The sequence below is a fragment of the Eurytemora carolleeae genome, unplaced genomic scaffold, assembly GCF_000591075.1.
Source record: "Eurytemora carolleeae unplaced genomic scaffold, Eaff_2.0 scaffold1075, whole genome shotgun sequence".
Lineage (NCBI taxonomy): Eukaryota > Metazoa > Arthropoda > Copepoda > Calanoida > Temoridae > Eurytemora > Eurytemora carolleeae.
The window spans coordinates 1-121,174 of NW_019396970.1; the positions used below are offsets into that span (position 1 = coordinate 1).

Sequence of the window (121,174 nt, forward strand, 5' to 3'; positions counted from 1 at the left end):
CCCGAGTTCATAGAAAGCAAAGGCTCTCCCTCTGATAATGTAGAGGGGGGTGGGGGACTTCCCCCTCCGTTTGTGAGTTAGGATCCCCCTGCTTGTTTCCCCCACAACTTTCAACAGCTTTCAGTATTGCCTAGGGACCATTTATAAATAGATTCAAAGTTCCTTCGTCTAAATTAGCAGAAGTGTTCACACTTTTTAAATTTTTATTTTTGCGGGTTTAAGACTAAATAAGCTGTTCCTTTACTCTTCAAACATAATTAAAAAATTTTATCGAATTCTCCAAAAAGATCTTTCGCTAAAATTACTTTTTAAAACAAAATTTAAATTTTGTTTTTAAAAGTAAAGAATTCTCCTTTGATGGACTTACAGATCCAACGTCTGAATTAGCAGTTAAATATATTTTTTTACTTAAAAATTGAAATTTGTTCGAATTCTCAATAAATAGACTTAAAGCTCCTTTGTTTAAATTAGCGAAAGTTTAAGAACACCTTTTTATCTTTACTTTTAAACACAAAATTGATTTTTTATCGTTAATTGCCCATTATTTTTCAAATTGATATACATTGAATATATATAAACAAACATTTCTGTGGAAACTACTAATGTAGAAAAATACGTAATTATGTTTGTTAAGGATTGAGGTAGATGTTTTTCCAACAATTCCGAATTTTTCTCTTCAATAAATTTTAATTGTCAAAATAAATATGAAGCTTTAGATAATTTTGATATGAGGTGAATATTATATATATATATATATATATATATATATATATATATATATATATATATATATATATATATATATATATATATATATATATATATATATATATATATATATATATATATATATATATATATATATATATATATATATATATATATATATATATATATATATATATATATAATGTATATTGCAGGGGGAACTCTATTTTATTTTAGAAATGTACTTTTTATATAATCAGAAATTTAAAATGTGTTAACTGTACCTCAAGTTTACCCAAATCTTGCGTAAGGGTTGAGGGGGGGGGGGGGTCTGACACTAAAATGTTGAACTAAAATTTATAAGTTTATTTTTACTTTCTGCCCTTTAGATTACGTTTAAAGATAAATATTAAATTCCACAAATTAATTAATATTTTAAACAACAGTTATAGGAAATTACATTGATATTTTGTTCACAGATCTTTTAAAAGAGTTGAAAAAAAACTTTTTCAAAAATTGAAATTTTTATTTCAGTATTCGATTTTTTTATTCCACGGGCAACGCCCGACTCTTTAACTAGTTTAGTTTTTAAAAATAGGACAAATATTAACTGAAAGATGGAAAAGGCAAAAATGCTAGTAATAAAACTAATATTAAGTATATTAAATATGGTATTAATAAAAAACTAAATATATAAAATCAAATAACAATTAAAAGAGTGATATAAAAGAAGATTTATCTTATCAAGGATCTAGAATTTTTTCATAATTTGAAATGTTTCCCAATCCCATCCAATTCTCACCTCTCAATCTGGAGAAAAAATTCATTTTAAACATTTTTTTAATCCTTTTGATGTTGAATTCCTCTTTGCTAATTACGAACTGCATGTTGCAGAAACCTGGAGAATTCAAGAATTTGCATTGTGCAAAAATACGAGTTAGTTCTTTGTTCTAACTTTCTATGAATCTAATTATGCAATTAAATATCATAGAATAAAGATTGATTTTAATTCTAGTTACCAGCAGCCGCCGTTTTTCCAATTCAAGATGGCCGCATTAACAACGTTTTTAAAGTTATAAGAGTTTCTGAAAAACAGACATTTTGTTGAGAGACGTTAGACATGATTTTAAGTTACTATAAAATCTTCGTTTTAAAAAAAAACTTTTGACCGATCAGTAAATATTATTATTTTTTAGTCTGAAATTTGATAATTTTCCATTAAAGTTTCTCAGAATGACTGCAGCAGAGAAAATAAGAAAAGTCTTAGAATAAAACACTATGCCAGAAAAAACTGATAATGTACTCATTATTGTTACTCCAATACAGGCTTAAAGAGAACCGTTGTGAATTTGACGGACCATTCTACAGTGCTTTCACATGGACAAATCAATCATTCTACAGTGCTTTCACATGGACAAATCAACCATTCTACAGTGCTTTCACATGGACAAATCAACCATTCTACAGTGCTTTTACATGGACAAATCAACCATTCTACAGTGCTTTCACATGGACAAATCAACCATTCTACAGTGCTTTTACATGGACAAATCAACCATTCTACAGTGCTTTTACATGGAAAAATCAACCATTCTACAGTGCTTTCACATGGACAAATTAACCATTCTACAGTGCTTTCACATGGACAAATCAATAATTTCGAGTGTTTAAGCTGAAATAGAGAGATTACATCTTTCTGTATTTTGTAAAGATCACTTCAGTTAAAAATCTTCAAAAATTTGATACTATTTTAAGAAAAAGGATTAATGTGAAATATAAAAGTATTTTGTAGTGTTATGTCATACATTTAACTATTGCATTGCGTGCTATGCAGCAAGATGCGGCTTAAGGGGGGACGTCCCCCTCCCTGCTAAATTGGGGGGACTTCTGCCTCTGCCCCCCCCCACATGAAAAAATTAGTGGCCCCTTAATTTGGATTTTCAAGAATAAATTAAAGAAAAATTCCCTGTGGCGCCACTTAATCACTCAAAATAAAGATTTTTTATAAAAATAATAAATATCTTAAGTTTAGTAACACATTCTCCCTTCCAGTCCGAGCTTGTCATGGTTTTGATATGAAAATTTCCAAGTTCTTGGTTTTATTCCAGGGGTGGGATTTTTTACTGGGGCCGGGGAGAAAAAAGTTCGCACTAATCCTTTTATCCTCAGTTTGTTCCCAATAGTTTTAGAACATTTCAGTATAAATTCTCTAGAAGAAGTTAAAATAATTTACAGTTGACTTATCTTAGGTTTTCCTTAAATTTTAATAATTTAAAGATGAAGAGTTTTGATTTTCCAAAAGCATATTTTGAAGTGGATCGTGTGGGATGGGATAGCAAATATTTTAAGGATATTTTAAACTTTTCTTGTTTTAATCACGGCGCTTTAATTTTTATCCCATGGAGGTTGTTAAAACATCTATGGTGAAATAATTTCCCATTAAAATTCTAAAATTATATCTAAAATTACTATCACATTGACTTTGTTCTTTATTTCAATTTCACATTTTTATTTTTTTATTTTCATATTTCTGCCAAATATTTGATAAATCAACCCTTGAGAAAACTATAAAAGATCTAATAAAAAAGGTTTAAAGGGTTTAACTTTTTGGCGTTTATAGAAAGACCCAGACATAAATTTGCTAGTTTCAGACGGTGTTAGGCGATTATATCAATATAATGAATACGACCTTTGGTTTAAATTCTAATTATTATCAAGCTTTTAATTAGCACGGATACACAAAAACATGAAATCAAAGAAAAGCTATCAATTAAAAAGCTTTTCTTTAATGACCTGTAACTTTTAATTCGAAAAAAACTTGTTAAAGATTAAAATCTAAACCGAAAGTCGTCGTTATTCTATTGATAAAATTGCCTATCACCGTAATAAAAACTAAAGCATGTGTTTCTGTAGACAGTCCTAATATGTAATATTTCTGGTTCTTTGGTACTTTATGAAGTAGTACTCTCTCTTAATACTAATTCTTGATAATCTTAATAAATTGAGATCTTTTTTTGGTAATTATTGTTTCAAAGGTCGGAGAGATTTTTAAGGATTATTTTAAAGGGACTGTAAACATGTTTTCCAGAGACTATCTATTCACAACGGTACCCTTTCAACTTTTGTCTGGTCAAGAAAAATAAGGATATCCTTGTTTTGCTACCTGTCAATTGATTACTGTCAAAATTGAATCGATGGTTAACTAAAAGCACGTTTACGGTCCCTTTAAAAGGGAAGTTTTCATCAGATTTCTAAAAACGGTTCAAATAAATTGTTTTATTATTTATCATTGAGCATTAATCATTATGGTCTTATGATAACATTTCATTGTATTTTATCAGTTTCGTGCGATCCTATCAAATAAACATTTCTAATAGAGTTTCCTATCGGATATACTGTTATAGAGTTTCCTATAGGTTAAACTGTTTTTGGCCATTTTCGATTGGTCGTGCTAAAAGATTAGATTAAGTTTTAAACAGTTGTAATAATGTATTCTAAGTTCGCACTACCTTTCAGTCGTTCTTATCCATTTTGCAGTAAAAACAAGTACTTTGGAATATACCCAAGTACTTTGGAGTATACACAAGTACTTTGGAGTAAACACAAGTACTTTGGAGTATACACAAGTGCTTTGGAGTACACACAAGTACTTCGGAGTAAACATAATTATGATATGTAATATCGTAAACCACGCACAGTTAATTTACTGCACAGCAGCTTATGCTGTGCATAGTTTATGGTAAATTTTTGAATTTTAAATAAATGTTACCTGTTATTGGGAGAATTATATGTGGAGCAATAGCAAATGTTGATGTAAGACAGGAGTCTGTTGAGCAAGGATTTATTTCTGAGTAAGAATTATGCAGTCTTGTACATTCATCTAGAGCATTGAGATAGCTGATGCTAGAACAGCTGATTGGCAGGGTGGAACAGCTTATTGGCAGGCTGGAAGAGCTGATTATTGGGCTTGGACAATTTGTTGACAGATTTGAACAGCTGACAAGGATGCTTGCGGTATTCTGAAGAAAAGACGATATCCCCAAACTATCTGCGTATGTTACTGAACAGTTGGCGGCCATTTTGTATCCAATTCTAGTTAACCCGAGGAATCCTAAACAGTTTAATTCAGTTTATGAAGATTAGTTTAACCCAAAAATTGTTTACATTTTACAATCTTCTTCTTTGCGTAGTTTCCAGGTTTTATTTTGTAGTTGTTTAATAAGTTTATGAGGGTCTTGGTTCAGTTTTACTCTTCATAAAGATTGCCTCGCCCAGCAATTTGTGTAGCAGGGATACACCAAATACAATTTAATGATTACTAAAACACTAAACAAAAATCAAAAGCTAAATTTTTAATCATGAAAGAAACAAAAGGCTTAAAAGAAATTTTGTACCTAATTAATAGTGTAAGATATACCCAGGTTAGAGTTATAATTAGTATTAGTAATGATTAAACCAGCTTTTTCAGTTACATATAGATATTAATTACATAAAGTTAGACCTTGCAGTAAAATGACAAGGTTAACTATGCATAAAAATTAGTAATTGCTGTAGGTTCGATCATAACTCATGATTGGGGAACTCGGTAGAAACATACTCTAGCTTGGGTTAAAAATTCTAAGTGGAGTTGGTCGACTTTGTTAGGGTAAGTTAAGTCCCTCGCTTTAATGCATAAGGATTGTTTGTTAAATGTCTTTTACATCTAAAACTCCTCGATGGAGTATGTTTCTTTATTTTTGAAAATTGACGTTTTTGTAATAAACTTGAGGATTTATCCAGCCTTTTCTTTTAATTGGGTTCAGACAAGCATCAAAGTAAAAAATAACATAATAATACAGATTTTTCCATTGCTATCTAAGTCAAAATATAAAAAATCTTTTGTAAAAAAAAACATCTGAAAAAGTTAAGATGCAATCTCAGTAAAAGAATTCCAATAAACAGGAAAATCAATTAAGAAGTTATATCCGCACACCCATCCAGTGGAACACATAAAAATATGGAATAAGAAGACGACATTGTGTCAACATTATTTGTAATGATATTTATTTTAAGTAAACTCGTTTACCAGTATATGATTAAAAATCAAATTATTAAACGAAATGACCGGGGTCTATGTATCATAATTGCCGTGTTTCTCATATTCAGTGGACTGTGTTATAACCATAACATGATTCTAATAGTCGTCTTCCTATTCCACAGTTTAACGGGTCCTGCACAGTTCTTTTTTAATACGTTGGAATTTAGTTTAAAGTGACTATAATCAGCGTAATTTATCCTATGAGTCCCTTCAGCGATTAACAACGGATATTTTGCAATAAAATAAACCAGGGATCGNTATAGAAATGATTCGTGGATTTCGATGGCACAGGCACAAGGTTTTAGATTAAGGATATGCGCTTAAGCTTACGTTAACAATCCCTTTAGATTCTAGTTATATGTCCATGTTTATTGAGACTCTCTGTCTGCAAGGAAGTAAATTGTTGAGAAAAGAATTCGTGGAATGTGAACTCTTGTTGTTTCTAGTTTCCGTGTCACATACCGGGGGAACCCTGCAGTGTCAGGTCAGGTCATTACGTCACAGTGTCCTGGTGTGTGACGTCACAGGTAGAAGGTCTAGTGTGCACTGAAGGGAACAGCTAGGGCGCCGGTCAAACTATACCTGGAGTACACTAAGGTGCCCCCGACCCCCGCCCTAACCAGGGGAATAATAATTTACAACTTTCTAAAAATCGTATTTAGAATAAAAGTCAATTATAAATATTTATTTGTTTTTCGAGATGGTAGATAAATGTAAAGTTAGTGCCCTTTACCGACCCCTTTATACTTTTCTAGGGTCCTTTCAGCTGACTGCTTTCTTTATAAAATATAGACGAGATAGATAGATAAACTAAACTGTATTTGGGCAGGATAGGTGGATATATCAATATATGATATATCAAAATATAATATATATATATATATATATATATATATATATATATAACTATTAACTATGTATCCTCTATTATAAGAGTTATATATACAGCACCAAGATTTTGGTAATACTCGTTTTTTTGTGGATTTATAAGGTGCTTACTATTATTCTATGTTTTAAGAATTTACACTTGAAATTTATCAATGTACCCTTGTTTACTACAAACGATTAACCTACGGTTGGTTAAATTAATAGTTATTGGACTCGGTGGAGCTAGTTGAACTGCTTCTATATATATCGGGGCTATGTGCACTAGAGTAATAGTTCCGCTTACCAGATCTAGTTCAACCACTTTTTGCTACTGTTTAAATTCTTTTAATTGTGTGATTTGAAAATTTAAAACGATTGATTTGCATATGTCTAGTAAATAACTGCACAGCTGCTAAATAAAATTCTTCTTTCGAAAATCTGACTAGACCTTGTATATTGAATAATCCTGTAAATGATCGTCAATTATCTTTAAAAAATCCAACTAGTCATTTTCTGGTTAATTAACGTTCTTTTTATTCATACACATTAAACATTTCCGGATTCTGTATTTTTTTTTCATCCGATACATTTCTGATGGGACAATTTCCGTATTTATGGCTCTTTCTCCGTTTAAAAAAATTTCAGACTCCACCTCCCCAGCCCACTTTTCAGTTACCCCCCCTCATCCCTCCCACAATGCAGTCCCCAGGCATGCAATACTTATGATATCTGATGCATGGAAAGCACAAGGAATTGAAGCTTTACTCCATAATCAGGGTTCACAATGAGGGCGGGGAATGAGAAGGAAGGGGAATGGGAAGGGGGGGAAGAGGGAGGTGAAGGGGAAGAGGGAGGGGGAGGGATGCAATGCTTATTTAATATTATTTCTGTAACATACATGCCTTTTGTTTATAAAATGGTTTGTATAGGTCGTGATAGAAGGAGGGTACATGAGGGAAGGGGAGGAGAATACAGGAGGGAAGGGGAGTTATAGGATACAGGAGGGAAGGGGGTGAGAAAACAAAAGGGAAGGGGAGGAGGATCAGTGGAATAAAATTGAAAGTATAACAGCATAAATCAGGAGTATAGGAGCAAAGATGGATTTGGGAATTCAGAAAAAAATATATGGCTGGACGTATAGGATTGGGATTTTAGATCTATAGTTGACGTATAGGATTGGGATTTTAGGATCTATGGTTGGACGTATAGGATTGGGATTTTAGGATCTAATATGGTTGGAAGTACAGGATTGGGAGCATAGGAGTAATGATACAGTTTGGAGGATATGGTTGGGAGTATTGGAGTACAAATATGGTTGGAAGTATTGGAGTAAATATATAGTTGGGAGCATTGGAGTAAAGATATGGTTGGGAGTATTAGAGTAAAGATATGGTTGGAAGTATTGGAGTAAAGATATGGTTACGAGTATTGGAGTAAAGATATGGTTGGGAATATCGGAGTGAAGATATGGTTAGGAATATTGGAGTAAATATATGGTTGGGAGTATTGGAGTAAATATATGGTTGGGAATATCGGAGTGAAGATATGGTTAGGAATATTGGAGTAAATATATGGTTGGGAGTATTGGAGTAAATATATGGTTGGGAGTATTGGAGTAATCATATAGTTGGGAGTATAGGAGTAAACAAATGGTTGGGAGTATAGGAGTAAACATATGGTTGGGAGTATAGGAGTAAACATATAGTTGGGAGTATAGGAGTAAACATATGGTTGGGAGTATAGGAGTAAATATATAGTTGGGAGTATTGGAGTAAACATATTGTTGGGAGTATAGGAGTAAATATATAGTTGGGAGTATAGGAGTAAACATATGGTTGGGAGTAATCGTATAGTTGGGAGTATAGGAGTAAACATATAGTTGGAAGTATTGGAGTAATGAGTACAGTATAGGAGTAAAAATATTATTGAAAATATAGTACTTGACTGGAGTTTTAGGAAAAAGAAAAGGGTTGGACTTTGAAGTACAAAATAATGAATCACTCGACGAATAAATTATGAAAAATCTTAATTAGACATTTTTCAATTGTTTTTTTTTTTTTTTTATCAATTACTTAAATTCTTGCATCTTCTATTTTTTCAAATGGTTTAAAATACCCACGTTGAAGGAGGGTTATAGCCCTAGGGCTGGGCACTTTACAGCTTTTTTTAGTCATTTCGTTAACGGTTATTTCCAACCGTTAAAAACAGATAGCCGTTGGTTTTAAAGGTAAGAACGGAACGTTCGTTTCATTAACGGTATTTTCCATTTTTTAAGTTAAAAATTAGCGGGTTTTGCCGTTCGTTAACGGACTCTTCGGTTAATTTTCGAAAACCATCTTTTTGTTAACGGCACTTTGCCCAGTCCTAGTTATAGGCAGGCAGATTGCAGGTAAATGATGTTTATTGTTTATGCAACATTTTGCATGGTTTGAACAACTTGCTCGATACACTGGGTTAAAACTGGTTTAGTCGCAAACAGTTAAACTCCATCTTAAAGTAGTTTACTAACCTGTTTTAAGCGTTTATCTAACCAGGCAAATATGCAACGTGCGTATTGTGTAATTATCTATCTAACTGTACGCATGAGCCTCTGTGCATTCAACTTTAGACTTGAGGCGTACCGAGCGACTGCAAAAAAAAACATTCAAATTTTTATTAGATTTTTGGATTTATTAGATAGTATTGTTTGTTTGCACTGCACAGTGTACACTCAGGTAAAGTGTACAGTGCACACTCAGGTACAGTGTACAGTGTACACCCAGGTACAGTGTACACCCAGGTAAAGTGTACATTGTACATGCCCAGGTACAGTGTACAATGTACACCCAGGTACAGTGTACAGTGTACACCCAGGTACAGTGTACAGTGTACACCCAGGTACAGTGTACAGTGTACACCCAGGTACAGTGTACAGTGTACACCCAGGTACAGTGTACAGTGTACACCCAGGTACAGTGAACCGTGTACACCCAGATCTAGTGTACAGTGTACACTGAGGTAAAGTGAACAGTGTACACTCAGGTACAGTCAGTATTTTCATAGAGAAAGAAATCGAAAAAGGTAAAGCTTACCTTAGATGTACACAACCGACCACAATATTAATTAATTAATATGGTGTTCGGTGGTGTACATCACGATATGTTTATATATCTAACAATGTATGTAGAGTGATCGTATTTCTAGGGGAGATTTTATGGAATTGATGAATTTTTTAGATTTCCTTTCTTTATATAAAAAGAGAATTCGAGGATGTTGACTGCAAACATTTGACAATTTTCAAATGAATATTATGGATTAGAAATCTTTTAAAAATCAAAGAGGCAAAATGTGCTCATATGTCATAGCGTAGTTTTTTTCTGATTCAGAATTACATCAAGAGAAAAATGTGTTCTCTTATAATACAAGGAAAGTTAATTGCAGTTGCGTATACTCTGTGCACATATTGAAACCAGTTTTCTCTCTGAGAAATTTGTAAACAAGAATAGATGCATCAGTCTTCGTTTAGTATTCGAGGAGGTTAAAAGCATTAAATTTTGAAAATTTAGATAATTCACATAATAGTTTCCTATGACCAGATTATTTCATTGATTTTTTATGTGAATGATGGATCCCATGTCAGGCTGTAACATCCGTCTTGTGTTTACATTACCGCCCAGAGACAGTACAATGCAGTACAAAAGATGCGTATACCTCTGAAATAACTTTCCTTACATTATAACCTTGACTTAAACAAACAACTGAACTGGGATGTACTGCAATATTAGCAGTATACAATCCTGTGTTTATTATCCATACTAAGTGTCTATCTAACTATTTTAAAAAATATTCAATTATCTACATTTAACCACCCCCAAGAAACACGATCACTCTATATACTAGTGTACAGTGTTAGATACATAACATTTTAAGATGTACACAACCGACCACCCTATTAATTAATTAATAGGGTGATCGGTTGTTTAGATTTGAATAAAAATATCAAAAGTTAAAAATATCAAATGTTCACACATCAGGTTGTAAAGATATAGAGATTAGAAAATTTGTGTATGTAGCAAAGACTCAATTCCTTTATATCCTGAAATACTTTAACTCAAGAAAAAACTTTTATTAAAAACATTTTGCGTTGTTTAAAAAAGGTAATATTTTTACATTTTTTGCAGCCTTGAACAATGAACATTATTATCTATGTATCATATTATTATTCAGTCTTATTTCTACGGTTTCACGCACCTCTGACCCTGCAGTAAAAGTAAATTCAACCTAAAGTCTGACCGCGTCAACCTTGCTGCACCAGCTAGTCCTATTTCGAGTGTCTGCTTTATCTATCCAATGTCCGGGCGATACAGTACAAACTGGGACCGGAAAGGTTGACCCGGCTCGGAAATTCAAATGTACTACGGCTGCCCGTGGTTTCCTGCTTTAAATAACAGCAAATCTTTCAGTTAATTAAAATTGATGCTAAATATCAGGAGGGAACCAGAAGTATCGATTTATCTTTACACAATTTTTGGATGGAAAAAAATTGTAAATTGAGTCCGAATTAAATGTGTATTTTAACCTCTATAAGATTTTATATTTCATTAAAACAAAAATAAAGGTTGATGTTGTGTAGTGTGCAAAGAAAGAAGGTAAAGAAAGATTGAACATGATTATTTTAACACATTTAGCAGATAAATAACTCCCTATCCTAACATGATTAATCAATCAATATAAAAACTTTTTCAGATTTTTTATTCTATAATATTTTTATCTGAATGGTCATATCATAATTGATTGTACAGTTTATCCTATTTTATAATGTGACGTCGTCTTTATTATTTATTTAGCCACTAAATTTACTCATCTGCTTTATCTATAAATATAAAGTAGTAATCTCTGTTTATCTGTTTAATGTTTGTAGGTTTGTTTGTGTGTATCATATCAAAATTCATGAATCAGTTTTCTCTCAAATTTTGATTTGTGAACTCGGTATTTTGACTTGTGTATAAAAAATTTAAGTTTCCAGGTATATAAAGTAGTAATCTCTGTTTATCTGTTTAATGTTTGTCGGTATGTTTGTATGCATAATGAATCAATTTTCTCTCAAATTTTGATTTGGGACCCCGGTATTTTGACTTTTGGAAAATTTAAGTTTCCATTTATATAAAGTAGTAATCTCTGTTTGTTTGTAGGTCCGATCAATGCTCACGAACGAATCCATCGACGGATTTGCTTAAAGGGAGTGTTCGCGAAAAATGAAAGGGGATATAGGCTTAATGCGATAAAAAAAGCGCTTTTGATCGCTTCTAATCTTACTTCTATCTGTTGCGTCTATAAGGAGAAAATTGTTAAAGACGTCTCATACCGAATAACTTAGCGGCCATACAAATTGAGAAATTATTGCAACATACGACTTAGACCGTAAAAAAATAAATTTAATTTCAAACAAATCATTCAGATATCACAACCTACAGTCATCGATTATCTTTCACCACATTTGTATATAGTTTATATTTTATAATATTTTTTAATTAATTTGTTTGTTTCTCTTGTCGCTTGCGCAACTATCCAAGAATGCCGCACACCACTCACAAATTTTGAAATCCGTTGAAAACGTTTTCTAAACAAATAAAATATTATAAAATATAAACTATATCCAAATGTGGCGAAAGATAATCGATGACTATAGGTTGTAATATCTAAATGATTTGTTTAAAATTTAATTGATTTTTACGGTCAAGTAGTATGTTTGCAATTTTCTCAATTTGTATGGCCGCTAAGTTATTTGGTATGAGACGTCTTTAACAATTTTCTCCTTATAGACGCAACAGATAGAAGTAAGATTAGTAGCGATCAAAAGCGCTTTTTTATCGCAGTAAGCCTATACCCCCTTTCATTTTTCGCGAACACTCCCTTTAAACTTATGATTCAGGAATTCGGAAGAACAACGAGAACGTTTTTAGCAGTTTAAAAGTTGACTTTTCTGCAGCTGAAAAACTTTAATTCCAGGCAAAGGTGCATCTGGGTTCGGGAGCTAGTTTTGTAATATTAATATTTAATTTTCTATGATTTTAATTAATTTCCAATTTTATAATCGAATTTGTTATTTTTAAGGCTCATTTTCCCGCGGGTCCTCTAAATTAATAAATGAACCGGTTCCTAAAATTAATCTTTGATTTAATTGGATTTCTATGTTTTCATCATTCTGCTTTCATTGTTTATAGAATAAACTGATTTCATGTTCCCTGAAAACCAGAAATCAGTTGTTTCGAGAAATATTCGTATTTTAAATATATTTTGTAATCTATAATATACTGTTGCGGAGACAAAGAAACCCAATCTAATATGCAAATTGGTCTCAATAGTCAATCCGCGGAAATAAACTAAAAATAAACCTGTAGATTTCAATTCAAAGAATTGTAAAAAAAATCCTGTAGGGAATATAAATTGATATTTTCTTTTTCAACAAATCATTTAAAATATCAATTTATTAAAAAAATATTGAAAAGAAGAAATATAATTTAATTTCTTTTGTTTATCAAAATAAATTTGATTTTCTCCTACTAGTGTGGAAAATCAAAACTGCGGGAGCTACGTGGTCTCAAAGTCATACAAGTATTGTCGCCTAAATTGAGTTTTTGCTACAAACTCAAATTTTCTCGTCCTTTATCTTTGCAACCCAATATCGTAGGCCTTTGATATGTCAAACTATATAGTCTGTTAGATCAAATAATAATCTAAGTTTGAAATATCAAAGGTTTTAACCATCCAGTTTCAGAGATATAGGGATTCGAAAATTGGCAAAAACTCAATTCCTTTGACCTTTACCATCTGTCTTGCTTGCGGAGCAATATTTTGTCCTTTGGTCGTTTTCCCGCAAACTTCTTTTACTCCTTGTCTTACTTTTAAAGCATTAAATTCAACACTTTTGAAATTTTTCATTATTTAGTAAAAGTTTACATTGGTGAATAAGAAAATATATTCTGAAAGGAATTGAATCTGCTCAGCTATAATATCCTGCTCAGCTATAATATCCTGCTCAGCTATAACATCCTGCTCAGCTATAATATCCTGCTGAGCTATAATATCCTGCTCAGCTATAATATCCGGCTCAGCTATAATATCCTGCTCAGCTATAATACCCTGCTCAGCCTTAATATCCTGCTCAGCTATAATATCCTGCTCAGCTATAATATCCTGCTCAGCTATAATATCCTGCTACCCAGTACCTAATCTCGTAGACCTTTCTAAATATAATACATGCATGGATCAAATAATCTAAGTTTGAAATATCGAAGGTTTACACCATCAGGTTTATTATTAGAAATAAATAAGAACGTATAAGGGTAAAAAGTTTTCAAAGTTGGCTCGCATTGATGCCTAACACTCAGTCACCCGTAGAATCAGTCAGGTTGCTAAAAGAACAAATTTTGCACGTGCAAATGTTTCATACCGATATAGTTGCAGCCACATAAGCAATTTTTCTGAATTCACGGTGTTCAGCGTTTTATCTAGTTTGTTTTTATGTAAGACCACAGACTATACAGACTGCTCATACACTCTACCCGGATAGGCTGAGCAGGCCTATAAGTGTCCCGGCACGCCTGCTACGGTTCCATGTAATGTTTTTTGACTGACATCTCACGGCCATTTGTTGCATTCAGGGGTTATGTTTCACAACTTTTAAAGAAATACTCCACTTTTAAACAAAAAAAGAAGTCTATTTTTAAATATTTTGCATTTCCTATTCAAAGGATCCTTAAATATCCCTGAATACAGATGTCTCCTGATTGGTCGTCTACACTACAGTGTGGAAAATATCGCATATTATAGGTGTTAATCGATCTCTGTAACTCTCTTATCTCTGTGTAAGACATAAGATTATTAAAAAGTATACGTTTTAAGTAATTGTAATTTTACTACCACAATAAAACGGACAGTTACCCCATGTATTCTTTTTTAAGATTTAACATGGAAACATATATTTTTTAAAACCTCAACAAATTTGGATAGTTAACTTATTTTTACTTCAAAAGGATTAGTTTGCTTTGAGTTTTTAGAGAACTGAATTCTGCTCGTTCTTCTTTGAATGCTTCTCAAATAAAATGTGTACTGTACTGAAACGCCTAAACCAAATGTAGCGAAATTGTGTTTTATACTTTCAGCAACTGAGGAGGAACGTATTTTGAGAAATGGTATTTATTTAAACGTACTTCTCATTCTCTTTTTTCGCAACACCTTGTTTTGCCCAAGATATTATTTTTAAACTATAAAGCCTTTGTTATTATCTTTGATTTTTAAGAAGTATTGGCAAACATTTTTTGCAATTTGTAAGTGCGAGCTTGCAACCTTTGAATCATTGGTTCTTTTTTATTCTCAATATCCCTTATTTTTAAAGGGAGTGACCGCGTACACATGGTAGTTGAGCTGAGAGTACAGTAGTATTGTAGAGACACTTTTTAGTATTTATTTGAAACCTATTAGGCTCCTTTACGGTGTAAAATTGTTCAGCAAGAGACAGAACTCGATCTTTAAGTTCTTTTTGGCGACTTCCTGCCCTGCAGGTGGTGGGGCGGCATGCCTACCCTTTCAAATGAATCCTAAAATATTCCTCTACAATACTCAGCTCAACTACCACGTCTACTCGGTCACTCCCTTTAACATACTACTCAGGCCCTATGTTGTTCCAAGTGTATGTTTCCTGTTTAAAAAAAACCACCCTGTCCCTTTAAACTGTCGTATCTCAGGTATGAACAGTTTATTTTCATTATCCTAGTTTTGCTGAGTTGGGGTTTAAATATAATTTATTTGCTTCCTGCTTCTATACTTACACTAATTGCAGTCATGGTATAGAAAAATGAAAAAGAAAAAAGAAAAAGAAAAATAATAATTGAAAATATCGATAGAAGATAGATAGATAGATAGATAGATAGATAGATAGATAGATAGATAGATAGATAGATAGATAGATAGATAGATAGATAGATAGATAGATAGATAGATTGATAGATAGATATTTTGAATCAATATTTGTCCAGATCCCTATGATTATCCTGAGAATATCTACGAATCTAAAATCAATGAGAGAAAAGAACAATATAGGTTCGATGAGAGAAAAGAACAATATAGGTTCAATGAGAGAAAAGTACAATATAGGTTCAATGAGAGAAAAGAACAATATCTATAAAACGAAAAAATCTCTCTTTCAGTGACAATGACAAAGCTAATGCATAATTTTGGATATCTTTTAAAACAAGATAAATAGTTATTTGCAATTTTTGTATTAAATATTAATGAAAATAAAAAATAGAGATTAAGCTTATCCTTTTTTCACAGAAAACATATGAAACTATAGTAAATTCAACGTAGCATTGAAATCTAATATGTTTCTAATCATAATTTCTCCTCCTGAAGAGTTTTTCAGAAGTCCAATTGTTTTGAATTTCTAACATGTAAAATCGGATAGATTTGGTTTTCTCCTGATCTTGTGTTAATTAAGACAGGAGGAGCTACGAGGTCACAAAGTCGTACGATCAATGTTGCATAAATTTGAACTTCTGATTCTATCTTATTTGCAGTAAAAAGTTCTCTTTTCTAATAGAACAACACGATCCACCTTTTTTAAAATTTTTTTTTGCCAATTAATTTTCGATTTACTGATAAATAGTATTTCAAATTAAAAAAATGATCTTATAAAAAATATATGCAAGCCTAAAAATGCGCAACATTTACTGCGAAGGAATTGATTTTTGTTACAAACTCTGATTGAAATATCAAAGGTTTTCAAAACCATGTTGCAAAGATATAGGGATTTAAAAATCTCAGTTTGTGGCAAAGGCTAAATTCCGTTTAATATTCTAGTTTTTTGGATTTAAAACCTCTTTTATTTACGAAATCGTATTGAAAAAAAAACTCCAATATCATTGACAAATTTGTCAATGTCATAATGAATAAAAACCCTTTGACACGTATATATTGGGGAACTTCACAACAAAGCATTTAATTTAAAGATTGATTTTAAATAATAAGACATTTTATTTTGTGTCCATCATCTTATTCCACTTCCCTTCGATTAAATTGTAATCTACCTATAAATTTGGCTTGTCTGTCTGTTTGTTTGTTTGTTTGTTTGTATCCAATAAACTTTAAAACGGCTGAACCGATCGGGCCAAAATTTTGTGTGGGACCTCACGGTAACTCCAGGGAAGGTTTATGAATGATTAAAATTTTAAAATTTGTGTTTAGAAGTTTTTTATTTTTGTAAAATTTTGAAAATGTGCGAAAAAATATTATGAAATCCCCAAACTTTTTGATTTTTTATTACACTGTACAAAGAGAAGATGCTCGTAGATAAAGTCACAATTAAAAGTTAAAATAGAAGATGGGCGCGAAGTGCCATAAAAGCCTAAGTATATATCTATATATAATGGTATCCTGGCTCTGTGCTCTGTAATTTGAAATGGCCTTTTCCTAAATCTAAACTATTTGAAATTGTAAATCAGGAAAATAACAGAAAATGTTGTTTCAATCAATTTAACTTTTTCTATCAAAACCAACAAAAATGGTCTTTCAATGCGTGCACATTGCACTCTACTCGAATTTGTAAAATAATTTAAATTAAAAAGCATTTTCTGTAGAAATTTTGCACAGATTTTGATTTTATTCTTTTTGACCTTTTTTAAGAATTTTTATGCGTTAAAAGTTCAAAGTATAAAGTTGAATTCAAAAAACTGTATTTCACAACTTTAGTATTAATAATGAAAAACTATAAATCTACAAATTATATCTACAATAATATTTTTATTACTACAAGATTGTAGATTTAAACAATGAAACCCAAGGCCTGGGTGCTATGGCGGGGAGGTGGAGAAGAGAGGTTGCGTGATTTAGTTCAAATTTTATATTTACATTCATCACAAAATATAATTTACATTACAAAACATTCACTTAACATTTTGTTTACGGTAAAAATTTGTATAAATGAAAGCAATATTCATTAGTCGTAATAAATTATGTATTTAACATTCAATATTTAATGAGAAATTTCGGACATTCTGATAACAATTTGTGTATTATATAGACTAGTCATTTTTACGTTGCGCTTTTCTTGTGATCACAGTGATTCACAGGTTGCAAGCTCTCACGCATAAATCGACGATAATTTTTCTAGGCATTTACAATTATTAATAACAAAAGCTTAGAACAAGTGCTTTCTAGTTCTAAAAGAGAATTGTACAAAAATCTAGATCATATTTGAAGAGAATTGTACAGAACTCGTGATTATTTGAAAAGACGTCTAGATCAAATAAAGAGAATAATTATTATTAAAAGAAACTTACAAAATTCACATTGTAGAAAAAACAGTTAATATTTTATAAGAAAAATAAAATTATTTACATTCAAATTGGTCTGAAAAATTCGGCCCATGTCATGAACACCTTTTACAGTGGTCTTGTGCATTCAAGACTCTCGTACATTTTAAAATAATTGCAATAAAAACATTCGAAGATTTTTCTCTCCTTAAATTTTAAAACGAACTTAGAAGTTTTTTTTTTAATTTTGACCTTTTTGTCATGTGAGTTACCTCAAAAGAGTTTAGCCCGATTCAATCATCAAACAGTTCTAACATTTATTGATGAATACAAACAAACCAGATGAGCCAAATATTTAATAAGATTTTAAATTCATTTTATTAGTTTCGAAATAGCGGATGTTTCCACAATTAAAAAAACTATTAATTAATACTGATTACAATAAATTAAATATTGTTTCATCAAAAAATATTTTGCTATTGGAAAATTAACCTTTTAAAGTAACAGAGACTTAGTCAGGAGTCATAAGAAGAGTTTATTGGATGAGAGCAAATCAAACCAAATTTTTCCAATCATAATTATAAATCATAAACACTTTTCTTCTTTAAATTCACAAAACTGCACTTCCACTATAGTTTCAGTAGAATAAATATTTCCGTTTACTGTTTAAGCGCCGATATAAGGATTTATCTCTAATTGAATAATGAACTAGATAGAAAGATAGATGTTACCTCCATGCAATTTCTATTGGTTCAGAATAAACACCAAACAAATGTTTGAACCCTGATTGGATCAGGCGCTAATGGACTCGGCATACAAGACTGTTCACTCCACTAAGAATCAATTGAAAACACATTTGTAATATGTTATGCTCAACCTGTTAGAATTTCAGCAAAAGAATAAAGCATTAGATTAGATTAGATTAGATTAGATTAGATTAGATTAGATTAGATTAGATTAGATAAGATCTCCCTCCCTTAGAATCTGATAGCTGAGAGGGATAGCTAAGGGAGAGGGGGAGGGGTGTATATTTCCCTCCCGTGGCTTACCTGCAGTAGATGTTATATTGCCTGTTCCTACAGTTTTGGATTAATTTTTTATTTATGAATATTGAAAACTGATATCAAAAAGAAAATTATTATCTTCATCTCGATATATAATTATATATATATATATATATATATATATCATTAAAATGCTACTGCGTAATGGATGGATTAAATAGATTAAGAATGGTTGAAAAAATTGTACCTTTTGATTTAATGTTCAATGATCTTTGCGGATTCTTAAAAATTTCAATAACTATTTTATAATTGTATTGAAAGAAAAGCAGTGCTGGAACAGAGGGAGGATCGATTAAAAAATGAAATAGAAATAATAGCTAATTGGTTAATAGATTTATATTTACAATTTTACGGTCCATTCGGTCCAACGTGCGCTCCCGGCCTATGCTACAACTAAAGTTAGCAGCAGCATGATATTGATACTACAACCAGAGCAGCTAAATTTCTTAGTGCTACAACCAGAGCAGCAGCATGATCTTGATCCTACAACCAGAACAGCTGCATTATCTTAATGCTACAACTTGAACAGTCGCATTATCTTAATGCTACAACCAGAGCAGCTGCATGACCTTGATGACACAACCAGAGCAGCTGCATTATCTTAATGCTACAACTATAGCAACAACAGCATGATATTGATGCTACAACCAGAGCAGCAGCATTATCTTGATGCTACAAACAGAGCAGCAGCATTATCTTGATGCTACAACAATATCAACAGCATGATCTTGATGCTACAACCAGAGCAGCTGCATTATCTTAATGCTACATCCAGAGCAGCTGCATGATCTTCATGACACAACTAGAGCAGCTACATTATCTTAATGCTACGCAGCTGCATATATCTTTTTCCCTTTAAAGCGTCTACACTAGCCAACTCTATCCAACACTATCCAACTCTATCCAACTCTATCCAACACTATCCAACTCTATCCAACTCTATCCAATTCTATCCAACTCTATCCAACTCTATCCAACTCTATCCAACTCTATCCAACTCTATCCAACTCTATCAAACTCTATCCAACTCTATCCAACTCTATCCAACTCTATCAAACTCTATCCAACTCTATCAAACTATATCCAACTCTGTCCAACTCTATCCAACTCTATCCAACTTTATCCCTTGGGGGAAGGTAAATATTTTGATACGTCCTATAAATAAATTGAACAATTGTACATTAGCTGTCAAATCTTTTGCACCATTTTTAATACTTTAAACTCAAAATCCTGAAAACATATATTTAAAATTTTAGGGATTAATGATATTCTAAACAAATTTCATGAAAGTATATACCATTGCGGTATTCTTCACAAAAGAATTGTGGATTTTTGCAATTTAAAAAGAAATTAAAAAGAGATTTTTTTACATGATCGGGTTGTTACGATCAAATCTCGGAATTTTTCTTTTGCGAAAGTTTGGTGTTTTTTTTTGAGTTTATATTGATCTACCAGGGGTTGTAATCTGGCAGCACATTCATCCTTCCACGTTTCATTCATACTGAGAAGAGGGTTGACAAAATTCCATCTGCCTAAGGGCTTCTTAGGCCTGAGAATAATAAAGTGCAGGAATTCTTCTGATATACTGGAATGAGGCCCGGGTGCCTTAAAGACAGGAAACATTACACTCATTGCTCCCAATCATTTGCCCAGATTAGATACCTCCAGGTACCTATAGCTGGCAACCTTAGACTCTCCCTGCTTGTCCACCTTTCCTAAGTCCATGTGGTCATAATTGCTTAACCATATGTCGGCTTTAGATGTTTTTGAAACCACAGGTTTGTGTTGAGTACGGGAATCGAACCCATGAACACCAGTCTGGACACCAATCCAGTTACTGACTGTGGACAAATGTGCTTAACTTCAGTGAGCTAACGAGAACTGGTGTCACACACTCATTTTACTATTTTCTTCAAATATATATATCTAGTATCTACTATCTAGTACCTACCACAGAATTGATATAATAATATATTTTTAAATCATATTAAATAATATTATTATGGAAGCTAGGGGATTGTTGCATGCTTATCTCTATATTGTTTATTATTGTTTTGATTATCTCATTTATATTATTCATGATTATTTGGTCATTTTTTATTGTTTATGATTGGATTTGAATAATTCAAAATCTCCATTCCGACAAATGAAGAATAAAGAAAAAGCGTTCAAATACATCATTGGTTTCTGAAAATAATTCCTGTTTTTTGTTAAAATATCCTGATTGTATAGAGATTATTTAGCTATCTACTAGATTTTGATACAGTCCTGTAACCTTTATTAAGCAAGAAAAATATTCAGAAAAACCTTTAGAAAATTTGGTTAAATGTCTAAGTATTTGCAAAAATTTGTTTGTACCCGGCCTTACATAATTAAATATAGACAATGCATTACAAAATATAGTCTAATAGCTAAAACCAATTTTAACCTTCTAATTTTACTTTAGACCTCATATACACACCCCTCATACACAAACCCCTCATACACAAACCCCTCATACACACACCCCTCATACACAAACCCCTCATACACACACCCCTCATACACAAACCCCTAATACCACTCCCTACTCTCCCCTCCCCTCCCCCTAACACTCAATGTTTTCATTTACACATAAAGATTACTCTTCACTGACATTTTCTTAATTTTCTCTTCAGAAATTAGTTGTCTTATTAGATATCATCAAATTATGATAAACCTTTAAATATTTCTGTGCGGGCAGCATAGGAGGAGGTTCAAACTTAAAAAGAAAATTGCTTCCGCTTAATGCATTGTGGAGGGCTACGGAAAATGGAGAGAAAAGTCCGAGTTGGTTCAACCCCTAGAATTTTCCTGCACTCGCTCCTATTTTTGAATTTATAAGTAATTTTCCGATTTTCAAAGATTAGGAACGCATTTAAACCATGGATAAACTTCACTAGTCGGGTTGAAGAAGCTCAAAGTCGTTTATTCATAAAATACAATATCCCGAATGTTAACACAAGACAGCTAGTTATTCATGTAAATTTATTCAACTCAAGTTTCACAAAAATGTGCGATCTTTTAATCAAAATCCGCGAAATGGAAAGGGAAACTTTTTTTACCGGTATAAAATGTTACTTATTTGCCTCGGAACAAATAAGAAACTTGTTATAAAGAAGATCCGGAAATGGTGAGGAAAAAACGGGATAAAAATTCTCTCAACATTGAATAAAATTGTTTGCCATGCTTTTAAAGTATTGATTTATTCTAAATCTAAGGATATATTATGTAATTCAAGTTTCTTTAATCTTTTCAAAATATATTTCTAAAAAGATTTTTATCTCTGAAGTTAAGCTTGAAACATGCTCTTAGGTCAAAGTTGGGTTTTCACAGATACAAACTTGTGAACAGTGTGTCTAAAAAGTTGGGTTTTCACAGATACAAACTTGTGAACAGTGTGTCTAAAAAGTTGGGTTTTCACAGATACAAACTTGTAAACAGTGTGTCTAAAAAGTTGGGTTTTCACAGATACAAACTTGTGAACAGTGTGTCTAAAAAGTTGGGTTTTCACAGATACAAACTTGTAAACAGTGTGTCTAAAAAAGTTTATGTTTCATTTATTTTGATACAGTGATAACCATGATTAATAGCAAAATGATTATCATCCTTGGTCTTTCTTTCAGTCAAATGATTGAGGTAAGGATTTGTACATTTTAACTGTTGGTTTTTGTTACCACTTGTCTCCCAAACAGGGACAAATTACCAACTTTTACCTAAAGATCGGATTACTTAATTTCTTAATAACAATCTTGTTATATTCATAAAACCTATGAATATAGCTTATCAGATTTCATTTTATAATTTATTGTGTAAAAATGCTTAAAACTTTATCTATAAATTAATTAGCTCAACTAAACATAAAGTTTATTTCAACGTTAGTCCAAATAAAGATTAGTCAAAACGAACGGTAGTTTAATCGATCATTAGTCCTATTGATATGACACCACATTTTCAAAATCCTATCTAAGAAGATTCAAGAAAAATCCAAATTTAGTTTTTAAAAGTTATCAAGTTTTTTTTGGGACAGACTGTTCTTTATCAGCTATGTATTATATTATCACTGTTAAAAACTTCAAACTAGTTAGTATCAGTACATTGTGTGCCAGCTAAGTTTGGAAACTGGAGATAATGTTGGGAAAAATATTAATTCTCTGGTTTACTACTGCACTTATACTAGGTAAAGGTTTAACAGTTTATCTTATATTTAAAGACTGAATAAAGGTTTAAGTTTATGAGTGCCAGACTTCCACAGGGCGCTTTGCAATTCTTTTTCTTTAATTGTAACTTTTGAAAAGTACTGAAACTGAAACCGAATTTATACGGTAGTCTTTTATATTAAACCTTGGTAAACCTATTTGGGTAAAGTATTATGACAGTATACAATGGGTAAACCCTCCCTATTCTTCTCTTAAGCCTTGGTAAACCCATCATATCCTTATTTTAAACCTTAATAAACCAATCATATCCTTCACTTAAACCTTGGTAAACCCATCCTATTCTTTTCTTATACCCTAGTAAACCAATACTATCCTTCTCTTAAACCCTGGTAAACCAATCCTATCCTTCTCTCAAACCTTGATAAACCCATCCTATCCTTGTCTTAAACCCTTGTAAACCAATCCTATCCTTCTTCTAAACCTTGATAAACCCATCCTATCCTTCTCTTAAACCTTGGTAAACCCATTCTATCCTTCTCTTAAACCTTGATAAACCCATCCTACCCTTCTCTTAAACCTTGATAAACCCATCCTACCCTTCTCTTAAACCTTTATAAACCCATCCTATCCTTTCCTTAAACCTTGGTAAACCAATCCTGTCCTTCTCTTAAACATTGGTTAACCCATCCTACTCGTCACTTAAACCTTGGTAAACCCATCCTTTCCTTCCCTTAAACCTTAGTAAACTCATCCTATCCTTCCCTTAAACCTTGGTAAACCAATCCTATCCTTCTCTTAAACCTTGATAAGCCCATCCTTTCCTTCCCTTAAACCTTGGTAAACCAATCCTATCCTTCCCTTAAACCTTGGTAAACCCATCCTACCCTTCTCTTAAACCTTGATAAGCCCATCCTATCCTTCCCTTAAACCTTGGTAAACCAATCCTATCTTTCTCTTAAACCTTGATAAACCCATTCTATCCTTCCCTTAAACCTTGGTAAACCCATCCTATGCTTCTCTTAAACATTGGTATCCTCATCCTATCCTTCCCTTAAACCTTGGTAAACCCATCCTATCCTTCCCTTAAACCATGATAAACCCATCCTACCCTTCTCTTAAACCTTGATAAACCCATCCTACCCTTCTCTTANTGGAAAGGTTTGGTAAGTGGACGGAGGGTCTAACGGAGGTACAGTTTGTCAGAGACGACCTTACAATAGGGTAATTTTAGGGGTATGGTTCACAATCCTATCCTTCTCTTAAATCTTGGTAAACCCATATTATCTCTCTCTTTAACCTGTGTAAACCTATCCTATCAAAACCATATAAATAATAACTCAAAATTCAAAATTCAAAATAGTAATACATATCAAATTAAAAGATTCATTTTTGTCTGTTGATTATTTTAATTTTCCGACCAAAAAGTTTGAGTTTTGGTTTCAAACCTCACATAATTATTTTAAATTGCAATAGCTTTTTTCTTATTATTTGTTGATTTTCTGGAAATCATGCCAAATTACAATTTGGTTTTTCTTCATCTTTTCTTTATTTTGATTAATTTAGATTTCATTTTACGAATGTCATTTTCCATCTGTAAAGGTTAATTTTCCATTCCACAAATCTGCAAATCCCATCGTGATAAACCAATATTTGAATTATCAATTTTCAGATGGAAATATAAGGATAAATCATTAGTCCTGGATTAAGGCCACTTAAAATAGTTTTAGAAGACTTTACCATTTCAGAAGCTCGAGAGTTGACACTCACAAGATTTGAAGAGTAAGTATCAATTTTTCTTTCAATTGAATTCTTCTTATTCTTGCTTTTTATCGAAGTAAATGTACAAAAAATAAACTGAGAAGTTGTGAAATTACGAATATTGAATTCAATTGAATACTGCTACATACCAAAGCGCCCGCCCTCCGACCCTTCGTTAACGATCGTTAACGACAAGACCCTTAGTTAACGATCGTTAACATAATTGTCAATAGAATGTTTTTTCAAAAACGATCGTTTTTCCAAAAACGATCGTTTTTTAAAAACAATCGTATAAAAAACGGTCGCAAATCGTTTTAATAAAAACGATCGTTTTCAAAAACGATCGCTATTCGTTTTCTAAAAGTTCAAAACGAGTGGGTCGTTTTTAAAAACGATCATTTTTTTCCGAAAACGAAACGATCGTTTCTGAAAACGAAACAAAAAACGATCGTTTAACGATCGTTTTCAAAAACGATTAACAACCCTAATTACATAAAGTTTTGATACTCGTGAACTGGTTTGTTAACATATATACTACATAAAGTTCTGATACTCGTGAACTGGTTTGTAATGATGGAAGTGGAGGAGGATACTATACTTTACTTTCACCGGAACAAAGTTCGGAAGTTGCTAAAAACAGATGGATTTTTTTTTACAGGTAAACATTGCAAAATAAAATATTTTCCTTGTAACTACAGAGATAAAGTAAGTAAGTTAGCTAGTATTTATTTTAAAAATATAGATAACATAAATTTTTAGTGTTTTAAAGGAGGAAATATTTAAAAACCTAAATAATTTAGGAATATTTCTCCCAATTCTAAAAAAGAAAGTTATATGTTTATTGTTTACATTTTATACATAATTGGTTTGTACTTCTGGAGTTTGCACTTCCGGAGTTTGTTCTTCTGGAGTTTGAACTTCTGGAGTTTGTACTTCTAGAGTTTGTTCTTCTGGAGTTTGTACTTCTGGAGTTTATACTTCTGGACTCAGTACTTCTGAACTTTGTACTTCTAGAGACTGTTCTTCAGGAGTTTGTACTTCTGGAGTTTTTACTTCTGAAGTTTATACTTCTGGACTCTGTACTTCTGAACTTTGTACTTCTGGAGTTTGTACTTCTAGAGTTTGTACTTCTAGAGTTTTTACTTATTAAGTTTATACTTCTGGACTCAGTACTTCTGAACTTTGTACTTCTGGAGTTTGTACTTCTAGAGACTGTTCTTCTGGAGTTTGTACTTCTGGAGTTTTTACTTCTGGAGTTTGTACTTCTGGAGTATGTACTTCTGGACTTTATACTTCTGGTGTTTGTGCTTCTAAAGTTTGTACTTCTGGAGTTTTTATTGTGGATGTAGCTTAAGTGTTTATAGGCAAAGGCCAGGGCACAGTACAAATCCTTAAGCTTATTAAGGAGAAACAATATAAACAGTATATAGTTTGCTTTGTTTTTATTGTGGATGTAGCACAAGTGTGCTGAGAACTAGTGGTTTTACTAGTATTCACAATATTGATAGATATTACCGGTTGGATTTTTGCTTAGTCACATTGAGGTAAATCTTTTGTACTCAGGTTCAGCCTATATTTTATGATATGCAGGGTGGACCTAATCGCATTCGATTTGTAATGTTTTAGTCCATAAATATAAAAGAACGGGATCTACCCTAAGATTGTATATAGTTTAGTTTAGACATATTCTTATTGTTTTATAAAATTATATCCAAAGATTCTATATAGTTCATTTTTAAACATATTCATACTTATTCTAAAAATAAAGCAGATTGAACCATTGAAACTGACTGCTTGGCTTTACGCTGAGAGAATGTATAGATTGAAAGTAGTTAGGGTTGTAGTCTGCTAAATAGAATCCAAACGAGGTAGCGATACAGATAGATCTTTTGAAAAGTAGGGCGGTCATTTGATCTTGTTGCATGCGGTTTGTAGCGGCGCCTGAACTGAGTGAAATAGAAATATGTTTTAGGGTGGAGGCTGGTGTTACGACAATGTTACCTGTAAATCTAGACTGGAAGGGAATCAAGATGGAACGGGACCGCTAGTATCCTCTAACAAATGGCCTAAAACTCGAGAAGTCTCAGGTTAGACATACCAAGGGCCAGATTTAATGAAGAGTAAGAAGTAGTTAAACCACAAACCATGGATTCAATTACAAACTAGAATTCTCTTGTGCACTATAGTCAAGCTGAACTTCTGAAGGATGGGCAAATTTTTGGTAAAGCCAATTCGGTAATGACAATTTGGTAATGACATTTTGTTAACGTCATAAAAGTGACAATTTGGTAACAACCTAAAAGTTACATTTTGGTAATGAAAGTTTGGTAAGGTGAAAATTTTGATAAAAAAGTATATATATTTGCAATTATTAATAAATAAATAATTACATTATGTTGGGTTAGATTAGGTAAAGACTATTTCTGGGCCGAGCGCTGCAGCGTCTTAAATGGTAAATGTTGATTTTAGCTGATTATTTTAAGGCCCTATTTAACAATTTTCTTTAAATTTTGTCACTGTAATAGCCTGTTCTAGCCGCAGCACTCGGCCTAGAAGTAGTTTTAACCCCACAAACTCAAAGTAATGTGAGAGACAGAACATTATTCAACATTAAAGAGGCTGTAAGCACTTGGCCAGCCCATCCTAGCCACAGTGCTTTTGCCCAGAGATTTTCTTAACCTAACCTAACCCAAAAGAATGTGAGAGACAGCAAATTATTCAATATTTAAGAGGTTGCGTAACGTACCATTTTGGTAATCGACTTTTTTAATCAATTTAATCTAAACCTTATACAGTCTATTGTGTTTTGTTTAATCATAAAGATTTTTTTAAATACAAGTTTAATATACTAGAGGCTAACAAAAGTCACTTAAACAATAAAAGAACTTAGAACTAACAACTAACAAATCCCTATATCTTTGCCACCTGATATCGTAGACCTTATATGCTGTCACCAAATAGTTACTTTTATGTCGCTATATACCTTGTTGTCACTTTTTTGTAGTTACAAAATTGTCACTTTATGTACTTTTCATTACCAAATTGTCATTACCAAATTTTCACCTTACCAAGTCGGCATTACCAAATTGTTATTACCAAATTGGCATTACCAAAAAACCCCCCGTCAGCTGAAGAGAAGTGGTTTAATTTAATTTGAGTATATTCAACTATTTCTTCTCAATATTTTCCTTGTTGTCTATAATGACTGATAACTAAAATAAGTGTGAAAGTGTGTTAGGTATCTTTGATCTGAAAGATGAGGACTGGTATAACGCTAACCTTGTGTTTGTACCGTACTGTTCTTCTGATGCTCATATGGGAGATTCAGATCATCAGGTCTATAATTATAAAACAAAATTTGGTCAAAATTTGATCAAAATGCCATCATGAACCCGGTACATGTCAACATCCGAACCACCATATTTGCAGAATACATCTAAATCTGCTATCAACACCCAAACCACGCATATTTACATCCAAATCCACCAGAAGCATGCATGTGATTTTTTGTTCAATATACTTTGCCTTTTCTGGCTCTGTGTATAAATCAAAACTTATATTTTTTGAACCAGTTTAACCTGGGTGTTTCAAGGATATTAATTTATTCAATTGTTCATACCATGTTTTTTCGCAAAATGAAATGTTTACGAACTTTTAAAAGTTAATTTTCAGACTTTTAACATTGACTCTCCCATACTTTTTAGATAGATACATTGGGACTTAAACATTTTAGAGGACGAAGAATGGCTAGAGCTGCAGTTGAAGAACTTGGTAATTAATATGATCCTGGATAAAGAAAAAAACTGGGTTTTTTTTCATTTGGAGAAGTAATAACTATGATTTTAGCTCCCTCCCCCCCCCCCCAATAGGATGGGAACGTCAAAAAAGGTTATGGACAAATCCCAGTATATGCTCATGTTTCTCTTCAATAGTTTTTAAAACTAATTATCTTTTATTGAAAATTCGGAACCTGAGCAGAACACTTAAACAATTAAATATTTTGTAATCAAGTGCATTTTATTTCTTAGCAACTATAACAGTTAAAAAATCATCTAGTTGGAAATAAACCTGATCAAGAGATTCTGTTTGGTGGCACCTCAGCAGGAGGTCGGGGTAGCATGGTTCTTATAGACTTTATTCATGATCTAGTTCATGACACAACAACCATTAGAGGAGTTCATGACTCAGGAGCTTATCAAGATATTCAACCATATGTTTCATCATATACACCCTTCGGAGAACAATGCAAGAGAGCATTTGAGATGTATGCACCACCTGTCAGTGAGATCTGTAGAGAGGAGTTTACAGGAGAACTTTGGAAATGTATTTGTGGAGAATATATGCTGCCAAGGTATTTAATTAGTTCAACTTTTATAAACCAAAATATGTAAATTTCACGTTATTATGCCACATTTGATGTAAAGAAACTGAGTTTTTAGCACAAACTCTCTTTTCATTGCTATATCTTTGCAATCCAATGCCAAAGATATTTCAAAGTATGAATTCTGTTCAAACAAAGTTTAAAATATTTAACGTTTACATCACAAGGTTGCAAAGGTATAGGAAGTAGAACATTCTAGTAAGTAATTGGTTGGTTATTTTACTTGATATTGCTAATTTACGAAGTTTGGTGAACAGGTTAAAAAATATTTTATTAAAGATTATTTTTCTCTATTTTGTTTCCCCAGGGTGATGACCCCATCTCAAGTATTAATCTATCTGTATGATTCCTACCAGTTATCCAACGCTGTGGGAAAATCTCCAGCTCACTGGGATCCAGAAATGTGTAGGTTTGTATCTATAAATATAGAGCTGTAATCTCTGTTTGTCTGTTTGTATGTCGGATCTTAACTCATGAACCCCTTGACCGATTTTCTCAAACTTTAATTGGGGAACTCGGGAGATCTACGGGAATGTTCTTGATTTTGTTGTCCACTTTTACAAGGGAAAATTAGCCAAAATTGCAGCCAAGTGTGTGTGTGGGTAAACGGCGGGAGTAACTATGAGTAACCTGGGTGTTGAGGTTGGCAATTCTTTAAAAGGCTCACTGTATAGTGTATATGAAACTTATTTTTGTATCATCATTTATTCCCATATTTAGGCTCTGGAACATTCTATGTTTTGTATTCCCATATTCAGGCTCTGGAACATTCTATTTATATAACATCACAAGTTGATAATTGAACTAGAAACAATCAAAATAAATGAACAGTAAATAAACTAAATAACAATTTGTTGTTTAAATATGTCAATAGACTCAATAGTTATTTGTTTAATAATCATTATCAAGATAATTTATCAACTCTTAGACCTAATGTTTGAGATTAAACGGGTTACTTGGTTGCGGGTTTTGCCAGGACTAAAAAACTTATAGCAATTCAAATGAACCTATACCTAAAAAGGAATACTATATGTACAGGAAAAAATTTCTACATAAACATAATTTTTCCTTAGTATATGCTGTTTTGTATTATGACATATTTTGTGATATGTTATGTTTTATATATTTAAGTATGTTTTATAAGTTATATATGTTTTGTAATGTGTCATATTTTGTGTTTTATAAGTTTTGTTTTTGATATTTTTGAATGTAAAATGACGATTCAACAAATTTTCTTTTTTAAAGATATGTTGAAGATTTATTCCGACCTGATATGGAGGAAACAGTTGCAGATATAGTATCTAACCCTGAACATGTGGTATTTGCTCCAGCCTGCTATGATCATGGCATTATGACATCATCAAAGTTTCAAAGCATTAAGGTAGTAAAATTGTAAATTTAGAAATGTAAAATTAAAAAGTACGTTATTTCAAGTTTCATGGTATTTTAATAAAGTTCCCTTATAATACATATAGGGTTTCCCAAAAAAGTCGCTTTAAAGGGACTGCCATCGTAAAAAAAAATTAGGGGGGTGGGAGCAATGCATTTCTCTTCCCTTCAATGGTAAGCCGGGGAATAGGAAAAACTTGCATTTGCGCTATACACAGGAAATTTTCCAGGCTAAGGGGGCTTAACTTATGACAAGAATAATGAAAATTAAATTTTTTTTATGATCTGTACCCAAAAATTTATATTTAAATTTTAAAAATTGTTAAAAAAATTAAAAGAAGGGATATTGTTTAGGTTGAGGGAAAATCTGCTGAGGATCAACTACTCACCTGGCTTCCATTAAAAGAAGAGATATTGTTTAGGTTGAGGGAATATCTGCTGAGGATCAACTACTCACCTGGCTTTCTGGTTTTAAGGTACAATTAGTGATGGGATATTCAGGAAGTTTTTTTAGTTTTTAGTGTAAGAATTTTTAAGATGCAAGTACTGCCGCAAAATAAAGTTATTTTGATATTCTCATGCTGAAGGGTGTAAGATCAAAAATTGAGAAGCTGCAAGATTACAAATCTTGCATAAATTTGAACTGTTCCTTTGCATGAATAGATCAGAACGGTTTAACAAACTATATTAAAAACTTATTAAATACAAATGTTACATATCATAACGTCAACGAAAATCTATGTTGATTGGGTCAAAACGAAATTGAAATTTAGAACACTGATTACATCAATTAAACTGATTAATTGCCTTAAATTATACTTTTCTGCTTTTTAATAACATCTAACACGTTTCAGATTGCTAAAATTATTCAGAGCTTTCTATCCATAAGTTAACAATTTCAAAAAAAAAAAAATTTAAGGAGGATGTGATGTCTTCATGTGCTGGAGTTAATTGTCAGGAAACTTGTGAACATGTTGGTGTAGGAGATGATGCCCTCTGCTAGCTGTCAATCTAGCTTTAACAGCACGTGGTTTCTTCATATCCTTTGCTATGCAAAAATTCTAACATTGATCACAGATCTCACAGATAGGATACTAGATCTCGTCTATTTTAAGTTTTCTGTGTGTTTCTTTTACAATAACCCTGAGACAGAAGCTCAAAGGAGTTACACGTAGTCAGCGTAGAACAGGCGCTCTCTCTGTCTTTGTTCTATAACGCTGACTACATGTAACTCCTTTGTGCTTCTGCCTGAAGGCAATAGTAAACGGAACACACTGCAATCTTGAAAAGACGACATCTAGAGTACTATCTGTTATTTTAATTAATCTATGATATAGCCATGCATTATGTACATGATATAAATAACTGTTTTAAATCTTTTTAAATTTTTAGATTACTTTTTTTCTAACTTAAGTGTATAATCTGACAATTTAAACTTTCAAAATGGTAATAAAAATATTAATTAAATATTAATTAAATGCATGATTTTAAAAACATAAATGGTTTTCCATGCAGCATGTAAAAATACTCAGGCCCCTAGCTATAGGAAGGAACCTAGGAAATAGGAATCTAGAAAGGGGAGTGGGCATAAAGTTAAAAAAGTGCCTTAAAGGGACTGTAAAGGAAAAATGAAAGGGTTTAAAGGTTGAAACCTAAGTATCTTAGGAGTTAATCGAGACCCATGAGAGTTCTATCTGATGTTCCTGTCTTAAGAAATTTCTATAGAACTTATATTATTTGAATTTAATAATTTATCATTTTTATTAGATTGAAAATATAATTATCACGTCCCTATCACGAGACCAGAGTTCTGACGTATTTATTATATTGTAGAAGCAATAATTTGAGTCTCTATGAAAGTTAAGAATGCTCGAGAATTATGAGGAAATACCGGGAACAGGAAAACCGGAATCCAAATCAATTATGTCATTTAAAAATGAAAAAGGAAAATTATAAAATTATAATAGGAGCAAACCTAAGTTACTTAGGCTCCTTAGAGATATCGTCGCTTTAATTCAGATTAGTTGCGTATATGCTGAATATGATCCGTTTAAACCTATTATTCAAAAAAATTTATATACATAGATTTTCGTATAAAGGAATTGAGTCTTTGGAACAAAATCAAATATTTAAACCCTAATATCTTTAGATTCCGATGTTGTAAACCTTTGATATTTCAAACTCAGATCATTTGATTTAACAGAACTCATAGTTTGAAATATCTAAGGTTTACAACATTTGATTCCAAAGATATATGTGATTAGAAAATCAGAGTTTGTGGCAAAGACTCAATTCCTTTGAGTTTTGACACCGTTTTATGTCAATTTCTCGAGACAGGAACATCAGAAGAACTCTCAAGGGTTTCTATCAACTCCTAGATTTTTAGGTTTCAGCTTATACCTCCTTTCATTTTTCCTTTACAATCCCTTTAAGACCTAATTTTTAACGTCACATACTACATCTTATTTTAAATAGATATTTTGTTTGCTTTAAAACATTCTTTTTGCAAGCTATCGATCGAGAAATTTTTTGTATTTGCATAATAACAACAAATTCACTTTCAATATTTTTTTGTGGTAAATGCTTTGAATTAAAGGCTAGAAACCATAAATGAATAAAATGAATGTACATTACAGAAAAAACTTTACTTGAAAAAAAAGCCGAATATTATTTTTAGTACAAAGAAAATAGCATCAAAAAGGATGCAAATGCCTGTAAAACTCGAACTAAAGCATATTAAGTTTTCTAAAAGTCGAATTTTATATAAAAGAGCATAATTATATCTTTAATTTCAATTTGTCACTATATTATATTGCTTTTAGCTTTTAGCTCTTAGATGTATGTTGTTTAAAAATCGTTATTAACTTAGTAAAAGAAGGAAAAAGGTAATCTGCTCTGTTCTTAAAATTAAGTTTGAAATGGTTTTAAACCTAACATTCTCACATACAAATAAAAATTGTGAGATCATTTATTGCAGAAAAATTTTACACATAACGGGATTACCATAAAACTTTGAATACCCTAAATTATCTCTTTTATGTCGGCTCATTATGATACCGTTTTCTGATTCTCACAAAAGTTAGATTAATTTCCTCTTTTCCAAAATTTTTTATTTTTTACTTTTCGTTTTTCGTTTCGTTATGATAGGACAAACCAATCTATGTAATAAAACAAGACGCTGGACCTATCAGGCTGAATTTTTTGTGGACAATCATGGGTGGCTGGGGGTGTTATGGCCAAAAAATCGAAAAAAAATTGTAACATTTTTTATTATCTAAATAAAAACAATTTTTTACACGGGCACCGCCGGGCCCTTTAGAGCTAGTTAATAATAAACCTGAATAAAGGCTATATATACAAGCTATTTTTGACACTTTCACCCTGAATTTTTAGGAATAGTAATTTAAAGGATTTGTCGTATTTTTTTTATAATGGATGGGTAGAGATCGTAGAGAACAGGGCTAGGGTTTCCAGTCGTAATTTCGTTACGCGTAATTACGCGTAACGAAACGTAACACTTTCTTTCACTTACGCAGGAGCATTACGCGTAATTACGCATATATTACGTTTACGAAAGAAAGTCTAGTTTAGGATATTTCCCCAATTACGGTAATCCTGCGAAATTACACGAAATGAAAATTATTACGCGTAACTGCACGTAATTACGCGTAAGAGAATAATCTATATACGTTGGAAACCCTAAACAGGGCGGAAAAAGTCCTGCCTGTGTTAAAAAATCTATAAATATTTAATAGAAAATTTTTTGACTAATGCTATAGACTTTCTATTTACATTTTTAAAAAGCCTTTGAAAAATAAATGTTCGAATCATGTACCACGTATGAGATTTGTCTAGGAAAAAAAATATTTTTCACAAATTTCCGACCCTTTTTATTTGCGCTTCTTGAAACCTCCCTTGCACCCAAAATACATAAATGTTAGCGGTCTAATTTTTTCTTTATTGAGCTGTGGCCTTGAAAATTTGAGCAATTTGCACCATGCATTTTGACCCTATTAAGTCTTTTTCTATAGGGGAGCGGGACGAAATTAGCACTTATATTTGGCAGTGCAAATGGCCTTCATGTACGCGCCAAATAAATTTAAGCAGTTGGAACCCGGGAGAAGGGGAGTTGGACGTAAGTCATATGTATAGCTCACTAGTTTCCTTGAAAAAAAAATATATTCAAGCAATATGCATTCAAAAAAAAAATATACAAGAAAACCCAATTCAGTTGAATCCAGACTAAAAAGATTTGTATGAAATGTAAAAATAATAATTTCAAAAAACTATAGTGCTGGAAAACTCACTTCAGTTCGTTCCGTTGATGCGACACTTTTCATAATCTGTAAATTATCTAAGACGACTTTTAACACCTTCTGAAAATGAAGAAATGCTTAAAAAATAAAAGTTACCAGAACCTTCTCCCCTCCCCCCCCCCTCGTTTAATATTCCTAAGAATTTTCTCACACATGTTAGTCTAGTTTACCGGCCCCGCTAGCCCATTTATCAGCTGTTTCAGGAGTCTGGACCGGAAACTCTTTCTCGAATATTCCCCCCGAAACCAAACCAAACATGGATCCGGTAAAACCGGTTTCAGTCAGGCCATGCTCATGCTCATACTACTATCATTTTAGATCTTAATCTTGCGTATTAAATTTGTTTGTGACATTTTGTACGGTTTTTAGCCTTGCTTTTTAAGAGTGATTATGAAATGTTACAGACATCTTGAATTCTCAACATATATTATGTGAATGTGGCCTGACAAGTTCCAGTTGGTCAAAAATGGATCAATTTAATTACGAAGTTTTATTAAAACATTTATTTTCAGATTATAATCTCTTTCTCCTCACTTCTCCGCGTCTAGAAAGTTACATACATATTATCAGAATGTTCAGTCTTGCTCGCGTTGCTCGTCTTCACAGTTTCAAGAATATCTGCGCCCTACCGTCCTCCACACGAGGATATGCTAGGCCGAGCGCTGCGGCTAGGATGGGCTAGGGGGCCGAGCGCTGCGGCCACGGTTTAGGTTAGTTAAGACACTTTCTGGGCCGAGCGCTGCGTCAAGTTGTCAACCAATCTAGTTAATGGATGAAATGACCTCTGGAAGTTTACCACTATGTTACAATGAGCATTTAGAGTGGGAATGTTTTCTTTAAGTGGTTTTACATATTTAAATTTAACTGATTTTATTTAGATTTGGGGCGGAGGTTCGGGCGGAGATGTTGAAAGGAGTGAATGTTTTGGCGGACGCCGTCGCCGTGACAATGGGACCCAAGGGTAGGAACGTTGTAATTGAATCTTCCTGGGGGTCACCTAAAATCACGAAAGACGGTGTCACCGTCGCCAAAGCTGTCGAATTAAAGGATAAGTTCCAGAACATCGGAGCTAAGTTGGTCCAAGATGTCGCAAATAAGACCAATGAGGAGGCTGGCGATGGAACTACTACATCTACAGTCCTAGCCAGAGCTATTGCAACCAGAGGATTTGACTCTGTTACACACGGATCCAATCCTATTGAGATTCGTCGTGGTATTATGGCTGCGGTTGAGGCTGTCTGTGAGCATTTAAAATCACTTTCCAAACAAGTTACTACTCCTGAAGAAATTGCTCAGGTTAGTTTTACAGAACTCCAGGGGGACATATTTTTTTTATGGGGTAGGGGGTGGCAAAAATATGAGCTTTCATTGTGTTTGGTGGAAAAAAATTATGAAATAAGATAAAAGGAGAAGGGGAAAAAGGAAGGGGAGAATAGAAGTAGTAAAGAGTGGAAAAGAGAATGAGTAAATGAAAAGGGAAAGGGGAAAGGAGAAAGGGAAGGGGGAAAGGGAAATGGGAAGGGGGAATGGGAAGGGGGAAAGGGAAAAGGGAAGGGGGAAAGGGAAGGGGAAAAGGAACGGGAATGGGAAAGGGAAAAGGAAAGGGAAAGGTAATGTGAAAGGGAAAGGGAAAGGGAATGGAAAAGGAAAGGGAATGGGAAAGGAAAGGGAATGGGAAAGGGAATGGGAAAGGGAAAAGGAAAGGGAATGGGAAAGGGAATGGGAAAGGGAATGGGAAAGGGAATGGGAAAGGGAATGGGAAAGGGAATGGGAAAGGGAATGGGAAAGGGAATGGGAAAGGGAAAAGGAAAGGGAAATGGAAAGGGAATGGGAAAAGGAAAGGGAATGGGAAAAGGAAAGGGAATAGAAAAGGGTAAGAGGGAAGGGAAGAGAGAAGGTGAAAAGGGGAGGAGATGATTTAACAAATAATGGTATCAGAAATCTAAGGGGGGGGGGGGGGCTTGAAGTTGATAATTTTAGGGCACAAAACGCTCCATTACACTACAGGGAGACTATGTTATTATTCAAAATATACAAAAAGGTTTTCTAATGATGATATGAAACAGAATGGTAGGGTATGTATCTGCTTCACTATTGCATTACTTCTGCTTTCTCACTGGATCCTTTGTAAAACAAAAATCAAAAATAATTTCGAACATGACCCCAATACTTATGGTCTTTTCACCTATTTTCATATGTCTAATGCTAACGCACATTTCCCCAAACTAAGAGTTATCAATTTATCTATTACTGTCGATGAAATATACAGGGTGTCCCACGAAACATGACAATAGACTTGAAAGTCGTCTTTGGTATTTGAATTTATTTGTGACATTTAGTCTTCTATCTACTTTAACATGTATTATTCTTGAAACAATTATAACATAATTCTCCTAGCCCTGGCATTTCCAAAAAGTGGTCTGCGTTTTTTGTGCTTTCAATATTACCGGAGATATAAAGAGTTTGGTTCAGATTTTAATTTTGTTAAATAAAAGCAAAATTGTCGAAATCTGAACGAAATTCTTCATATCTCGGGCAATATTGAAAGCACAAAAAAGGCAGACCACATTTTGGAAATGGCAGGACAAGGGAAATTTTGTGATTATTATCTCTAGAAATTTACTTCTAAAACTAGATTGACAAATAAACGCAGCAAATTATATCAAAAATCAAGACGACATTCAAGTCGTCCTGCATACTGTCATGTTTCGTGGGACACCCTGTATATATTTAATTGTTTATTTTGCTATAGGTTGCCACCATTTCTGCCAACGGAGACACTTCTGTTGGAAACCTAATCAGTGAAGCTATGCGTAAAGTTGGAAAGGACGGCGTCATCACCGTCAAGGATGGAAAAACCTTAAAGGACGAGATGGATATTATTGAAGGTAACCTTTGAGATGAAATCATTATTTTGAATATTATTGCATACAATTTGAAAGGCTTATAAAAAGGAAAATTTATTTAAGCTGAAATTTCTTAGGCATGAAATTCGACAGGGGATACATTTCTCCTTTCTTCGTGAACTCCACCAAGGGAGCCAAGGTTGAGTACAATGACGCCCTCGTCTTATTCTCCGAGAAAAAGATCTCCAACATCCAGTCCATCATCCCTGCCCTGGAGATGGCTAACCAGATGAAGCGTCCTCTGATCATCGTCGCCGAGGATATCGACGGCGAGGCTCTCAGCACTCTCGTCATCAACAGGCTGAAGATTGGTCTCCAGGTTGCCGCCGTTAAGGCGCCAGGATTCGGTGATAACAGGAAGAATACCCTGCAGGACATGGCGATTGCTACCGGCGGTATTGTGTTCGGAGAGGAGGGATCTGATCTTAAATTGGAGGACATTCAAGCTCAGGACTTTGGCAAGGTACCCCTTTTTATTTTGACCCCCCCCCTTCCGAGTATCCCTCTTTCCCCTTTAAAGTTCCGATCAAAGAGAAAAATGCTGAAGTTAGAAACTCTGAAGTTTTGACGAATGAAAATGCGGTTTAAGCCAATTACCTCATTTTTTAGTTCTTTGCCCTGTTTTTTTTCTCATCTAGCCCCTTGAATGATGTTTTAACGTTCGTTTGTCTTTTTACAAAACCGTTGAAATGTCTGTTTTAAACAAGGAAACAAGAAGGAATAAACAAATAGAGAACATTTACTTATAAAACCAACCTTTGTCTTTAAATTTTTTTTATATATTTCGGTAATAGTGATCTATTGTACTTGTTTGTGTAGGTCGGAGAGGTTGTGATCACCAAGGATGATACCCTAATGTTGAACGGCAAGGGAGCTGAAGCTCATATTGCTAAGAGGGTTGAAATGCTCAAGGACCAGATTGAGGTGAGAAATTTTGAACGTTGGATTTTTAAACAGCTTAATTTCGAATAACTTTTTTTAGCAACCATAAAATGGTTTATGGGTTTTCAATTTTACATTTTTTTCTTAGAATTGGTAAAGAAGTATTCACTTTTTCTGTTATCAATGACATCTTATTCAAAATTAACATATTCATATATTTTCTGAATACATCACTACTTCCCCCTTCTTTAGAATACCCCCCCCCCCCTCCACTATATGCCGGAAAGGATTACTATAAAATGATAGAACTGATAATTTTTCATATTTATCATTTAATATTAGGATTCCAGCAGTGAGTATGAGAAGGAGAAGATGCAGGAGAGGATGGCCAGACTCTGCAGTGGAGTTGCTGTACTCAAGGTACTAGTTTGTTTGTTTGTTTGTATCCAAGCAACGTCAGAACGACTAAACTGAGTGAGCCCAAATCTTATTTTGGTGACGTCCTAGGCCCAAGGTGAGGTTTTTGACCGGTCGAATCAGAAAAATCCCGCGAAGAACAAAAATTGGAAAGCATCATTTAAAAGCTGGCATTGATATTAGAAAAGGGCGCTAAGCTTTCTGAAGCCTGGAATCTTGTATGAATGGGTTTTCATCCGACAACTTTTATGAAAATAAACGAGCTTTTGGGGTTCAAGCATTTTAACAAGATGTTAAAGTTGGAATATCCAGTTAAAAGTTTTCAGCTCCGGTCCGCTGGGAAATTCAGTGCAAAATCAATCTGTTTCTAGTTTTTCCTTGACAGAAAATTATGCCATCTATTCTGTCGCATACATATTCTGAAGATTATATTGCTGTAGAGATGAACTGAATTTTATCCGGATCTGCAAAAATATCCGGATCCAAGGGGCAACTGAATAGTTTAAGCAAAAAAATAGCGGTAAAGGAGAATAAATTCTTTGAAACTTCTTCTGTTAAAATTCAGTAAAAATTCGATTTATATTCGGAGCCATTTTTTTCCTTTGATAATTCAGATCTGCATCAAAATTAAATGGATCCTAAGCGCTGATTTTTATTCTAGATCGGAGGTTCCAGCGAGGTTGAAGTAAATGAGAAGAAGGATCGTGTAACTGATGCTCTCAATGCTACTAGAGCAGCTGTAGAGGAAGGAATTGTTCCCGGTGGAGGAGTTGCTCTTATCAGGTAGATAGATAGAAAGATCGACCGACAAGTATAAGATGTAAAACTTCATTTGGCGACAGAAATTTAGGACTAGGATACAACTTGTGGCAGATTTTATGGACTTCTGAACTGTTAATTGCAAATTTCGTAAGACCAAATGTTAATTGACCTTATTTGGGCTAAAGATACAATAAAGGATGGACCCGGATCCAACCCCTTAAAGTGTATGCGGAGCCAGTTTCTAAGTACTTCTTCATCAAGCTTCACACAAATTCTTAAGTGTTCCCTTTCTCCGTTAACTTTTAGTTTGGATGTTATAAAAAAGTTTTTAATATAAGGATTGGGGAGAGTTTAGAAAGAAATAAACTTTAAATATTTTATGTAGTTTTTGCTTAAAATGAAATCTTCTATTCGCTAGATGTATCCCAATCCTGGACACTCTTGCCTTCGTAAACGAGGATCAGAAGAAAGGAATTGAGATTGTGAGACACGCTCTCAAGCAACCCTGCTGGACAATCGCGTCCAACGCTGGACTCGACGCCTCCGTCATTGTAAACAAGGTAAACCAGTATTTTATCCCACAATCCACAACCTCGTGGTTTTTTAACATGGTTCTTAGTTTCACGGTAAACATACATTTTTGTTTCATAAAAACTTATTACAATTGAGAGATGTAGTTTTTCCAGAAAAATTTCGAAAAACTATTTTTAGAAAAAAGAACGTTTAAAGGGAGACTAAGAGAAAATTTTCTGTCCCAACTTTATAAAACATTTAGTTTCGAGAGGGATTTATATTTATTTTTAATTTCACTTAAGATTGATTTCTCACCTACCAGAAAAACAAACTTCACTCAAAACACAAACCTGATCTAACTAAGACAAGAGATTGTTATAAAAAAATTCCGAATCTGTGAACAGTATCAGCATATAAATTACCGAGAGAAAAAAACTAAGAATTAATGTCTGAACATTTTTCTTTCGTTTAAAAATCAGTAAATTTTGAAGAAATGTTTCAAGACCTGGATCCGGTGTCGTGCGCAGAGAGTGTTTACACCATTTCTGAACAATTTAAGACATCAAAACCAATGTTTTGACACTTGCCCGAGATCTATTAAGGTATTTTGATTGGGCAAACATAATTATCTATGTCTGAAAGAAACAATGATTGTTTGTTTTATTTAAAGGAAGACGACATTTGCGAGTAATTTTTTTTTTGGTTTCGCCCTTCAATATACTTTTTATAACTAAAGGCGCATTTATTTATGAAAAATTATTAATTTTAAATTTTAAAAAATTGGTTTTGATGATTAAAATTGTTTTAAAATTTTAAAAAACCCAGTGGGTAGGCTCTTGAAGGGTTATGCTCTCCATGCACGACACCGGGTTAAAAATGAAACTGATATTAAGCACTAATGATTCAACTATTATTTATCCCCCCCCCCCCNTATTTCAACCTGTCCATACCTTATGAATATCAAGGTTATGGAGTGTGAAGATGTAAACATGGGATTCAACGCTGCTACTGAGAAGATGGTAAACATGATTACTGAGGGTATTATTGACCCAACCAAGGTTGTCAGGACAGCTCTTACAGATGCCAGCGGTGTTGCTTCTCTTCTCACTACAGCTGAGGTAATTCTAGACATCTTTTTATTAGTTTAAAAATGTGGAAACTCCTTCAAGTTTTTATTTTTTTAAATTTTCCACAAGGGTGGGGTGAGGGGGGGGGAATGAGCTGTGATGCCCTGGATAAAAGAATGAAAAATTAGACAAATTTTTTATCGTTTCTTACTTCCCTTCACATATTCATTTATAAAAAATTTGGTGCTTCGCTATTACATATAAACTTCTCGGGGGAAATGATTTAAAGGAGGGGGAGGGGGAGGATTTTTTAAGAACCTGAGTTTTCATGAAGTGTTCTTTTAGTGCCCAAATCACGAATTTACAAATTAAAAATTAAAAAAATATTTTCAGTGCGTGATCTGCGAAATCGTCGAAGCAGCTCCCGCCGGCGGTATGCCAGGAGGCGGTATGGGCGGTATGGGCGGTATGGGAGGTATGGGTGGCATGGGAGGTATGGGCGGTATGATGTAATCCAACAATCCAGATGACCTCAGCACGAAGTATAACCGACCAGAGCATTTAACCTGGAGCCCTTCCAACCCAGATTCACGGACCCAGCGCAGCGACTAAACTCATCCTTCATCAATTATTAAACTCATAATCTCATCATCATCCCGGGGTATACAGAGCAGTTTACTGATATGCTCTTAACCCCGGTCTAATTTATCTGTCGAGCTACTATATTGTAAATCTTGTGTAAAATCTTGTCTTATGAGAGAGAAATAAATTTATTTTCAGAAATATGGGATTTTTCAGTCGTCTTGTCTGCAATAAGGCTGCCAATACCAGCAGTCTGTTACTATCTGCTAATGTTGGTGAGTCAAGTAGGCCACGATTTTAAACATGTAGTAAAATAGACATTGAAACCGTTATAAAAGCGAGTTTTCACTTAAATGAAAAGTGGATTAAGGTCAACCTTAATATTTTCGCATATAGGGACTGGATTTAATCCATGTTCGACAACCCCTAAAGATGGTTTTGAAAAGGGTGTTGACGTTTTTAAAATATTACTTTACCGACTTAAAGTCCAGTAATAAAGTTTTTAGATAAACGTGAGAACTGGTTAGAAATTGCAAAAATGAAACCAGTAAGAAACGCGGAACCCATTAATTGTGAAATAGTACTGTGGTCGCCATAAATGTTATTTTCTCTCTTCATTATACAATTATTTTTATTAAGAATAAAGCAATGACAGGAACAATAGAAAACTGAAATTAACCCAGTTATGTTTAATAACGGAGACTGGTTCAGTGGTCGTATTTGTTCTATTTATGTTCTCTGTATTTGAAATAACTCTCAAAATCAAACCTAGGTTCAGTATTTAGCAATTTTTTTCTTCCACAATTTGAGAAATTTCAAAAATTTTAACCTAATGGAAAGGAAAATTATCGTAAGCAGTGCTTAGAATCCATTTAATTTTTTTCCAGTGCGGATCCTGGAAAAAAATGGATCCGGATTTAACAAAATATAATTTTAATTTAAAAAAAAAAAATCGCTTATTTTTTATCGGAACTTGATAAACCATTTAGAAACAAGGACATTTTTATAATCTCTTTTTTTCAAAAGTTCAGATTTGAATTATAGAAGTAAAAAAGTTTTTTTTTGCAGTTTTTGGTTGATATTTTATACCTTGGATCCGGATCCGTGGATCCGCATATTTTTCCGGATCCAAGGCCAAAATCTTACGGATCCGGAGGTGAGGGCCAACTTATGAATTAGATTTTTAAATACATTGAAAAATCTAAATTGAGGATTTCTGATCCCAATTACAAATCTTCTTATACATTTAGATTATTGAGTTGATTAATAAAATACCAGTATTGAATAGAGTTAAATAAAGTATTTTATAATGGTTATTTTCAAAAATATCGTTTCAGGAGCTTGGGGTGCTTGGACCTTAAATGGAACAAGACAATTGTCCGCCGAGGCTCCCCTCCCCAGGTACTAAAGGGAATGTAAAAGTAATTTCAAGTGACCTTCCATGCAAAGATTGCAATGTCCGATTCAGAACGGCACCCTTAAAAGTTTTGTTTCAAGTATGAATCAGATATCAATGTTAATAATTTTGACAGCTGTTTATTTTGAATTGTGGATTCTAGACTAAGTGAATGCACATTACTACTGCTGAAAAAAATAGGAATTGTCAATTAAACCTAGGAAAACTACTTTATTTTCCACGCTTTTGATCATTTAAGGTTATAAGGTTACCGCTGTGAATCGTTCATTGCCATCTGTACATGAAGTGTCAATTAAAATCATGGTAACAGTTTTCGCTTGCAAAGTTGTCAGTAAATACAACTGAAGAGTAATCATACAAAAAATAGTTGTAATTTTCACTTGTGATCATTATTTACCATTATTTTGCAGGGAAGTTGATCTATGGAAACTAAGACCAATTATGCCAACAAATCGTCTAAAATTTATTTAAATGTATTTTAAATTGTTCCAAGGAACAGTTACGTAACTTTGCATTCCGCTGTTCGGAATCTTGATTCTCTAATAATGTTAAAAAAGTCGTAATTTAAAAAAAAGATTCTTCATTAACATTTAGATCTTCACAACATTTATATACATTATTCATAGATGTTTAAATTATTAACAGTGTCATGAGTTAGTTGTACAATGTGTATTTTATCAGGGTTTACTTTGAGTTGACCGCTGGTGGTGAGAAGCTAGGACGGATTACTATGGAGCTAAGAAGTGACGTTGTTCCTAAAACTGCAGAGAACTTCAGAGCTCTGTGCACTGGAGAAAAGGGGTTTGGATATAAGGTATGAATTAAGTATAATAGGACGCTTAAAACTTTAGACGGGAAAAGACAACAAACTTGAGTGTATTTAAAGTTGTTACAAAGCGAATATTTTATCCTATTCTTGAAATGTATCATGTCTTATGTTTTTTTGTCTACCTAAAGAAGTTAAAACTTGAGTCCTCCTTTCGATATTTTTATGGCCCCTCTAAACTGTATTGCATGAATTTTACATTATAATTCGCCAGTATTTGTTTTGTTCGATTTTATGGTTTTTGGTACGAGTTCTGACCGGTATCATGTTGGTATTAGTTGTTTTAGTGTACGCCCAATTTCTTAGTCGTGCTACCATAGGTCGTATCTATCTATCTACAGTGCTCTTGCTGAGTGGAACGACAAAGAAGTTGGTCAGCAATGGTATCTTGATGCCCCCCCCCCCCTGCTTGACAAGGGAGCTGTTAACATCTTAAAAACCTTAATTTTTGCTTTAGATGTTTTAAAGATCATTTTTGTCTCATTATTTAGAACTTTCATTTTCAGAATAATTTATTTTCGTATTTCAGGGATCTATCTTCCACCGTGTAATCCCCCAGTTTATGTGCCAGGGAGGAGATTTTACTAATTTTAATGGAACCGGGGGAAAATCTATTTATGGAGCCAAGTTCCGGGATGAAAACTTTCAGGTAAATATTTTATCAAACAATGCTGCGATGTATGTAAATGTATCAGACTTGGCGTCCTCATCAAAAGTGCGTCCTTAAAATGAGTTCTCAATGTGTGTCCTAAAATTGCGTCATCAATCAGTGCTTTATCATTAGCAAGCTTAATAAGCGATAGTTTGGCCTCTTTTGCCCACTGAAGTAGACGGAAGGAGAAGGTCTAATTAAAGCAACATAACTGTTACGACTTGGTAAACAAGCATCTTTTCTAGATGAGTAAAGATTATAATAAATTTAACTAGTTATATATTAGAAATTTAAGATAGCTTTGTTCTTCTCAATAGCTCTTCAATTAGAGGAGTTTGAAAACATACGATTTCAATATTACGTGCAATTTTTTTAACGTTTGACCAGTGCTTAGGATCCATAAAAATTTTGATGCGGATCCGGATCCTGGATCCGCACTGGAAAAAAATGGATCCGGATCCAGGTCATTTCTTTAAGATTTACTGAATTTCTTTATCAAAAATTAATTTTCAAATTTTTCGCTTATTTTTATCCTAAAACCATTCAGAAATGAGTAAATTTTTATAAGTTAAGATTTGTGTTTTAGGAGTAAAAAAGTTTTTTTTTTGCTATTTTTGGATGATATTTTACCCCTTGGATCCGGATCCGTGGATCCGCATATTTTTTCGGATCCGGATCCAGGAAGCCAAAATCTTGCGGATCTTAAGCACTGTGCGTTTAACAGAGGTTGTTGATTGTAGCTAGCTTATTTTCTCCGAATTTAACATTGTGTGAATTTTAAATATATTTGATCTAGTTGAAGCACACTGGACCCGGTATTCTCTCCATGGCCAACGCTGGACCTAACACCAACGGATCCCAGTTCTTTATCTGCACCGTCAAGACCGAGTGGTTGGACGGCAAGCATGTCGTCTTCGGCCATATCGTAGAGGGGATGGATATAATCAAAAAGGTAGGAACTGGAACTAAAAATTGGGACGAGGAGACTTGATAAGATTATCTTGGAAAAACTAAAAAAATGATATTGTGAACTTATCAAGTGAAGTAAACAATTGTTTTCTAACCGATTAAAAGCGGAATAAAAGTGTTAGTTTTTAAATCCGAACTACTTTAATTTGTAATTGTATAATGTATAACTCTTAAAATGAGACCGGAACAATTGAACATATTCAAAAAGATTTCCATCGACGTTTCTTGTCAAAATATTGAACGAAAGCGGGTTTCATTCACTTTCTTCTGCGGTCATCACTATTCACTAGAGTGAGCAGTGTACATCGCATATTATTGTGTGTGTATATATAGTAAAGGTTTATATTGAAAAATAAAAGCAAACAATAAAGGTTTAAATTCGTTTTTATTTTAGTTTTAAAACAGCGAAAACATAATCTTCTTTATTTTCAGGTTGAAAGCTACGGATCCAGGTCCGGTAAAACATCCAAGCAGATCGTTGTTGAAGACTGCGGAGAAGTTGCAGCGTAATCCGCAAAATCATGGAATATTTAAACTTTTATTCGCGAAATTTTCTGTATTTTGCTCTTGTTCAGTACACTTAATTCATTCAGATTAAGATATCAGTATGTGATAACTGTTTTGTCTGTTACTTTCAGAAGTATGACGAGTTTGCTAGTTCGGGTTTTTAGGTTAGCTGTTAGAGAACAGTGTCGAACTCGGGCAAAATCTGGCCAGATTACTCAGGCACGAGGATGTCATACTAAATCTAAGGTTAGGCATATCACTGGGTTAACTGTGTAAACTAAGCAATTCAGATTTTTTTCTTCAAAATTTCTCCTCATTCCTCCTCTTATTACAAACAGCTTATTTTTCATTATTGAAAAGATGAAAAAGGTTAAAAAACTTATTTTGGAATTCAATCTTTAATATGTTATTTAGTTGTTCAACCCTCCTCCCTGATTTCACTTAAGGGTGGGTAATACATGAAAAAAAGTGGTCTGTGTATATACCAATGATTTATTTATTTAAAATTGTATAATATCACCATATCAGTAACTGACGAACTGATATATATGCTGACCATTGTATCAGGAGAGTGGAGTCCTGAAAACATATCTGGAGAAAGTTCTTAACAATCCTTTACCTCTTGGAGCAGGAGCATTAGTTGTTGGGATTCTACAATGGAATAGGATCAGGTTAGACCAGATTTTCCTCATTTTTACGAATTTTATCTCCAACCCACATCTTGGTACAATATTTTCTAATGATAAAAATCTTTACAATTGTTATTATCTGTAATTTTTATAACTTAAAGAACTGAGAACATAAATTAACGTGGCCCTCCATTTATAGTATGTCTAATTCACAAGGGTACCCTTAGACCTCTGTCAGAGTAACAATAAGAAAGTCTAAAAAGTGTCTAAACGTATAAATGCGCTTGTCAATTTAATAGAGAAGCCACAAATGAAAACAATCAATTTTTAAACATAAAAAAGAAGGCCTCGTTTATCTTTGATCAGACTAAGGTTTCATGCATATTGTTTTGAATCAGACATCTACGGAGAGTCGCCTGTAATCACGTCTTCACACCTTTAATCCTTTATGCTTCTATCTAAAAACTGGTTTAATAAAGTAACTTTTAACAATCACGAAGTCTGTAAATGGGAAGGTTAAATGTATTATTATATTATATTTATTTTTATAAACAATAACAACTTCTAAAATTTAATTCATAGATCTAGAAACGAAAGGCAGACAGAAGGAGAAGAGCTTAAAGAGGAGGCAAATAAGGTAAGTGTTCCTGAATACTCTATTATCCCCCCCCCCCACTTTTCCATTGATAAAACTTCGATGTCAAAGTCCTATTGAATGATGAAGTTAATCTAGTAACCAATGAATTACATTCAAAATTATGGAGTAAGTGAAGTTTTGCTTAGGTTCTGCATCCGGAGCATTGGAAGGTTACATGCTACTCAAATCTACCCCTCCGACACGTTTCTAGGTAATCTCATGTTTTGCCTAGTAGAGTTGCTTTCTTCTCCCACCTGATCTTTCTTCCCTGTTTGCGTTTGCGTCCTAAAGGGTGAAAACTGCGGGGGGGGGAGAGAATTCCTCTAATTAAATTTGTTTAAATTTCCTGGAGATTTTTGAGGAAGAAAATTTAGACTGAATTCTCCTCCCTTCTCTGATTTTCAAGGAAACTGAACTAGGGAAGAGAATTTAATCCAAATTGAGTCCTTTTCTCTCTTTTGATTTTTAAGAAAGAATGAATAAGGATATTACATTGTAAAACCCTGAATTTACTAATCTAACAGAAAGTTTTCACAAAATAAATGTTCCTTATGTTCAGGTTATGGGGGTTTATTAATGAGATCCATTTACCTGTATGGTTGAGAACCAAAGTTTTAGGTAAGCAAATAGACAGAAATACAGGGTTTCCCACTAAGGATACAACTTTACTGACAACCTAAAACTCCGTAAATACATTAATTTAGAGAAGTTTTTCTACCTTGAGTTTAGCTTTTTTCCGAGTTATTAAATGATCTGGCAAAAAAGTAGACAATTTAAGGAATCAATAATGTAATAAAGAAGGCTGTATTTTGCATTGTTTCTCCCATAGATATTTCTGGCAGGAGAGCTTTGGCCAATGACCATTTACCAAAAAAAATTTCTCAATATTTTAAAGCGATTATATTTTTTGCTAAAAAAGAGCTGGAAATAAAAATGAAAATTTCGGAAGTGGTTTCTCGACCAACCTTGAATTTGAATTACCCGAAATAAAAAAATGTAGTATTGTATAGTTTTTATATAAAGGTTGGTATGTGAGTGCATTTGGCTGTGATTTGTCTGATGCTGAGGTAGAGAATCTAGAATATTATCAAAACCTAGGAACATTTTTCAGACGCAGATTGAAGGTAATGGTTTTTGTTAAATATTTTGAATAAAGAACTGTCTCGGTAATCCAAGTGAGCCTTAATCTTAACAACGGTACCGTGACGATATATGTGATTAATCATGTCTGAAAAGTGTCAAATTCTTACAATTTCCTTCATGATTTCTGTAGCATAAATCCGCAAGTCATTAGAGAGGAATCACAATCGAAGATCAATCGTAACATTTTAAAGCCTAAATCTATATTCTATATATATATATTTAGTAATGATTTTTGTTTGTCCGATACTAACTCAGGGACCCCTTGACCGATTTGCCCCAAACTTTGATTGGGGAATTCTGTAGAAACACGGTAATATGCTTAGCTTTGTTAAAAAAAAACTTAAATTGAGTGGGTTAAATTTTTAGAAAAGTTAGTTTACAGACCAGGCTGGGTTCCCAACTTCCCATGCTATTATCTCATAAATTATTTTAGTAAGTTTTTTATAACAAGTTTTTATTTCTAGAGCAGTGTGCGTCCTATAGCCAGTGAAGACCTGATATCTCCTTGTGATGGGAAGGTTATGCACAGTGGGCCGGTTGATGTTCATTCAGGACTTGTAGAACAGGTTAAAGGTACACAGTCCTTTTTCTACAGTGGGCTGAAAGATTTTTATTAGCTAAAGGCAGTGCTTAGGATCCATTTAATTTTGATGCGGATCCGGATCCGGATCCTGGATTCGCTTTTCAAAAAAATGGATCCGGATCCAGGTCATTGATCAAAAAAAATTTTATTTAAGTTGAAATATCTTTTCATACCTAAAAAAATGTTAAACATTTTTTTATACTATTTTTCTACTAGTTTGCACAAAATGATAATGATTTTTTTTTACTTTATTGGATGAAAAAAAAACAGGTCTAATTCATATTAGCTTTTAGTAGAAGGAGGGCATTTGGAATATCTGCCTTCAGGCAACTCCTTAGGTTTGATTTGAATATCTTCAGGGCAGAGAACCAGTGTTTCGGATCCGGATCCGGTCGGATCCGTATCATTTGGTCGGATCCGGATCCGGATCCGTATCAGGAAACGTTGATATGGATCCGGGTAGCGCCAAAAATTAACCAAAACCATGGAATAAATAAATCAAAATGGTTCGTANCCCCTCCCTTTTCCCCCTCACTCTTACACATCCTTACACCTTAATTTGTGAAGACTGAATTTGCTTAGTTGCAATGGGGAAAAGGGAGACTTCTCCCCCCCCCCCTCTCTAGTTATTAAAGGGGGTGGGGGGAGGGGTGCACGGTAGAGGTCTGAGTTAAGATTTGAGCAAGATAGAAACCTGAGACCCTGAGAATATTTTTCAAATCTGTTAAACAATTCAAAATAGGATATTTTTAAGGAAAAATGACGCTGTTTTGCACATTTTGAAAAATAAAATTGCTTGGATCCGGATCCGTGGATCCGCATTTTTTTCCCGATCCGGATCCAAAGAGCCAAAATAATGCGGATCCAGCGGATCCGGATCCGGATCCTAAGCACTGGCTAAAGGTTTTGGGGCTAAATTGACATGATAATTTTGTACCCTTGCGCCCTCCCATGTATTACAGTATTCCATGTTGGGTTAGAGGTCAGGAACTTAAACATTAGATGATAGATAGATACTGAGGTTGTTGTTCTGTTCAGCATTTTAGGACAGGTTTAAGGGACGGATTTTCGATAGAAGATAGGGATATTAATTGGTGGGAAGAGTGGATTCTTGTGGGAGTTGGGAGTGGAGTCATCATACAGATAGATAGAAAGAAAAATAGATAAAGTTAATTGACTATCTGGTTGCAAAGATATCGAGATTAGAAAATTAAAGTTTGTGGAAAATGTTCAGTTCCTTAGTAGACTTACCAATATCATCGTTGCTATTGTAATCATATTGATCCTGATTTCATTTACTAGTTTCAAGTAAAATCCATGCCGAAATGTGAAATGAAGTTTTGTTCAGGAGTTACATATTCATTAAAATCCTTCCTGGGCAGTTACTTTTTCACAGGGGTTCAAGCTCTACATGGATCTAAAGAAGTTGTTGAGAAAGGTTTGTTACTTCTTTTATTTTATTGCAGATTTGTACTCGTTTTATAGCATGTTAAGAACATATTCCATGCACTGTTCACTTTAAGGTTGTTTGAAAAAGTCTTGATAAAGGGAAATCCGACAAAATCACGACATGTTAAGGCAGTAAGGCGAAAGCGTTGAGTTTTTGTAACATCATGTTTTATGACTGTTTAAGAGAAGTCTCAACACTTTTCAGTTTCTTCCTTTTATGGTGAAAAGATATGTTGATATAAACACAGAATAAACATGAAACTACACTTACGTTTGACTTAGACCTGAAAATGCACTTGATTTCAACGATCAAAACTGCTTAACAGATATTTTAAACTTTTGCTGTCAAATCTTTTATTACCTTACTTAATGATAACCTAAAACTTTGTAAATACATTAATCTGAAGATATACTAAGGTTTTCTCCCTTGGGTTTAGCCTTTTACCGGGTTATTAAATGATCTGGAAAAATAAGACATTACAAGGAACCAATAATGTAATAAAGAAGGCTGTATTTTGCATTGATGGAACTAAATGCCTATCCAAACAACCTGATATTGTGTACAGTGCATGGATTAAGAAAATAAACGGGAAGATTTTTAAAATTTTACTTTATCTTGTTTAGAAGAATCCCCGAAGAATTTATATCAATGTGTTCTGTATCTTGCACCCGGAGATTACCATTGTTTTCATAGTCCTACAGACTGGATTCTCGAGCAACGAAGGTAGGGCCAGGATAACATATTACTTTCAAAGGAACAGTTCTTTCCATAAACTCTGATTTTCTAAGCAATATATCTTTGCAACTCAGTTATGGACCTTTAATATTTTAAGATGTGAATTTTGTTCGATCTAAAATTCTTAAGGTTGCAAAGATATAGGATTAGAGTATTTAAGTATGTGACAAGTTCTTTTTACGATGTCGGCCATTATAACCCGCAAAATTTAAATATTTTACAACCTTTTGAGTTTGACCAACATTACTGACCCATAATACCCTTGAGAGGGACGTAAAATTACTTTACACCCCGTGGGACAATTCAGTAAAATTACCACCCGCTCTGCGAAGAAAAAAAAATCGCTCATTTGCTTCTCAAAAGACGATAAATTAAAATTTTACTTAACCAAGAGTTACCTCGACCAATTTCGCCAACAAAACATCCCTCCTAACGCTCTGGATGTTTTGTTGGCAAAATTGGTCTTGGGAACCCTTGGTAAAGTAAAATTCCGTTAACTTCCCTGTAAAGTAATTGTAAATAATTATATTGATGGCACACAACTATAGAAAAGTACCGGAATCGAGTTCTCCTTTTTTAGATGACTTTCGTGAAATGTCCAATTTTAAATTTAAAAATCTTATTTTCAGAACTCTGTTAAAATAACTATTAATTTAGACATTTTCCCGGAGAGTTGTTGTCTGTGAACCCGAAGGTTGTTAGTATCATTAGTCATCTGTTCGCACTCAACGAGAGGGTTGCATACATAGGTAATTTATGTTATGAAATTTCATGTTTTTTTGTTGGGAAAATGACACTTTATCTCTCCCCCCTCTTTTCAAAAAATAAACTCCCCCCCCCCCCCAGCTAGATGTTAGGTTTGGTTTCGGGGATCGCCATATTCTAAAGTTTTTTATCACTAAATTGGTGAGAGAGAAAAAATTATAGTTGATAACAGATGAATTTAATTAAAAACTGAATGTCTCTTCTTTTCAGTTTTTTCAAAGAAAACTTCTAACGCAGAATAAAACAACCCATATCTCCGCCTACATATTACTCCTTGATTAAACTAATCTAATGTTAGGCAAATGGAAACATGGTTTCTTCTCTATGACAGCTGTTGGAGCAACTAATGTGGGATCTATTAAGGTTATTAATATCTATCTATTAAAGGGAGTGACCGGCTATGTAAGGTAGTTGAACTGAGTATGCAGTGTTGTCGAAAACTTCTTTAGGATTCCTTTGAGACATATTACACTTTTTAAAGATCTGTAAATCCTGAGTTTGAGCGCAAATTCGACGTTCAAAACTCCTGATTTGGGGGTGGATACACTTTCAGAATTAGTTTTTTTTAAATCTTTAAAAAGTGAAATGTGTGTCAAATGAATCCTGAAGTTTTCCACAACACTGCGTCCTCAGTTCAACTACCTTACATATCCGGTCACTCCCTTTAAGGTCATTAATATCAATGCACAAAGATTACAGATTTTAATCAGTTTTGAATTTTTTAAGTATATAATAACAAGAATATTTATTTAAATTTTAAAAATGTTAAGGTGGAAAAGGACCCTGAGCTTACAACTAATAATTGGAAATATGAATCAAAAACATTCCATCAAAAATCATTTAAGGTAAAAGAAACCTAAGTTAGCATTTTAGGGACTATTCACACATTTCCAAGTGACCCTTATGTGTAGCGGGCATGTCCGATTCATAACGGTACATTTTATACATTCTTTTTTACAGTTCGGAGGCTATCGTCGTTTTATTTAAACGACTTAAAAAATATTTTTTCCTTTCTTTTTTTTCGGTCGTTAAAATAATCGAGTCAACTTTATAGAAAATCCAAAGCTGAAATTAACCTAATTTAAGGTATAAAATCTATTTATAAATCACACATATTGAATCAGAAAAAAGTTTAACGTGTACTGATGTAAATCGTTCATGCCGCTACATAAATGGAGGGTGACCTGAAATAATATTAAGTGAACTATATTGCTAGCTAAACATATTAAAACAATATTATGTTAAGAGTAAAGTTGAGGCCGGTATTCCTGTGAAGAAAGGAGAATATTTCGGTGAGTTTAACCTCGGATCTACAATAGTTCTCATTTTCGAGGCGCCAGACAACTTCCAATTCGACCTGTGGCCTGGAAAAGTTGTTAAAGTCGGACATGCTATTCTCAAATCTCAAGATAGGGATGAAAATCAATCCTAGACTGTGCCGAAATCCTCGAAATTTTACACCTGAACTTTGAAAAAACTGCTATATTTTCCAGAAAAATGGCAATATTATCAACCCACGTGTGTCGTTGTATGTTGGGTTTGTGTGGTAGGTTGCAGAGTAAGGTGGGTGTACCTGGTACCCGGGGTATGTCCAGTAGGTTCCTAAAGGAGTCCACTGCATTAAAACGACAAGCTCAAGTTGTGAAGCAAATGGATGTCACTGTTGAGAGAGAGCTGAAAAGGTTGGAGAAAATGAAGAAATCGAAAGAAAAGAAAAATTTGATTCTGGAATTTCATAAGAAGTCCGTCGTGCTCAATCAGTCATTCAAAATGGATCTAGGCTTAGGTGAGCTTTTTAATCATTTGATAAGTTTACNCCCCCCCTTATTCACATGTATGCAGGGCATGATACTTAAACTTTAGGTTGGATGATAATAATGTAAATTATTAAAAAATTTCTTCTAAATTTTTCTTCTAAACTTTTGTATCTTTTTGTATCTTGGGTTTATCGTTTTCAAAAATAGGATTGTGCATTTTCTCCTGATTAGCATGAATAATGATTTTCAGCCTTGTTTTGTTTGTAAAATCATCAAAATACTTTTAACTTGAATATTCATTTTCGAGTTTCTATTTCTAGCAAAGGCCATTTTTTTTAATATTAAAGATGGATTACTTTCTGTATTCACATTTTTTTTCTAGTTCTGAGAAAGATCTCTGCGTTGTCTGGACTCGGAATGGTTTTGACAAAGGTGAAAACTGATGAACAGTTCTCCTATGTACACGTCTACTGGAGTGCTAATACGGTGGAAAACGGTAAGCGCTACTTTATTTTCAGTTGGAAGAAAATCAATTCAATATCACTCAATGGGCATTACTTGATATCTAATCTTTTGATAATACGGATCTAGATCTTTACAGATTTCTTCACCCATTTTTACCACTATTTTTTTTTGCATACTTTTGATTTTTTTGCTCCTTAAATCAAGCTCCGTGGATCTGCATAGTTTACTTGTCCGGAACCCAAGAACTGCTCTGTGATTGTAGAATATGTTTGATTCCACTAATTGATGATTTTTATTTGTATTGTTAGACAGGTTTATATCCCTAAAAGAAATGTAATATGATTTCTTAGAACTAAGAACTTGAGAAGTAATTCTCCATCTTCCAAATAGGAATGCTGAGAATATCTTGATTTCTTCATGTGTGGTCTGCTATAGATCAGATGTAGCTTCAGTTTTTCTCAAATCAGCAGCCACTCTATTCTCAAAGATTCTTATCATACAGTTGTTTAAACTGTATTGTATTTTTTGCATTTTTAACATCATAGGGTAAAGTATTCCATGGGTCAATAACTCTGTGTGAGAAAAAATTCTTCCTAATCTCCAGTTTAGCAACAGGTTTAGCAAGATTAACTTGTGACTTGCTCCTTCAAACCAACAAATTTCAACCAGGTGTTTTTGTCAACATTATCAAATCCATAGACTATCTTACAAGTTTGAATCATGTCTGCTCTCTTTCCTCAAGTGTTTGAAGATTCAGCTCCTCGAGTTTTTCTTCTTAGGTTGATCCCTTTAATCCAGACACAAAGGAGACTGCTCTTTTTTGAACTCTTTCTAAAACATTACAATCTGCTTTCGTCCATGGATTCCAAACACAGGATTTCAGTTGACCTTTAACAAAGTGTTCCTAATGGATTTATAACTCTTATCATTAAACCAGTTTTTGAACTTCTGACCTACTAACTTTCCGACCTACTGCAATATCGGATCACGCCAGCTGTTTATTTTTGTATTATTTGAGGGTCCGGTTAGGTTAAGACAATTTCTTGGCCGCCGAGCGCTGCAGCTAGAACAGGCCAGGGGGCCAAGCGCCGCGGCTAGGACAGACTCGGGGGCCGGGCGCTGCGGCTAAAAGTCCATAGCAGCTGTAAAACCACCTGGTAGTAGGTCGGATTTGTAGTATAACGGATTTGGCGTAGGTCAGAAGTGGAGTATATCGGATTTGCGTAGGTCTAAAAATACACCACCCTAAATTGTTATAGCAAAATCGATGGTAAATGACGGTATATTTTGGTTATAAAATTGACTACAAATATTAATACTATTGAAGTCTACGACATCTTGGTTTCAACTGGTTTCCTAAACATATAGAAGATGATAAACCAATAATTTGTCTAAACTAAGAAATGTAAAATCTTTAAATTTTTACCTTTGGTACATGGGGGTTGCCTTTTTGCCAGAATAAGTCCACTTGTTTTGAGCATCGTATCCAAGGCCGAAGATAGAAACATCCGATTTGGTTCTCACTGAAATCAACTCTTCATCGGGGACTACAGGATGACATTGATCGCCTACAACCTGGGGTCTGATGATCTCCTTCTCTAGTCCAAGAACAATTGCGTTCTTTGCACCACTTTTTAGAGCAGTTAGAGTAATAATTCTTATATGTTAAAAGTGCTTAGCATAGTGAAATTATTCCAGCAACAACTAGGAAAGCTCCCCAGCTTCAGCTACCTCCCATTCAAGGTACGAGGAGTTTAAAACAAAGTTTACGTTGAGAACTACTTCCGCCACTAAAAACACCACAGTTGCCAGAACAGAAAGTATAGATACAATTTTGAAATGGTTCATTTTCTCTGGCAGATAAAGTAAAGTTGCGGATTACCAACATAAATCTCGTGGATTTCAAAAATTGTGTTCACTAACTTAACATTCATTCGAACTTTCTGAGTGAAGAGATTAATTTGGAAATATGATTTGGTTTTATGAATTCGATTAACTGTGCAGTGGCACTTGCTTAAATCGTTCGTCGAGGGTACTCTTAGATAATATTTTAACAAAAATATTTTTTAGAAAGTGTGGTTGCCTCTGTTCTGAATGATAATGATTCTTTGCTCCGGACTTTAATCAAGCAAAGGTTTGGAGAAATACCCGAAACTTCCTTTATCCATGATACCAACTATATACAAGGAGCTACTATGGATAAATTATTTAACAAAATTAAGACGGATTTAGACCTGGATGCGCAAGAGTCATGTCTCGATAGATTATACACGCTCACCCTAGGTTAGTAGATGAACCTATTTCTAGAATTGGAAACAAATCGAAAAGATCAAAGTTTTTCTTAAAATAAAAATGTGACCAAACTTTCTTCCATGGCATTTTTCATCTTAAAATATTATTTATTGAGAACAAGATAAGTCGGTACAAATTAATAAATACTTTTTTAATGTTAATCCGGATTAATATTTTGTTTGGGATTTGTATTGAGGAAAATAAATAAGAATAGGGAAATATAAATTAACTTTGGTACAAGTACAGTAGTACAGTCCAAACCAGCAAAAATCTCAATATTAAAGTCGTCTTTATTTAGCTTTTTTTAACTGTTAGGCGTATGACGGACATGTTTCTGAGATGGTTAGGGCAGATTTTACAATACAACAACAAATTTGCGATTTTTCTAATATTTAAACATGACTAGAAGCAGGGGCGGATACAGGATTTAAGACCCGTTTACAAATAATCATGAAAAAAAATAATGAAATAAATATAAGATAGACTATTTTCCATCTATAGTTAAAAGAGATTGTGAATGTAATTTCAAGTGACCCTCCAGTCCGGTACTAATAAAACCTTTATCTGATCATGATGTGAGAGATTTAGTCTCGTTTTCTACCTTAAAGTGAATTCTAACTATTTCCCTTGTTGTATCTTTAGCCAGAAATCCGCCAGTCACTTTCTAGAGAAACTACGAATGAAAATAACTAAATTTTTAAAGATAAAATATGGATATTCGTTCTTGATCTGACTAATGAAGGGTCGCGTGAAATTACGTCTACAGTCCCTGTAAAACTTCAACTTTCTCTTTCTTAAACCTTGCAAATTAAATTCTTCGTTTTCTAAAAAATATACAAAAAAAAACATTTTAAAAATATAATTTTTTCTAGGGCAAGGTCCAAGTAGATCTGCAACATGGAGGAGAGATCCACCATGATGCCCTGGAATCCTTCCTTGAACCTGAAATAAAATTATGATTTGAGTGTGTAAACTCTTATTGTAATGACCTCATTCATTCATTATTTCAGAGAGAATGGATGAGAATGGATGAGCAGAGGCGGATCAAGGTCTTCTCCGTTCTTGTTGCTTTCATCTTGGTGACAAAGAATGTTGGATCTCTAGTATACTACTCAAAGCATCGTCAGAGTAATGAGAATAAAAAATCTTTTTTCTTCCAACTTCTTCAGAAGAAGGATTGATTTATTTCCAAAAATAATCTTATCTCAAAGCATTGACAATTTCTTTTAACTCTCGACGCAATCAAAATCTGTGATAGTAATGTACATAAACCCTGAAATTGTTTTATCTTCTGTTGAAAAGACCCCATTATAAACTCGTATTGCAGAAAACATGAGTTCGTCTGCTAAGGTCCCTCAGGATACCAAGAAGGAGGAGTTCAGGTCTCAAAATTTGTTTACGGAGACAAAATTATTTGCTTGTGGGGGGGTGGTATATTAGATGAGTATTCATTAAGATCTCAATTCTGTTTCATATTTGAAGACATCAGTTCAATTTAATTTTTTGTTTTCTATACCCAGTCTCTCCCAGTTCAATTTAATTTTTTGTTTTCTATACCCAGTCTCTCCCAGTTCAATTTAATTTTTGTTTTCTAAACCCAGTCTCTCCCAGTTCAATTTAATTTTTTGGTTTTCTAAACCCAGTCTCTCCCAGTTCAATTTAATTTTTTGTTTTCTAACCCCAGTTTCTCCTCAAGTTTACTTTCTTTGACCATAGGAGTAAAAATTTACTTCAATTAAAAAAATTCTTAATAACTTAAACGAATGAATGTTTTTTTTTAAAATTTAAAACTTGATTCGTGGATGCGTACATTTCTTCGGGTCGGGATCCAGGTGTCGAATATGTCGTGGCTCCAGATTTCAAACTGTTGTCTGAAACTAGATGTATCAACCTTTCCTTGTTTAGAAAGTACCTGGATAAAGCTGGAGTACTGGAGCTTCTCACAAAATCCTTGGTTCAACTCTACGAGGTTTGTTTATCTACCTACTATATCATAACATTTTTTGTCATCGATTTGATTTTAACTTTAATCTTTCGGAACATCTATTTTCTATATATCTATCGACACAGAAATTGCGCATTAATTCAGAACCGATTTAGTGTTTTCTATTGACCTCCCGTGTCCACTCTCATATCTTAAGGAATACCTTATTTAGGGAGAAAATCCTTCAAAAAAATCATCCAAGAAATATCTAGACCATCGATATATACAGATGGGAAAGACATGTATATGTTTTTTCATGTCTATTTATAGGATTACTGAATGTAAGGCTTAGTCGAAAAATGAAGGATTGCAACTGCTCCAATATAGAACAATAAAGATCTTCTTTTTTAAAGATCTTAAAATTTAATCCAGCCAAAATATTGGCTGGTTAGACATTCATGCAAGGTTTATTTTCCTTTTAATTTAAATTTTTCTGGTTTTGTTTTTAGAAATCCATTCCGTTATTATTTATTTAGATGACAATTCAAAATGTTTGCAAATTCTAAAGAAACCAAACATATTCTATTTACAGACGAAAAGTTGGTTCGTTGGCTGAAAACGTAATTGCACATATTTATTCCTTAACATTTTTTGGCGAGTGCTGCGAAAAGTATCTTAATATAATATAATATAATATAATATCATATATTTCTGAATATTATCGTTCGTTATGGTATATTCTTGATATTTTGTATTTTTACATATTTCTAATAAAGTTGGTAAGAAGAAGATATATATTATATACGGTTTATCCCCAACTGAATCAATAATATTTACTCCAGGAGCCCCAGAAACCTGATGACGCTCTTGGATACTTGAAGAAGAGTGTTGGAGGAACTGATGATGCAGTTACAATCGAGACTCTCAGGAAAGAAAATGATGAATTGAAGAAAAAGGTAAACTCTAACAGATCTAACTTTTTGTCGCCGAACTTAAACAAATGTGCGAAAATTATTAATATGATATTCTTTGGATTTATTTCAAGTTAAAGTATGGTTGGTTCTTTCACGAATGACTGTTTAAAAAAATCTATTAAAGTAAAGGGGAGGGAGGGGGTAAAAACGTATTACTCCGGATAAGTTAAATATTGTTTAAATATAACATATAATTGACGTAAAACACTGATTTTTTTGCATGTGAACTCAAAGTTATGTATTGTAACTGCAAAATTCAGTTTTACAAATATCCGAGCTAAAGTACGCGCACGCGGTGGAAAATTTTAATCTTTTCGCATTTTTGCAATCTTGACACTATGAAATGAACTTGAATGAAGACCTCGCGCGCGCGCATTCAAGATGTTAAAATATGGATCATCTTGCCAAAAAATTTACATTATGCATGTCGATTATTAGGTAATTAGGCACAAGGATTCTAGTTTTTGGATTAAAAATGTAGTTTGAGCACTCAGATTGAGCGCGCTAGTAGCCAGCTTTTACGTTTTGGGTTATCTAATCACATATTTTTCGAGTTGTATGTCAATTTACAAGTAATTGGTCACGAGAAATTTATTTCCAATGTCAAATTGAATATTGGAGCAATCTGACCGGCGCGCGAACTATCTTCTTTTAATTAAACTGGAGCTAACTTTTAAAGTAAGACTACAAAAAAAAACAATACTATTAATAAAACAGGACTTAATCGTCGTATTAATAGCTTTTGAAAATGCTTTTTGTTCTTTACTTGATTTTTATTTAGATCTCTGAGCTGGAGAAGTCGCAGGCTGAGCTGCAGGCTAAGGTCTCCAGTCTGGAGTCAGGTTCCGCCCCAACCTCAGCTCCAGCTCCTGCTCCAGTAGAGGATAAACCTGTGGTGGATCCTGTAAAGAAGACAGAGGAGGAGAAACCAGGTCGGATATATAATACAACTATGAATCTGAACTTTTTTTGTACATCTGTTAAACATGTTTTAAAATCAAACTCTTTAACAATTATCTTAATATCGACTAATAGCCTAGGCAAAAAGTTATATACATAAATGATACATAAAAGTTGTCTTATGAAAATATCTTCTAATTACTTTAAGATGAACTTCTATTTTTATTTTAGCTAGATTTTATTTTCTTTACTTATAAATAAGATATTTTTGTTTAAGCGCCCCCCGCCAAGGAAAGTGTTGAAACTGAAGAACCTATGGATACAACCGCCACCGAACCCACTCTGCCAACCTCAGATACCGCCGCTGCTCCTTCAGAACCCGCCGCTGCCGAACCTCCCAGCGCTGAAACTCCCGCTGAAGGCGGTGCACCCGCCGAACCTGAGTCTGCCAATTAGTTATCCCGCCTTATGAAATATTGTGTAAATACATAAATTATAATAATACTGTATGATACAACTAAGTATTCATCACCTTTCAACGATACTGGAAAATATAATGAACTTTTTTCACAACTGTAAAATTCTTGATCCTAACTTCAGATAGATGCAAACTAATCCTGGCAAATTATCAAGCTGCATTTTCTTTTTGTAATTGAATATTTTATTTCAGAAAAATGGCAGAACTCTCTGCTAAAAAAGTTAAAAAAGAAAAGCTGCAGAATGGAGAAGTTGTCGAGTCTACGCCTAGTAAACTGAAGAAGGACCGGAGTAAGGTCAGTAAAGAGAACACGGTACTGAATGGGTCAGCTCAGAAGAAGAAGAAAACAACATTAGATGAATCGACGACAGAGAAGGTTGAGAAGGGGACTGGTTCCAAAATACGCAGCACTAAACTTAGAATGATGGTAAGAAAAAAAATAGATATTTGCACTCTGAATTTCAAGTTTTTCAGCTTTTGCACTAAAATCATAAATATGCATTAATAAATTGAAACTTCAGATTATATTTTTTCTTATTTCGATTTTTCCTTGAATTTAAAATTCAATCTTTAAAGGATTTTAACAATTAAAATTTAAAGATATTTTTAGTTGTAGAATAAATTTTCATCTTTTTTAAATATTTTTGCATTAATCTATTCCCTCACTTATCAGAATAATCCCACTAATTTGATAGTAATCTTTTGTTTTTACAGTATAGAATTTAAAGAATTTGAACGGCGGTTTAAATTTAAGCTGCGGCTCAAATATGGTTGGCTTCACTTAAAATTGTATGCAATGTTTCAAGATTTAAGCCGGCGGTCAATTGAAACCGGGTTTTGGCGAATTTTAAGACGCGGCTCAAATTCATTAAATTCGGACACAGTTCCTATTTTTAATAATAAATACAATTTAAGTCGCCCTTTGCACCTTTAAGGGATTGTCGACGCAATTGCAAGTGAGTGTTCATTTAAATTGTTGCGTGCTTGATTCAAGACGGTACTAAGATAGTGGAATCATCTAGATTTTTTTATCCGTAAAAGAGTCATGCGGAGTATTTCACAGGATAATGATGGAACTAAAGAGATTTATTGTTTCTTTTTGAGGTGAAAATATTTTACATTTTGTTATTCCAATAAAGAAAAAATGGGTGAGTTGAAAATCGGACATGAAACTCTTTAAATTGAGGGTCGACAGTAATTTAAATATTTTAGAAAATTATCTTATTTTCTTCTAGGATGATTGTTGGTATATTGAAGAGTTGATGGCCATGGTTCGGATCCCTTCACATAACCTTGACCTCGACCAGGAGGAGGATGAGGAGGATTATGTCGAGGATGTTCCTGTTGAGTTAAAGATAAAGATGAGGAAGGATAACGAGGAGGGGAGGGCAGTCTCACACGAGGAACTCAAGGAACGCCTTCACAGGAAGATGCAAGAGCTAGGGGAGCGGGGAAAGAACTTGTCGACAAACGAGGAAAAGAGACAGAAAAGGTTGAAGCAAAAACTCAAGAAAATAGAGAAAAAGAAGAATGAGAAAAATGACCTAAAGCAGAAACTGATGAAGGTTGGCAAAAATGCGGGAAATTTAAACAAAATTAAAAATGAGTTGGAGGGCGCTGGCGTTGTAGTCGCCGAGAGACCCAAGATTAAAACAGAAACTGGTAAAATCATATTTTCCAAATTCGACTTCGCCTCTGACGAGGTCACTGGAGAGGCCATTAAAAAGAAGAACATGGATCCTAAGGCCGCCCTGGCAAAGATTGCGAAGAACAAGGAGGTGATCAAATCCATGGAGGAGAAGGGATTGACGGAGAAGGTGAAGAGGATTGAGAACAAGGTGGCCTGGCAGACAGCCCTCGACAAGGCGGAGGGCGTGAAGGTAAAGGATGATGTGGAACTCCTCAAGAAGGCCTTAAAGAAGAAGGAGCAGGTGAAGAAGTCCAGTAAACGGAAGTGGGAACAGAGAACAGAAGATGTTCAATCTAAGAAAGATAAGTTCCAAACAAAGAGAAAGGATAATCTGCAGAAGCGGAAAGCGACAGTAAAGGATAATAAGAAGAAGAAGGCGATTAAGAAAGGAAGATTGATACCTGGGTTATAAAATTTTGAAAATATATTTTGTTAATTAAGTTTTGAATATTAGTATTGAAGAAATTGTCACAAGAGGTCGAAACTTCTGTGTGGAAGCTTATAAAAATTGCCCTCTGGTATAAAACGATTTTTTTAAGAGTGATGAAGTGTTAAATTATGAAAATTAATTCAGGTGTCTTTTTTGTTAATTTTAGAAAAAAGAAACTGTAGTATTTGCAAGTTACTAATCTTAACACATCGAGAAAATATTCTTGATTATCTGGTTTTTCTTATCGTAATTTATCCTTACAATTACTGAACATATTTGCATATTATATTCATTTTAGTGTAGGTGGTTATTTGAGATTAACATTTAAGCATTGTTGGAGAGGAGGGGGGGGGGCATTATTTTTAGGACAAAGCTGAAANTCGGGTCAATAAGTTTTGTCCTGAGATTTAACTTTGTAACCGGAGGCGTACTTATGACCTACTACAATATCAGACCTACGCCAGCTGTTAATTAATTCTTGTATAATGTGAGGGATAGGTATACGTTAGGTTAAGGGAATTTATGGGCCGAGCTACTGTAAAACCACGTGCTAGTAGGTCAGATTTGTAGTATAGGGAATTTGGCGTATGTCGAAGTTGAGGAAAGCGGAGTTGCGTAGTTCGAACAATGCGGTAATGTTGATCCGCTCTACTGCCCATCCGTCCCATACGACCTACTGCAATATCTGACCTACGACAGCTGTAGGTCCGATCGATGGGCTTATCTTCTTGCCCATCCGACCTATTCAGCAGCTTTTGTCATGTCTACAGCGCAGTAGGGTAGAAATAATTAATTGTAGCTGTCGGACGGCCACTCAATTTTGTAGGTCAGATGGGCACTTTTTGTAGGTCGGATGGGTATTTTTCGTAGGTCGGATGGGCATTTTTCGTAGGTCGGATGGGCACTTTAGCTGTCGGACGGCCACTCAATTTTGTAGGTCAGATGGGCACTTTTTGTAGGTCGGATGGGTATTTTTCGTAGGTCGGATGGGCATTTTTCGTAGGTCGGATGGGCACTTTTCGTAGGTCGGATGGGCATTTTTTGTAGGTCGGATGGGCATATTTTTTATTTCGGATGGGCACTTTTTGTAGGGGGGCCGAGCGCTGCGGCCATGAAATACCTTTAATTTTAACAATTTTTAATATAATTTGTGTAAATTTAATTAAGGTTAGTTAGGCTCATTTCTGGGCCGAGCACTGCGGCTAGGACGGGCTAGGGGGCCGAGCGCTGCGGCCATGAAAGTCGACCTTTATATTCAACAATTTTTAATAAAATTAGTGTATATTAGGGTTAGCTGTTAGAAAGCTCATTTCTGGGCCGAGCGCTGCGGCTAGTACAGGCTAGAGGGCCGAGCGCTGCGGCCACATGTATGGGCCGACCTACGAAAAATGCCCATCCGACCAACGAAAAATGCCCATCCAACCTATGAAAAATACCCATCCGACCTACGAAAAATGCCTATCCGACCTACAAAAAAGGCCCATCAGACCTACTAGCGTGTCTAAGCGACAGCTTAAAGTAGGTCGGATGCACCAATATGCTTTTTTAAGGTGCCCATCCGACCTACAGTGCATCGGACCTACCACAGCTGTTAAACCCCCTGCTTTAGGTCGGATGGGCAATAGAGGGGATGGGCGTAGGTCCAAAAGTACACCATCGAAAAATTCTCCATCCTATCCCTACAACCTTGTCATAAGAATCTGTTTGTACTTTCAACGTGAAATGCTGTCAACTTCTGAAACCAAACCAAATAATTATATCTGCTGGAGTAAAGTGTACAGTTCTGTGGGAGAGATAGATAGATATTTAGTTAAGGATTTTTCTAGAATTTTCGAGAGCGAAGTGGGTTCTTTCGGGAGGCTGTCTGTATTGTGTATTCGTAATTTAGGAATGGATTAGTGATGTTTCTGTACAGTTTCAGTTACGGACTCTCCATCGTGAAAGCAGTATGTTATAACCAGCTAAATTATGATAAAATACAGCACCGTAGCATAGTATAAACACAATAGGGTTTCTAGATCTGCGTCCCAAATCATTATAACCTACAAACCTAGCATTAGCTGGGTCAGAAGGTAATTTCCTAGTATACGATTTTTGGACCCCCCCCCCCCTCCTATCAATTTTGTACATGACCATTTATTTTTCAGCAAATTTATTATTATTTATTTTTTTGTTATTTAGGGTTAGGTTAGGTTAAGATACTTTCTGGGCCGAGCGCTGCGGCTAGGATGGGCTAGGGGGCCGAGCGCTGCGGCCACGGGTTAGGTTAGTTAAGACACTTTCTGGGCCGAGCGCTGCGGCTAGGATGAGCTAGGGGGCGGAGCGCTGCGGCCACGGGTTAGGTTAAGTTAAGAAACTTCGTGTCACACCCATGTACAAAATTGATAGGAGGGTGGGGGGCCTGGGGGGAGGCCCAAAAATCGTATACTAGGAAATTACCGTGAAGTACTTAAATGTTTTCGTTTACCTTTCTCAAGTCGAACGAAACCAGTGCCAATTAATCGCTATGAAGTTTGAAGTTCTCAACATTAATAACTATCACATTTTGAAGATCACTTTTACCCCATGTAAAATAACTGTTTCCCATGGGGAGAATAAAGAGGAACGGAGAGAATTGATCAAAAGAATTTTCTTATTTTGTGTTCTATTACGACAGGGTGATTTTACTACATCTTGCTTGGTATTTTTAATGAGTTTTCAGAAAGTCTAGTTCTTAAAGAGGCTGTTTGCGTAATTTTAAGTAACTGTTCTTGTACTAATCTAGCACAATAAATCCATCATCATGATTGTTTTCAATTGTGCAGTTCTCTAACAAGTGACTTGTGCAATTTTGTTTTGAAACCATGGAGGAAATTGGCAAAATTATACATTTTCATAAACCATATTTATCGGTGCGTGACTCGAAATTGCAACTTGTCCCTGAAAGATATTAACATTGCCCAACATCCTGAAATAAGGATTACCTTTGCTTTTGCAGATAAAAAGGTTATTTTTTTCCAGAGTTTTTATTATGGCAAAGTGGGGAGAGGGAGACCCTCGTTGGATAGTTGAGGAGAGACCTGATGCAACCAATGTTAATAACTGGCATTGGACAGAGAAGAATGCAGATGCATGGAGCAAAAATAAGATTAAAGTACGTATAATAAATTAAACAGGACGTTGATACATCCATTATGTGATATCTCCTACCTCCAGCGCTGCGTTCCCATGGCTTATTATGCCTTTAAATGTTGTGTGCAAAAATTATAGGGGGCGGAAGTCCATAAATCCTATACTAGGAAATCACCAAACAAATTGGTGAAATGGTTAAAGCTTGTTGGCAGTGATAGGATTCGGATCCGTTGGATCCGCAAGATTTTGACTTTTTGGATCCGGATCCGCAATAATGGATGCACGGATCCGGATCCAAGGGGTAAAATATCAACCAAAAGCTGCAAAAAAAAAAAATTGTTTACTCCTGAAACCCAAATCTGAACTTTTGAAAAAGAGAGATTATAAAAATTTCCTCTTTCTGAATGGTTTATCAAGTTCTAGCATAAAAAATATACGAAAAAAAATTTACAATAAATTTGAAAATTATTTTTTGTTAAAAGAATTCATTAAATCTTAAGGAAGCGACCTGGATTCGGATCCGGATCCACTTTTTCCAGATCATGGATTTGGATCCGCATCAAAATAAAATGGATCCTAAGCACTCCTTGTAGGAAGAATATCGCAGTGGGAGGGACTGATCCACGACACTGGGACCAAAATGATTTTATCAATAACCTCTGGTTACTAAAGCTTTCAGTATCTTTTCTACCTTAGTCTTTACTGTCTTTATCCAAAGGAAAACATCTGATTTTTTTTAATGAGCTCTGAGTGTCAAATGTATATTATATTATGTCTGATTTGATATGATATCAAATGCTATATTATGATAATAATGCGGTTTACTGTACTTAATACTACCATGATCTGTTTTAATTCAGCTACTGGGATATTTGTTAATGTTTTTTTCTTTATTCAGGAACTGTTCACAGATCTAATCATCGAAGATCCTCACGCTAACGTGGTGGTGGAGGAGGTGGAGAAGGTGGAGGGGGAAGCCAGGGCCAATAACAGGAAGGGGAAGCTTATCTTCTTCTACGAGTGGGAGATTACGCTTAAATGGAAAGGTCAACAACAAAATTATTTAATCAAATGACACAAAACTGGTTTCAGCATTGTTATTTTAATTTGCCAATGAAACGTCTAAATATTGTTTTTGATAAGCCTATTCTAATTAGTGCACTAATTTGATTTTAATACACCCCCCCCCCCCTTCATAGTACATTATAATGTCTTTGTTCATGCCAATTTCTGAGAAAAATTGTTTTGATAATTCTCTAATTTTGATTTTATCCATGGCACTTTCCAATAACGTATTCCCTTCCCTTCTCAGTCCAATATATTTTTTGTGTCCATAATTTGCGAAAGATTATTATTTTCAAAAATTTATTTAGGAAACCTAAATGGGAACGATACCGAGGTTAAGGGTAAGATTGACATACCAAACCTGAGCGAAGAGCACGAAGATATGAAGGACGTCGACCTCGATATATCCCTGACCACCAAGGGGTCCGAGTCCGACCTTCTTAAGGAGTTCATGCGAAAAGGTCGGGGCGCAGAGAAAATCCGCGAAACTTTATCCAAGTATGTAACCGCATTGAAAACCGAGTATTCCACGGGCCTAATCCTCCCAAAAAAACATGAAGCCAACGGAGAGGCAGTGAAATCCTCCGCCCCGCGTATCCCACACTCCACCGGTGCCACAAGCGAGGCGGAGAAAAGTTTTCGTAAAGTTGAAATCAGCAGTGGACTTAAGTTAGAGGTTGATGATATTCATTTGGAGGAGACGATGAAGTGTACTGGGCAGGAGCTCTTCAACGCACTCACACAGAGGGACATGATCCAGATATTCACAGGGGGCGAGGCCAAGATGGCCGCCGAGGCCGCTAAAGGTGTGGAGTTTTCCCTCCTCGGTAGTAGTATCACCGGCAAGTATATTGAGGTAAGACATGAACTTTATTCAAATTGAAAATGTGACATTAAAGGGACTGGAGTAATAAATATCCTTCTTTTTAACAGTTGCATGTCCAATGGTACATTTTCCACCTTTTTTTCTTGGTAAAGGTTTTCTTACAAATTTTATTTTAATTCCTGTTCTCTTTGCGGGTTTATGCAGCAGAGATAGTGAGAATTTCAACTTTTTATGCAGCAGAGATACAACTTCTTGTGGAGTAGAGATAATGAGAATTTACAACTTTTTGTTGAGTAGAGATAACGAGAATTTACAACTTTTTGTTGAGTAGAGATAATGAGAATTTAAAACTTTTTATGCAGCAGAGATAATGAGAATTTACAACTTTTTATGTAGCAGAGATAATGAAAATTTACAACTTTTTATGCAGCAGAGATAATGAGAATTTACAACTTTTTATGCTGCAGAGATAATGAGAATTTACAACTTTTTATGCGGCATATATAATGAAAATTTTCAATTTTTTAACAACTTTTTGTTGAGTAGAGATAATGAGAATTTAAAACTTTTTATGCAGCAGAGATAATGAGAATTTACAACTTTTTGTGCTGCAGAGATAATGAGAATATACAATTTTTTTCTGCAGTAGAGACAATGAGAATTTACAACTGTTTATGCAGCAGAGATAATGAGAATTTACAACTGTTTATGCAGCAGCGATAATGAGAATTTACAACTGTTGATGCAGCAGAGATAATGAGAATTTACAACTTTTTATGCAGCAGAGATAATGGGAATTTACAATTGTTTATGCAGTAGAGATAATGAGAATTTACAACTTTTTTTGCAGCAGAGATTATGAGAATTTACAACTTTTTATTCAGCAGAGAAAATGAGAATTTACAACTGTTTATGCAGCAGAGATAATGAGAATTTACAACTTTTTATGCAGTAGAGATAATGAGAATTTACAACTTTTTATGCAGCAGAGATAATGAAAATTTACAATTGTTTATGCAGCAGAGATAATGAGAATTTAAAACTGTTTATGCAGAAGAGATTATGAGAATTTACAACTTTTTATGCAGCAGAGATAATGAGAATTTACAACTGTTTATGAAGCAGAGCTATTACAACTGTTTATGCAGCAGATATAATGAGAATTTTCAACTTTTTATGCAGCAGAGATACAACTTTTTGTGGAGTAGAGATAATGAGATTTTACAACTTTTTATGCTGCAGATATAATGAGAATTTACAATTTTTTCTGCAGCAGAGATAATGAGAATTCACAAATTTTTAGGCTGCAGAGATAATGAGAATTTACAACTGTTTCTGCAGCAGAGATAATGAGAAATTACAACTTTTATGCTGCAGAGATAATGAGAATTTACAACTTTTTATGCAGTAGAGATAATGAGTATTTACAACTGTTAATAAACCAAAATGGCGATATCTTTCCATCTCAAATCTGAAAAAGAGCTAAAAGGTACCGTTGTGAATGTCATGAAACGGTGTCAATTAACGGTCATAGAAAATATCGTCGACCGTCCCTCTAAAGATATAATTTCTCTCTTCATTCTTGTCTAAAAAGTTGTGGGAACAGTTCAAAATGTCACATTTTCTTATTCATGTCGAAAATACTAGGACGAGAAGAAAGCTAAAATCGAGCGCGCGATGAAAAAGAGAAAAAAGAAAATGGCCGAACTTCGTGAAATTTGTTTATTTATTGCATTTACTGGATTAGTTTCCGCTACCATCGGGATATTTATTCATCGTAGATTTAGATAGTCATTTTAACATCTCAATAAATTTTAACTGCCGTTTTTTAGATTAATATTTAAATCCTTCATAAAGTATTTCGAATGAAGTAGTGCTTTGGATCCGGATTTGAAAATTTTGGTTTCTTGCGGATCCACGTATCTGGATTCTAGGGGGAAAATATCGACCAAAACCTGCTTAAAACTACTGTTTGCGCTCAGAACACAAATATAAATTGTTAACTAATGAGAGAAAATGAATGAAAATAAGCGAAAATATACAGTATATTAAGATCTTAATTATCTTTAACTTCATGTTCCATAATCTGATATTTGCATTAACTAATGTTTAGCTAAATTCGTGATATTTGAACCAAAATTTTACTAGTGCATCATATTTTAAATATATATTTGAATTAATTTGTGGTAAAGTACGGGCTATGTTTGCAAAATTAATTAAATTTGATGGATATGTAATTGCTTAATTTTTGATAAAATATACGTTAATGAATGGTAGTATACGACCTCACTACGCTGGAATCAAATTTAAATTGTAAATTACTTCATTTCTTACACTTGTTAAAGTAAGGAAGATTTCGTAACGTTTCTCTGCCATAAAAATATTTAACAACTCTATTACCTTTCTGTTGTACCAATCATAAAGTTACTTTCTAAGGGAGCCTACTCAACCCAATTAAAAATGATTGTTTTTCCTATAGAAAGAAAACGGTTAAAAGTGCATCATTGGGAATCAAACATGTAAGTCATTAATGGATGGTTAATATCACGTTGCTCAATCCTCCAATTAATATTTAAATGAAAATATACGTTAAAATTAAAAGATTCGTATAGTTTTGTATTTGTAGTAAAGAAATCGAATTTTTTTTATTACTTCGTTTTTAATTCCCAGTTTAAATGTAGTACGATGTTGCCAAAATATAAAAGAATTAAAAGCAGAATGTTTATATTTTGTTGAATTTAGTTAATTCAAAATATGATTTACCTTTTTAGTATTAAATCATATTGACGGTTCTATTATATGTGTAAACCATCTTTATTTATTTCAAAAAACACCTTTCAATAACTCTCGTAATCTCTGTTAATCTCAAAGGTACAAAAATGACAGACTACATTTTGAAAATCCCAAAAGTTACAGTATTCCCATGTAATATGTTGGGTCACTGTGTAAAATAGTAGTTCTTGTTCAGGTGGTGCCATTTACAAAAATAGTTAAAGAATGGAGACTCAAGTCTTGGCCCAGCGGACATTTTTCACAGGTACAACATGCTAATTTAACGTTGATTTTTCATCTATCTTCTCTAAAATTTTAAGCAGTGTTATTTTTTTATACTAAAGCAACGCCTCAGAGCTAGATTTCTTTATATACAGAGCATCCCATATCATATTAGATTATCTCCAAGCTTTCACGCCAAAACTAAAACATAATACTCGAAAAACCTAGCCTTTTTTTCCAAGAATATTTTTATATTAGACTTGTTCAATCTTTCAGAAAGACTCAATCTTATCAAATTTTCTGATTAGTCCCGAAAATCGTAATTTAGACCCATTGACGATCTAACATGATGTGGGACACCCTGTATTTACGAGTATATCTATGGGTTGAATATATTAAATAATATATATATGTAATATACTAGCTGAAGAACCCTGTGTTGCCCGTGGAAAAAAAAATTTAAACAAAAAATAGCCTATAACACCCGACGGCCACCCATGAGTGTCCACAAAAAAAAATTCAGCCCAATCGGTCCAGCCGTTTGGCCGTCTATATATATATATATATATATATATATATATATATGTATGGGAATGTCTTGTTTTATTATATAGATATAGGATGGAATAGGAAAACGACGAACGAAGAAAATAAAAAAATATAAAAATTTCAGGTTGAAATAGAGATCAAGCAAACTAAAGAAGATACAAAGATTTCCATCACACAGAGAGGGGTTCCTATCAAAGAGGTAAGATGTGTAAAGGAAAAAAGATAAAATTGACTTTCCCTATGGTTCTTCATTCAGAGCGCGGGGAGGAATGTTTAGAAGCTTTAATACTTTTTCATACATGCAGATTTGACGAACTTAATGTTAATGATGTTTCTGAACTGACACTTTAACAATGATCATAAATTACATTAAAAATATTCAATAAATGTATTTTCAGGTTGAATCTACAAAGCAAGGCTGGCACCGTTATTATTTCGACGCAATGAAAAGATCGTTTGGTTTCGGAGCTATGTTGTTCTAATTTAAACAAGTTTTCTAGTTGTGAACATTCGTCCGCCTCAACCTCATCCGGCTCAACCTATTATTCAATCCGGCTTGGAACAATCCGCCGTCTTGTTTCAGTTGGGGCGATACTCATACGCCTTATTTTTTCAGTCATTGTCATTGTTTGGATATTAAAATATCCAAACTTTTATAATTATACTTTGGTAAATTGATAAGCTGTTCTTTCTTCAAGAATTCATTCACATGAAAATATATTTTTGTCCCTATGTAATTCGTCATACGGCGTTTTTGGATTTTTAGCCACCGAAAGAAGCATTTTATTTATGCACATATTCAATTTTGTTAATTTAGTTAATATAATAAAGATGTTAATTTACATTGTTTTATTTCATATAAAAATAGAAAAATAATATCTTGTACTGGTGTGCGTCTAGTGTTTCATTATATATACATAAATCAGTAATATCATCTTAACGACACTTCAAAGCGTAACTTGAAGTGACCCTAAATATAAAGATGACAATGCCTGATTGACAGCGTTACCCTTAAAGGTTCAGATGATCAAGTATGAATTAGACATCGATGGTTCTGACTTTTGGTACTTGAAATGTTTCTTTCCGAAAGCGACTCAACACTTCTAGTTTTTCAAAAGCAATTGAGAAATTACTCTAATTTTTCGAGTCAGGAATACGGGTTTCATCGACGTTTTTGATCAGATTTAGGTTTGAAGGGTACCATTGTGAATTAGGCATTAAAATCTTTGCCTGAAGGGTCACTTAAAATCACAGATCGTTTAACATCGATTGAGGGCTTTTCAAAAATTATGTCTAGAACAATTCATAGTTTATCATAAGATTTGTTTTTCAGTTATTTCAAATGTTTAAACTTAGTTGTCTGAATGCCGCGTTGAGCTGTGGAGCATTTTTATTTTGAGTTTGTTCACTGGTTCTTGACTGCAGGAGGGGGTTAGAAGAGGAGTATTAAACTTATCGTTAACAATGCTGCGGAGAGATGAATCGTCGACGATTTTGATCGGAAACATTCTACGCTCTCAATAGCTTTGACAAACTCCTGTCCGAGATAATGCTGATAATCGTGGTCCTCTGAAATAATAAGTATGTTAGTGAAATTTCAAACATTGAAATTGACATTAATGATCAAATATTTTGGTAGGTTGGCAAGGAGCACAACAATTATCTCTATAAGAGGGAGGGGAGCAAGGTTGTAATGCAAGGAAATTTATTTCAAGGTGTACGCATCTTTTGTACTGCAGTGTACTGTCTCTGGGCGGTAATGTAAACACAAGACGTGCATGAAGTACGCAATAAGTATACATATAAAGTCTTTTCATATTTTTGGTCGAAAATAATTATATTTTTGGTCGAAATAAAGTTATAATTTTGGTCTAAAAAGTTATATTTTTAGCTAAAAAAGGTTATGTTTTTAATTAAATAAATGTTTATAATTTTAGCCCCAAAAAAAATTACATTTTTGGTCTTCAAATTTATGGTTTTGAATAAAAAGTTTTATTTTTGGTCAAACAAATTATATTACAGAATGTTTATATTTTTGTCAGTTATACTTTTGGTTATATTATTAGCGTTATATTTTCCCCGCCCATCATATTTTAAAAACAACCTTGAAAAATTGTCTTTATCAAATGGAGTACTAGTCAGCTTAATAGGAATAATGTGATGGTGATACGGAACTGGTCGACTCCTGCTCCATATAATCCTTGAATCGGTTTCCATGTATTTTATGTGAATGAACTGACAAATGAAAGGTGCTTTTAGCCATAACTCTATTCTCCTGTTTTCAGCAGCAAATGAAAATAAAAATTTTGCGAAATCGTGCATACCTTCGTCAAGAATGATGATTTTCTGCGTAGCGTCCTGAAATATGAGATCTGCGTATGGAGGTTCCGAGTAGAACATGGAGAAGGAGAACTCGTTAAACACCTTTTGCCCGTAGAACTGCTGGGAGTATTTGAATAGGTTGATGAACGTCTCGATATACTTCCTGAATACAAACATTTGCGAATTGCGATCCCAAACAATATTTAAAGAATAAAAACCGTCATTTTGGAAAGAAACCGGTTTTCTGGATTCGGTAAAACCTATAAATTGTTAAATGCATGTCGGAAAAAAAAAATTCTTAGTAGAAACTAACAAACTTTTATGATAAATCTTTGAAAGAAGAAAAAAATTAATTATTTATTTACGCCCAAATACACGAACTTTTTGCAGTTCATTTTTTTGACAACACAACATACCTTGAAAAGGTTGGATTTGTGACTAGAGCGTTTCCTTTAACTTTGCCAAGAAAACAGTCTCTATACTCAGTAGCCTTCTTTCTAGTTCCATCCCTAGATAGATAGATAGATAATAAATAAACAGCAAAATAGATTGATAGAAAATTAGACGAAAAGGTCAACATTTTAAAGGTTCATTTGTTAATCTGTCTTTTCTCCATCATTCATGACCTTACAATGGTTGTTTTTTAAGGATACCGCGCTGTGAATCTATTTGAAAGATCAGTCCCTTTGTACGAAATAATACTACACTGTAAGTTCAACTACCATACTTAGTGCAGTCACCCCCTTTAAATAAAACTAGAAGTATGATTTCTACCTGCATAAACTAGAAGTATGATTTCTACCTGCATAAAAGTTGGAAATCCGCAGTCAGCTGATTCCTGGCCCACCACTCCTTCCTTTTGCCATCACAGTTCTCCATGACGGTAGTGTGCTTCACGAAGGCAACGTCCCCGCCACCCTCCACCAGACAACGGAACGCCCCCGTATGCCCGTAATAATCCTCCATATGTGTCCTATAAAAATCAATTATATAGCATTAAACATTATATTATCTTTTAAATTGTTTTTAAGACTTCTTTTCTTAAAAAGCAATGTTAATGGTTCCCATAAAAACAGTGCTCAGGATGAAGATCCGTTTGATCCGCAAAATTTTGGCCCTCTGGATCCAGATCCGCAAAAATATCCGAATCCAAGAATGCCTTCTACAAGAAAAAATCTTTCCTTCAAAACACAAATCTCGATTATTAATAAGTAAGAAATTTAAAAAACTTCCTAATCTCTAAATTGTTCAGCATACAAATAAGGATTTTTTGGAAAATTTTCATTTGTTCAAAAATTTTAATTATAATCCGGGAACCAGTTTTCCAGGGCGGACTCACAATCCTCATCATAATTAAATGAATCCTAAACACTGCTAAAAAAAACTATACAATCTATAAATACTTTGCTTGGGTGTTTGTTTGTATCAAATAAACGTCAAAACGGTTAAACCGATCGTGCCCAGATTTGTTGTGGGACCTCGCGTGACCACAGGGAAGGTATAGGGATGATCGAATTTTCAAAAATTTTTAAAATCCACGAAATTTGTTTTATAAAATCCACGAATTTCTTCTTGTTTTGTTTTACAAGGTATTCAAAGAAAAATGTTTACAGATGAAATAGAAGATGGGTGCAAAGCGCCCTTTTAAGTCTACTACAATACAACCCTACTAACCCGAAAACCTAAAAATACCAAAGTCTCTATACAGGTATACGTAATAATCGGTATTTTTACGTGTAAATATGTATGCTCAACTTTTGGGTAAAGAACTTACGTATATTTACATATTTTTACGTATTTATCACCAAGCATTTTTTTAAAAAATGCTTTGGTTTTCCAGAAACGTATTTATACGAAAAATTACGTATACTCTTACGTATTTTTACGTTTTTTTAGGTTTTTCTTTACTTTAAAAATTGTATTTTCTTTAGAGTTTAATAGTTTTATGCAAACCTAAAAATACGTATAATTTCGTAAATTTCGTAAATCGTAAATTTTTTCAAAGTTTATAGGTTTATATTTTACAAATTTTTTACGTATTTTTTAGGTTTTTCTTTAGAATTTGAAAAATACGTATTTATACGTATAGGTAAAACCTAAAAATTTCAAAAATTAAGAAATGTTAGAATTTTTTCAAACCTAAATCTATGTACAGGAAAAACCTAAAAAATCCTGATTCATTAGATTTTTTAGGGTTTTTACACACGCATTTTTACGTTATTCCTATACGTATTTTTACAGATGTCAAATACGTTTTTTTACAAATAGGAAAAACATAAAAATTCCTGATTCATCGGATTTTTAGGTTTTTTACATACACATTTTTACGTTTTCAAATACGTATTTTTACCAAAGAAATGGTTACAAAAATACGTATGTCATACGGATGGAAAATACGTATTTTTAAGTTTTCGGGTTAGTAGGGAAACTACAATGATTAAAAGTAGTGGAATTAACATAAGACACAACAATAGTGCGCTGTAAACGGACCCATTTAACTTGATAAGTTTATTTTCAAGATACTTTGTATTTTTTTGAGGCAATATAACTTTAAATACATTTAAGATTGTCATAATGTTGTCTCCCTATTCCACAGTTTTATGGGAACCATCGTAGGTAGGTACAAACGATGAGAAAATTAGCAAAATAATGTGGAAACAATTTCTAAATTATGTCTTATAGTCTCTGAACATTTATGTCAAATTGCGATATGATTTGATTTTCTAAGCATTATATTACCTTATTAAACCCCATTCACCAAAACATATGAATACAGAAAATGTAAATTGGGAAAAATGTGTATAACCTAAAATACCAACCTATCACAGTAATGCCCTGCAGTCCCGTGGCACAGATCACACATGTGACCGTAGTGCCAGTAATTATCCCAGGAATATACACGGTCTGATACAAACTCAGGACTCCGGACACCAGGGGCACACGACTTACTGAAATAACAATAATGATAAGATTAAAAATTTTAATTATAATAATAAATAGAATACAGACTTAATAAATTATAGATATAGAATACAGACTTAATACATTTACTACAGTCATCTTTGAAGACTCCTTCTTTGTGGATAAACCTGGAAGTCCTTCTACTTGTTGTTAGATATTCATCTATTGTTTACAACGTTTTATAATATAAAATGGGATAAGAGGTAAATAATAATAAATAATATCTTTTTCCCCTCGAACAGAATTAAAGAATCATTTAGAACTATAAACTAAAGTTCTTATCTTGTAAGATTAATCATAATAACGTTAGTGAAAATAATAATCAAAATAATAATTATAATAATAATAATAAAAAATTTAATCAAATTTGGAAAAACAATTGATTTTTGGAGAATAAAAATCGATTTTTTTAGCCTAACATTACCCCGGGGTACTCAAGAGTTCCCAAAAAAATTTCAGCCAATTCGGTCCAGCCGTTTGGCCAGCTATCTCTAACATATATATATGAGCGAAGAGCTTTACTATATAGATAACTAGCTGAAAGGCCCGGCGTTGGCCGTGGAAAAAAAATTTCGAATTTTATTTTAGCTTATAACACCCTTTGGCCACCCATTAGTGTCCACAAAAAATTGCAGCCCAATCGGTTTAGCCGTTTGGCGGGCTATACGCAACATATATATACGAATGTCTTGTTTATTGTAAAGATAATAATAAAAGTAGACCTAAAATATTCTCCTGCGGCTCTAACTGAATCACAACCATAGTCTCGAACACGTTCGTTAGAAATAAGCCAGGACATCGGTATAACCCAACCTGCAGCTTGACCTAATCCTGAAATTATCAATAGAAATTAGAAAAAAAAATAAAAATAATAATATTTCAAGTAAAATTAAAGTAAATTACTCGTAAGATTAAAATCTTAAATGTTTTTAATCAAAAACTTATTGAAGAGATATTGAGAAAAACAACTTTGTAACCAGAAAAATTTGCAATTTTCATACTTGTGCGTAAATCAACAATAGAGAAGCTACGAGGACCAGTACTGTCGTGTAAATCTGACCTTCTCCTTTGTCTAGTTTGAATTGATATATCTTTAAGGAGCATTAATTCTTTGTAACAATAAACCAGAGAAAATGGTGAATCTCCTAAAACTATTTTTTAAGCGTTTTAAATAGATACTTATTTTAAAAAATGCTACAATAATTTTTCAAATTTTATTCAAAATCCTTTATTTTAAAGCTATGGTTTTCAAAGCAGTGACTGTTGCATGATTTATGGAAACTAATCACTTGAAACCTGCTGGACTTCTTTAGGTCAAAAATGGTTTTAAATCCTGAAATGCAACCAAACAAGCTTGCTTTATTCACTCTTTGGTTTAAAATAAAAACTAGAAGAATTGCGAGGTTGCAAAGTCGTACCAATATTAAAGGATCAGTTCCCAATCTCAAATTTTCTAAACGATCTTTTTAACCTGATGGTGTAAACCTTTAAAGTTCAAAACTTTATAATATATATACATTATATATATATTATATATATATATATATACATTTATACTTAACAATCTCAAATGTTTGCGTGACTTAAAAAAAAATATGAAGAGAGCAATTTTGACCTTGCTTCAATACAGATTGAAGTGTAATGTTCAACACAAAAATTATATCTATGAGGGGTATGAGGGGTATATCACTGTAAACTCCGCTTCATTTCTGGTACAGGGCTAACTTTTAAGCAGCTAGAGTAATCTGAACAGTACGCATTAGATTAAATAAAGGCAAAACAGGACCATACACCAAATAAATAAGTGATACTAGTGATCTTGTATACCTGTATGGCAACTGTTTTGTTTCTTCAGATAAATAAGCTCGCTGCTGTTATCTCGGATTTTGACCACGCCCACTGCATAGTACTCGGGCGTTCCCAGGTTGTAGACCTCCGCCATTATAGGTATAAGACCAAACATCCTCCCTGCTCGGTATATATCCCCCGCCTTCAGTAAAATACAAGAACATTTATTAAAGATCGTCTTTGTAACTTCAGTTTAATATCAATTTAAGATTTTTCATTCCTAAATTAGTTTTCATTTGAACTCAAAGATGCCTGAAATATATTTATTTTAGACTTTATAAAACAAAAAATGTGTAAAATATCCGGTAATACAATTCTTCAGCTGATTTCCGAAATCCCGGGGAAATATGTGAATTTTTACCTCAAACATGGCGACGTCTGCCAACTTGTTCTTAATCATCTCCATACACTTCCGGTGGGAGAAAGGAGGGGCAGCTGGTACACAATTCAGTCTTAACAAAAAAAGGTTCATGTGTTTTTGCGATTTTTTCTTCATCAATCCAATAAATATTTTTTTTACAAAATGTAGTTTTATAAAACTTTATTCACTTTTTTTAGACGGATCAATAATAGCGTTTAGCACTTTTGTTGAAATATAAGATTTTAATTTTCTATCAAAAATCTAAGAAAATGTTAACCTGGGTTTTATCAGTTGAGCACTCAGGGCTAATCTCATTCTTTGACACTTCTTATACTCAGGTTCACTGAAATATTTTATAAATAAGCATATATTTTTATCTAATATTAAAGATGATAATAATGATGATGAAAAAATAAAAGTAATAATAATAATACTAATAATAACAATATTAATGATAATAATAATAATAAATATAATTTCCGTTGTAATAGAAGACGACTTAGAGCCGGCGGCGGAGCCTTATTTGTCTTAAATAAGACGTTCATGGTGTAAACTCAATTTCCGTTGTAATAGAAGACAATTCGAAAAATGCTTCGCCTCAGAATTCCCCCCCCCCGTACATTCTTGAAATCATCTCACATTCAACATTTTTTATTTCATTTTGCAGGAACTTATATTTTGATTTTGATTTTAACAGTACCTCTCAACCTAGAATGCCGATCCTATAATATCAATAATAATAATCAAAATCATCATGAATGATAAGATTAATAATAATAACGTTAGTGAAAATAATAATCAAAATAATAATAAACAATAATAATAATAATAATAATAATAATGATAATAATAATAATTATAGGAAAGATGGATTTACCTAGTAACGCAAAAACGCATCTGTGGAATTTCACATTTGCGTACACCTCTAATTGCGTCATCAGCTGATAGTTCTGAACCTCCATATTTCTTGCTGAGGACAACCTTGTATATTTGATCCTCGGTTGGGATAATCTTCAAGCTCGTGATCGCGTCCTAAACATAAATGAGATATCTATACTAACTTGAGAACCCAGAGTTGTCCACTTGCCTAAGGTATAAGTTCATACCCCCACCGTTTACCCGCGCTTGGTCGTAATAACGACTTAAGCTATTTTTCCCTATACAGCCTACTCAACCTTAGAATCTCAAAACCAAGTTAACAACATGTCCGTGGTTCTCCAGAGTTCCCCAATCAAAATTTGAGGCAAATCGGTCCAGAGGTTCATGAGTAACGATAGGACATCCAAACAAACAAACAGAGATTACCATTATATATATATATATAATATATATATAGATGATAAATGATGTGTGTCTTTCTATGAGACTATTGAAGCAAGTTCTAAGCTTTGCATTAGATTTCTTTCTAATTTATGTAAAAATTACCTCAACACAGTTCTTGGCAGAAATTTATTTTCTATTGCAAATGATTGTTCTGTAAATCCTTTGGATCTTAGTAAAATGTTAGTTAAGAAACAAATGAAATATTTTTATGTCCCATTGCAACATGAATGGAAAGTACCGGTTTTACGAGAACTTTTAAATACAAGAATGAATAATTTATATGTTGAAGGATTCGATGATTACGTAATAACTGAAATGATAAATATATTATGTAATGAGTATAAATCAATGTTTTCTATTTGTGCATAATTTTGCAAATTTTTTCTCTTTTCTTTTGGAAACATGTATTTTCAAAAAAAAATTATTTAAACAAATTTAAACTACACCATTTATATATGTATTTATATCTTTGTGTGTGAATAAATCTCTATAATAATAAATATCGTTGTACAGCATACAGGGTTACCCGCAAAGAATGAGCTTTAAATGACAATCTTAAACTCTTAGAATGTAATGATCAGAAGACTGCCTTTAATTGTGGATAGTAAATGACAAACTGTTTGATTTGACACGGAAAGAATAGAACAAATTATAGATATAGAATACAGACTTAATAAATTATAGATATAGAATACAGACTTAATACATTTACTACAGTCATCTTTGAAGACTCCTTCTTTGTGGATAAACCTGGAAGTCCTTCTACTTGTTGTTAGATATTCATCTATTGTTTACAACGTTTTATAATATAAAATGGGATAAGAGGTAAATAATAATAAATAATATCTTTTTCCCCTCGAACAGAATTAAAGAATCATTTAGAACTATAAACTAAAGTTCTTATCTTGTCAACAACTTTCAAGTTTGGAACAAAAAAACGGGCGCATCTAAATACATGAAATAAATAGATGAAGAATTAAAATAACGAAACACTAACCTGGAAAATAAGATTGGGAACATTTCCGTATCTCTTATAATTCTTGACGGAGAAAGAAGAGAAGGATGGATCCTTAGAGTAGGACGGATCATCTAGAGAAACTTTATCCGTCCCAACCTCGTTTTCATCTTTTATCTCCTCAAATACCTCGTTCAAAATTGCGAGTTCATTGGTTTTAGTTCTTATCTCCACATCGTCCGCCGTAATGGTTCCCAGGGCAATTGTTTTATTGGTGACCACGCCCCTGTACTTGTCCACAAGGCGGACAAGAAACCTCTGAATGCTCCGCCTCTCATTGAGATCCAGGGCGGAGGAAACTAGCACAAAATGCCCTGGAGCTACGCCCCAACTACATGCCTCGAAATTGGCCAGAGGAGCTCTGCTTCCATCAACACAGAGGAGTTCAAACTCATTCTCATCCCAACCATTCTCTTGAACCGTACTATGCTTCACAAAAGCAATATCTCCCTTCTCCTTCAAACACATGATAGCTCCGCGGAACCCGGAGTACGGATCCTTGATAGTACACCGGATCCCAGGCTCATCACTCCCACAATATTCACATAGAGAGTTAGAGTTATCTCCGAGTGGATTATACCGATCCTGAAGTGTGTTCACGGCACAGGAAGTTCCGAAGAACTCTGCGGTTGATTTGACGTGGTTGTTACAGTCCACAACAGGCATTATACCGTCATTTATAAGTTTATATACAGGTATAGTCCAACCTGCCTGTGTACCTACTCCAGCAAAACAAGCATGTTTTCCACGTAGATCTTCTAGTGTACTTACATCGGGCAAACTACCCTTCTTAATCACAGCAACAGCATGATAATAATCCTTATCATCCAAATAAACCTCACGAAGGATCGGAACTAGAGAATGATATCGGCCGCCGACGAAAACATCCCCGGCATCGACGACAATTACGTTAGGAGTAGTGGGATCTTCCCTGGCCATATCTCTCATACAATCTTCAGGGCTGAAGTAAGGCATGGTGCACTTTATTCTGTGGAAGTATGACCCGAAGCTGTTGTCGTTGTTCTCCTGATCGCCCAGCGTGGCCTCGGCCATGGCCTGGCACTTGGCCATCTCGGCCTCAGAGAGGACACAAAACTTGAGGTCGACATTTTCCAGAAGAATCGGAGTGAAAAATAAAGTCAAGAATAAAACAATCTTTATCCAACCCATCTTTCACGGTTTTTATTTCTATTCTTGATTTCAACAATTCATGATATTTCACTGATTTCTTACAAAAAGGATAATTTCACTTTATTATACAATCACATGATGATAGAAACATAAATGTATCTGGTTCAGTTTGAATATTGGGTGTAGTTGTTACAACTGCCTTTAAACAGGTAAACTAGATATATAGATAGATAGATAGGGGTACAGGTATACTAGATCAGCTTCAAGTAGATCGATAGATAGATCAAGGTATGGCAGGTATACCCTGTATATACAGGTATACTGGTTTATCCTTGGTTGGTTGTTAGAGAACCGGATTCTGGTTGGTAAGCCAGACCCCCCCCNGGTAGATTAAGAAGAGAAGGAAAGGAGAGGAGGAGAGGGGTAGAATAAGAAAGAAACGGAAAGGAGAGGAGGAGAAAGGAAGATTAAGACGTGAACGGAAAGGAGAGAAGGAGAGTGGTAGATTAAGAAGAGAAGGAAAGGAGAGGAGGAGAGGGGTAGAATAAGGAGAGAAGGAATGGAGATGAGGAGAAAGGTAGAATAAGAAAAGGAAAAGAGAGGAGGAGAAAGGTAGATTAAGAAGAGAAGGAAAAGAGAGGAGGAGAAAGGTAGATTAAGAAGAGAAGGAAAGGAGATGATGAGAAAGGTAGAAGAGGGGGAGAAAGGTAGATTAAGAAGAGAAAGGAAGGTATAAGAGGAGAATGATTTTACATTAACTACAAAGATCTGTAAAAAAACTGAATTTATTTTAAGTAACATAAAAAATAGTTTTACTCTAAGAGGAAAAAGATGTTACTTTTTTAAATCTTTATGAAAGCTACTCTGCAAAAATTTGTAAAAATATTGTCTTTGTTTATATTCTAATTTCCAGAGGAACAATTAGCACTTTTGCTAGAGGGGGGGGGCAAAATATCTTGGGTGTAGGGGGGGCTTGTCACCCCTTTAGAAAAAAATTTCAAAATAAAAGTTCTTTTTTAAGGGTTTGATGACGAAAAAAGGAAATTTTCAGTTGTTGCATGCAGATTTGGCTGCTTTCAATTCAAATCTTTTTCTTTTCTTGTGTTTTTAAAAACATTTATACTTTCAACAGCTATAAAATTAATGATATGAGTCAATCAATTCTTTTCATGTGTGCGCGGAGCGCCAAAGAAAATTTGTTAAGTACCTTGTTTAATTACAGATATAATTACAAGAAATAATCATTTATATCATTTGAAAAAAATACATCAAAATACACATGTAATGAATTATGTAAACATGCTAGTAATTTCTGATTTATCTATGTTCGTTTATCTATCTTATCATATTTCATGTTGACCCTTACTGGCCAGTACGGTCAGTTTAATTTCACCTGTATATAAAATAAATTAGTTCAATGAGATTGATCTTTCAATACAGATGTATATATAGCCTTGAGTTTTGGCTAAGGATAGAGAGCCGGTATTTTGGCGAGAGATAGAGTCATTTAGATTCTAATTAGACTTTGAGTAGAGTTATCATTACGTTATCTCGGATCTAGATTGTTTACACGTATATAATTTTAATCATCTACATTGAAAAAGGACAGATAATGTTACCTTTTCTCCTGAAGTTATTGAATATATGATTAATCATTCTAACCAACATTCATAATCTTATTTCATTTTTGATTTTATAGAAGTTTGTTTAAAGAAGATAAACAAGTTATCAAATATGATAATCAGTTAGAAGTTTGCCACAAATTTCTCTAGATTTGGAACTCAAATATTCTAATCCCTAAATCTTTGCACAGAGTGGTGTAAACCTTTGATATTTCAAACTTAGAATATTTTACCAAAATAATTCAAAGTTTGAAGTATCTGCACATTTGAATTATTTTCGTGCGAATTTTAAAGATATTCAATTTTAAAAACAAATTCTAGGGGCCCCAGGATTCTAGAGGGGGGTATTTACCCCCAGGATTCTAGGGGGGGGGGTAAGAAACCTTAATAACCCCACTTATTTACGCCACTGACCAGCAGACCCAAAAAGAAAAAAGTTTGGATGAAGAATCTTTGATTGGATCATATGAATTCCTTACGCTGATAGATCCCAGAGTGTGTTAAAACTATTATATTGTTAAATAAATATTATCACGTTATATTTTTAAATAATTCATATAAATCTGGTAGAAAGAGAATTCAATCTTGAATAAAAAAGTAATGAGATAATTGATTACTGTTAAGAACTATAAGACATTAATTTTCTTCTTATAAACACTTCATATACTTCAAACCGAAAGGAAATGTTCTAAGGGACTGATAGATGTAATTTTAAGTTACAAACCTATTAAAGGTCCTATATATAAACAAAGGTTCCATTTAAACATTTACCTTGGTAACAATGAGGAAGATATCGTCGTTATTTCATCTTAAAAAGTAAATTATGTTAATTGTCTTTGTTGTGTAAAATCCACTAGTCACTTTTATGGAATTTGGACAAGTTAAAAATTTCAAGATAGTAAACTAAAGTGGTTTTCTAGTTTTGTTTTTAAATAACTCTTAAATCCATTACAAAAGACGAAATTATGAAACGTCAACATCTTTAGAAGTGTTGGATTATTAGAGAAGACGACATTTGTTACTATCGTTGGATCCCCCACAAAATGCGTCAAATTTGCGTAGATTTTCTGATGCGCGCTATCTTTAATTAGCAAAGTCTTTAAGTTAAATAGTAACTTACAAAATCACTTTTAAATTGGTCTGTATATACAGTATAGTATACACTACGAAATCGCCGTGTCTCATGTTCATTGAACTAATTAAAGTCATAACTTAAGTCTAAAAGTCGTCCTCATATTCCAGAATTTTCTGGTTCTCACTCTATTTATATACTTTGCTCGTCTATTTGTTTGTCCGTTTGTATCCAATAAAAGTAAACATAGCTGAACCGACCGAGCCCAAAATATCGAAATTTATTATTTTTTTAATTCACCAATTTAAAGGCTTGTTTTTATAAACTCTTATTCATATGGTTCTTTTCATCCCATCCTGATACGTAGGGGGAAAGGGGGCATAAGCCTATCCGATGACCCTCTTGAAAAATAAAAACTAATTTGTCAAAAAATATTTTGGGGAAAGTGAAAGCTGTATCTGTAAAATAGTCATGATAAACTAAAGTAAAATATTTGTGAATATATAATTATAAAACTAAATGCGTATTTAATACATGTCAACTTTATAACTTTTAATGTCTTAAACATCGCTTTCTATGTCTAACATTTACGAAATAGAAATTGGAAATATAAGAATTTTTTAACAATTAATATAGACAAAGAAAATTATTATTGTTGTTCAAAAATGTTGCAAATTCTGTATTTCTGTGTAAATAACGCACTTAATTGTGACATCACGCGCAGCCTGCGTGTTCATATAAGGAGGGGGGGGGGCTCAATATATAACAGTGAATGTGAGCTAAGGGGAGGGGGATATCATATCGGACTGAAATCCGCTAGTCTTAAATCTCCACTTTCGTTGTGAACACTGTTATTTCTATGAATATTAAGTTGGTTTATTTTAACCATATTAAAGTTGTTTTATTGGTTCATCTCTATAAAAAAAAAATCAAAGCTGTAAATTGTTGTCAATGACATATTTTTATTCTAAAAATTTGCTCAGCTCGTTTATGAAAGAATATTTTATACTGCAGGTTAAGAGGTAAGTAATAGTTCATTATGTATTTTGTAAACGTACTGCATGCTCCTCATCATAACCGTACAATTATTCTCAGTACAGTTTTACCATTGATAAATGTTAATGCACAATATGTGAAAAATTGATCGTAAAGTTCTGGCTAATTCTGCCTGAATAGTGCCTTAGATTCCAGGCCTAGGGTTTACTAAGTACAAGTTTATGGCCTAGGGATTGGGACTGACCAGTAAATACGTACAATAGATAAACAAAAAATTGAAGGGAAAGGTGGGATGGAAGGGGGGGGGTGGAACAGTTGAATTTTGGGATTTCATATATAATGTTTTTGATTTAAAGTAAGGTTTTGTGGAAAGAACGATTTTTTCTTCAAGGTTGCCTTATTTTTTGCTTATAAAACCTCAGTGTTATGAATTTGAAAATGAGATAGAACTTTTAATCGGCAATTTCATGTGTAGTAGGCATCAGTGTGATAAAATAACTAAAGGCTACATTTATGGTTTTAACAGAACAGTTTTTAGAAAATATTTCAGTAAAATAAAACTATAATTGATGGCTATTGGTTATTGGTTATTACAGTTGTGATATTTTTTGCTGGAAGTTCAATATTTATTCTAGCTTATAAACCTCTGTTTTATAAATAAGCTTTTAAATTGAAAAAAAAACTTTGTTAGTAATTTTGTATTGATTGGTATCTGGGAAGAAAATCAAAAAAGGGGGAGGGGGGGGGGATATTTGTTATCGAGCTAAAAGAGACTGTAATTATAATATTTTTTTTTATGAAATTTAACAATAATTTTAAAATAAATCTTTGAGCTAGCTTTTATTTCTTAAAATTTTATGTTATAAATAAAATTAAAAATTAGTTAGAATTATATTACTTATATTATATGACTATAATTTATCGGTACATGTGTACAGTTTACAGGAATTTTAATGTTTTTTTGATAGAATTAAACAATATTTTTGATGAAAGTTCAATTTTCACCATTAAGGTTGCTTTAAATGTTTATAAAAGCTCTGTGTTATAATTATTCGTTTAAAAATGATCCTGAATTATTTTTCACCGATTTTTTCTTAAATTGGGTACAGTTGGGGCAAAATTATTAGAGAGCCCGTGATTTATTTTTCGTCCATAAACCTCCCCTGGGGTCATGTAAGGTTCTACAAAAAATTTTTGCCTGATCAGTTCAGCCGTTTTGACGTTTATTGGAAACAAACAAATAAACAGACAAACAGACACCCAGACAAGCAAAGTATACATAGAATTTGATGTTTAAACTCGAAAGTCGTTTTTTAAAAATTGTTTTATCTTATTTTTGTTTGTGTTAAAACAATGACAAGATTAAAAACAGAATGTTTTTATTTTGTCTCCTTCTTATCTCTCTCCCTGGATATAACTAGAATATTCTCCACAGGTTTATTTAATATTTTAGTTACACAATATATATATTTAATTAAACATTGAATTATTTCAGCTGCAATATTGTGTTTTAATGGATCGAATCGTGTTTTTTTGATTTGTCTATTTTTTCCATTTATCTAAAAAAAGTTGTCTACACAGTTTTTCGGCCCATGTTTGTTATGTTTCATTCAATTTTTTTGTGACTTTTGAAATTTTAAAATTTTATTTGCTGGAACATTCTTAATGCACATACAATGTTAAGTATAACCTTGAAGCTTTTCAATATTGATATTGGTTTGTAATCTTTGAGAGACGAGTTTTATTTTTAGATGACAATATTATTTTTTGGTTTAAAAGCTGTTTTTTTTCTTATCTTTTTCATAATTTTTCGCATATCATTGTTATTTTTCCTGTTTTGTTTTATTTCATGAGTTTAGTTTTCTAATCGATGTTATGTAACACAGAACTGTTCAATCCGTTTTCTCTGTAATCTTCTTCCTTGAAAAATGACAAGGTTGGTTGTGCCTCCCCCCCTACCCCGCCCCCCCTTCCAGTTCTTAAAACTATGCAGGGTTTAAACTTTAAAAATGTAGAACCGTTTAAATGCTGAAACAGCTTTTATTCATTTCTTTGTTTACAAATCAACAGGGGTTTAACTATAAAACAAATTAAAGCAGTGAGAATTTTGTTATCTCAATATTTTAGGCTTCAAAGCTTTTTATTTTATTCAATAATAAAGAATTGAGTATCTTTAAAAAGTTATGTTATGATAAAAATCGCAAAGGATCCCTTTTAATCTTGATTTTCTGAATGAGTTGAAACTATTGAACTTTATTCAGTGAGGCCTAGATCATGCTTTAGACTGTTTATACAATCAACTATTCAAGCCGATATTCAGGCTTATTTAAAGGCCTAATTGAACGCAGTTAAACGCTTAACTTGAATAAGAACGGTTCAGTTACACATTTACTCAGGGCACAATTATGCTTGTTCTTTCAAGTGTCAAGCAACCTAGGGCCAGGTGTAGGAAAATATAATGTTCTATGTTGAAAATAGATTTTAGATTTATGAAAACTTAAATTTTAAAACAAAATGTCCACTTGAACATGTGCGGTCATTTCATTTTTGTAGAAAAGTTAAATATTGTTTTGTCAATTCTAATTGATGATGCGAAATGGGGGTTCAAGTATCCTTGTAAAGTTGTCCCCTCCCCCTTAAAATTGTTTGCCTAAATTTTTTTTATTTGTGTCAAGTTCATCTTGTTAAAGAATAGTTCATCTTCATCCTAGTTTTTATCATTAGCATACAAATTGATAAGTTTTAAACACTAAATTTATTTTTATAAAATGCAGCTGAGGGGGGCGGGGGGGTGTCATTATTTATTTAGAAAATAAGTTACCAAATTATTATTTTCGGGAGCAGGTTAAAATGCTTTAAATAAATATTTAATTTTTTTTTACATTTTTTATTGATCGTGAAAAAAATATTTTCACTTGAACGCTAGTTCATGTCATCATTTTTAATAAATAGTGAAATACATTTATTACAGTTTTTTGGCTTTTAAATCTTAATTGATAAAAAGTTTATATCTTTTAAAATTCGGTGATGGTGATGGACCAAACCTCTGTAAATTAAAAAAGTAGATGTTAGTTCCACATTTATTGAAAATATATTTCGGTCTGGGTTGACCCTCGTCAGTTCTAACGATATTATAACCATCAAAATCGATTAGAAAATAAAAAAATGTAAAAAATCACAAGAATATACACAAACAAAAAAGATTATTTAAAATAAAAATTTGGGCTGTCAAATGGACATAAGGGAAACGAACTCAGATTATGAGATGGAAAAAAGATAATTTGTTACTTGTTAAAGTTTTAGCTTTTTCAATCTTATAATACTAATAGCTTATTGTGTAACTTGTATGATTATTTGTTTTGCCTCTTTGAAGGGATGGGGGGGGGGGCCTCAGCCCTCTTAGCCCCCACTTTAAACGCTCATGTTCTATGTATCTATGTAAATCTCGCATCTTCTTAAGTTCTTATCAAAGTTTTAGCACATGAGTCTTCGTCTAGATTGTTGCTAACGGAGTGAACTAGTGCATGGGGGATGGGGGGTAAGCGTTAGTCCGGTGGGGGAAGGGGGCAAAGGGTTACAGAAATATATTATCAAGGGCTGGATGGGAGGAGGAGAGGGGGGTTGGTCAAAGAATAAAGATCAAGTTGTGACTGTTAAATGTGTACACTGTTGTGGTTTATAGTAATGAAGGATCCTTTTTAATTTAAACGTTTTTTGGTGTGTTTTCCCGCTTTTTTTAGGATAAGAATTTTGCATAGTTTAATAAAACTTAACTTTTACAAAATGCGCGTTTGAAATGTTGGAGCAAGTTCACAGTTTTTGTATGGTGCCCTTTACAAGTGCAAAACCCTGAAAAGTTCTAGATAAAAGAATACAGCATGATTGCCAATCACTATAGTTGTGAAGTTTAAGATTTAATCAAATTTGATCATGATTCATTTTGGCCTCTTGACGTAAACTTCGTTATACAACTTTTTTCGCAGTTTTTCTTCATCCATAATAATGCATAAACATTTCTTCGTAAAGCCCTCACCTATTATTGAAAAAATTGCGCTTATAAATGATGAAAAATGATGAATAAGATTATAAAATAACAATTAAACAAAAACAAAAAAGGGCATGAAATAGAATAACTGAATAATTTTGGGGATTTAAAAGGATAGAGATAAAAGAATCACTACTATTCACCATAGAGGGTAGAAAAAGGCTAAAAAAGAAAAAATAGAAAAACAAAAGTAAAAAACGAAACGAAATTAATAAAGCGTGTATTAATATGTTGCTATAAACTCCAAAAGTTTATAAAGTCAGTTTCTAAATTTTGAAATTGTTGGGTTAGGGTAACAGAGGGGCTAATGGCGTTTAGTTCATAACTCTTTGTTTGGTAAAGATTTGTTACGTGTTCTTTTAGAGTTTTAAAAATTAATAAATTTTATTTCCTGTATCAGAAGTAAAAATGGAGTCTAGACTGGTGGAGGAAGGGAAAGACGACGATGCAAGCGAAGACGACATTGATCATATCTGCGAGGATTTCTCTGAAAAGGTTAACAAGGAACTTATCGCGCATACTGTGAATAGGATCAGTAAATCACGGGAGAACCGATCAAGAGAGATCTCTCGGGAGACGAGATCGCGAGAAATCTCGCGCGAGCTCCGAGAGAAGGATATGGAGGATAGGTTGCGAGGGACGGATGATGAAGAGGGAGAGGAGAGAGGGTTTACAAGAACACGGAGACGACACCGTCATCATACCAGGGAGGATAATGAACAAGGTAGGATAATGAACAAGGTAGGTTAATGAACAAGGTAGGATTATGGACTTGGAAGTATAATGAACAAGGTAGAATAATAAAGAAGGTAGGATAATGAACAAGGTAGAATAATAAACAAGGTAGGATAATGAACAAGGAAGAATAAAAATTTTTAAGATTTTAATCACGGGTGGTTGTTCTTTTCTAAAAAGGATAAGAGGGGCAGGGGCGGCCCTTAAGAACTTGGGAGAACGGGCCAAAAAAAAGTATCCCAAAATTCAACCCTACAAGGGATTTCTCTCAAAGCAAGCTCCGAAATTAGGTTTCCATTGACATTTTTAATAATCGTTTTTTTTGCTACTTTTTATGTTAAAACAGCTGTTCGCGTCGATCGTTTGTAGTTACCATGGGGATCAGATATGGCTAAATATGGTAAATATATGTTTATGTGCATATATCTTAATAAGTAATAATGCAGCATAATTTCAAGTTCAGTTTAGCTAAACAAGTTCTTATTTGATAATGAAGGATTGATAATATAATCCAATTCTGATTAAGAGGGTTATATGATAATGTTGCTACATGGGGAGGATGGGGGAGGGGGGGAGCGCAGTAAAAATTCATACACTTTCTATAATAACCGTAACTAAATAAAACTTTCTACAATACATATCATATAAATATGGTGCATTTCATATAGTTACATTTGCTATAAAGTTACATTTCATAAAGTTACATTTCATAAAGTTACATTTCATAAAGTTACATTTGCTATAAAGTTACATAACTAGATGTACTTTTTAGTCATAGTTTTTGTTTAAAGCCCCATTTCATAAAGTTGCATTTGCTATAAAGTTACATTTCTTAAAGTTACATTTCATAAAGTTACATTTCATACAGTTACATTTCATAAAGTTACATTTGCTATATAGTTACATTTCATAAAGTTGCATTTCATAAAGTTACATTTCATAAAGTTACATTTCATAAAGTTACATTTCATAAAGTTACATTTCATAAAGTTACATTTGCTTTAAAGTTACATTTCGTATAAAGTTAAATTTCTAGAATTTTAGGTATTTTCACACTTAATATATTGTGGCGGCTATGAAAGTCGTCTTTCCTAAGAAGAACCTTTTCGCGGCAAGTAGAAGAATAGAGGGAGTTTTCCAGAAGCCACGTCATGATATATATATTTTCTACTTTGTAAACTTAGATAAAAAATATAGTTAGTCGTTATCATTTCTCGTCTTATTGCTATCCGCCAAATTGGTGACCCCGGACTAGTGAATACGTTTTCTTTTCTAAGTCCCAAGTTAAACNTTCCAAACCGTTTATGAAAGTAACATTCACCAGCTCCTGAGGGTCCTGGAGTCTGGCTTCGTCGGACAGGGGAACCATCAGAACGATCTCTGCCTCGAGCACGAGCAGGCGACGTAGAAGCTGCAGCGAGTAGAGAAGAATCAACCGACTGTGCTCTACGAGCATCCCACAACTTATCGGCGTGTAACGCCATCTCACTTGGGTTCTTAAAATCCTTGGCCACCAGGTGATCTCTCCGCCAAAATATATATATAAATGATGCTTTGAATTTACACCTACAAATTGATCCCCTATCATGCCCTAGCCAAAGCGCTCGATTTCTAGCCTCATATAGCCGCGGCGCTCGGCCCAATCTCTGTCCGCAGAAATTGATTAAACACAAACAAACAAAAGTGTCATACAATTACAGCATGTGTATTTATAAAAAATGTAATTAGTGTATAATTGGTGATGTTGTACTATACTGGGCTTTTAGTGCGCTGCACACCCATCTCCTCTTTCAAATTTTAATTGTGGCTCTTCCTTTAAATGAAACAAGAGCAAAATAGTTCGCACATTTTCAATATTTAACAAAATCAAGAACTTTGGCCACAAATTGCTCTAATTTTGAGCATTCATAAACCTTCCTTTGCGTCATGAGAGGTCCGCCGTTTTGACGCATATTGGACGTGAACGGACAGACAGGCGGACAAGCAAATTATATGTATAGATATAATGCAGCTGAGCTTGGGCTGAGGGTAAGTAATTATATTATTTGTGTTTAGGTGGTACTATGGTAAATAAACTAGTGTGGAGTACACAATCAATTCTTTCAAGAGTATCCTCATTCTTCCCTCTTCTCAGATCTTTCAGCAAGTAGGTTTTTTAATTGAAAACTTGAATTGAACCGTTCCTGCATGAAGGGATGGTTTAGCTCTGCAGTCTGCAATGCATTGTAATTTCAAATAATGTTACAGCCCCCTGGACAAATTCCTGCATACGCTTTTGTTAGATACTGGTATTTCTACATATAAACTTTTACTTTTAGAATAATCATGTTTTCAATAATATCATTCATATAATTTCACATGAAATACACATGAAATAGCACATGTTAAATGCTAAAAAATAATTATGTTTTATCCGAATCCACTCAAATTTTAAAAAACTTATTTGTTTAACCAAAATTTTTAAAAAAAATAATTTCCTTAATTTTTTCATGATCACATATCCGCATAGTTACATTTTATTGAGAGACCAGAAATGAATATAATAACTTTTCTGATGGAAAAATAAGGATATCTCTTTCATCCTTGATCGTTCAAAAGTTAAAGGGTATATCGGACTTGATATACAGTTGAAGGGTCACTTGACATTCCTGTTCATTGTATTTAACAGTTTATTTTTTATTTTTGTATATTTTTGCTAGACATTCCTCCGACAGTGGTTTTCAGTCCTTGCCTCCGTCCCGTCCTCTCTCCCGTCGATCCTCTCTCTTCTCCCTTGGTTCCAGCTCCATCAACGATACTTCAGATTCAGACGAGGAGTTCATGAGTCATGTCAAGGTATATTTTCCATAGGCAACTTCCAATAGGCAACTTCCCATAGGCAGCTTTTCATATTTAAATTTCATAGTCAAGTTCCCAAAGGCTTTCTATAGGCAACTCTCAACAGACAACTTTCAATAGGCAACTTCTACTTGGTTACTTCTCCTAAGCTACTTCTCCTAGGTTACTCCACCTAGGTTACTTCTCCTAGGTTACTTCTCCTAGGTTACTTCTCCTAGGTTACTTCTCCTTGGTTACTTCTTCTAGGTTCTTCTCCTAGGTTACTTCTCCTAAGCTACTTTACCTAGGTTACTTCTCCTTGGTTACTTCTCCTAGGTTACTTCTCCTAGGTTACTTCTCCTAGGTTATTTCTCCTAGGTTACTTCTCCTAGGTTACTTCTCCTAGGTTACTTCTCCTANAGGCAACTTTCCATAGGCAACTTTCCATAGGCAACTTTCCATAGGCAACTTTCCATAGGCAACTTTCCATAGGCAACTTTCCATAGGCAACTTTCCATAGGCAACTTTCCATAGGCAACTTTCCATAGGCAACTTTCCATAGGCAATTTTCCATAGGCAACTTTCTATAGGCAATTTTACATAGGCAACTTTCCAAAAGCAATTTTAAATAGGCAATTTTACATAGGCAATTTTACATAGGCAATTTTACATAGGCAACTTTACATAGGCAACTTTACATAGGCAACTTTCCATCGGCAATGTGCCATCATCTTTTTAATATCTAAATATTTATTTTAGTAAAGCTTATCGTTTGCATACATACTAATTTATAGTTAGGTTTCGTTACATTCATCATTACAATAGATAACTACTTTAACATACATTATTACAATTTATTGTATATATCTAATATGATGCGGAATAATTCTATTTGAGTGTTAAAAATCTTTTGCACTCCGCGACCAAAGATGCGTTTAATTCTTCAATTTTTTTATGTTGTTCGTCTCTCTGCTCCCTTTCCCTTTGCGCAGATGACTGACCAGTTCTCTTGGAGCTGGATACAGATTTTTTCTGGGACATTAGTATAGACTGGGGAGTTTCCTGGGACTTCACCGGCGAAGTTGGAGTATCTTGGGACCTTACGGCGAAAATGGGAGTCTCCTGGGTTCTCACAATGGAAGTGGAAGTACTCGCTTGGGACCTTACAACGTAAGTGGGAGTCACTTGGATCACGGAAGTGGGCGTCACTTGGGACATCACAGAACTGGGAGTCATCTGGGACATCACCACGGAACTGGGAGTCATCCGGGACACAACCACGTTCGGAAGAGTCTGCATTGACCTCACCATAGGTGCTTCCTTGGAAGAAGGGATGGTTTCATTTTCTTTTAATTTTTTTCTGCTCTTTCTCACCCTTTTCCTCCTTTTTCTCCTCCTGTTCGGCATCCTGGAAAGAGACTGGGGGAGGGTACCGAGGGTTTGGGAGAAGGAAAAACATTCTTTACCTCCTCTAGACCATAACCTCAGCTCCACAGATTCACCGGCCTTCACAAATTCCTGGTATAGAGCCAGGACCCGCTGTATTGAACCCATGTGTATTTGTTAAGTTGAAACAGGTTGACCAGGTAGAGTGGTCGCTCCCAACATTTCAGCTGATTTGGGGGCCAACACAGGTTTGCGGCCAAACTAGGCAGGGAGGAGAGAGCTGGTTGCTAACAGGTTGAATGCCGGGTCAAGACTGAAATGCCGGGTCAAGACTGAATGCCGGGTCAAGACTGGAATGTGCCATTATCCATAGGCAACTTTCCCAAGGACATTACACATAAGAAACTCTCCTTTGGCCACTTATCTTAGGCAACTTCTCATTGGCAACTTCGTATAGGCAACTATCTTTAGGCATCTTCTAATAGACAACTTTCCATATAGGCAGCTTTCAATTGGCAACTTTCCATTGGGAACTTTCCACTATCCATAGGCAACTTTCCATGGGCATCTTCTCATATACAATAGTCATTTTCTGAAACGACTTATTTCCTAATAAATTTTTCTAAAGAGAAATACCTCAAAATACTAATTTATGCTCTAAGAGAATTAAAGTCTTCACTTTTAACATGTTTTTGACAGGGCTCTCTGTTTAGGAAGGTTTATAGAAAAATTTCATTGCAAAACCATCAGATAGGAATTTGACAAAATTCAACATATACATCGATGTATATTGTATATTGTATATCATGGAAAAATTAATGTAGATATATGATTATGAATAAAAAGTGTAAAATAGTTTTTGCTAGGTAGTCCCTGGAGGAGTAATTACAGATGATTACACATTGCTAGAACTCCTAGGTAACTTTTTCAAAAAAAAATGTTATTTAAAGAACGACATAGATTTTTAAAAACTTTATTATTAATTTCTTCCAATGTTTTTCCAATTGTAAAATGGACATTGTTGAAGAATCATGTTTTTTTTACTTCAAATTAGAGGAACTGAAGAATTGCCTAACACTTTAATTTTCGAATCTTTTCTAAATCTTAAAAACCTACATGATGTATCAAACCTTGAATAGTTAACCAGGACCTAGAAGTATTCATAGTTGAAAATATCCCCAAGGAACTACAACATTACGTATGTTGCAAATATCCCCAAGGAACTACAACATTACATATGTTGAAAATATCTCCAAGGAACTACAACATTACATATGTTGAAAATATCCCCAAGGAACTACAACATTGCATATGTTGCAAAGATATAAGGTTTATTAGCCAAGTAAGTGTTGCAGTACCTTTACTTTTACAACAATTAATTTTTTTTTCAGGAGAAGGTGCGTTTTCTAAAGTTTATCTTGCCGAGTCTCATGTTGATAAAGGGGGTCTAGCCGCTGTTAAGGTGAGAAAAAAAGTCGTTTTTTATCCTCTTTATTTTATTAAATGTCGTTATTTGACAATTTTAAATTGGGATATTTTTCATATTTTTGAATGGCATTGTTTTTCGGTAAATGTCGCCGTTTTATTTCTTGTTTCAGATACTATTTTCCGTTGAGTATTAACTTTTAAATACAGGGTGTTCTACGAAAAAAGACGACTTGAAGGTCGTCTTTGATATTTGAAATTATTTACGACATTTATTCCTAAACCTAAGTTAAGACACAAAATACTTCTAGTCTTGGTATTTCCAAAATGTATTTGTGATCTCAATATTACCGGATGATTAATTTTGTTCAGATTTCGACCTTGGTTTTATTTTAAAAAATTGAAATTTGAACGAAATTCTCAATATCTTTGCTAATATTGACAGCACAATTAAGAAAGACCATTGTACTAATAATGTAATATGTTTATTACTCGTATCGCATTATTTATTTTTTGAAAATTCCAAAGTTATATGTTTCAAAAACTGTGTGAGCAGGTGATTAACAAGAAGGAGTTGTGTAAGGACGAGGACAAGATGTTTCTGGTTGAGAAGGAGATTGAGATCATGTCCCAACTAGACCATCCAAATATTGTTAAATTATACGAGGTCTACGTCAACTCAGAAGAGGTAAACAAATATTTTGTCTATTTAAAAGTTTAATATCTTCATATATAATCAATTTTCCAAGATGTAATTAGAAAATTTAAAGATTTGTGGTTTGAAAAATTAGGCAGAAGGATTTCCTAGAATTTCGAATGTTTCTTGGGACAAAATTATGTCACTTTCATAATTTCTCCCCAGTTTTTTACCAACAAATTTCCTTCCTACTTAATTATAAAATCACTGAAAAGTCCATTAATTTAACATTAAAGACATTATTTCTGGGAGAAGCTCAGATTAATAAAATATTTTTTTTTTAACACTTATTAAGGGACTGCAGTCATAAATTCAAGTAAACCTTAAGTTTAAAATAAAAGGTGGCATGTTCAATTTACAACTGCAACCCTTTAACACTTTATTGAATAAATAGTGTGGTGGTAGATATATCGTTATTATTCTCTTGAAGAGTGTTCAATTCTGATAATTTCTCTTGTTCCTGCATGCTCAAGAATGCGCAAGTAACTTTTGGACAAATAATAGAACATAATCAATTTGAAATTAATAAAATTCCCAGTTTAAAAAGTTGTATCTGATTCTCAGGTCTGTTTGGTGATGGAGCTGGCCAAAGGAGGAGAATTATTTGATAAACTTCTAGAGTTTGGTAGTTTACAGGAACCCGTAGCTGCTAAACTAATGAATCAGGTAAATACATTCTTATTAAATAAATTCAATTTTTTTTTATTTTTAAATTTTTAATTTAGATTCTCGAAGCAGTGAAGTATTTGCATAGTCTGGGAATTGTTCACAGGAAAAAAATGGATGCAATTAAAAAAAAAATTTAATGGCCACAGAATGATTAGAATTTATTAATGAGGGGGGGGGGCTCAGCTCACAACGCCTTCTTGTATGAAGCCCGTTCATAATCCACATGGCATTCAATATTATTTTGAGCTTATTTTCTTCAAATGCAACATTTTTTTCAGAGATTTGAAACCTGAAAACCTTCTTCTTTATGATAATAAGTCTGATTCTAAGGTGAATTTAAGATTTTTTTTAAAAACTAGGATTTCAGGGCGCACCATGCCCGTCCTCTAGCATCAATTTAAGCGCGCTTTTAACTGTAGCTTCTTAAGTGGCTATTTTTCTTTTTCATTGTAAAACTCAAAATTTCGAACATTTTTCTGTAAACATTTATAGATTTCTAAAATATCAAAAATTACATTTTTCACTTTTAACTGCCCATAAATCTCATTGGGTCATGTGAGTTTCCACAAGAAATATATGGGTCCGATTTGTTCAGCAGTTTGACGTTTATTGGATACAGAGTACAGACACCCTCACAGAAAAATCAGACGTTTGTATAGATGTTTACTAAACGTTTCTTACCTAAATATTTTAATATTCCTGTAAAAAAACTAACCTGATGAAAATGGATCAAATCGACAAAAACAAATAGCGTCCGAACCTCTTTCCCGAGATCACAAATCAACATGATATGGTTAGGGTTAAATAAACGATTAAGCTCTGACTCGCAAATATTTATTTTAATTGAACAAACAAATATATTTTGTACTTTGAGCCTTACAGAATATATATGATCCTTAGACCCGAAGTACACAATGTTAGATTTCAAAGTCCAAGATTGTTATCTGTTCTTGTGTAATCTAAGGGCTAAACTTTTGGTTTTTGGTTTAAGCCACGTCAAGTGTAAACTTTTGAATTTAAGGATTTAAGTGAAATTCTGGGAAATTTAACAACAGGCTGTCCGACAATTTAAATTAAAGGGACTGTCCGACAATTAAAATGAAAGGGACTGTCCGACAATTAAAATGAAAGGGACTGTCCGACAATTTAAATTAAAGGGACTGTCCGACAATTCAAATTAAAGGGACTGTCCGACAATTTAAATTAAAGAGACTGTCCGACAATTTAAATTAAAGGGACTGTCTGAAAATTTAAATTACAGAGACTGTCCGACAATTTAAATTAAAGGGACTGTCTGAAAATTTAAATTAAAGGGACTGTCCGACAATTTAAAATAAAGAGACTGTCCGACAATTTAAATTAAAGGGACTGTCCGACAATTTAAGTTAAAGGGACTGTTCGACAATTTAAATTAAAGGGACTGTCCGACAATTTAAATCACAGGGACTGTCGTCGTTATTAACCATTTTCTCCTTATACATATATTCCCCAGATAAAAGTAAAATTATTAGTGTTCGTAGCGACTATCGATATCGAATTCAATTTGATATAAGCCAATCATTTTTTGCGAACACTCCTTTTAAGTGACCCTCTATTAACATTATAGAAGTATGGTCGAATTAGGATGGTATCATTTAAAATCTGGATGTAACCAATAATGTGGGTATATTTATCTTGAAAAGTGTTTATTCGGATAATTATGGCTATTCCAATTAAACAGCTACAGATATTCAATATACAAAAGTTGTGTAGCCTAGTTAGTGTTTTTTAAATTTATTTAATACAACACTTATTCGATTAGATCATTGGATAAATATACGTTACACTATGTTTTGGAAATAAGTTGCTAAGAACGAACCTAACCTTAAAGAAATCTCACTGAAGGTTTTGTTTTCGTCTTCTAATTTCTATAGATCAGACGGTCTTCTAACAGTATGATGTCTAGGTGATGGTGACTGATTTTGGTTTATCAGATTATGAAGAGGAACTGAGCCCTGAATCTCCGGTTTGTGGAACCGCAACATATTTAGCTCCAGAGGTATGGAATTGACTGTTTATAGTTTTTCAGGAAGTACATCGTCAGAATATATATGTATGCATAAAATGTATATTATCAAATACTTGCTGTAGATGTCATGTAAATTTAATGTTAATACAGTTCTTAGGATCCTTTTCTTTAACCCTGTTCCTGCTGTGGAGGGGGGGGGGAATTCGACCCCCCCCCCTCATTGTAGTTTTTTCACATAACTGAAAAAGTATCGGTCTCAGGATGTTGAAATTTTCTGACTTTTCCTAAATATCCATAACCCTCCCATTAGGTCTAAAACCAGGCTTTTATACTTACTGCCTGAGTACTCAGGCACACTGCCTGAATGACTACTTTTTCCTGTAACAGACTAAATCTTTGTTTTGATCCACTTTCAGCTGTCATATTTGGACATCAAACATGGAATTTAGAGGGGGGGGGGTTATTACAGAGAAAACCATTTTAAAGTCAACACACCATTTCTCCAGGATAGGGACCCTGAGAGGAGACGAATGTTGTCTGGAAACTTTAAAAAAAGTAAAAAGTTCTCGGATAGCTCATTCCAGAATAACCTCCCCAGCCTTCCAATCCTCTGGAACACACCCTGAGAGAAGGATATTGTTGTAAATCTCCATTAATATTAACTTCGCATTATCTGGCAGGTTCTTTATCATGGCGTTGGTGATCTCATCATTCCCTTCAGCTTTAGACTCATTCAGCTCTTTGATATTGTTTTCCAACTCAAGAAATGTGATGGGTTTCTGAATTTCATGTGCATCTTCATGATTAAGCACTGTGGTAGGTTTTCCTAGTCTAGAGGTTGTCTCCTTATCATCATTAGGTTCTTCTGGGGGGTAAGGTTTGAATTCAGATGCCTTGAATTTTTTTTGCGAAAAAAACCTCTACACAACTATAGATTTTGTTTTTTGTTTCTGTGTAGACTGTTATCCTCCTATATATCTATCCATATTTTCCTTTTGTTGTTCCCTACTTCTAAATTCCAGAAGAGCTTATGAGCCTTGGGTCCCCTAGCTAGTAGGAGAGCCCTAGTTTTACGCTTAACCCGGAGTTGGTTAAGGTAGAATTTGGCTGAGAACTTTTTCCTTAAATCTTGCCACCGTTTCCATAGGATTGTGTTCAGGGGCGTATTCAAGAATTTGTCTAAGGGGGGGGGGGCTTAAATTTTATAATCATTCCAGGGGGGGGCTCAGCACCCGTTGGGGCCTGAAAACCTCCTGAAATCAATAGATTTCACTGGTCCAGGGGGGGGCATAGTCCCCATAGCCCCCCTCCTGAATACGCCCTTGATTGTGTTTTCTTCAGATGATCTTAATCTTCTGTCTTGTGAGTTGTAAATTCTCGTGGCTACCCTGACATGTTTGTTCAACTCCTCTAGATCCTGTGGCAACCGCTTTTTCTTTATTCCTTTGTTATTGATTAGGGATTGCAAGTACATGCCAGCAGCTCGTATTCTGCCTTTCAACCACCTTTCCTGTTCATCTGATGTTAGTTCCTCAAAACCCCCTCTGACTCTGTAACTGTTCATCCAGGATTCTCTTGTAGCAATCCCATTTCCTTATCCTTCTAAGCTGATTATTATGTGATGTTTGAACCTGCTCTACTTTTCTAATCTTTACCCTAACCTCAAAGAACATTGCAGCATGGCCAAAATCTCTTCTAAAAGTTGGTGTCTCTGAAGTCATCCAGGGTATGGTGTTTAAGCAGCTCAGGTTCATCTCCCTGCAGAAATTTATAAGAAGGGCCCCATTATTGTTTACATCATGTGTGTGTGACTTGAATCCCAGTACAGGTTCATTCCCAGTATAAGAATTAAAATCCCATAAAATAACTCCATAATCTCTGGTCTCAAACCATTGAACCTCTTCTCTCAGCTGTTCTAGGAGTAACTTGTTATCAGAAACGTGGATATGATCTTGTTGGTTCTTAAATAGACCTGACCGATTGCAAACTTTTGGAAAACTGAATCAAACCTCAACTTTCACAGATGACAAACTTTCCCATACTTCCACGTTAAGGCTTTTATTGGATTTAATCCAGACTATTATCCCACCCTCTGCATGAGTGAGCTTCCTGTCTATATCCTTTGACATTGAAATCTTCCAATCTCTCTCCTTTTTTAATTTTTACTTCTGACATCATGATAAGGTCCATGTCATTACTTTCCAATAGAAGTTCTAGATCCCTTATTTTAGCAACAGTTAGGCCATTGATGTTGACTGAAATATAGAAAAGTGGTTCAAGAACATTAGAATTGCGTATAGCGTTTGATCTTGTATTGGTTATTTGAATAAGAGAAAACTTTTCCCGTCTTAATCTCGTGGATCAAAAACATGATGTTTTTTTCAATTTTATAACTTTAATTAACTTTGTCTAGGTGATAAAACGGTCTAGCTCTACCCGGGCCCAGGATATGTGGTCTCTAGGTGTTATATCCTATATAATTCTCTGTGGATATCCACCTTTCTTCAGAGATAAACAGGTGTTATATCCTTTATAATTATCTGTTGATATCCACCTTTCTTCAGAGATAAACAGGTGTTATATCCTATATAATTCTCTGTGGATATCCACCTTTCTTCAGAGATAAACAGGTGTTATATCCTATAAAATTATCTGTGGATATCCACCTTTCTTCAGAGATAAACAGGTGTTATATCCTTTTTAATTATCTGTTGATATCCACCTTTGTTCAGAGATAAACAGGTGTTATATCCTATATGATTCTCTGTGGATATCCACCTTTGTTCAGAGATAAACAGGTGTTATATCCTATAAAATTATCTGTGGATATCCACCTTTCTTCAGAGATAAACAGGTTCTTCCGGATATTTGTTGACATATTTTAATATTATAGCAGGGTGTACACTGTATTTTTTCTTGAAAAATTAATTTAATCCCCCGATTTGAAATTTATACACCACGTTTAACATTCCTTAACTTATTTATACTGTACTTAATTGAACGACAATTATCATATTATGTGAAGAAACACTCCTTCTTTCAGATTTGTAAACGTAAGAATGATACACTTTGTGCCTTTTGCTTCGTATTTGTGGTATTATACAACCTGGGTGTTCAGATTCTATTTCTAATATACAACAAAATATTTCATGACATGCAACAAAATTCAAGCATTTTTTACTTTCTGACGCGTATGTTATATACGTCTAACATTTTTGTGTGATTAAAGCAATTTAATTTACAAAGCTTTTTACATTGTTCATATTTGCAGCATCTAAATTGTTCATTTTTTCAGCATCTACATTGTTCATATTTTCAGCATCTACATTGTTCATATATTCAGTCCTTGATTAAAATTTTCTAAATGTATTTTTTCTGAAACTGAACATTTCCTTTAGTTGTCACTTTTTTGAAGGAAAATAATGACATTGTTTATATTGTATACTCTAGGATGATGGAGAGGAAACTGAGTTGTTGAAACAGATAGCGAGGAAAATAAACATTTTTTAGTTTTAAATTATATAAACGTTTTCATGAAAACAACTTTTTTTGGAAAAGTGTTCAACAACTGTAATCCAGATCAGTCCAGATTACAGAACATCTAGATTTTCATATTTTTAATTATTTTTTTTCAACAAATTTAAATGTTTTTTATCTGTTTAGAGGAAAATATAAATTTCACTCTAATTTTTGGGATGACATCAGCCTTGAGGCGAAGGTATGGTTCTAAATTGAAGCCAAGATGAAAAACTATTGTTTGGATAATTGTTGCTAAAAACCTTTTGTTATTTTTTCAACCAATTTTATGAAGGAGCTGATCACCTAACTCTAATTTCCAAACTATAAATTCTGCCAGATTAATAAATCAAAGTTTGAAATATCAAAGGTTTATATCTATATATATATATATATGTCAGAGAGTACTGCTTTTAAAAAAAATTAATTAAAAAAAATAAAATGTAATAATATTAATTAATTACTCGCTCCTTCTCCCTACTCAGTTAAAATGTTTAATCCAAGCTAAGAACATAGATCGTGGTTCTAGCCGAGTCTCCCAATTTGAGACAGATCGATAAAGTGGTTCATGAGTTAGGATCGGACATACAAAGTACAAACAGAAAAAACATAAATTCCTACTTTATAGATAAAGATTATGACTGAACTTATTTTAGGATTTCGTGAAAGGTTTGATGTGCCCGAACCCTGAGAGGAGGATGACGGTGGAGGAGGCTCTGGATCATCCCTGGATTAAAAACAGAACCAGGTCGGATCAAAATTCGATAGTCGGAAAAATATTCTAGTTTCTATTGGTCATTTAGTTATTTTAAATAAGCTTGTAGGGTCTTCTTCAATTATATTTTCACCTTGCAACAAACCAAATATGTATTGCGCTATATCTAGCTAAAGCGCAAAAATGCGAACAAGTACTCATAGTACTCATAGTACTCATAGTACTCATAGTACTCATAGTACTCATAGTACTCATAGTAGGGGGGGGTACAATAGTCGTTTTTACACTAATCTATTTAAATAAACCACCCTCAACTAAGCTGTCGGTGTGTATTGCAAATATTTGCTGTGCACTGACCGAAGAAATACTAGGGTTTAGTGGAGAGTAAAACTTTTTGGCAAATTTTTTCAAACATTTTTGTTAATAAGGTTTAAATACTGGGTCAATTTCATGTTTCGGTTCAAGTCCAGTTTCGGTTCCGTTTGTTTAGAAACAACCAATATACAATCGTACAGCCACCGAAAATGAGTTCATAGTATATTACGAGTATATTATCAGTGTATTCTGAGTAAAACATTTTCTTATGACCTTACCTTACCTTGGTCTAAACAAATACGCAAAAATATTTTTAAACTTCTTTGAGATTTGATGATGATGCTCATGATTATGAAAGAAAAGCTAAAAAAATCAATTTAGCTTACTGCAAAATTTTTAAATCCAATGACCGGTAGACTATAGTAGTGCAGGCCAAAAAAGAAAAGCAATGACCGGAAGTGTGTCTCTTAAGAACTCGTTCCATTTTTTTGTTTTAACTTAGAAAATTTCGAAGTTTTTTTAGATAAAACATTTTAATGATTTTCAATTTCAGAAATTTTTTTGCTGAAAGTCTTCTGCACAGTTTACTGCAGGGAGTTGTTTTATTTATTCTAACCATCTCCTTCTTCTCCTTATACTTCTACATTCTCTCCCACTACTTCAATATAGAATACTACTTCGTCACAAAGGTGCAAATCAATTTTTTCCTTTTCAATCTTAAGTTATGTTTTTTAAGTTGCAAGTTTTTTTTATTGATTTTTGTATCCAGGTTCATGAACTAGTGGATACAGGGATGAGTTCTGTTCGTCAGGTTTTTATCTCTTGTCTCCTCTATCTCTCCAGCATATCCTCAACCCTAGATATTCAACCTCTCCTTAACCTCTTCTCCTATCCTATACCAACCTAGAATTTTACTAGATAATATGCTGGAATAAACTGTTAAGATTAAGTTGAACCCCGGCCTCATGATCCCCTTGATGAACAACCTCGATAAACTCTCTAGATGGCCTCCAAAAAGGCCTCTCAAAGCAAGCTTTAAAGCTGACGCACAAACGGGCCTTCCGATGCGATTTCTTACATGGCCTCCTCAAAGGGCCTCCAAGGGGAACATCTCAAAATGACCTCTAAAGAGGGCCTACTGCAGGGACGAACTTTCCAGGTGACCTCCAAAAATTGCCTCCTACAGCACTCTCTTCAGGTTATCTCCAGATAGTCCCACTCAAGATGATCTCTAGAGAGAGTGTCCTTTGATCCCCAGAACTCCTTCTTTCAAGATGTCCTCTAACAATGGCATTGTCGGACATCCTCCATTTTAAGCTTCCAAACCCTCCATCTTAAGCCTCCAAACCCTCCATCTTACTTCTCCTTCAAGTTTACAAGATTAATTTTAAAGGATAAGATTTCAATACCGAAATATAGTCAGAGTTCCATTTTGGCATTTAAACATCCTAACTTTTGAATGTTCAACATACAAGTTTCTCAAGTCCTATTCTTTAGATTAGTTTTTATTATGAAGTGAATATCATGAATTCATATTTTTAGAATTTTATTTTTTGTTTGTTTTTATAGGTCATCTAGTTACAATTTAATACATATATTTTTATACATTTTATACAGAATACAATATTTTTTTATTTACAATTATACCAAAAAATGACTCATTTTTGTCTAACATAGCTTGAAATAGATCTTTTGAATTTATAGAGTCGTATGAAATGATTTCTTGTTAAAGAGTTCTCTAAATATGTGATAAAATGAGAGTTCAGCATTTTTTTATGAAATTATTTTAATAAAGATGTTTGACTGAAATTTTATTTTTGTTATAATATGAAAATTTTACATTTTATGTGGTTTACGGCACCCTTGACAGCTTTGTCTGATCAATTAAGTATGAATTAGATATAAATTTTTATAATTTTAAAAACTATATTTATTTTCAATCTTGGTTAACTATAAAAGTGACTTGCGCAATTCTACTGCAAAAACAGTTATGGAAGTTATCAGAATTAAACAATTTCAATCTAGTTCAATCTAGTTTCTCGTAATTAATCAGATAATGTTGAAAGGGTACGATTGTGGAATTATCATCGCCATCTTTGCATACATAAAATTGAAATTACGCTTACAGTCCCTTTAAGCTTTTCACGTTGAATGTTTGTGTCCTCCCTTTACCGGGCATGGCACCCAGAGCATCGGGCAAATTACAAAATTAATTAATTAGTTAATTTGTGAAGGTCGCCGTTTCTGCTCATTAATTTAATCTTCTTTTTGTGACTAAATCTGCTGCAAAAAGCTTCATCTTCTTTGTTCTTTTTTGTACATTTTTTAAACTAGTAGCTATTTTTTGGAAAACAATGGCTCTCTTCCCTCAGAAGTTTTGTGTACGCAATTTCAGACCTGAACAGTAAACATAATTATCCATTATCAAATATTTCGCATCTCTTTGGTTGTAAAAGGGGTCAGTGCGGTGGGGGGGATGGAGAATCAAAAGATGTCATTAAAGGATTGCAGTGGATGGAAAATAGTTTTGAAACTCCTTGAAGTTGTTGAGCTAAGTTTTATCAAAATGTTAAGATTGGTGCATACAAATGATACAATACAATTAAGATGATTTTAGATTAATTCAGTTTCATAAAGATTTCAATTTACAGACAGACTAAAATTTATCCATCATTATAATTTACCAAAATTTCACAATTTACCAAAATATGTATTATAATTCAGCAAAATTTTAAATTTAGCAAAATATTATAATTTAGCAAAATATTATAATTTAGCAAAATATTATAATTTAGCAAAATATTATAATTTAGCAAAATATGATAATTCAGCAAACTTTTATAATTTAGAAAAATATCATAATTTAGAAAAATATAATAATTTAGCAAAATCTTACCTAAAGAATGGTTTACAATATTGAAGACCTGGTTTTGGTTCCAGAATTTTCATTCTTTTTGTCAAACTCCTAGAAATATTTAACATACAGTGAACCTACAGTCAATATTGTTCGGAATTATTTAAGATCATATTAATTTGTTTATTTTACCGTATTTTAGGTACAGGGTATCCCACGAAACATGATAGTTGGCGAATAGATTAAAATGTCTTTTTCCATAATTTGTTAAGTTGTTTGATACCAAAGATAATGAAAAGAAATTCTAAATGGCAGTAATATTATAGTAAAGTTGATTTCAGACAAATATATATTTCAGTAAAAGATTTGTTTAACGAAATAAACTACAAAAAGTCTTGAATAACTAATACAGTATCACGGAAGAAGACATTAAAAACTATAATTCACAAACTTTCATGTTTCATTGGACACTCTGTAGTATTAACAGGCTCATCCTTTGTGGGTGACCCTGTATGTACTGATATACATCGATATGAGTCTGTTTTAAACAAATCCAATTTTTTTTGGATTTAAAGGTGCTCTACAGTAATCTGAGATTTTTAACAAATAGCAACAAAGTTCTAAACCAGGAGGGCTTATAATTATTTACTCTCGATTTTACTAATTACTAATACTAATTTTTCATATCGATTTTACTAATCGTTTTGAAATATTGTTGTGGTTAATATCTTGGGTCAGAGGAAATATGTTACATAAATATGATAAAACCAAACTTATCAAGGATATAATTTAATAAATGTAAACATCTCAGCTGCTTATAGAACCTTGCAAAAGTTAAAAAAAACTTTGAATTTTTAAAAACGAACCTCAAAACTATTTCCAGTATCTTCCTTTAGTTGAATAGATTACCTCTTCTTGCGCTCTACAGTCCATTCATTTATATCAAAATATGGATCAACATCTTTCTGATTATTCTTTTCTTTTTCTTTTGGAGTTTCTATTTTCTCTGTAGGGTTAGAAAGCTTTTCAGATTCAGCAGTATTGTTAATTAGTTTTTTCTCTTTTAGTTTATCTTCTTTATTTTCCTGACAACAAAATGATATTATAGTTTACTGACCACAGGATATACAGGGTTCAAGGTATACCTACAATCTATAAGCATAGGTTTAAAGACAAACCTGAATGCACAAGGTTTAATGTATACCTGGATACACAGAGTTCAAGGTTTACTTGGATACACAGGGTTCAAGGTATACCTGGATACACAGGGTTCAAGGTATACCTGGATACACAGGGTTCAAGGTATACCTGGATACACAGGATTCAAGGTATACCTGGATACACTTGTGTTCTAGGTTCTGGTTGAGAATACGGAGCTGTTGCACCTGATCCTTCATCTTCTCAACTCCATATTCCTCTACACGTTCTCTAAACAACGACAAAGGAATTGAGTTTTTGTCACAAACTCTAATTTTCTATTTCCTATATCTCTGCAACCCGATGTCGTAGACCTTTGATATTTCAAAGTATACATTTTGTTAGATCAAATAGTCTAAGTTTAAAATTTCGAAGGTTTACAACATTTGTTTGCATAGATATAGCAATTAGAAAATTTGGGTTTGCGGCAAAAATTCAATTCCTTTCTTTTAAAAAACCCCGATTATTGGATCCACATTCCATCACCCAATTCTTTAAACAAAGGAACTGAAAGCTTGCCTCAAACACTTATTTTCTAATCATTTTGATCTTTCAACCTAATAACGCAGATTTACCAGCTTGGCCCTTTCGATCAAAGTTTGACCCGTTAAACATAATTTTTTCGCTTTTTTATAGTTTTTTGTCGGTGTTTGCGTTTTAACTGACAAATTATTCCATTCATGTATTCAAAGACTGTTGAATTATAGATCAAATTGAGATTAAATTCAAATTAAACAAGGAAAACCCAAACTCATTTGGTGGAGGTTAGTCCAGGGTGTAATATCGTTTGACTATTTGATCTTGCCGAAATCACAGAATGAAATATAAAAAATCTACGACATGAGCTTGGAAAGCTAAAGTTTGAATTAGAGTTTAGGCAAGTGTTTAAAATTCCTTTTCTTTTTAACCTCCAATTACGGTTGGAAAATTACCCTCTGATTTTTTTTCCTTGCAGACTACCAAGTTTTTTTTTCAATTTAAAGTGAATCTAAGAATTTTGAATGATAACCACTATTTTCTTTATGTTTAATACAGGAAAAAAAGGGGTTTATAAATTAGATGCAACGCTGTTTGGTTGATAATTGGTATTGGGACTACATCACATCGTTCATGTGACCTATGTCTTGTAAGAAAGAACTGGTAAAGTTTTACGTCCTCTTCCATCCATTCTCTAAACTCACAGAGTTGAAATCATGAGAAACTACAGGGTTAACCACAAAGAATGAGACTTCAGAGACGACTTTACAGAAATCTAACTGTCCGTTTCCTTTCCTAAGACTTTAATGTCGACCTGAAATCATTTGAATAGAACAAGCTGAACATTCAATTTGTTTTGGTTCAATCTGCCATAACTGAAGATTTTAATGGAATATTTAATAATTTGAAGAAGGTCAGAACAAATTTTATTTATAAACACAGCCTCACAGGTTACCATTGGATTAGGTCGTCAATGAAGCCTCATGCTATGGGGGTAACCCTGTATCATTCTGGAATTTAAAATAGCATGAAAAAGAAAAAGCACTGTCTCCTCATTATCTATCAATCTATCTATTTCTTTGTAAAACGTAGGTTTAATGAAATAAATGAATAATTGGAAAATTAGTATCTTGACATGGACTTAGTGTTTAATAAAAAATCACAAAGGATTTATTCGTTCACAAACTCAACGGCAAACAACCATCGATGGTTGGACGGGTCCAAAATTGAAGTTTCAACTGTAATTCCTCAATAGTGATGATGTCTTCTCATTTATTTGATCAACTGTTTCCTCAGACCTGAAAAAAACTAAGTTCATCATTTTATGCAGCTAAAGCAAGATTTATAGTTACAGTTACAGAATATAATCGGTAAAACGGGACTGTACGCCAAAGGAATCATCTCCTTCTAGAAAGATTAATGTGGAGTAGAATAGTTAATTTAGATTCAGTTGGGATTATTTTGAATTGTCAGACAAGATTTGCGCGTTTACTGATTCAAATTTTTACCGCGCATTTTTCTTGATAAAGACGACATCCTCGAGTTTCCAGCAGAGCTGTTCAATCAGTAATATTAGACCCTCCTCAAGGTATTCCAGAATTAAAATCTAGAAGACAAAATTAAGGAATGATTATTAAAAAGGAAAATATAAAAAAAAATTTCTACGGGTACTACTTTTAGCCTTGCTTGAAAAAAACTACTTAAAGTCGGTGATTTTTAATTCCTGATCCTGACTCATCTTTATGCTTTTAATCTTCATATTTTTACCTGGTCAAATTCTGAGTCTAGAGACATTATTTTCTGATCAACTTGGTGTAGACCCTCGCGGTATCCTGGACATTTATATAAAATTCATTCCCTCGCGGTATCCTGGACATTTATATAAAATTCATTCCCTCGCGGTATCCTGGACATTTATTTAAAATTCGTTCCCTCGCGGTATCCTGGACATTTATATAAAATGTATTCATCATTTTTTGGAGCCATTAAAAATCGTTTCCTATAAATTAAATAGAACAACAAAAAATGTGTTGCTTGCAAAATTTGTCGATTTAAATTTATTTTTACCTAAATCATACATCTGCCTGATTCTGGTGTTTTCTTTTATTTTAGCATGCTTTCTGCACAGAAAAAGCAAATACAAATTACAATATATATTTGCTCAAAAATGATATGATATTTAAAATCTGCTGAGCGAACTTTTCTGGTTAATTACTTTAGAATCAGTTCTGTATTTACTTTTGATTAAATAGCTTCAGACGTTTAAGGTTACACTTTAGCTCGTAACAGTTTTTTTTAATAATTTCTTTTCACAGAAACTTCGAGAGACGTTAACGATGGTAAAAATCTACAACTAATTAGCGAGAAGTCAATTAAAAAAGCTTCAAAATAATGAATTAGAGGAAACTATAGATTAAAAAAATACAGATAGAACACTATGATGACGTCCTATCAAGATTTAAGGTTTTTTTCACAATAACCTTGAGGCAGAAGCCCAAAGGAGTTCCGTGCAGGGAGCGTTGAATTACATGCGAGTAACTCCTTTTGGCCTCTGCCTCAGGGTTATTGTGAACGAAAAACCCTTAAATCTTGAAAAGACGACATCTACTGTTCTATCTGTAAATTGTTATTAATCTATGGATGAAACATTTCCTATTTTTACCATAGCCCATTTTTTTAAACGAAAATACCCCGTTAAATAAAGTTTACCCAGCTGAGATGTCGTTTGCGAATTCATCGATTTTTCCAAATTTTGATGAAAGCTTGAAATATCCATAATATGATTCAAAACAGGAAACAGGTTCTCTAAACAGGAAACAGTGTCTCTAAACAGGGAAACAGTGTCTCTAAACAGGAAACAGTGTCTCTTAAACAGGAAACAGGGTCTCTAAAACAGAAAACAGTGTCTCTAAAACAGGAAGCAGAGTCTCTTCTACACAGAAAATAGGGTCTCTAAAACAGGAAACAGGGTCTTTAAAATTATGGAGTGGCATGTCCGATATACAATGGTACCCTTTTAAACCTTTAAATGATAAAAAATGACTGAGATATCCTTATTTGATAACTGAAAAATTAATTATTTCCAATTCTTGGTTCTTTTCAAAAATGACTTTTTTACCCCCCTGAGAGAATGAAGAAAAAAAGTTGAGAATTTGACACTTTTCAACACATGATATGAAACGACGATATTACTCGTTGCTACTTAGATACAGTGTTAAGGGTACCATTGTTAATCAGACTTTCAACTTTTTTATGGTTGATCAATGGAATATACGTCTACAGTTCCTTTAACTAGTTTTCTTCCTAAACTAAAGAGACCATTTTTAAACTAGATTTGATTTTATAGATTAAATAATGAAATAGAATTCTTACAGATCATGCACATGCGGCATGCACATTAGATAAAAAGATCAAGCTTTTTGAGCAAAGAGAATGGGAGTGGAGTTGGGGGGGGGGGGGGCTTGATGGAAATTTTGAGAGGCTGCAAAAAAGGTAGAAAAATAATAGAAACAAATATAATACGAATACTATGCCATGCACTTTTGTCAACAATGGGATAGGCTGAAAAGCCTATCCGTCTATATTTAAGCTCATACAAAATTCTCAACGTAAAAAAAAGATCAAGCTAGCTTTCGTGATAACAATACTCCACATCTGAAGTTCCTTCCTCTGTTAAAATATTATTTTATTTACCTGAGAATCGTGAATTTAATTGAATCAACAATCGTCTAAAAATATTTTAGATGGATAATGTGAAGTTTAAAAATATGTTTTTAACATAGATGTACAGGGTGTCCCAATAAACATGGGAATTCAGAGACGAATTTGATATAGTCTTTTTAAACAATTCTTTGATTTAGTATAGCGATACCTACTGAGAAAGCTGTAATCTGTAAGAGTTTCGTCTGCTATGTTCACATTTTGTTTGTTTATGTTTTGACTGCATACGGTTGTACTTAGTAAAACAAGAAAATTGCAGTATACAACCAGAGTAAAATTGTCAGTCTTCACTGTTCATCTTGCGGAGACATTACAGACACATCTTAACAGTCTTTTACCCTTTTCATAAAATAAACTCTAGCAGACATAATAATATTATGGGTTTTGAAATTAGGTATTGCAATGCTAATTCATAACAAAGACGATATCGAATTCGTCACTGAATTCCCATGTTTTTTGGAACACTCTGTACAAGAATATAGCTCGCTCATGTCGTCTTCACCATACCGGAGGGTTTCAGCTCAATTGGACATACAGTACATTGGATTTAAAAGTATCTTTGTACTTTTTACAAATTTATGGGCGCAGGGAAGGGGGGAGGGATGATTATTAAATTTAATTAGATGTTTCCATACGCCACTTGCCCTTTTCTATTCGTTTTAAAACCTATTTTTGTTTTGAAATTTGAATTTTATAAATTCTTTTAACCATTAACTTTTTTTTATATTAGGATCTCTCTTCAATTTGTCTAGAGTAAAATAGAGAAATCGACTGGCTAGTGCAAATTGTTGATTATTCTTTATTTACAACTGAGACAAAGTTCCCAACCTGTGAATATCTAGTAAGAGAAAAAAAACAGAAGAAGAACAACCAAACTCCGCAAAAAATTGTCCAAATTAATTTTGTTTGCTCATTAATAAAGAGATTTTTTAAACTATGCTTTCATTTACACATTTGTCTTGTCTGCTTCTGTGTTTGTGTGTTTGACTTGAAATTTTCACTTTTAGAATCTATTTTGGATATTTTTATTTTTAAAAGGGTTATGAAAAAAGTTGACATTTATTAATTTTAAAAATGTACCAATTTAAACAAAAAAAGAAACACAAATTTTAGAACGATTTTTAGGGACGACTTTTAGTGCTACAGGGGGGTCATGAATCTTTGTATAGGCTGGGGGGCGGTGTCCCAACTTTTCAAGGCCGATAACTTTAATAGTTTGGGCGCTAAGGAAGGTCGAAAAAAAGGCCAAAAGAAAGGGTAAAAGAATATTTAAAAGTTTTTGTTTTGTTTTTAACAGATATCAAATTGTGACAATGTTTCTACAGCAACTTTTCAAGGGCTTTTCAAAACTATAATTTTAAGATCTGTAGCTATAGGCACAAAAAATAGATTTTTTTTTATGCAGACCGGATTTGTTACCGCCCTGTACCCTACTCTATGCATTAAAAAAAAATGTTGACAAAAAATCCTTTAAATTACTTTTCATTTCGTCACAAAATTTCACGATGAAAGTGACAAAAATGAGAGTGTTTTAGTACAAAAAAACTAAAGCCCCCCCCCCCCCCAGCCTGTTTAGTGTTTATAGGTTAAAAGCTAAAATAGATAACAGGAGACACCTAGTTTTTATTAAACTTCTTAAAATAAATTGGTAGAAAAATACACTACAGATTGACCCCGAGAAGTAAAACGTAATCATAACGAGTTCATTATGTACAACTACAAGGGGTTGTACAATTTTCAGCTTTACAGTCTGCATTAGCGATCTATATTCTTGTATCTCTATGGTTTTCAGCATAGTCTGAGATATTGTTTGTTAACCCTCACTGTAATTATTTTCACATCGATCCAGACTGTCGATAAAATTTGCGTTAATTTTCAAGACTGGGTGGATTTTAAAGTGTCGCAACGCCTGGCCTTTGAGTTCAACAAACTTACTGTTTTTGTGAAATTGCTGAATGATTTTTGCGTAAAAGCATTCAACCTTTAAGGGTCTTTGTGTTTACAATTATTTAAATAATGAATTCACTTTCACCTTTCGGAGGAAAGTGTGGATAATTTGTGAATTCTGTGAATTTTATGATTATTTCACCTTATTTGCCTCGTCATGGTTCCATACTGCATGAGATGCTAGGATATCAAAACCATCACTGGAATCTTCAACAAACATAGATAAAAAAGTTATTCACATTTTATCTTCTGCATTTGCACAGACATAAGGCAATGAGATTTCTACGAAAGTAGGTGATTGGACCCCCCAANTTTTAGAAAACAACAATATCTTCCACACTTTTAGAAAACAACAATATCTTCCACACTTTTAGAAAACAACAATATCTTCCACACTTTTAGAAAACAACAATATCTTCCACACTTTTAGAAAACAACAATATCTTCCACACTTTTAGAAAACAACAATATCTTCCACACTTTTAGAAAACAACAATATCTTCCACACTTTTAGAAAACAACAATATCTTCCACACTTTTAGAAAACAACAATATCTTCCACACTTTTAGAAAACAACAATATCTTCCACACTTTTAGAAAACAACAATATCTTCCACACTTTTAGAAAACAACAATATCTTCCACACTTTTAGAAAACAACAATATTTTCCACACTTTTAGAAAACAACAATATCTTTCACACTTTTAGAAAACAAAAATATCTTCCACACTTTTAGAAAACAACAATATCTTCCACACTTTTGAGAAAAGGTTTCAAAGTAACTGTTGTAAATTGCAGGCATTGCCATCGTTGCATCTGATATATTTCAAACCATGAATTCTGTTAGATCAAAATGTTTAACTTTAAAATATCAAAGTTAACTTCATCATGTGGCTTTATTTTTCAAAGCACAAAAACAGATAATACTCATATCAGGAAATGTGTTTTTTTTTACCTCAGATTAAAGAAATGTTTAGTTGTTGAAGGAAGAGCAAACTTTAAACCTCTTTTTTCTCCAAATCTGTAACAATCATCTACAGCTATACTCTATAAGGAATTTAATATTAATATTTTAATTCATCTAAATATTCAAACACCTTATTTATCATTAAACTAGACTAAGGAGAAGGTCAAATTTATGCGATATTACTTGTATAACTTTGTGACCTCGTAGCTCCTCTAGGTTTGATGTTAGAGTATCAAATTTATCTAGTTAAATATTACTGCTTCAAAACATACTTGTTCTTCTCAACAGCTTTACAGCAAAAGTTATGATTGAAAATCTGAGTTCGTTTCCCTTACGTCCATTTGACAGCCCAAATTTTTATTTTGAATAATCTTTTTTGTTAGTTTATTTTCTTGTGATTTATAACAATATTTTTTTTTTTATCGAATTTGATGGTTATTATTACGTTAGAACTGACGAGGGTCAACCCAGACCGAAATATATTTTCAATAAATGTGGAACTAACATCTACTTTTTTACTCTATAGAGGTTTGGTCCATCACCATCACCGAATTTTTAAATAAAATATCTTACGTGCATGAACTTGTAGAATAACACAAGGCGGTTGAATACAATTATATCCTATCATGATCATTGTTTTCTTTTCTCATAATTTTTCAATTATTTACAGTAAAACCCAGAGAGCTGTGGAAGAGAAAGACGACTTATAGACTCTAATTATTATTTAAATTGTTTTAACAAACATGTAATACAACAATTGTACAGTGACCACAGAGCCATTTCACTAAATAAGTGATCAGTAAGCTATTTGTAAATTTTTTTTGCTTTGTAACAACATCAAATTTACACTTAAAGATTGCTTAAATGTCGTCTTTCTATTTTTTTATGATTTTCAATTTAGTTTTTCTGTTTTTTTTTTACCTGAACAAAATATTCTGTATAGTAGTTGAACCTGTTTTATGAGTTTTTAGAAATATTATTTTTCTTTTCTCCTTACAGTCCAGCTTCTCTATATTCAAGCACTTTTTTTAAATACTAAGTTTATGATTTAAAAATTCCAGAGCACTAAGAATTACTCAAAACTTCAAGTAGAATTTAAGAAGAAAACAAATGATGGAAAAATCAGGATCTTAACCTCATTGCTAAAAAACTCATTTTTCTTAAATATATTTTCACTTTTCAGGGTTGTTAAACAGTCCTTGAATATTAGATTCTATGAATTGATTGTTGTAAATGTAGAATACATTTAGCCTTGACGTAGACAATTGATATTGATCATTAAAAATAACATTCTGAAATGTTTCGATATAGTCTAGAAAATAAAAATAAATTAGCCTATTTTTTAAATATTTTAAAAGATGTGAATAATGCTAGAGTAAATTAATCAATTGTTTTCCTCTGTATTGAAGGCAATCTTTCATTAAAGATGACCAGAGTTAAAAACATTCCTAAACAAAAATGTTATTTTAATTAGAATCTAAATCTGGAAAAAACTTTTCTCAATTTTTGTAAATTCTTTAAATTATAGCAATTAAAAAATCTTAGTTCTTTATGGACAACAATTAAAAACATAAAAAACATACAGTCATAACCAGAAATCTGTTGAATAGGAAGACGACATTATAGCATTTCTGAAGTGCATTTGATGTTGTTTAAAGCAAATAGCATTACCTGAAAGTTGTTAAATTACTTATTAAGTAAAGTGGGTTTATTTACAATGCACAATTGCTGTGCCTCCTGTTTAATGCGCTACAGTGAAACCCTTAATAACGAATACATCGAAAGAATTCATCAAATGTCGTATTCTTCACTTTCTGATAATGGAATATTGCAGATATTTAGGTTTATAATTAAATAATTATATGGAACTCTTTAACACTGTTCCCCCATAGTCATGGATATTTATTTATTTTCTCAAATACTGAAATTTACGAAATATAGTATAAAACTCGTTGAAAAATTGTCAAGACGACATTTGATGAATCCTTCTGATGTATTCATTATTAAGGGTTTCACTGTATTAAAACTAAAAGTCATAACTTGAGTTTAAAAGTCGACTTCCTATTCCAGAGTTTTCTGGTTCTCACTGTAGTTATACAGATTGTCATGGATCAAGAAAACTTTTATATTATCAGAATTCCAAAGTTTTACTCTTGGGAAGAAATATATAATTTAAAATTTCATTCCAATCAAAAAAGGAATTGCTCTGAAGCCATTTATTCACTGTGTATTGTGAATATCGGAGGGGAATGTGAGATCATTTTTTAATCTTTGTTTTAAAATTCTCAAATGACTTGAGCTGAGCCTAAACCATTTCCAATTAAATTGAGTCTTTGCCACACACTCTGGTTTTTGTAATCACTATATTTTTGCAACAGAATGAATTCTGAAGTTTGAAATATCAAAAATTTACACATTTCCAGGTTGTAGAGATACAGCTAGGGATTTGAAAATTTAAGTTTATGGAGCAAACTCAATTCCTTTAATTGAATATTCAGAGGAAATGTAATGTCGTCTTATTTCTTGTCCAAATAAATAATATTGCAGATTTCATTATTTTTTTCAAATTATTTCTTACAGAAAATTCATCCTAACGGGTGAGGCAATAGGATGAATTAATACCCGTAAAAATGATTATGAATGAATGATTTACTTGTATAGAATGAATATGAATGAATACCTTTAAGAATAAATATGAATGAATACCTGTAAGAATAAATGTGAATGAATAAATAAAGACCTGTAAGAATAATTATGAATGAATGAATACCTGTAAGATCAATAAGGATGTATGAATACCGGCAAAAATGAACATGAATGAATACCTGTAAGAATGAATATGAATGAATACCTGTAAGAATAAATAAGGATGATTAAATACCTGTAAGAATATATATGAATGAATTTATACCTGCAAGAATGAATAAGGATGATTAAATACCTGTAAGAATGAATATGAATGAATTTATACCTGCAAGAATGAATAAGGATGATTAAATACCTGTAAGAATGAATATTAATGAATGAATACCTGTAAGATTAATAAGGATGAATAAATACAGGCAAAAATGAATATGAATGAATACATGTAAGAATGAATATGAATGAATGAATACCTGTAAGAATGAATGTGAATGAATAAATATCTGTAAGAATGGATATGAATGAATACCTGTAGGATGAATATGAATGACTGGATATGAATGAATTCCTGTAAAAATTAATATGAAAGGATGAATACCTGTAAGGATGAATATGTATGAATACCGGCAAAAATGAATATGAATGAATACCTGTAAGAATGAATATGAATGAATGAATACCTTCAAGAATGAATAAGGATGATTAAATACCTGTAAGAATGAATAAGAATGAATGGATACCTGTAAGATCAATAAGGATGAATGAATACCGGCAAAAATGAATATGGGTGAATACATGTAAGAATGAATATGAATGAATGAATACCTGTAAGAATGAATGTGAATGAATAAATACCTGTAAGAATGAATATGAATGAATACCTGTAAGATGAATATGAGTGAATGGATATGAATGATTACCTGTAAAAATGAATATGAATGAATGAATACCTGTAAGGATGAATATGAATGAATACTTGTAAAAATGAATATGAATGAATGAATACCTGTAAGGATGAATATGAATGAATGCCTGTAAAAATGAATATGAATAAATGAATACCAATGAATATGAATGAATGAATACCTGTAAGAACAAATTGAAAGGCTGAATATCTGTATGAATGATCTGAATAAATGAATACCTATAAGAATTAATATGAATATATATCTAAGTTTCATCACGTCTATGTATAGAGAAAGTTGGGGTTAAACTGATGCTTTGTTTCTCTTTAATTAAATAATTGATATTCTCTACAGTTCTAATCCATGTATAGTAGTAATAGTAAACAGTGAAAGCAACGCAACAACAAATCTAATTAATTATAAAATCATAATAATTGCCTGCTCTACTTGTATTTAAACCGAATAGACATAATCTTTATTAATATTATAATATTGCATATTAGTCATTAGAATCAGAAATCTAGAATCCGGAATCAGGAGTCTGGGATATTGAATCTAGAATCTTGATCTGTAATCTAGGTCTTGGATCTTGAATCTTGAACCTTTAATCTGGAATCTAGAATCTAGAATCTGGAATTGGAATCTGGAATCTAGAATCTAGAATGTGTAATCTAGAATATGTGAACTAGAATCTGTAATCTAGATCTTTAATCTAGATCTGTAATCTAGATCTATAATCTAGATCTGTAATCTAGGTCTGGAATCTAGATCTGGAATCTAGAATCTAGAATCTGGAATCTGGATTCTGGAATCCAGAATCGGTAATCTATATTCTGGAATCTGGAATCTAGAATCTAGAATCTGGAATCTGGAATCTGGAATCTAAATTCTGGAATCTCGATTATGAAATTTGGAATCTGGAATTAAGAATCTGGAATCTGGAATATAGAATCTAGAATCTGGAATCTGGAATCTGGAATCTGGAATCTGGAATCTGGAATCTGGAATCTGGAATCTGGAATCTGGAATCTGAAATCTGGAATCTAGAATCTGGACTCTGGAACAAACATGTGTACTTGATACAAAGCAATTAATCTGTGCCAAACAAATTTACGCATCATTTCTAAATATTAAAATATTATTCCTAGCTATGTGGTTTAAAGCGGTGAACTACTGAAATATTACCTTTAATGTTTGTTCAGTTGTTAACAATTTTTACATAGCAATATTTTTTTTAATATTAAGAGAATTTTTGACAAAAAAAAATCGTAAAAAGTATATTTAATGTATTCTTGTAACTTGTTTGAAAAATTGAACGATCTCTCTGCGAGAAAAGATTAAAATTAACATAATACGTGTTTTTAAGAATTTTCATCTCTCATCACAACCGGACAAACTTTTATATTGTAACAGTGGGCGAGTTTTGTTGATCTTTTACGATCAGCAATTCAAGGATGTTTTGGATCGCTGAGATCATAGCTACCAAGGGGAATCATGCCCCCTTTCCCCCCCCCCCATCTTTAACCCTACGGTTGGACTTTAGAGTCCTATTTTGAA

The 121,174-nt window shown here is 33.3% G+C and overlaps 11 protein-coding genes and 1 long non-coding RNA gene across 15 annotated transcripts; 9 read left to right on the forward strand and 3 right to left on the reverse strand.

Annotated features, from left to right (window-relative positions):
* The first annotated feature begins 23,118 nt into the window (after positions 1-23,118).
* LOC111710643 (palmitoleoyl-protein carboxylesterase NOTUM) lies at positions 23,119-32,186 on the forward strand. Of its 3 annotated transcripts, none has more exons than XM_023484757.1 (11): positions 23,119-23,205; positions 24,931-24,964; positions 25,488-25,601; positions 26,916-27,030; positions 28,182-28,279; positions 28,648-28,714; positions 29,000-29,294; positions 29,632-29,733; positions 30,570-30,705; positions 31,136-31,189; positions 31,633-32,186. In XM_023484757.1, exons 3-11 carry the CDS (start codon positions 25,584-25,586, stop codon positions 31,714-31,716), a joined length of 969 nt encoding a protein of 322 aa, XP_023340525.1. In that variant the 5' UTR covers positions 23,119-23,205; positions 24,931-24,964; positions 25,488-25,583; the 3' UTR covers positions 31,717-32,186. The 3 variants fall into 3 exon arrangements, with proteins under 3 accessions (XP_023340525.1, XP_023340526.1, XP_023340527.1); XM_023484758.1 differs by having other exon boundaries at positions 31,068-31,189; positions 31,633-31,726; XM_023484759.1 differs by lacking the exon at positions 25,488-25,601 and having other exon boundaries at positions 28,677-28,714.
* A 3,703-nt stretch (positions 32,187-35,889) lies between these two features.
* Positions 35,890-42,359, forward strand: LOC111710630 (60 kDa heat shock protein, mitochondrial). Its single transcript, XM_023484745.1, has 9 exons — positions 35,890-36,325; positions 37,782-37,917; positions 38,013-38,398; positions 38,755-38,859; positions 39,160-39,237; positions 39,896-40,017; positions 40,415-40,556; positions 41,475-41,627; positions 41,970-42,359. Exons 1-9 carry the CDS (start codon positions 35,933-35,935, stop codon positions 42,087-42,089), a joined length of 1,635 nt encoding a protein of 544 aa, XP_023340513.1. The 5' UTR covers positions 35,890-35,932; the 3' UTR covers positions 42,090-42,359.
* LOC111710633 (peptidyl-prolyl cis-trans isomerase) lies at positions 42,340-46,662 on the forward strand. Its single transcript, XM_023484747.1, has 6 exons — positions 42,340-42,433; positions 43,496-43,559; positions 44,257-44,389; positions 44,931-45,050; positions 45,850-46,005; positions 46,455-46,662. The coding sequence occupies exons 1-6, from the start codon at positions 42,361-42,363 to the stop codon at positions 46,530-46,532; spliced, it is 624 nt and encodes a 207-aa protein (XP_023340515.1). The 5' UTR covers positions 42,340-42,360; the 3' UTR covers positions 46,533-46,662.
* On the forward strand, positions 46,654-53,969 carry LOC111710632 (phosphatidylserine decarboxylase proenzyme, mitochondrial-like). Its single transcript, XM_023484746.1, has 13 exons — positions 46,654-46,775; positions 47,097-47,200; positions 47,741-47,795; positions 47,942-48,006; positions 48,355-48,413; positions 48,819-48,919; positions 49,403-49,511; positions 50,870-50,959; positions 51,595-51,694; positions 52,364-52,455; positions 52,770-52,834; positions 53,242-53,316; positions 53,718-53,969. The coding sequence occupies exons 1-13, from the start codon at positions 46,665-46,667 to the stop codon at positions 53,901-53,903; spliced, it is 1,212 nt and encodes a 403-aa protein (XP_023340514.1). The 5' UTR covers positions 46,654-46,664; the 3' UTR covers positions 53,904-53,969.
* LOC111710634 (uncharacterized) lies at positions 53,952-57,002 on the forward strand. Its single transcript, XM_023484748.1, has 3 exons — positions 53,952-54,257; positions 54,611-54,724; positions 56,764-57,002. Exons 1-3 carry the CDS (start codon positions 53,969-53,971, stop codon positions 56,979-56,981), a joined length of 621 nt encoding a protein of 206 aa, XP_023340516.1. The 5' UTR covers positions 53,952-53,968; the 3' UTR covers positions 56,982-57,002.
* LOC111710635 (uncharacterized) lies at positions 55,958-56,498 on the reverse strand. Its single transcript, XR_002767094.1, has 2 exons — positions 56,120-56,498; positions 55,958-56,049 (listed from the first exon to the last, which is right to left on the reverse strand). It is a non-coding gene; the product is annotated as an uncharacterized LOC111710635 (long non-coding RNA).
* An 829-nt stretch (positions 57,003-57,831) lies between the features above and the next one.
* LOC111710637 (skin secretory protein xP2) lies at positions 57,832-61,458 on the forward strand. Its single transcript, XM_023484751.1, has 5 exons — positions 57,832-58,367; positions 58,891-58,954; positions 59,752-59,865; positions 60,665-60,815; positions 61,061-61,458. Exons 1-5 carry the CDS (start codon positions 58,318-58,320, stop codon positions 61,237-61,239), a joined length of 558 nt encoding a protein of 185 aa, XP_023340519.1. The 5' UTR covers positions 57,832-58,317; the 3' UTR covers positions 61,240-61,458.
* On the forward strand, positions 61,449-63,391 carry LOC111710636 (surfeit locus protein 6 homolog). Its single transcript, XM_023484750.1, has 2 exons — positions 61,449-61,688; positions 62,497-63,391. The coding sequence occupies exons 1-2, from the start codon at positions 61,458-61,460 to the stop codon at positions 63,361-63,363; spliced, it is 1,098 nt and encodes a 365-aa protein (XP_023340518.1). The 5' UTR covers positions 61,449-61,457; the 3' UTR covers positions 63,364-63,391.
* Positions 63,392-66,351: 2,960 nt separating this feature from the next.
* Positions 66,352-72,768, forward strand: LOC111710639 (activator of 90 kDa heat shock protein ATPase homolog 1). Of its 2 annotated transcripts, XM_023484753.1 has the most exons (6): positions 66,352-66,514; positions 67,391-67,538; positions 67,866-68,413; positions 71,352-71,420; positions 72,051-72,125; positions 72,325-72,768. In XM_023484753.1, exons 1-6 carry the CDS (start codon positions 66,392-66,394, stop codon positions 72,406-72,408), a joined length of 1,047 nt encoding a protein of 348 aa, XP_023340521.1. In that variant the 5' UTR covers positions 66,352-66,391; the 3' UTR covers positions 72,409-72,768. The 2 variants fall into 2 exon arrangements, with proteins under 2 accessions (XP_023340521.1, XP_023340522.1); XM_023484754.1 differs by lacking the exons at positions 71,352-71,420; positions 72,051-72,125; positions 72,325-72,768 and adding an exon at positions 70,031-70,563.
* Positions 72,761-83,115, reverse strand: LOC111710638 (melanotransferrin). The gene is made up of 11 exons (XM_023484752.1): positions 81,739-83,115; positions 80,296-80,450; positions 79,696-79,761; positions 79,419-79,509; positions 79,037-79,199; positions 77,932-78,040; positions 77,068-77,196; positions 75,051-75,221; positions 74,665-74,757; positions 74,251-74,411; positions 72,761-73,495 (listed from the first exon to the last, which is right to left on the reverse strand). The coding sequence occupies exons 1-11, from the start codon at positions 82,924-82,926 to the stop codon at positions 73,359-73,361; spliced, it is 2,463 nt and encodes an 820-aa protein (XP_023340520.1). The 5' UTR covers positions 82,927-83,115; the 3' UTR covers positions 72,761-73,358.
* A 7,907-nt stretch (positions 83,116-91,022) lies between these two features.
* Positions 91,023-106,714, forward strand: LOC111710640 (aurora kinase). Its single transcript, XM_023484755.1, has 17 exons — positions 91,023-91,346; positions 93,413-93,503; positions 94,057-94,192; positions 96,427-96,478; positions 96,952-97,022; positions 97,542-97,673; positions 98,247-98,348; positions 98,408-98,454; positions 98,630-98,681; positions 100,297-100,389; positions 102,773-102,821; positions 102,934-102,989; positions 103,810-103,850; positions 104,023-104,077; positions 104,532-104,623; positions 105,459-105,594; positions 105,675-106,714. The coding sequence occupies exons 1-17, from the start codon at positions 91,031-91,033 to the stop codon at positions 105,810-105,812; spliced, it is 1,659 nt and encodes a 552-aa protein (XP_023340523.1). The 5' UTR covers positions 91,023-91,030; the 3' UTR covers positions 105,813-106,714.
* A 108-nt stretch (positions 106,715-106,822) lies between these two features.
* Positions 106,823-115,305, reverse strand: LOC111710641 (galactosylceramide sulfotransferase). Its single transcript, XM_023484756.1, has 12 exons — positions 115,243-115,305; positions 113,127-113,161; positions 112,143-112,238; positions 111,501-111,553; positions 111,201-111,265; positions 110,942-111,039; positions 110,681-110,731; positions 110,074-110,127; positions 109,094-109,187; positions 108,669-108,844; positions 107,802-107,870; positions 106,823-107,302 (listed from the first exon to the last, which is right to left on the reverse strand). The coding sequence occupies exons 4-12, from the start codon at positions 111,511-111,513 to the stop codon at positions 107,236-107,238; spliced, it is 687 nt and encodes a 228-aa protein (XP_023340524.1). The 5' UTR covers positions 111,514-111,553; positions 112,143-112,238; positions 113,127-113,161; positions 115,243-115,305; the 3' UTR covers positions 106,823-107,235.
* Positions 115,306-121,174: the final 5,869 nt, after the last annotated feature.

Excerpts from the sequence above, each read along its gene's own strand:
- LOC111710630 (XM_023484745.1), top strand. The coding sequence starts at position 35,933 with ATGTTGAAAGGAGTGAATGTTTTGGCGGACGCCGTCGCCGTGACAATG. Across the intron at positions 38,860-39,159 it reads TGCTCAAGGACCAGATTGAG|GATTCCAGCAGTGAGTATGA; the intron begins GTGAGAAATTTT and ends ATTTAATATTAG. Across the intron at positions 39,238-39,895 it reads GTGGAGTTGCTGTACTCAAG|ATCGGAGGTTCCAGCGAGGT; the intron begins GTACTAGTTTGT and ends TTTTTATTCTAG.
- LOC111710637 (XM_023484751.1), top strand. The coding sequence starts at position 58,318 with ATGAGTTCGTCTGCTAAGGTCCCTCAGGATACCAAGAAGGAGGAGTTC. Across the intron at positions 58,368-58,890 it reads ACCAAGAAGGAGGAGTTCAG|AAAGTACCTGGATAAAGCTG; the intron begins GTCTCAAAATTT and ends TTCCTTGTTTAG. Across the intron at positions 58,955-59,751 it reads CCTTGGTTCAACTCTACGAG|GAGCCCCAGAAACCTGATGA; the intron begins GTTTGTTTATCT and ends TATTTACTCCAG.
- LOC111710636 (XM_023484750.1), top strand. The coding sequence starts at position 61,458 with ATGGCAGAACTCTCTGCTAAAAAAGTTAAAAAAGAAAAGCTGCAGAAT. Across the intron at positions 61,689-62,496 it reads GCACTAAACTTAGAATGATG|GATGATTGTTGGTATATTGA; the intron begins GTAAGAAAAAAA and ends ATTTTCTTCTAG.
- LOC111710632 (XM_023484746.1), top strand. The coding sequence starts at position 46,665 with ATGACGAGTTTGCTAGTTCGGGTTTTTAGGTTAGCTGTTAGAGAACAG. Across the intron at positions 47,796-47,941 it reads TTAAAGAGGAGGCAAATAAG|GTTCTGCATCCGGAGCATTG; the intron begins GTAAGTGTTCCT and ends AGTTTTGCTTAG. Across the intron at positions 53,317-53,717 it reads TCCATCAAAAATCATTTAAG|AGTAAAGTTGAGGCCGGTAT; the intron begins GTAAAAGAAACC and ends TATTATGTTAAG.
- LOC111710633 (XM_023484747.1), top strand. The coding sequence starts at position 42,361 with ATGGGATTTTTCAGTCGTCTTGTCTGCAATAAGGCTGCCAATACCAGC. Across the intron at positions 42,434-43,495 it reads GTTACTATCTGCTAATGTTG|GAGCTTGGGGTGCTTGGACC; the intron begins GTGAGTCAAGTA and ends ATATCGTTTCAG. Across the intron at positions 44,390-44,930 it reads AAAAGGGGTTTGGATATAAG|GGATCTATCTTCCACCGTGT; the intron begins GTATGAATTAAG and ends TTCGTATTTCAG.
- LOC111710634 (XM_023484748.1), top strand. The coding sequence starts at position 53,969 with ATGGCAATATTATCAACCCACGTGTGTCGTTGTATGTTGGGTTTGTGT. Across the intron at positions 54,258-54,610 it reads CAAAATGGATCTAGGCTTAG|TTCTGAGAAAGATCTCTGCG; the intron begins GTGAGCTTTTTA and ends TTTTTTTTCTAG. Across the intron at positions 54,725-56,763 it reads TGCTAATACGGTGGAAAACG|AAAGTGTGGTTGCCTCTGTT; the intron begins GTAAGCGCTACT and ends AATATTTTTTAG.
- LOC111710639 (XM_023484753.1), top strand. The coding sequence starts at position 66,392 with ATGGCAAAGTGGGGAGAGGGAGACCCTCGTTGGATAGTTGAGGAGAGA. Across the intron at positions 66,515-67,390 it reads GGAGCAAAAATAAGATTAAA|GAACTGTTCACAGATCTAAT; the intron begins GTACGTATAATA and ends TTCTTTATTCAG. Across the intron at positions 68,414-71,351 it reads TCACCGGCAAGTATATTGAG|GTGGTGCCATTTACAAAAAT; the intron begins GTAAGACATGAA and ends GTTCTTGTTCAG.
- LOC111710641 (XM_023484756.1), bottom strand. Across the intron at positions 111,040-111,200 it reads TAGACTCAGAATTTGACCAG|ATTTTAATTCTGGAATACCT; the intron begins GTAAAAATATGA and ends TTTGTCTTCTAG. Across the intron at positions 110,128-110,680 it reads AAGACATCATCACTATTGAG|AGAATGGATGGAAGAGGACG; the intron begins GAATTACAGTTG and ends CTGTGAGTTTAG.
- LOC111710643 (XM_023484757.1), top strand. Across the intron at positions 29,734-30,569 it reads TGGGATCCAGAAATGTGTAG|ATATGTTGAAGATTTATTCC; the intron begins GTTTGTATCTAT and ends TCTTTTTTAAAG. Across the intron at positions 30,706-31,135 it reads CAAAGTTTCAAAGCATTAAG|GTTGAGGGAATATCTGCTGA; the intron begins GTAGTAAAATTG and ends GATATTGTTTAG.
- LOC111710640 (XM_023484755.1), top strand. The coding sequence starts at position 91,031 with ATGGAGTCTAGACTGGTGGAGGAAGGGAAAGACGACGATGCAAGCGAA. Across the intron at positions 91,347-93,412 it reads CAGGGAGGATAATGAACAAG|GTGGTACTATGGTAAATAAA; the intron begins GTAGGATAATGA and ends ATTTGTGTTTAG. Across the intron at positions 96,479-96,951 it reads CACATTGCTAGAACTCCTAG|GAGAAGGTGCGTTTTCTAAA; the intron begins GTAACTTTTTCA and ends TTTTTTTTTCAG.
- LOC111710638 (XM_023484752.1), bottom strand. The coding sequence starts at position 82,926 with ATGGGTTGGATAAAGATTGTTTTATTCTTGACTTTATTTTTCACTCCG. Across the intron at positions 74,758-75,050 it reads GATTTCCAACTTTTATGCAG|GGATGGAACTAGAAAGAAGG; the intron begins GTAGAAATCATA and ends CTATCTATCTAG. Across the intron at positions 73,496-74,250 it reads AATCATCATTCTTGACGAAG|AGGACCACGATTATCAGCAT; the intron begins GTATGCACGATT and ends TTATTATTTCAG.